The sequence below is a fragment of the Bos taurus genome, chromosome 15 (assembly GCF_002263795.3).
Source record: "Bos taurus isolate L1 Dominette 01449 registration number 42190680 breed Hereford chromosome 15, ARS-UCD2.0, whole genome shotgun sequence".
Taxonomy (NCBI): domain Eukaryota; kingdom Metazoa; phylum Chordata; class Mammalia; order Artiodactyla; family Bovidae; genus Bos; species Bos taurus.
Window position 1 is genome coordinate 46,730,192 of NC_037342.1, and position 143,065 is coordinate 46,873,256.

A 143,065-nucleotide genomic window follows, 5' to 3' on the forward strand; every position below is an offset into this window, starting at 1 on the left:
AAAATATGAAAGTCAGTCAAAGCTTGTTGCAGATGTGTTGTCAACGTTATAGGGTCTGTTAGAAAGAATGGTGGTGAATGGAGGATAAATAAAATGTTTTTCCGGTCAGGTAACGAACCCAAACATATCCTGTGGACTTCAGTTGTCCAGGGCAGGGGTTGGGGGATGGCTAACATGTGACCTAGGGTGGGAAGTTGTTAAGCATATAGGGCAAAACCTTAATCAGCCACTTTCTGGATTCTTTAACCTTCTTCGAAGCTGCCAGAAGCCAATGCCTTTCTAGTGAATAATGGGATACTGCTCATATTTTTTAACGTGGCTCTGAGTCAGCATATGTGGGTCCTTGGCCAGCTCTCCAGACAGACCTGAGCAGATGAGGAGAATAAAATAAGACACTCCTTTCAGTGGTTTTTCTGCTGTCCATCCTTATGGCTCTGTATAAGCTTTACTTCTCACCAGAAAAAGAGCTGCTTCTACCACCCGCTTCATTGCTGCTGCTCTTTATACAAAGATTGTGCTATTTAGCTCACAGTTGAGGGGTTATCTAACAAGCCATGCCTGCCTGGAGGGCAAGGGTCTTGTCAGGCACTTCCTGGATGGTTTTGCCATGATCCAAAAAACTAGAGTGGTCTCTGAGTTCAGTGGTTGTTCTTTCCCACCCTGCTATGGCTGTACGAGGCCGCAACCCTGTGAAATGTCACCCTTGCGAAACATCACAGTGGAGCTTCGGTCAGATCTCACCATGTGGACAGCCTCTGATTTCCTGTATGTGGCTCATTTGGGTAGCCCAGTTACGAAAAAGAAGAACAAAAATTGCCAAGAAGGAATATCTCCTGCTTTGGGTATTTTTTGGGTACATCATTTATCCATTGCCTCTGGAGGCTTGGGTTGCTATTATGTTGGAGGGTAGTTATAAATATGCAGCTAACCCACACTTAATTTCATGGTCTGGGGAGAGGGTACGTTACCATCACGTCTTCACAAGTCAGTATCCTTTTGTGAGGGCTTCCCCTGTGGCTCAGCTGGTAAAGAATCTGCCTGCAATGCTGGAGACCTGGGTTTGATCCCTGGATTGGGAAGACCCCCTGGAGAAGGGAAAGGCTACCCTACCCATTTCCAGTATCCTGGCCTGGAGAATTCCATGGACTGTATAGTCCATGGGGTCGCAAAGAGTCGGACACGACTTTTTCAAGTGATTGACTTTCACTTCACATCCTCTTGTGAACAAGACCAAGCACTACTGTGTAGAGTACTGAAAATTGATCAACAAATCTATTTTCTAGAATCCATAGAAAGCTGATGTTCATGTGCTACTGCTCACTTATAGCTTATTGTAGAGAAAAAGTAACAGTCTTTAGCAGGTACCCACTGGAACTAGGGTGACCAACCTATCCTTATCTGCTCAGGACTGTCTCTGTTTTAATACCCAGTCTCCCATCTCAGGAAACCCTTCAGTTTCAGGTAAGTTGGGACAGTTGGTCACCCTAAGGAGAACCTGAAATTGGCTCTGATCAAAGGGTATGGGACTGATGAGATTTATGAGGTCCCGTGTTTTAAGGAAAGTTCCATACAGCTCTTAAGTGAATATGTTCATCTACATCGGTGTTATAAGGTTTCCAATATCTAAGCCAGAAAGGCCAATACAGAGGAGGAATGATTGTTAAACATAGGATATTGAATTAAACCACTGTAAAATTCATTAAATATTTAGTGTTTACTATGTTCCAAGCACATTTCTAGGTATCAGAAATTGAGAATTGAGCAAAATAAAGGCCTTAATTTCAGAGGACAAATTCTCAGGAATATAATCAGGAAAGTTGGCATGCTTCTTCTGGATGAACTGTGGGATAAAGGAGCACAATGGTCAAACCTTCCCAAAACCAAATTGGTGAGGACACGATGTAGCAAGATGTTTTCATGATGTATCCTACTATTTTCTAATCTTGACTGCACATCCTGGGAGGAAAAAGTTGGACATACAACCTCAGTATGTATTTGCAAATTATATGCATGTACTTCCTCGGTGGTGCTAGTGGTAAAGAACCCGCCTGCCAGTGTAGGAGATGTAAGAGATGTGGACTTGATCCCTGAGTTGGGAAGATCCCCTGGAGAAGGGGCATGACAGCCCACTCCAGTATTCTTGCCTGAAGAATTCAATGGACAGCGGAGGCTGGTGGGCTACAGTCCACGGGATCACAAAAAGTCGGACATGCCTGAAATGACTGAGCATGCGTGCACTTCTACTATGTGAAACACATACACAAAAATGGAAATTCAGAAAAGTTGCTCTCTAAGGCCCTCTGGGGCCGAAGCAAAAGCTCAGGGCACACATGGTCAACCATTGAAGGGTGGTTTAATTCCAAGTAGGCATTAAAGGATCATTTTTAAATGCAGGTAAAATCATGGCTCTCATACAGATATAAGAATAAAAATGAGTTTAAGATTTTATTTAACTAATTCATAGAAAATAAAAGTGATACAATCAGGTCAAAGGAGATTACCAAGAACAGACACAGTTAAAAGTCAGGAATATGGAAATGTACAAATAGAGCAAAAACTGATTTTTTGACTGTTTCTCTCTAGAAACAGAATTTGTTTGCATGTCAATAGACAAAAATTATCTGGCATTGCTATCAGTTATCTACAGTTTACAGAATCAGAATCAGACAACTCAGGTGTGCTTTAGAATAAAAACTTATTTTTCCATTTATGTATATTTTTTCCTTATAGTCTCCCCACTTTTGATCAAAAAGAATCTCAAAGAATCCTGATCACAAAATGAATGTGGCCTTATTAGATATGGCCTGATTATTACATAGGTACAGCAAGAATGTTACCACAGAGGTTAAGTTTACTCTGCTGGAGGTTTCCATAAGGAATCTCAGGTTGGAATTCTAAAAGCCTCTATTACTCGCTGTCCTGAGGCTAGGAAGCCATGCCCAAGAAACTATCCACCAAGTTTCATCTGCAGGACTTATGATACATTGTGGTGACTTCTCTCAAAGTCTTCAAAACATCTCTAGGCTCCTGTCATGGAAGTGACCTTCCTTACCAGCCAGACCCTGTAAGTGAGGTACCAGGAAAGCATTGTTGGCAATAAAGTCACCCATGAAGTCAACCTTAGTTCCCTGAGATCTTCTTCCTTTGTCCCTGGGGTTGTGCCCACTTGGAGTGGCCTGGTGACAAGGTCACTGCTAGCATGAGCAGCTAGTCTTCTGCAAAGGAGCTGCTTGGTGGCTGCAGACATCAAAAACCAAGGACCTGAAGCAGCTGGGAGTTAGAGGGTGTGATTCTCTTACTCTTCTTCCAAACAGTCCCTCTATCTGCCCCTGATTCTCTGAAACCTTTTCCAAATAGGATTAACAGGCGCTCAGATCAGCTGTCCACGATGCTCCTGGTTGGAAATTATTCGATAAAGTCCCTCCCAGAGAGACTCTTCAGAAAATCCAAAAGCCCTTCAGCAGGGACAAAGCACGAATGAACAGGGAGGACCTGTAAATCACTGGTTCAGTTTTTGAGACTAAGAAACCTGAATTCGAGTCACCTCCTACCTCCATCCTGATTCTCGAGTATGGGCCATCATATGACTGATACTGCTTTTGTGTCCCATTGAAATCTTTGGCTACTACAAGAAAATCTTCTTGCTAAATCTGTGGAAGAAACTTGAACCTCAGTGAAAAGAACATGGGACCTCTGAGCTGAGCCTTAAATTGAGAAAGTAAAGCAGCATGTTAAGAAAAAAGATTTAAGAAAAAGTATTTCAAATGCAATGGTAGTTTGGACCAGTGAAATACTGCCAGGCTGGGAAGTAATTCATAGTTAAGAGAAAGGTTGGAGAATTAAGGTGCAGGGATTGCCCCCTAGTGTTCATGGTAAAGCTTGGAGTCTCCTTGTATTAAGTGAACTGAATATCACTCCTGAATTTATGCAATATTCCTCCCTAGAGGAAAGAGATGGTGGGAAAGCTTCAATGAAACAAGTTCTATCTAAATATATACTTTTCTAGGATAGAGAATGTGTATCTGTTGATGGTCCAGTTGCTGGTCTGGAATTAAGCTCAATTATTGTATGACTTCTCCAGTGTTCTTGCCTGGAGAATCCCAGGGACGGGAGAGCCTGGTGGGCTGCTGTCTATGGGGTCGCACAGAGTCGGACACGACTGAAGCGACTTAGCGGCAGCATTGTATGCCTTTCCATCTTTCTACATCTTTCAGGTGGATGGTCCATATCACGATGTTTTATATAGTATCTTAGGAGGATATTCATACTGCAGACCTGATGTTGGTTATGTCCACGGGATGTCCTTCATGTTGGTAATGTTCATTCTCAGTTTGGAAGCAGTAGATGCTTTCATTGGAAATCTCATGCATAAGTCATTCCAGTTGGCCTTTTTCTGTGTGGATTGCAGCCAGATGTTGATATATTTTGGAACATTTGAAGTATTCTTTGAGGGCAGTCTCTTTACTCTTTTTCTTCATATTAAGTAGTCTTATGGTCTCACTCTAGACATATACTTGACAGATTAGATCTTCACACAGTATCACAAATAACTGTTCTGCTTGATCTGGCCAGTCCAGTCCAGGATGTATTTTGCAGAGATGGGGAGGAATATTTATTTAGAAGTGGGATAAGAATCCTCCAGTAATATGAAGACATTTTCCTTCAGATAGACTTTATTCACATAACACAGTTTCTAAATAAACTGTCAGAGAATCTCACACTGGAAATCTCACACAGTGGCTGCTATATTGCAGCCACTCAGATGTAGAAAAGCACCAACTAATGGACTTAAGTTTTGGGGTCAATGATAAAGGATATTGAAGAAGGAGACAAAATAACAGTACTGCTTTGAACAGCTAATCTTCACAATTAACAGACCAACTGAAACAAAAAGAAGCATTTTTTTATAACAGTATTTTGTTTCCCAAGTAAGCAGCATGGAGAAAGTTGGAGCAGTTCAAAAGAAGCGAGAGATGGAAAACTGCTGATTTTGAATTTTGTGTCTGAAGCAACAGAAGCTTGGGGCTAGTGCACTGGGACGACCCAGAGGGATGGTATGGGGAGGGAGGAGGGAGGAGGGTTCAGGATGGGGAACACATGTATACCTGTGGCAGATTCATTTTGATATTTGGCAAAACTAATACAATTATGTAAAGTTTAAAAATAAAATAAAATTTAAAAAAAAAGAAAAAAAATAAATAAAATACAAAAAAAAAAAAGAAAACCTATTGACAATATTATTTTAAAAAGTTATTTTGTAGGGAGAGCCATTTTACAAAAGAGAAAGTGTAAATGGTTAGTTCATATTCCATAATTTGGGGTAACATTTGAATGCAATAATATTTTAAAATAGTTTTGGGGAAAAAAGACAATGGCTTGTCATACCCAACTAAATAAGCATCATTTTCAAATATAACATTCCAGACAAAGCCTCTGTTATATAACCATTTTTCCAATTATATTTAATAAAAAGGAGGGTAGATTCTTACTGAACCTTTGCAAATAACTATGTTATCATTTAAAAGTAAGAATATTTAATAAAAGTTTCTGAATTTGGAAGGGGAGTCAAGTAGGGAGAATAAAACATCATCTAAAGATGTTTCATTCAGTTTACAAAATCAAATTTTACTAAATTGTTATGGATTATAAATAAGTTAATAAGAAATGTATCTTATGTATTCAGAAAATTAGAACATTAAAACAATATCAACAATATTCTAAACAAATAGCTACAATCATCTCTCATTAGTTCATCCATTCTATGTAATCATTTCTTGTCCTGCTGGGTCTTGGGTTAGCAGTATCATGAACCCATCTACTTCTTACTAAAAAGAGTTCTGTAGATCCTAATTTAGACCATTAGCATGGTCTTTCCTCTTCAGGACAGTCTTAAAGTTGTTTAAATGATGACATCAGAAGCCTGTACCCAAGATCTATTATTCATTGAAGTGTCAGTAGTTTGAAGTAACTGGCACAGTCCTTTTCCTTGGACTCTGGGGACCATGCATCTTTGTCAAAGATGTGATCTGGCCCCTGCAGCTGATTGCAGAGCCTTCAGGGGAGCTTACAAGTAATACAAAAACTATCTGTAGATGTCAGACTTAAAATGACTGTGGTAATTGATGGAGAGAGTTCATATCAAGCAAGATGTAACTGACAAGGAAATTTGGTTGTTTCTGTGTCATGCAAAACAATGCTAATCCAAATAAACAAACACATAAAGCTATGACAAAATGTCTATGTACATAATGATTAAGGCTATTTTCAAAGAAGATATTGAACTTTACAACCAATTTATAAAAATGAATGAACATACTTGTTACAGAGGAAAAATTCTTGAGATGTGCAAAATTCCCTACTCATTATATACATAATGCACTAAAATATACCAATAATATATCAAGAATATCGAGTTAAGAGATTCAGAGTAGGTTCTAAACATTTATATGTTAAAAAAACTCTACAGATAAGTCTCCATTGCCTGGAGAAGGAAATGGAAATCCACTCCAGTATTCTTGCCTGGGAAATTCCATGGACAGAAGAACATGGCGGGCTACAATCCACAGGGTCGCAAAGAGTCAGACACAACTTAGCGACTAAACAAACAGCAACATAGATAAATCTGATATTTATCCCCAAATGAAAACCACTGGCTTAGAAGACTCAGGTTTTGCATTAAAGGAGAAAGACTTAAACCAAGTAAACATTTTAAATAACTAAAATTATGATTAGTAACACTATTTTGCTGTTGCCTAACATCAAACAAAGCATCCTTGGGATGAAGATAAACAAACATCAACAAGTCTCAACATCATTCAAGTCCCAAGATAGTTACAGCAATAAAATTTTACTTATACAAATTTAACCTGGGGAAGGCTAAGCATTTTTTCTGATTTGACAAATCTTTCCATGAAACTCATAAATAGCAACATAAATAAAACCTAATTATTTAGAAACAACATCCCTCTTTCATAAGTTAAGGAAAAAATCTTTTGGAGTTCGAGAGACCCACTTAGAAATATCAAAGATAGGTTTAGGGAGGCAAAAATCAAAAGTTGTCAGGAGATTTAAACTCTTAAGATAGGATTATGGGTGCCTCAGAAATTACTGTTGTTTTTCTTCAAATATTATGATTTGAAGGTGACAATAAAACATCTAAAGATAAGCACAAATGTAACACAATTGTAAAGAATCTTAGTTTTTTTCTAAGTAAGGAAATTTTGCTTTTTAAAAATAATCAAGAACATAATACAATTAATGTATTGTAAGACAGAATCTTTTGCTATCTAGGCAAAGTATATAGATAAAAAGAACTTTCCATATTGGAGGTGAAGGCAATGAGAAGTAACATGGAAACAAGACCATTAAAAATGAGCAAACTTTGGTGACATTTTAACACATTTCGTAACTTTTCAGACTCAGGTATTATAAACCAAGGCAAATAAAATTTAGTGATTGCCAAGGGTTGGGAGACGGTGAAGACGGGAAGTTAATTATTTAACAGGTATGAAGTTTCGGCTTGGGAATTTGAAAAATTTCTGGAGATGGATGGTGGTGACAGTTGCATGACAGTGTGAATATACCTTAATGTACACTTAAAACCGGTTAAAATGGTAGATTATTTACAAGCTTTGCCTTTTATTGTGTTCTTTTATATTTTGGAACAAACTGACACTTTACATTAGGACCCATATCTCAGGGCATCTATAATGTGAGAATGAATTTCGAAATATGAAGATGTTATAAATATGTAAACAAGTCATTGCTGCTATTTTCAAATGACTCAATAAATAATAATTATAAACATTTCTAGTTCAGTTTCCAATATGGTAAACAATTACACAACCCCTAACCACCACCCCCACGGCCCCCCAACATCCTCAGTATGTTTCAACAGTGCCAAGGGGTTTTGGAGACAAAACAAATCATACATATAAACCCTTAAGACCCATTGTTTTAGGGTCTTTTTTTTTTTTCTTGATAAACAGGAGCACATACACAGTTGTATTTCTATTACTTCTCAATATAGTATCAACCACTAACATAAATTTTAAGTTTTAATCAAAGTAAACTTCCATTTCAAAGAAAACTGAGGTTGAGGGGGAGGGATGAGGTGGATAATTGGGAACTATGTCAAATACCAGCTTTTTATTTTATTTTTTGACTATATCACATGTGATATCTTAGGTCTTCAACCAGGAATTGAACCTGTGCCCCCTCCAGTGTAAGCATGGAGTCTTAACCACTGGACCACCAGGAAAGTCCCACATACCAACATTTTAGCCTTTAAATAGAGCAGCAGGGTTCATGGATACACATAATACAACTTTCCATAGCCACATATATCCCTTACAGTACAACTTATCCAAGTGGCAAAAATGAATATATTAATTTACAGTGGTCCCCAACTTCTTGGCACCAGGGACCAGTTTCACAGAAGACAAATGTTTCCATGGCTGGGGGGTGGGGGACGGCTTTGGAATGATTCAAGCACATTACACTGATTGTGCACTTTATTTCTATTATTATTATATCAGGTCCACCTCAGATAATCAGGCATTAGATCCCAGAGGCTGCATTAACAGACTCAAAGATACAGCCTGTTTACAGCATACAAATATAAGACACAAAAGTATTTAAACTTAAAATTATGCTTAGTAATCAATGTCCAGTATTCTATCTTACTTAAGAATGACCTTGGTATGCAGTAACTACCCATTACTTAACTTAATTTTAGTATCAGTCCAAGGTTTTAAGCTACCTAAAACTCTTGGAAATTATCTTCAAGCTGACATACCGCAAAACAGAATTACTGTTGAAATAAAAGTTATTTTCAGAATAATTACTGTGAAATAAAAGATTTTCAGAATAATGATTTGATTAGTGAAACACAACTTTTCATTTTTCATAATCTTAAACATTATGAGTTATGCTAACTAATCTGACTTAATAAACTTGTATAAGTTTAGAAAAAACATATCCAAGTAGAATACTGTTAGGAATTATACTTAACATTAATGAATTAGAGAAAATATAGCTGTTTTTCTTAAACCCCAAATGCTAAACTATGGATTTTCCAAAGATTTCCTTATATTCATAAACTGGAATTTTAAAGATATTATTGAGTGGGCTTTGTTAGTGCAACACATTTAAATATTTAGAAGTTCATTTTCACCACTTTCTGAAAATTAAAGGAATATTTGCCTAATTTAAGGTCTTATTTATCTCTATCCGTCTTCCCTGGTGGCTCATCTGGTAAAGAATCTGCCTGCAATGTGGGAGACCTGGGTTCAATCCCTGGGTTGGGAAGATCCCCTGGAGAAGGGAAAGGCAACCCACTTCAGTATTCTGGCCTGGAGAATTCTTGGACCGTATAGTCCATGGGGTCGCAAAGAGGTTGGACACGATTGAGTGACTTTTACTTTCACTTATCTCTATCAGCCAATCTGAAAAGAACTCAATTAACATGAGACTTTATAATCAAATTTATTAATACCCTCAGCAAGTGTGAAAATATTACACTTTCAGAATGAGGGATAAAGGTTTTTCTAAAAACTACAGACACACAGATAAAGAAGGCTTATAGCTTACTTTCTAAAATTTCTGTCACAGGTCATGAGTAAAATCTCACCAAGCTTGGTATGAAGGAGTCATTCTCCTTCTCAAAGGGCAAAGGGCTCAATAGAGTTGGGCTCAAAATAGGCAAACAAAAATGACTAGCAGTCCAAATTCTCTATCATCTTTCACCCAGCAGAGCATGGATCTCTATAACTCATTAGTCCATTTACAGAGATCACCAAATGGTCAAAGACCAAATTTTCAGTCACCGCTGCCACTAATGAGTATTGGCTATAAATGAACCAAAACCAAAACACAAAATTTGTAGAAAGGAAAATTAAATCAGAAAAATAGCAAAGATGCCTTGTCACTTTGGATTCCCCTCTGAGAGTCAAGGAGAGATGTGCCTGAGCATAACCACATCTTTGGTGATGAGGTTTACCTGGCTCTGTCAGATGAATGCATTATGCATTTTAATGGAGGACCCCCAAAACTGTTAAAAGGCCATTTCCAAAGTTGAAAAAGTATGATTCTAATACACATATAAATATGTATTAACAGGAGTTTTTTTAGCTTATTAATGAGAACCCAAAGAACAGGCAGCTTCATGGATTAGGAACATTAAAATGCATGTGCATATGGAACCCAAGTTGAGTTTTTTGTGGGCTGGGGTTTGGGGTAAGGGAGGTGTTTTGCACTGCTATTGTCTACAACTTCAAGGAGCAAGACAGCTTCAAGAGTGTCAGAATCAGATAATGGGAAGAGTGGACATAGACAATACATAGGTCTACTGAAGTTCATTTTTTTCCCTACATAAGGTTATCATTAAGGTTGAGATGCAGATGCCACTCCTTACAGAGCTATGAAGATATGGTCCTACTGGACTTGTCTGTAATCCAGTTACTCCCAAGGTTCCATCTTATTGCTCTGAGATTATGTTTACAACCCTTCTCCAAACCCAAATATCCCACAGCATTCAATCAGTTGAGACACTCCATATACCACTTGCAATATCACCACCCAGGCCACATACAGTGGAAAAAAAAAAAAATCAACCTTCTTTTCATGTTTCTAAAACCCTGATGTGAAAAACTAAAGGTTAAAATTGTTTTAAAAAAACCACACTTTAACTTGTTTAAAACTTCCCTAACTTCAGTTTCCAATATAAAAAGAAAACATCCAGAAATCTAAAAGCAGTTGCCTTAAACTGCTTTCAACAAGAAAAAACAGCAGGCCTCCCCTCTGTAAAAACTCTTTTTGACTCAGTCATGGTGAATCACTTAATCTCATTTCTAAATTGTTAAAAAAAAAAAGAGAGAGAGAAAAAAGAGAGAGAGAGTGAAAAAAGTACACTCCAAAAATATACTGTAAAAAACTGAAAAAAAAAAAACACCCCAAAAGAAAGAAGGGGGTAGTCTGTCACTCATACATCTAAAATAGTGCTCAAAAAAATGGTAGGAGATGCTTTCTCCTCTGAGGGCTCTAAAATGCAACTTCCCTGTGTGTAGTGGAGTTGGAAAACAGGACATCATGCTAAAATGGGTTCTCCTCTGCTCTGATGCAGCTGAGGCCCAAAAGCAAAAAAAAAAAAAGGAGTAGGTGGCAAGTCCCCTTACTTCAAAGTGGGTTTTGAGACCACCTTCATGGACAGGCAAAGGAGGAGGTAGTTGGAGAGGACAGAGGATGCGATGGTTGGATGGTATCACTGACACAATGGACATGGGGTTGAGCAAGTTCCAGAAGATGGTGAATGACAGGGAAGTCTGGCATGCTGCAGTCCATCGGGTTGCAAAGAGTCAGATGTAACTGAAGCGACTGAACAATAGCAAGTTAGAGATAGCTTTGTGACCTTTAGAGAAACACTCACCCCTCAAGTCCTCAAGATTTGAGGTCAAAGAAAAGACATTTTGGAAAAAACAGTTGATGCCCTGTAGCATTCTCCCTCTTACCTCCTTCACTTATCCAAGGCTGCACACCTTTTTATCTCAAATCTCGTGAGAAAGGGCTTTGAAAAATCAGTTCCCTTAAAACTGAGTGGACCGAAACAATTGGTGTCTGACCCATACCCGGGAGGACTAAAGGTGGATGGCTGTGGCTGGAGTCAGGTGCTAGGATGAGGAGGAGTGCATAAACCATTAAACTCAGAGCAGAAGTGCCTGCTTCGAGTGGACCAAATGAGGGAAGGGAGAGAATGAGCCTGAGGGTTGTTTCCAAGGAGACCCCACCTAAGTGGGCTTGCTACTAGGCAACAGAGATTTCAAATCAGATGCACAAGTCAGTGGAACAGGTGGCCAGCACAGGAGGTCCAGTGTTTCAGCAGACCCATTTCCAAGGGCCGCATGAAACTGCCTAGTAAGAGGAGTCCATAGTGAATATCCATCAAAATCCTGGGCCGGCACCAGCACCACCAAATGTTACAGTTTCCCTAAAGTAACGCCTTTCCTCCTTTCACTCCTCCCGCCTCCATCCCCAAGCCCTGTTGGACCCTAGTCCTAGAGGGAGTGGGTTTGGAGGAGCAGAAGCCTTAGGTGGGAAAACAAAGAAGACAGTTGTGCCTCCCCTGCCCCCATGGGCCCCTACCTCCCTCTCCTCACTTCATGCTTCCAGCCTGAATAAGCCTGGGCCGGGGAAGCAGAGAAATGGGAAATATTTGTCTTAAATCAAGTTCAGAGTTACATGGAACTGGACATTTCAATGACTGAAATGAAGCTATTTTATGTCTAAAATTGACCGGAGGGACTTAAATATTTTTCTATGAGTGTCTGGAAGAGCTACAGGGACCCACTTAAGATTTCATCCACAGACAAGGAAGAAATTAGCCAATGAGCAGAGGGGGCAGTAAAAAAATTAAAGTTGCTTTCAGAGCACATCCTATCAGATGCTACCCTTTCCACATAATGGTTGTACAAGTTTGCTCCAAAGAAGACAGCTTCTAATAAGCTGTCTTCTGCGCTTTTTCCCAGCTTCTAATAAGCCAACCACTATCCCCCTAAATTGCACTCATCTCACACGCTAGTAAAGTAATGCTCAAAATTCTCCAAGCCAGACTTCAGCAATATGTGAACCATGAACTTCCTGATGTTCAAGCTGGTTTTAGAAAAGGCAGAGGAACCAGAGATCAAATTGCCAACATCCGCTGGATCATAGAAAAAGCAAGAGAGTTCCAGAAAAACATCTATTTCTGCTTGATTGACTATGCCAAAGCCTTTGACTGTGTGGATCACAATAAACTGTGGAAAATTCTGAAAGAGATGGGAATACCAGACTACCTGATCTGCCTCTTGAGAAATTTGTATGCAGGTCAGGAAGCAACAGTTAGAACTGGACATGGAACAACAGACTGGTTCCAAATAGGAAAAGGAGTTCGTCAAGGCTATATATTGTCACCCTGCTTATTTAACTTAGATGCAGAGTACATCATGAGAAATGCTGGACTGGAAAAAACACAAACTGGAATCACGATTGCCGGGAGAAATATCAATAACCTCAGATATGCAGATGACACCACCCTTATGACAGAAAGTAAAGAGGAACTCAAAAGCCTCTTGATGAAAGTGAAAGTGGAGAGTGAAAAAGTTGGCTTAAAGCTCAACACTCAGAAAACGAAGGTCATGGCATCCGGTCCCATCACTTCATGGGAAAAAGATGGGGAAACAGTGGAAACAGTGTCAGACTTTTATTTTTCTGGGCTCCAAAATCACTGCAGATGGTGACTGCAGCCATGAAATTAAAAGACGCTTACTCCTTGGAAGGAAAGTTATGACCAACTTAGATAGCATATTCAAAAGCAGAGACATTACTTTTCCAACAAAGGTTCATCTAGTCAAGGCTATGGTTTTTCCTGTGGTCATGTATGGATGTGAGAGTTGGACTGTGAAGAAGGCTGAGCACCGAAGAATTGATGCTTTTGAACTGTGGTGTTGGAGAAGACTCTTGAGAGTCCTTGGACTGCAAGGAGATCCAACCAGTCCATTCTGAAGGAGATCAGCCCTGGGATTTCTTTGGAAGGAATGATGCTAAAGCTGAAACACCAGTACTTTGGCCACCTCATGTGAAGAGCTGACTCATTGGAAAAGAGTCTGATGCTGGGAGGGATTGGGGGCAGGAGGAGAAGGGGACGACAGAGGATGAGATGGCTGGATGGCATCACTGACTCGATGGACGTGAGTCTCAGTGAACTCCGGGAGTTGGTGATGGACAGGGAGGTCTGGCGTGCTGCGATTCATGGGGTCGCAAAGAGTCGGACACGACTGAGTGACTGATCTGATCTGATCTGATCCCCCTAAAATGGTTCTACAGGACTTTCCCCTGTAGAACCATCCCCAGGATAAAAGACCTTGCAGACTCTGAGAAACCTGTCAACCACAAAGAATACAGCAGCCAAGCAGGAAAATAATAACAGGATAGGATGATTTTTTTAAGGGTCTTCCAGCATTGGCTTCTTACATTGAATATTCCATGGGATTCATCAAACAGAAAGTTCTAGAGCTAAAGGCTGTTTAAAGAAAAATCAGAGCAGGAAAAAAGAATCAGTGGAAAAAAGCATCAAAACCACAGAGAAATCAAACCACGAGGAAGTCGCAATGAATTCTAAAATCTCACTCACAAGGCAGTTCTTTGTATTTTGTGTGACTTCCGTTTGAAGGAGTGTGCCAAAGAAACTTTGGGTGAATTTTAGAGACCTTCCACCTTGGCGTGGCAGGTAGACACCAGCTAGGGCCATTTTCAACCTCTGCTGAGAGCAATAATGTCCTCAAACTGATCTTCAATACAAACCATGGGATGAGGAAAGAATTACCTTCAAGGATCATCTATATGCTAATAAAGTTAGTGGAGGTGATGAAATTCCAGCAGAGCTATTTAAAAATCCTAAAAGATGATGCTATTAAAGTGCTGCACTCAATGTCAGCAAATTTGGAAAACCCACCCATGGCCACAGGACTGAAAAAGATCACTCTTCATCCCAATTCCCAAGAAGGGCAATACTAAAGAATGTTCAGACTACTAGACAATTGCACTCATCTCCCATGCTAGAAAGGTTATGCTCAAAATCCTTCAAGCTAGGCTTCAGCATTATGTGAACCAAGAAATTCCAGATGTTCAAGCTGGGTTTAGAAAAGGCAGAGGAACCAGAGTTGCCAACATTCACTGGATCATAGGAAAAACAAGGGAATTCCAGAAAAACATCTACCTCTGTTTCATTGACTACACTAAAGCCTTTGACTGTGTGGATCATAACAAACTATAGAAAACTCTTAAAGAGATGGGGATACCAGACCATTTTACCTTTTGCCTGAGAAACCTGTACGTGGGTCAAGAAGCAACAGTTAGAAACTTGTATGAAACAACTGACTGGTTCCAGTTTGAGAAAAGAGTGCGACAAGGCAGTTTATTGTCACCTTGTTTAACCCAGAGCATATCATGTGAAATGCCAGGCTAGATGAGTTACAAGCTGGAATCAAGGCTGCCAGAAGAAATATCAACAACCTCAGATATGTGAATGATACCACTTTAATGGCAGAAACTGAAGAGGAACTAAAGAGCCTCTTGTTGAGGGTGAAGAGAATGAAAAAGTGGGCTTAAAGCTCAATATTAAAAAAAAAACTAAGATCATGACATCTGGTCCTATCACTTCATGGCAAATAGAAGGGGAAAAGGGAGCAGTGACAGATTTCCTTTTCTTGGGCTCTAAAATCACTGTGGATGGTGACTGCAGCCATGAAATTAGATGGTGATTGCTTCTTGGCAGGAAAGTTATGACAAAACTAGACAGTGTGTTAAAAAGAAAAGACATCACTTTGCCAACAAAGGTCTGTATAGTCAATGCTACAGTCTTTCCAGTAGTCACGTATGGATGTGAGAGCTGGACCAGAAAGAGGGCAGAGGGCCAAAGAACTGATGCTCTTGAACTGTGGTGCTGGAGAAGAATCTTGAGAGTCCCTTGGACAGCAAGGAGATAAAACCAGTCACTCTTAGAGGAAATCAACCCTGAATACTCATTTCAAGTGATGATGCTGAAGTTCCAATACTTTGGCCACCTGATGCGAAGAGCTGACTCATTGGAAAAGACCCTGCTGCTGGGAAAGATTGAGGGCAGGAGGAGAAGAGGACGACAGAGCATGAGACAGTTGTATGGTATCACCAAATCAAGGGATAAGAACCTGGGCAAACCCTGGGAGATGGTGAGGGACAGGGAAACCTGGCATGCTGCAGTTCATTGGGTTGCAAAGAGTCAGACACCACTTGGTGACTGAACAACAACATTATCATCTACATGTACAATTTCAATATAATCTTTGCTGTTTATTTCTACATAGTGAATGTGTACATTTGCTAACAAAGCTGGTCCATCATAATCATTCCCCTGCCTCAGTAATGTATTGAGATATCTTTTAAAACAGAGGGTATTACAGAGTTATAGGGGCAGATGACTTCAATATTCCTTCAAAATCTACCCTTTATCTCTCTGTGATAGATAACCTATCATACTGGGTTGGGTTATTTTTCTTTAATTATTCGGGTGTCTACAATGAACAGATGTGAGTCTGCTTTCATGGAATCCCTACAGAACTACTTGGTAGACACCACATGCTGACTACCTAAACACCTCTAGCTAGTAACAGGGCACGTAAAAAGGAAGAGACAGACCTATGGGGGCTAAAAATGAACTTGGATCTAAGTAAGTGGAAGTGAGAGAATTCAAAAGTTCTGTCCCATTCATCAGAATTTCCTGAACTTTCATGTGTATAGTCATTACCTGGGAGTCTTGCTATAAAATGCAGGATCTGATTCAGAAGGGCCTGAGATTCTTCATTTCTAACAACCTCCTGGGGGATGTTCACCTTGCTGAATCATACCTTAAGAAGGGAATAAATTGAAGAACAGTAAAGAGGATATCATGGAATGAAGGTAGAATGGAGGATTAAGTCCAATAATGTCCCCAGGTCATGCTCTGGCACCGCTTCCAGGGGAGGCCTTTTAGATTCTTTAGCAACTGAACATCTTCAGGATCACTGCAGAATCCCCTTATGAGAATGGTATCATCCTACTCATCTTAACTGTGTGACAGAGTCGGGAGTTGGGCATCCTCCTCACAGTTCGAGGAAAACATCACGTGTCCTGGGAAGTGAAACCCTGGCAGCAGCTGACAGCAGGCTGCTTGGACAGTGGGAATGCTCTGGGGTGGGGGGGGGACGATGATGGCAGGAGCCACTTGGGGGAGTTCACGGGGGCAACGCATGAGTTGTCCCTGGCAATCCCCAGAGATACATTTCTGGTGAGGGAGTTTTTAAGGGGAATGCCAAGAGGCAGAGAACGAGGCACCCTGTAAAGAACCAGAGGTGTGGCCAGTGCTCACGGGGGCATCATGCCAGGCTGTGTTAACCGGAGAAGCAGAAGGTGACATGGCGTCACCACCCCTTCAAGGGAGGAGACACTTGCTTTTCCTTCTTTCCCAACGCTAGGGGGAAAAACTGTAAGAGGGGAGGTGTGAGCGGTATCTGCGAGCCAGACTATGTCCCTTTCTCTGCTTCTGTCTCTACTGTGATAACATATATTAAAATTTTTGGAATTTTTTGTGAATTTGCACGTTTATAACCTTCATCCATTTTTGTTTTCTTGTTAATTTATAAGATCTTATATATATATAATTTTATTTATAAGATCTCTTTATAGATATTAATAAAAGGAGAACTTTCTTATGGGAAAAAACCCCATGGTTTGAATCTTGGAGGTGATTAGCTGTTAGCAGCAACAATAATGGTAGCTGCTGCTGCTGCTACTGCTAAGTCGCTTCAGTCGTGTCCGACTCTGTGCGACCCCATAGACGGCAGCCCACTAGGCTCCTCTGTCCCTGGGATTCTCCAGGCAAGAACACTGGAATGGGTTGCCATTTCCTTCTCCAAGCATGAAAGTGAAAAGTGAAAGTGAAGTTGCTCAGCCGTGTCCGACTCTTCGAGACCCCATGGAGTGCAGCCTACCAGGCTCCTCTGTCCATGGGATTTTCCAGGCAAGAGTACTAAAGTGGGTTGCCATTGCCTTCTCCAAATAATGGCAGCTAACCATTATCAATCACTATTTTTCAGGTACATTTGTTAGATGTTTTACACGGATTCTTCCATAATCCTCCTTGTGACTCTACATAGTAGGAATTATCTCAGTTTTACAGGAAAAGGAAACTGAGATTTAAACAGCATAGACAATGTAAACAGTGGACCACAACTAGTGAATATTGACATCAGAGTATGAATCCAGGCACAAGCTCTGGAGGAAGAGACAGGAAAGGCATTAGGATCTTGAGAATGCATAGGATCTTATAGTAGGGGACGTGCCACGGCCTCAGGCTAATAGTTATTAAGGTCACAACCCCCTCTTTTGTAAACAAATATTAATGGTGAAAGATTGCCCTGAGTTAGGCACCAAGTCAAGAGTGGTGAGGGAAACAGACGGGGTTCATGGAGTTTATTGTGTGAAGGGAGAGAGCCACAAACACAAATAAGTATGTAATCTGAAATACTGACAAGTGCTATGAAAAAAAATTCTAAGCATGTGTTAGAGATAAAGGGTGGAGGATAATTTAGGCTAAGTAGGAAAAGGCTTGTTTGAATGAGAACTATATAAACAGAGATCTGACAAATAAAATAAATGAAGAGGAGGAGAAAAATATTCTGGGGCAGAGGAAATTGCTGATGAAAAAAAGAAAATGGTCCTGATGCAAGAACAAGCAGAACTTTTGAACAAATGATGCTAGTTAGGCAGGCGGGGTTCAGGGCAAGCAGGGAAGAATTTGAAGTCTCAGGAGGGAATCTCAGGATCTCAACACATTATTGGGGTAGATTAGTGGGAGTTCTGGCATTTGGGGACCAAAGTTTCCAGATCTTCCAGTCAGTTATGGAATCAGAAACTGACCCCTGAAGGTGTGGGGAATAGGGGTCCTGAGGCAGGAAATAAACTTGGACTTTCTCCGTCTCAGGGGTTCCTAACCTCTTCTCACCCAGTCTGTTTCCTAATCCATCCTGCTTTTTTGCATCTTTAAACTGTCTACTCAGTTCCACCTAGTCCTTTATACCGTTGACCCTTTGAGCACAGGCATTCCCTTGAAGATATGGAAGGAATAGCTCAGTTTTCTTGCTCTTTCTAGAACCAATTTTGCTTAAAACTGTTTCTCTTCCCCGGAATTCCTTTTTATAGTCATTTGGAAAAACTCTAGAGAGTAGTCTAACTCAGACTGCACTTCCTTCACAAAGCTTTCCTAGGTCCCCACAATCAAAGGCCCTACTTTGCCCATTCAACTGGAGTAGGGTCTGTCTGCCATAAGATATTTCATGTACCCTATGTCTTCTGGAAAATTGGTGAACCTGTCCAGACACAGGCCCTGTTGCATCCACCTTCATGGAGCCAGCCTCCTGTTTGTAGTTTCTTCTCTCTCCTATAGCAGGAAGTATTTGTTCACTCACGTTAATCAGTGGCTTGGTCAATATTGTAATCTTCACTCCCTAGGCATTATTCCCACTGTTTTATGAAGGTGAGAGTCACTTGGGTGCTTGTTAAAAAGTCAAATTCTGCGGTTTTACCTTTAGACCTAAAAAAATTGTATTGTCCAGGCAAAGAGAACCAAAAATTATATTACTAAAAACTGCCCCCAGGTAATCATTATCATGACAGAAATTCAGAAAATACCACAGAGTATAATTTAGGTCAGAGAATTAGCAGGTGCACCCTAAGTTAGATGTTTGCTCATTTACCTTTTTTTATCCTGTGGCCGAACAGGTGTTACTGCAATAGGACTTGTTTTTCTCCAGCCCTTTAAAAGGGAAGGAAGGAAATATGTTTTAGATATAGAAGTATTTCGAGATGGGTATTTGGAACTGAAGAAAGCCTGAACTGGAGATCTGAATTAGTAAATTTGCATAGAACAAACCCCAAACTCAAATTTGGGAGAAAATCAGTCCAGAACAGGAACATCTAATATATACTACGGATTATTAGGTGTTCTACGTATAATGAATTATTAAGTTAATCCTGATGATTTCCCCTATAAAGTAGGTTTTATTATCTACATTTTGCAGGTGAGGAGACTGAGTTTCAAAGAGATCAAGTGACACAGGTCGTCGAGCTAATACGCAGAAAATCTCCCCAATAGATTGTTTATTCATTTAGCAAATATTTATTGTCTCCCATGTACCATGTACCTTTCTTAAACATAATTTACTCTTTTCTCTAACCAGTTTTAAGCTTTGGCCCTTTTCTTTGGTTTTTAAATAATTTCATTATGACGACTTTAGGTGTTGGTTCTTTTTTATTGCAATTCATAGGATTTCTTAAATCTGTGGCTTTAATTTCTTGCTCAAAGCTGCCCTAAGCTCCTTGCCATGTGTCTACTCATAAGACAGACTTTTATAACATAAGTACCATGAGAGTGACATTCTCTCACTTTGCCATATGCTCTTGGTTAAAGTCAGATAGGTCCCCTCTCCTATACTTAGGGGGATCCCTTAGAACCTGTTTACCTGAGTCTCCATTAGACTCCCCACTTTGCCAGCCCCTGGCTTTGATTTCTGTATACTGGGACCCATGACACTAACATACTAATTTGGGGGAATATGCATACCTTCAGGGTGAAAGAAGCTCCCATACCTTCTTACCCCTCTTAAATCTTCACATTTTAGCTTGATTCTTACTGTTTTATCATCTCTTCATTGATCTTAAGAAAATGTTTCTTATATTTTGTTCAGTTTTCCTCTTTCAAGTTATTTTCAGCCAGAGGGTTGATCCAAATAACCTAGCCTGCCATTACTAGGAAGAAGAAGTCCTAGTTTAGTGTGCAGGAGATTCACTCAGATTACTGTTTGAGGGGCAGCCTGCAAGGATTCAAACATGGAAGTGAAAAAGACAAATTAGTCTGATATTACAACTATCCAGGTGAGAGACAATAGTGGCTTGGTGAAAGGTGGCAACACGCAGAAACTCAATAATTGGATAACTCCAAAGTAACTCCAGATATCTAAATAATTGAAAAATAAGCCCTTTAAAAATAATCATTTAAGAGTTTTATATTATCATTTTCTCCCAAGTAAAGTAGGGTTGAATAGAAGCTCATTAAGACTTTGTGGTGGTGTTACACTGCAGTGTTTTTTACACTTTAGTGGAAACTTAAGGTTCCATTACCACCCTACCCACCATCAGATAATCAGTTAAAACCCTATATATAGAGAGAGGGTTTGACAAGCCCTGAACTAGTGAGAAATAAACTTCTATGTACTACCAGTGACAATTTAAAAGATATCCATTTTTCTGCAGAGAGGACAATGGGAAGCTGTATCCCCATCCTTAGTGGTGGACGCCCCACAGAGTCCTCAGATGGAAGTCACTTAAGAGATTTTGCAGTTTTGAATTGGGTTTGTGGTCTTAATATCCTCTCAAATACGTATTTTCTGGGTTGGGAGGTTGGTGTGGCTCTTATGGAGGGTCCTTAGGTCACTGGTGTTCTGTGTTACACTCTGTTGGTCTGTGTTTCCTCTCGTTCATCCTATGTCATCTTCATGTAGGAAGGTCAGTCAGGCTGGACTACATTGCCTTGTTTTAACTCCTCTGCTATTCTGCAGGAGTAAACTGAGGTCTCTAAGGAAACATTTCTATCTCTTCGGATAGCCCAGCCCTGCTAGATTTTTATTCCCAACCTTCAAGTCCTGCCAACCACCCCTGCAATTGTGGTTGGACCTCTGCCTTTTCACTCTAACTTCATTTCATGCCACTTTCCTCAGCCTTGTGGGACCTCTATTTCCTGAACTCATTAAGGTCATTACTTTCCTGGAGTCTGTCCCTCCTGTATGCCTGGAAAGTTCTTCCTCTAGACCTTCTGGTAGCTGGCTCCTACTCACCATTCCGAAGTCTGTGAGTCTTCCCTTGCGTTCAGCATCAATAGATTAGATGAACACCTAAGTTATATGGATCCTGCACACCAATAAGAAGAAAATGTAAACATCTTCTGAAACAATAAGGGAGGGCAGGTAAGCCAGTCTACAAGACCAGAGAGTAGGCTGTAGCACTGCCCCGCTCCTGAAGAACAAAGGAGCAATAGTTTCACCTGAGCATATCCAACACCTCCTAACCATGGAATCCTTTTTGGCTCTGCTGTGGTCTAAATGTATTACCCCAAAATTCATATGCTGAAACCCAACCCCCGAGGTGACGACATTACATATTGAGGACTTTTGGGGTGATTATATCATCTTAGCAGAACCCTCATAAATGGGATTAGTGCCCCTATAAAAGAAGCCCAAGGAAGCGCCACTGCTCCTTCCACCTTGTGAAGTTACAGCATAAAGATGGCCATCTAGGAGTCAGGTTCTCACCAGATGCCAAACCTGCTAGCACCTTGGTCTTAGACTTCTCAGCCTCCAGAACTGTAAAAAATAAATTTCTGTTGTGTATGGGCCACCCAGTTTTTGACATTCTGTGACAGCAGCCTAAAAAGACTGAGACAGGCCCCTAGATGCTGCAGAGGAACCAGGAGGCTTGAGGCCCAGGGTGCGGAGCATTGGTCTTTCTGGAGAAGATGGGTTTTGAATCTGGAGACATCTTTTTGTGGCTTCAGATCACTAGTTCTGTGTTACTTCTTATTACTAAGTCACATCCTACTCTAGTTATTTTATTCCACACTGGCAGATATTGGCTTCAATAATATCACAACTAATCTCTTTCTACTTAATAATTAAGCTGATTTGTGATTTTGAGCAAGTCATTTCTGTTTTAACATCTTTGCCTGTAAAATGGGGATAATGCAGCCATCTCAAGATATTACCATATTAGAACAAGAGAAAGTACTCTGAAAGGGTTAATTAAACATTATGTGACTATGAAGCAGGATTATTAAATACTTGCATTTTGTCAGATCACAACAGTTAAAACCCAGCCCAACAGTTACAGCAGTGTCTTCCAAGTTCTGCTGGGTGGGAGGCCAGCCAGTCATCAAAACATGTTAGAATTAAGGTTTACCCAGGCAGCTACTTCTGGGCTTCGCAGCAGCAGGCGTTCCTCCTGTCCATGGTGAGGGTCCCCTCTTGCTGGACTAAGTGAGCACACTGGCTCTCCTCTTAAGTCCCTCCTGTCCCCAAGATAAGTTCCTACCATCTATTTCCCTTTCTTCTTCTTGCCCATCTATTTCCCCTCCCCACTGATCACTCTCTCAAGCAGCCCCTCCCTCTCATCCTAGCCCCTTCCTTTCATTACCTCCTCCTCTCATTAGTCTCCCCAGCCGCTCCCCCTCCTTCTGACCAAGCCAGTTTTCTTTGTAGATCTTTTCTGTGGCCTCCCTGTTCCGAAAGCCCATTGCAGCCAGCGGCACCTCTGCGCACCAGCCTCTCTCCCTCCTCTCATCCCAGCCGTTCCTGGCCTTAGCCGTTTCCTGTGCGTGGTTCAGGTTGCAAGTTAAAAACGTAGCTCACCGGCTCCACGTGCGCCGGCGGGAAGGGGGCCTAAGGGGCGGGGCTAAGGGAGGACGGTGCCTCTGCCCCTAAGAAGCAAGCAGATCCGATTTTCCCTGGGGCTCATCGTAGCGAGGTGACTTACAGGTTGGTATCAACCTGAACCTCAAGTTTTGCATGTCATGTGTAGCAGGGCCTGGCGCATGAACCACCCCTCCCTTGGGCACTCCTCACGTGTCTGCATCTCCTCCAGAACTAGCTTGGTCTCTCCTTCAGAACCTGCCCTTGAGAGGACTTGCCGGGAGGCAACAAGACCTGGCAAAGACCACACAAGCCCAACCTAATACCCATTTATGGGAAGGAGTGTCCTTCTTGTTTGTGCACTCTCTATAAAATAACTTATTTTATAATAATTGTTTTTGTAATTGTTAAATTATAACTGCTGTAATTAAAATGATTATTCAAGGAATTCACTGAATTGAAATTGTATTTCTACAAGCACTAGCAGTATTTGTCCTTTAAAGGCTGAAATTGACCTCCTAAAGCAGCCCACAGGACTGGATAACTCAATGGAAAACTCAGCAGAGGTCTAGGCTACTACCTGGGCTTCCTACGTGGCTCAGTGGTAAATGCAGGAAGAGCAGGAGACTCAGGTTCGATCCCTGGGTTTTGAACATCTCCTGGAGGAGGAAGTGGCAGCCCACTGCAGTATTCTTGCCTGGAGAATCTCATGGACCGAGAAGCCTGGTGGGCTATAGTCCATGGGGTTGCAAAGAGTTGGACAGGACTGAACGGCTGAGCATGCAGGCATGCAGGGCACTTTCGAGGAAAGATTATATTTTGAACAAAGGCATAAAAGGTTGCTCTCTTTGCAAACCCCTCTAAAAGAAGGGATTTCCTGAAAGTGAGATAAAGTTAGGGAATTGGATTTCTTCATCTATGTATAATGTGTCCCCATCTCCTATGCTCTGTTCCTCCTCTGACAGCATACTGAGGTTTGTCTGATCCCTTAACTGGGTTTAAAGGGATTTTTGTGTGTGTGTGTGAGGTATAAATCTTCAGAAAAGGTGAGAAAAAAGAGATTATGAGAAAATTTTGGAAACTGAAAAATAGATAGATAGGTGTCTAATGACTTAGTTGACCTAAGTAAGCAGATATAACAGGGGAAACCAAAGAACTGCCACACCTAAATGGCAGAACCCTCCAAAGGCCTAGGAATTGGTGGTTCAAGATATTTCTGGAAGTTTAGGGGGTGGGGAATAAAAGAAGATTGGTTGAAAGCTGTTGAAAAAAAAAAAGATTTCTAGATCCCTTAGCTAACTCTCTACTGTTCTTCTCTTTGGCAGAAGACAGGAGATCTGTCTGGAGAAGATAAAATTGAAGGTCCTTCAGGCACATTTGAAGACAGGGATACCATAATGCCGGGGACCAGCCCCGGCTGATCCAGGGTATTCGAAGGAGAGACGGCGTAGGCGAAGATCAGGAAACAATTGCTTAATTAAACGTTAATTAAGGATATAAAGAGTAATAGAATGAGGATAGCTCAGTGAAGAAATTCAGTGGAGAAAAGAGGCTGAAATAAGGATAGCTCAGTGAGGAAATTCAGTGGAGAAAAGAGGCTGAATAATTCAGCCAGAAGGTAAGAGAAAGAACGACATGGTGAGACCAAGTTTCGGTGAACAAGGCCCGCACTTTATTTTTCAAAGTAGTTTTTATACCTTAAGTTATGCACAGAGGATAATGGGGGAAGGGGTAGAGTCTTGCAGCAAACCAGGCTTTCTTCCTGCAAACTTATCATATGCAAAAGCTTAGGTGATTTGCATCATCTTCTGGCCCGGAGGCCTGTTAACATTTTAAGACCTTTTCTTCAGAAAACTTATTTTTCTCTAAAGGTGATTGGTCAGGAGCCACCCTCCAAAAGCATTAGATAAAGTTGCATTCGTACAGCGCAAAGGTGTGGTGGGCTACAAAAAGAATTAACTCAAGGGTCCCAGGTTACAAACATTAAAGCTACTATTTACACCAATTATATTAACCAATACACTGCCAGGGACACAGCAGGTAAGGGATATGGAAACTTAGCAGCAAACATTGGCCCAACAAGTGAAAATCCCTTCACCAATACAATTTCTAATCAATCTTTTAACTACTCAAAAGAATCTGTGTTTAGACAGTTTAGAACATCTCCTGCCTCTCACAGTTGGGAGGCTCTGAACAATCACATGTGGCCGGAAAAACCTATTCAGGCAGGCTAGAGGATTTCCAAAGGAGTTTGTAGGTTAAACACTGTCACACCCAGGAATTATTAACTGGAGCTGTAAGCTAACTTTTTTCAGAGAGGTAGTGGGGGACAGCCCCCCGTAAAGTCAGAGGTGTAGGTGAAAGCACAAAGCAGAAAGTAGGCAGACTCTGGTTTTGGGGGTATATGCTCGAGAATTTCCAGGGGGACTCCTGAAGCTCGATCCCGCCTTTGCGTATGCCGAGCCTCCTTCCTCATGACCTTTGTTATGGGCGGAGTTCCTCACGCTGGCTACCGGCAGTGATAGAATTTCCAGTTGAGCTATTCCAGATCCTGAAAAGTGCTGCACTCAATATGCAATATGCACTCAATATGCAATATGCCGGCTCCCGGCATCTCCCCCTTTTTTTATTTCTTAAAACAGCCAGATGCAGCTCAGTCGCGAGCTTTTGAATGTTCTGCCGAAGAATCCTGACAATACAAGGAAGAATGATTATGAGAAGCACAACTAGAACTAAAGATATTAGACAGAATGTTTTTTCCAGAAGTAAAGTTAGAGAAGGTGTGAAAAAAGTCATTAGCTGCTCCAGCGGTGGTAAAATCCAGTTGAGAGTGTTCCAGGGTCTGTATTTGATTATGAAGTTTCCCTAAGTCCAGGCCAATGTCAGAGCTGTTCCAAACACCTGCGATATGATTTTTGATTTTTTCCCATTCATAATCTGTCTCGTTTACCTTTAAAGATGTCACGCATATCCACCGGTAATCAGCGTGGCAAGACAGAGCCATTTTCACTTTTAAAGGCTGTAACTCAGTCCCAATATGCATTATTGCCTCTTTTAAGGCGTCTACTCTCATCTCTAATTTCCTATCTATAGCTTCCTGTGTTGCTAGAGTTAAAGAAACATTTTTAGACATGGTATCAACATATTGGGCAGTATGCACTTGTTGAGTCAATGATATTGCTGCCACAGTAACAGAAGTAATTGCTGCTATTAAAGCTGATATTCCTAAAATAAGTACTCACAAATTGTCATGATCACATTAAATCTTGTAGTTGTTGTAACACAGCAAGACTATAGTTAACATATCAATAAGTGGTTACATCATAAGATAAGGTGGACGTTGTAACACTACAAAGGAGCAAACATTATATTGAGGGTTTAAACAAGATAAGAGCATGCATTGTTCACAAGTCACTACATTGGGTCCACCAGTGAAAGTCACATGTACATTAAGTTTTCCAGAATCATTGGTAAAGAGAAAAACATAAGGAGAGGGTAGACAAGCCAAAACAGAATAAGTAGAATTATTTTCTGGTTGGAGTTCGCACTGCAGCAGCCCCATCGGTCGTGCCAGGATCTCAATGTTTATCTTGCCTCCCCTTCTGGCGGGCTTCTCTTTTGTGATCGAAGCAATGGGGGAACTGGATGTCTGGGGGTCTGCAACATGGCAAATCAGTCTGTCCTGGATCTAAATTGGAGAATCTGCATCCTGTGGAAAAATACAAGCACATCCTCGACCGCTAGTTAATAATGGGTCAGGACCCTTCCATTGTCCTGAGAGGAGGTCCTTCCATTTGACTAATGGTTTTGCATTTAATTGCTCCAGGCATCAATGACGAAGCATTGCAGTAGTTCCAGCCAGATCTGTATTTAGAATATTTATTACGAAAAGAGCATGTTGCAAGATTTGATGGGGAGAACTATACTTAAACTCCCCTTCTTTTAGTTTTTGAATTTGGATTTTTAATGTTTAATGTGCTCTTTCAACAATGGCCTGTCCCTGGGGATTATAAGGGATGCCTGTATTATGTTTAATTTGAAACTTTATACAAAATTCCTGAAAAGACTTAGACACAGGAGCATTGTCAGTTTTCAGAGCTTTTAGCAGGCTCAAATATGAAAAACAAGTAAAGAAATGTTGTATTACATCTTTAATTGCTTCCCCTGTATGAGCAGTTGCAATAATAAAATGAGAAAAGGTGTCTACCGTTACAGAACAGAGGACAGTTTTCCAAATGAAGAAACATGAGTTAGATCCATTTGCCAGAGTACATTGGGCTTAAGACCGTGAGGATTAACTCTCATAGGTAGACTATTATAAACAGTGGGGCAGTGTAAGCAAGAACGCACTATCTCTCGAGCAGTCTCTCTGGGAATTTGGAATTGATATCTTAAAGCAGTAGCATTTTGATGATGAAGTGAGTGAGAGGCTCTGGCCTCCTCAATCACAGTAGCCACTGTATTTCTGGTTAACAAGTCAGCCAAATCATTAAAGGCATTTAAAGGGCCGGGCAATCTGGAATGAGCCCGAATGTGTCCAATGAAAAATATTTTGTTTCTTTTCCAAATTTGTTGCTGTAATTTAGTTAACAAATGAAATATGGTAGTTTTATTTTCAGACAAAACCGCAGTTTTAATATGTGGAAACAACCTGACAATATACTGAGAATCAGAATAAAGGTTAAATTCCTCATCTGCAAACATAGGAAAAGCCTCTATGACTGCTGTTATTTCAGCGCTTTGAGATGAAGTTTCCCGTGTTTCTAAAACCTTTTGGTGATTTTTAGTAACTATGGAGGCTTTACCATTTGCTGACCCGTCAGTAAAGGCTATCTGAGCATTTGGACTAGGAGATTGTTTACATCTGACAGGAAAAATAACTGGATGTCTGGATATAAAATTCAGCAAAACATGTGAGGGTAAATGATGCAAAATTTTGACCAAAATGGTTTCCTATAGCAATCTGCCAATTTTTATCAAACATTAGAAGAGCAACAAGTTGTTCCTTATTATATGGAATTACAATTTCTGATGGCTCTTTACCAAATAATTCAATGTTCCGCTTTTTTCATTTAATATCAAAGTAGCTGTCAATCCTGGATAAGAAGCACTACTTTTTTAGTTTGAGCAGGAAGATGTACCCACTCTAGGGGGCTGTTTTGCTATAAAACCAATTTTTTGTCTGGCCACCCCAATTACACCTATGGGGGTTTTATTGCAAAGGAATTATCAAGCAGTTGTCAATTTAATTTTTAAAATTTTTTAAAATTTACATTTTAACAACATAAATTTAGAGATATGTTAATTTAGGTCTAATGTTTAGTTTAGGTCTCTATAAATTTAAATAATAAATGTATAACCTCCTTATCTCATTTTGGTATACAGATATACCTAAATGTAAAATGTATTTATATATGGCAACAAGTATAAACTTATTGACATACAATATATATAAATCAATATACTTGAATTAATCTTATAATTAATATATTAATTCATATATATTACAGCAATACAACACACACACAGCCAGTACCAACCAACATTAAGTATCCATATGCACAGTAAATGCCCCATCAAGCCTACCCCCATGCCAAAGTCTTTTCCCACTGGCTCTCCAAATGCTGGAAACCAGGTCTTTATTCTCTCCAGGAAATTGGAGAAGTTCTCTAGGACATCTCACCAGCCAATGAAGAAAGAACTGAAGGTCTTAACATCTGGAGATTCCAACAAATAGCTTAACTATATCACCCTATAAAGAAGCTCCCAGAAGACAAGCTCCATCCACTGCTCAGACTTCCAATCAGCTATCAGTCCTCCACTGTTAAACTAAGTCCTGCCCTACTGTGAGCAGGATGGACCTGTACAATTCCAAATTCCAAAATTAATAGCCACTATTGTAGAGCAAAGGATCAGAAGTCAAATGACTTTGGTCTTCAAAAGCATATCTTCAAAATATAGGTTAAAAAATTCCCAACCTGGAATTCTATATCTGGCCAAACTAGGAATCCAGTGTGAGGGTGAATTACATATATAGATATAAAGACTTCCCTGGTGGCTCAGATAGTAAAGAATCTGCCTGCAATGCAAGAGACCAGGTTTCAATCGCTGGGCCAGGAAGATCCCCTGGAGAAGGCAATGGTTACCCACTCCAGATTCTTGCCTGAAGAATTCCACACACAGAAGAGCCTGGTAGGCTACAGTCCATGGGGGTCGCAAAGAGTTGAACATGACTGAGCAACTAACACTTTCAGACATAAAGATTACTTTCCTAAAGTTTACTTTCCATGAATTCTTTCTCAAGAAGCTATTAGGATATGTAAGGGCCAAGACTAAGAAGCTTTCTTGTTTTGGGTGAAAGACTTAAAAGAGCATCAAAAAATTTAATGATCAACATTAAAAATACTTTGTGCAATATTAAAAATGTTAAAATTTATGCAAAAAAATCCACGATGAACAAAAACATCAAAATGTTAAAGACAAAATCCAACAGGGTTGGATTAAGGTAAAGTGAGTTAGGCCAAGTTGTACAAGTGCAGAGTGGGATCCCATTTTTATTAAACACTCTGATATTTTGTTGGTTACGTACACAGCCTTGTGAAGTGAAACAGGACGACAAAGGGCTGGAATACAGGGAGGTGAATATCACTGAGGATCATCTTTGTGCCTGGATGTCACAATAACAAAAATTATGCTATTATTTTGGAGAAAGAAATGGCAACCCACTCCAGTGTTCTTGCCTGGAAAATTGCAGAGGAGCCTGGTAGGCTATAGTCCTTAGGCTCACACAGAGGTGGACACAACTTAGTGACTAAACAACAGCAGTGATATCTTATTATTTTATTGGGTGAGAAGGTGATATAGGAGTGTGTGCGTCTGGTTGGTGGAAATGAGAGTTAAACCCTCATCTTCCTTGGAGAGTGGCCAATAGATAATACTGCCAAACAGAAGAACCAGAAGTAATATTAGCATGTTATTAAAAGACATGGTAATAAATACTAGGAAAAAATGGATAAGAGATTTGAAAGTAATTCCCTCTGTAGGAGGGGAAACGAGCAGTTTAGAGGTCTGGGGACTGCTGTTTGTCTTGATATCGTAGAATACATGATTCTTTAAACTGTATGTGTGCTCAGTCGTGTCTGACTGTTTGTGACACCATAGACTAAGGTCCACCAGGCTCTGCTGTCCATGGGATTTTTCTGGCAAGAATACTGGACTGGGTTGCCATTTCCTTCTCCAGGGGCTCTTCTTGACCCAGGGATCGACGCCACATCTCCTGAATCTCCTGCATTGGCAGGTGGGTTCTTTACCACTGACCAACCTAGGAATTTCCTTTAAACTATGTGTATATATGACTAATAAAAATATTAAATAAGTAAATCAGTGTTTGAGATTAAAAAAAAAACTCTAAAGTACTCCTCATGGGAAAGGCAGAAGTTTACTGGACTTTATTACATGATGTTATTATTCAGTATTATTTTTATTTTGGATTACTTATGGCAGTGGCTACCAGCATGATCTCAATGCTAGGGTGTCTAATAATCTTCCTGAGCTTGTGCATTTCCTTGGAAGACAGCTGCTCCAGCTCACGTAGCCTTCACAACTATATAGCAAGTCATGAAATATCTCCAAGTGAGGGATACCAACAGATGAGGGAAAGTGAGGCTCAGAAATAGAAAGTAACCAGTCAGAGCCAGTCACTCCATAGTTAATGGCATTGGGGCGTACTGGGTACCAGATCCTTCCAGTGAGATCGGTTTTCAGACCAAGTAACTGTTGTTAGCTCTTTACCCTGGAGCTGCGTATTGGTCTCCTTTGGCCAGATCCCCACTTTTGCTGCTAATTCTGGTTTGACCTGCATCACCTTTCAAGTTGGTGGGTGCAGCTGTTCCCTGACAATGTGAGGGCCCTCTACCTCTCTGGGTGCACTTATAGCCAGGCTTCCTACCTCAGCCACCCTATACGCTTCTCTTTTCTGGGATGAACTACAGATCCCCACATATAGGCAGCCCAGGGGCTGGCCTTTAAATTTCCTGAATTGCTGCTTGTTACTTCCTGGAGGGTTGTACGTGTGTGCTTGAGCTCAGTCACTCAGTCATGTCTGACTCTTTGTGACTCCATGGACTGTAGCCCGCCAGGTTCCTCTGTCCATGGGATTTCCCAGTCAAGAATATTGGAGTGGTTTGACATTTCTTATTCCAGGGGATCTTCTTGACCCAGGGATCAAACCCACGTTTCCAGCATTGGCAGGTGGATTCTTTATCACGGAGCCATCTGGGAAATCCATATGCCTAAATTTAGAAGGATCAAGGGATTATCTCTGGTTTAAGGCAAAAAAGTAGATCCCTCCGCACTCCCCCCTCCTCCGGGGATCCCCCCCCTCCTACAGATTGAGTCCCACCTGGAACGCTCTGTCCCTGTCCAGGTGGAATCTTTGCACCTGCCTTTCCTTGCCCACGTGCAGTGTTAGCCCTGTTCCCTGACACTTAGATGGAATCTTGTATCCTGTCAGGTAATGTCTAGTGTTCTGCCTTTCCCTCATTACTTGAAGCCCATTTGTTTCACCCTGAGAAATTTACTCAAACCAGCCTTACCATTTAAATAAATGTAACTTCCTCAAGAGCCCTTTCATGTCTTATCTCTTACTACTGACCCGTCAGGTGAGTATTCTGGAGCCCCAAACTGTTTTACTAAGACAAAGCGCCCACTTTGATTAAGACAATGTGCCTGTTTGGTTAAGACAAAGTACCTAAGACAAAGGGCCTATTTGGTTAACTATTTCCTTTCTCAAGATGTGGATACACGGCTGGGCTAGAATTGTTTCCAAAAGACTGAGCCCTACCTAAAGGGAGGTGTTAATCTTCATGACTGGTGCTAGCAACAGACCAAGCATCTGACTGAACAAGTGCCCCATAAGGTTGGGGGACAGTGAATGAGATTCAGAGAACAGGAAGCAGACAGAGAACCACGGTTAGAATCTGCAATAGGGACTGCCGCTTCCAGCATGGCCCCACTTATAGGCATTACATCCCAGCCCAAAGCTTTGACCTCAGATGGGGCCTGCTTGCTTCTCCACCCTTTCCATTTTCTTTTCTTCCTTCCCACCTCTCCTCCCACAGAGATAACTTGAAGGAACAGTCTTTCCTTAAAGAATCCCTTGCTTTCCACTAATCAGACCTGAGTAACCAGATTGTATGGTTGTCCAAGGCTCTGGCTTGAGTTGTCTGTGAGAGTTGTCTGGCACAAGACCCCCTGTGCCTGTTCACTGTGAGACTGTCTCTTTTCTGGTTTGTCCCCATATCTGAGACTTAGCTGGAAACCTGCCTTCTTGGAAGGTTTGAGGGGGATGAGATTTCCAGCACAACCGCCATCCTCAAGTTTTGTGGAACTGGCCTCCCTTTGGTGGCTTCCTTCCAGGCATGGAGATGCTAGAACTGGGGCTTCTGAAGGATCAAAAAAAAAAAAAAAAAGCCTCTTGATGAAAGTGAAAGAGGAGAGTGAAAAAGTTGGCTTAAAGTTCAACATTCAGAAAACGAAGATCTTGGCATCCGGTCCCATCACTTCATGGGAAATAGATGGTGAAACAGTGGAAACAGTGTCAGACTTTATTTTTTTGGGCTCCAAAATCACTGCAGATGGTGATTGCAGCCATGAAATTAAAAGACACTTACTCCTTGGAAGGAAAGTTATGACCAACCTAAACAGCATATTCAAAAGCAGAGACGTTACTTTGCCAGCAAAGGTCTGTCTAGTCAAGGCTATGGTTTTTCTAGCGGTCATGTATGTATGTTAGAGTTGGACTGTGAAGAAAGCTAACCGCTGAAGAATTGATGCTTTTGAACTGTGGTGTTGGAGAAGACTCTTGAGAGTCCCTTGGACTGCAACGAGATCCAACCAGTCCATCCTAAAGGAGATCAGTCTTAGGAGTTCATTGGAAGGAATGATGCTGAGGATGAAACTCCAATACTTTGGCCACCTCATGCAAAGAGTTGACTCATTGGAAAAGACCCTGATGCTGGGAGGGATTGGGGGCAGGAGGAGAAGGGGACGACAGAGGATGAGATGGCTGGATGGCATCACCGACTCAATGGACATGAGTTTGGGTGAACTCTGGGAGTTGGTGATGGACAGGGAGGCCTGGCATGCAGCAATTCATGGGGTCACAAAGAGTCAGACACGACTGAGCGACTGAACTGAACTGAACTGAATACATTAATATATATTTCTTATAAATCACAATATTGCAGAAGACAATGTAATTCTTCCTATTTTACAGATGAGACTGAGACTCATTGAGATAAGTTGCACAAAATCACACAACTTTTAAAAGGCAGGACCACTGGTACCCAGATCTTCAAGGTTTGAAGGAAGGCAAAACAGCTTAATGGAAGGAAACAAAGCTTTAGAGGCAGAAACCTGAGCTCAGTTCCTGTCTCCCTTCTAGCTGCAGGGCCTCACGCAACTCCCTTAAGCTTTCTCAGCTTCACTTTCCTCTTCTGTCAAATGAAGAGAAATGTTCTGGAGAAGAGTTTTGAGAATGAGATGAATTAGTATATATAAACTCCTGTCACACAGAATCAAGAAGCATTGGATTTCACCCCTACCCACTCCATCACTCCACCTTCTAGGCCCAGGCTCAGTCATCTTCCCATGACATCATGCTGTTCCCTGCCCAGGATGGGAAATCAGGCAGGAACATAAATAACTATGCTAGAAGAGAGAAAGCAGTAAGTACTCTATGAGCAGACAAGCTTTGTGAGGATGACCAAGCAGGACTTCACGGAGACAGTGATATTAAAATCCAGACCTGAAATGTTCTGTCAGATCTCCAGAGATGGAAAATAGATGGAAGGACCCCAAATTCCACATCAGGTAACTAGATCGGGCACAGGGTGACGGATGTGTTAAGTATTCTGTAGAAGAAAAGACTGCGCAGTGTGGGAAATGGCATTATTCAGGCTGTGCCTATGTGCTAGGTTCTAGGGTAGCCCTGGACCACCATACTTGAGCTCATATTCCAGGCTGAGAGGCTTGGAGTATGAGCTCTCCGTGACCTCATGAGCTATGAGTACCAGCCCTCCCTTGCTGAGCTCCCCACCACCATCTGACGGACATTAGGAACCTGGGCCCAAGCCGGAAGGACTGACAGTGGGGGAGCCTCTTCAAGGCTGTATCTCCTTCAGAAAGGATGGTGGGAATGAAGATCAGAGAGTGCCGTGAAGGCTGTGGGCAAACCTACTCCCACCCCCTGGAAAAGCTGGCATGAGTGAGCAAAGCTCAATATCTTGCTTTCCACAACTCCGACCAGCTGGGATTCTATTTTTAACCAGTACTGTCTTAGTTGACAGCTTGGAACGCCTTCTCCCTCCTTTTCTTCCTTCCTCCTGCCTCTTGCAGCCGAGAGCCCTGCAGAAAGGATGGATAGGAGCAGCTCAGAACTGGTAAACAGACCACTCTCCTTTCTCACTGCCCTTCACTCCATCCAGTGTTTGTTCAATGTTGTTAGTGGGTGGATTTTAGAGGCATTATTGGCTGTGAAGCTAATGGAGCTTACATCTCAGGGATCCTCACTTGCAGGGATCTCTTCCAAGGCCCTGGACAGTGTCCTAGCAATTTTGTAGCTGTAATTTTGAATTTTTTTTCTTAAAAAAGGGACACCCAATTTTATAAGCTCAAGGCCCACAAAGTTTGGGTCTGACACCAGAGGGTATGGCTTCTCTTCCACCTCCAGCTCAGTGTCTACTTCAATAAGATTATTCCTGTCTTGCTTTAATTTCTTGTATGACCTTGAGCTGCTTTCTTTCTTGTGCTGGGCCTCAGTTTCTCCACCTGTTACAAGATGAAGTGTCAAGGAGCCCTCTCCTAGCATACCACACCTCTGTCTATTTCTGTGCGTTCCCTCGGTGAGATCATCTGTTCTTCCTGGTTTGTCACTGTATGTGTGCAGGGGTGATTTGCTATCTCTGCCTCTCTCTGGGGCTGGATCAGTCTTATGGTCAACAGGGAGACTGATTTCCAGGACTTTCATTTAGGTTCAGCACCCCCCTACCTCCTTTCCCACTGCACCTCTCCTTGTTGCTGGCCAGTAAAAGGTGCTTCCACAGGTAACAGTGCATTAAAAGGTCCGACTCTAATTCTGTATATCTGTTATGTTCTGGCCCCATATTATTACAAATACACAGTGAATAAACTGAGTCTTAACATACAGTGCTTCCTTTTTTCATTAAAATTTTAATAAGCATCTATTAATACAGTACCCTAACAAGGGGACCACTTTAGGACAGTGTGCTTAGGAATGATGATGTGCCATGCGTATTCCACCCCTAACCTTATTCTCAGCTTTGTGACTCTGGTGTGAGGTGGGTCCAGGTTGACCACTCAGAGAGAATTCACACAGCCTCATCTAGACTCAGACCATGGGCTTTTTGGCAGGGGGTCATGCACAGGAGTGAGCAGCAGGGGGAGGGACCTGACAGAGAGGACTCCCAAATCCCATGCCCCCTCACATGCCCCAGAAAAGTCCAAAAAGGAAATTGAGGGGGAAACCAAGTCATTTATCATTTCTTGAAAAAGTCCGGTGAGGGGATTATTTAACTGGAAAGGAATGAAGGGACTTCTTAGTGCAAAACAGCTCGTTGGTCCGGGGAGTGTGAGATTAGGCAGGTTGGTGTTTGCAGCACTGATGGGGAAGGGCACTGTGAGGTCAAACTATGGGCACAGCGGAGCATCTCAGGAGTCATTCCTGTGCCAGGCTCCAGAGCCCTGAAAGATTCAATGCCCCTGCTATACGTGTGAGAGGCAGGTCAGCCCCTGTCGGTTTCCACAGTGTGGAGACAGTCCACGGCTAGGGACGCTGGGTCTGTCCAAGGTCAGTGCCATGGCTCTGTGTGCCAGGCTCAGTCCCTCATTGAGTGCCTCCTTTTCTGTGTGAGGGTCTGGTTTGTTTCCTTAGTGTCAGGTAAGCCACCCTTTCCTGGCCATTGGGGTTAGTCAGTCTCTCGTGTCAGCTGGTCTGCGTCTCTTGTGTGTTTGGACGGGGCTGAGCTGGTAGGAATCCGTCTGTCCTGCCTCAGCCCCGCTCCCGCTCCCGCTCCACCCCTCAGCCAGGCCCCAGCGTGCTGATGGTGGTATAGCTCAGCCTGGACAGTGAGGCGATGGAGGGGGTGGGAGGGTCCTCGTCCGGCAGAGGTCTGGGGCGAGCCCTTGGAGGCCGAGGACAGCAGCGGGTGCAGGTGTCAAGGCAGGCCTGGCGAAAGCGACGGTGCATGAAGCAGTAGACCAGGGGGTTGACACAGGCAGAGGCGTAGCTTAGCAAGTGGATAAAGGAGATGGGCGCACCCGAAAGTGCACGATGTGCGCCTGGGCCGTCGAAGGCGCGCCACGTGTTGGCGCTATACACGGGCAACCAACACAGGAAAAAAAGCACAACGATCACCAGTAACATCCGCACCACGCGCTTCTTAGCCAGCAGCTTGGCCTGGGCAGGCCGGGTGCCGGATCCTGGGCCAGGCGTGGGCGCGGTCAGCGCAGACATCTCCAATGCAGGCCGGGAGCGCGGAAGCTGTACATAACAGCCGTCGCCGTCCTCACCAGCCAGCCGGGTCTCAGACCGGCAACGTCCGTTCGCCTGGGCAGGACCTGAGCACAGACCGTGGGCGGTCAGATTTGGAGGCTGAATCCTTCAAAGCCCGCACATTTCCGCCCCACCCACTTTATGTCCCGCCCCTTCCCAAAGTCCCGCCCTCTCCTGGATTTCACACACCTTGTCCTGTGCCACCGGGCAGCCCTCCCTGACTTCCGACCCGGCTCTGGCTCTCGCTGTCACTGTCACCGTCAAAGCGAAGCCCTAAGTAGAGCTCACGGGAGATAAGCCCGTAGGCCACCGCCATAACCACCCCAGGCACGAAAAACAAGAGCAGGAGCAGCAGTACCGACCTGGAGACAGAGCGCAGACCAGTCAGTGCGGATCCCTGTCCAGCTATAATCACTGATGGAGGAAGACTGAACTGGTGTATCTAGGGCTGGTGACCACGTCCTAGAGGTAGAGGTAGGATTCGGGGTACAGCTGGTAAGGGCTAGAGAACTGGGGAGGAGCCCCGAATGGGGATCCCAGGGTGGTGGGTCGTGATAATTGTTGGAGCAAGATTCTGGGTAATGCTTCTGACTGATGGAAATAAGAGAAGGGAATTCTCAGGAATGGGTAATAGGCACCCTCACCAGGTTTGGCGAACCCGCGCACTGGGCCACCGGTGCATGCATTGCAAGACACGAGGCCCCGCTGGCTGCACGGCAGTGTACACTGGGTAGGGCACCATGAGCAGTCCCGACAGCATCCACGTGGCTACGATCACACGAGCCGCGTGGGAGCGCGTCTGCCACACGCGTGCCTGCAGTGGTCGGCAGATGGCGCTGTACCGCTCGAGGGCGATGGCCACGAGGCTTAGCGTGGACACGCTCACAGACACCCCTAGGAAGGAAGAGGAAAGGGTTACCTAGGAAACTTGCGCTACACATTCCCCAGTGTGACTTCCACACTCCAGACGAAGACAAACCCCTACATTCGGCAAGGACTTTAGGGGAGGAGAGGGCTAAGGGAGGCAGGGCGATTGTTCACCTACCCATGAAGTAGGAAACCGCCTTGCAGACGACTGTGCCGAAGATAAACGTGCCCATGAGATTGGGTAGGAGGGTGAAGGGCATGCAAGCCACAGCCAGCAGAAGGTCGCTGACTGCCAGTGAGAGCAGGAAGGCATTGGTGACGGTCCTCAGACGGCGGCTCAGCCCCAGGACCACGATGATGAGCACGTTTCCTCCAACACTCATCAGAAAGATCACAGCATACAGGGTGACCCTAATGGCCAGCTCCAATTCTGGGTAGGAAAGAGGTGAGGTGGCAGCAGGGGGTCTGGCCCCCACTCAGCTGGGCTGTCCAGTCTCACTTATTCCCAACTCTTCAAGCCCTACTACCCAGCCAGATCCCCTGATCCCCAAATCCTCCCCCTTCCCCACTGGCCCAGGACCCACTCAGTAAATGGTGAACTTGAATTTGTTACCCTTTTAACCTCTAGAAGCCTAGTTGAAGTGGCCTAACTCTACCCTTCCTTAAGAAACCCTATCTGTTCTCAAGCTTTGCTCCAAATCCTTCTTTCTCTTTGCAGCCAAACTTCTTGAAGAGATTATTTGCATCTTTTCATCCACTCCTCAATCTATTACAATCCAGTGATCTCTTCCCCATTACTGTTCATAAGTGTTCATTACACTTCTTTTCATGGTTACTAAGCTTTAACTACCAAATCCAAAGGTCCCTTCTCAGCCTATTCTACTTAATGACCTCCTGGTATCATTCAACCCTGCTGACTGCTATCTTTTGAGACACAGGTCTGATCGTGTCTTTAATGTCTTAAAAAACAACAATAATCACTAAACAGACAAGCCAAAGACCCTTTACCTACTCTCAACTGTCTTCAGCTTGTCATCAAGATTCTCCCAGAACTGGCCTTTTCTTCCTCTCACCTCATTCCTGCAATGCACTCATTTAAGCCACCAGATGACTCAGTTTCTGGGAGGCATCAGGTGCACTCATGACTCTCCTTTGCTCACGTTGGTTTCTCAGCCTAAACTGATCTTTCACTGCTCCCCCACCACTGTTCATACCCTCCTCCCCCCATTGAAAGTGAAAGTGAAGTAGCTCAGTCGTGTCTGACTCTTTAGGACCCCACGGACTGTAGCCTACCAGGCTCCTCCGTCCATGGGATTTTCCAGGCAAGAATACTGGAGTGGGTTGCCATTTTCCTTCTCCAGGGGATCTTCCCCACCCAGGGATTGAAACCAGGTCTCCCGCATTGTAGGCAGATGCTTTACTGTCTGAGCCACCAGGGAAGGACTCTCAATATTAAACTTGTTTTCTGTTATCTGGTGAACTACTTAACCATTGTCATTCAAGACTAGGACTGACTGCTCCCTCCTCTATAAGGCCTCTCTGGAAACCTTATTTGGAGCTAATCTCCCCTTCCTCTGACCCATGCATGTTCCCTACACACCTGTTAGAACGGCCTTTACTTTCTGCCTTGTATTTTAATTATCTATAAACATTCCCTCTCACTCCACAAGCATTTGCAGAGGATTATCTTTATACTAGGCACTGGGGACAAAGATGAACATGACAAATGCCCCGAGAGCTGTCATCTGAGAGCTCACATTCTAGAAGTCTAGAGGGAAACTCAGACATATAAATAGATATCTGTCACACAGTGTGGTAAGAAGTGAGGTTGAAGAATAACAGAATGCTCTGGGAGCTCACAGGAAGGACACGTAGCACTGCTGGGCTAGACAAAGGGCTGACCCCGTTCACTTGTGTCATTGCCTGTTGGGGGGAAGGATTCATCACTGGGCTGCCATATCACAACCAAGACAAAACTGATTTGAATTAAACTGGACCCAGTCACCCCTGCCCATGGCCTCAGTGTGAGGGAAACTGGAGGTTGGAAGGAAAGAGGGCAGGGACAGAGCCTACCAGGTTGGGGAGATGGAAGGGCCCAGAGCTGCATCATTCTCCATAGCCCCATACATTGGCTGACTTTTGCCTTAACTCCCAAATTAAACTGTTTCCCCCCCCATATCAATAGTTACATACTTACCCAGAAGTTGTTGTAGACTTCAAGGAAGTACTATTTACAAGAAATCTCCTAACTGAAATGCCTGCAATGCAGGAGACACAGGAGATGTGGGTTCTATTCCTGGGTTGGGAAGATCCCCTGGAGAAGGAAATGGCAACCCACTCCAGTATTCCTGACTGAAAAATCCCATTGTCAGAGGAACCTGGCAGGCTACAGTCCATTGGGGTCGCAAAAAGTCAGACATGACTGAGCGACTAAGCAGTACAGTACCCTCCCTGAATCCGGGAATGACATTACTTTCTCAGAGCACACAGCAAGTGAGGAGCCGAATCAGAACAGAATCTTGTCTCTACATTTCCAAAATGCTTTGTCTCCTGCTGCTCCCTCACTTCTCTGTCATTCATCACGCTGCCACTACCAGACTCTACCCTGGCATTTCTTACCGTATTATGATGTTCATGTTCTGTCTCTGCCACTAGACTATGAGCTCTTGAGGGCAGGGGCAATGCCCACCTTGTTCTTCAGCATGTCCCTAGCATTTGGCATAATGCTTCCTGCACAGGAGGTGTTAACACCTGCTTGCTAATGAATCTTAACTGGATCTCTGTCACTGTCCACATACACGCATCTGCTCTGCTTCTCCTCATCCCTCCTTCATCTCTGTGCTTCTAAAGCTCCAGCATACACTCTCCTTGCTGCCTCACTGCCTCTGTTTCTTTGGAGACCCATGTTGGAGAATCTTTTGGGTGGTACAGGGGAAGGGGTCAATAACAGGCTGTGATTTGGGATGTGTTACTTTTACTATTATACACAAACTGTCTATGTCTCATTTAGAAGCTGGGATCCCTCTCTGCAGGGGAGGCTTATGGAAGGTGTGCGTGTGTATGTGTGTGTATAGGGGGAAATAAAGAACATTTGGGAGGGGGGATCTCTGTCAGAGAGGTCCTTGGACCCAAGAAAATAGAACAAGTGGTCTATCTTGCATTTTTGTGTGTCTCCTTTCAGTTCACTGCCCCTCTATGCCCTTCTCCTCTCCTCCCATCCCTTATCTCTCTAGTTCTGTCATCTCTCTCACATCCTCCTCTGTCCTCTGGATGTTTCTCTTCAACTAGATTTTTCTTTTTTTTGGCTGCACTGTGGCGCCCTGGCAGTGACAGCACTGAGTCCTAACCATTGGACCACCAGGAGTTCCCTTTCTACTAGTTCTTGATTCAGTAACCACACCTAAAGTTTGGATGACACTATAAATTGTGAAAAGCTCATTTCTCATTCATTCATCTGGGGTACAGCCATCAGTGCCTTGACAATCTACCTGTGGGTGTCATTCTGCTGGGGATGAGTATGTGCTAAGTCACTCAGTCATGTCGGACTCTTTGTGACCCTATGGACTGTAGCCTGCCAGGCTCCTCTGTCCATGGGATTCTCCAAGCAAGAATACTGGAGTGGGCTGCCACACCCTCATCCAGAGGATCTTCCTGACCCAGGGATTGAACCCGTCTCCTACGTCTTCTACATTGGCAGGTGGGTTCTTTACCACTATGCCACGCCAGCAGATCAGAAATCAGACCAGGGGACTCAGAAGACTGGAACAGTTCAGTTCTGCTTCTGGTATCTAGAGCATCTGCATTTGTTCTGTCCAGATGAGGGCATACAAGTGTGGGTACAAAAATCCAGATGAGTCACATAAAACAAGAACAGGCTTTTCTAAGAAATGATTCCACAGAACAGTGAAGCTGCTGATGCCTCAGATCCTGCCGTTCACTGGTGTCTTGGATTTGGTTACCCATCACACAGACATCAAAGTAGTACCCATGCTTCTGTGGTGAGCATGCGTATCATCCAGCTGATTGTGAATGAGAGCAGAGTAAGCCTTGGGAATACTTGAGTATTAGAGATGATATCTGGGTGGGTGAGATTGACACATATTTCTGTGGGCAATATCTGGAGAAGGGTAACAGCTATGTGTCTATAGGTAATATCTGATTGAGTGTGGGTTACCTTTAAGTTTAGATAATATCTAAATAAGTGTTGTAACATTTGAATGAGCCAGGGTCTACAGATAACATCTCATTTTGTAGGTAACATCTACAGGAAGCATGGGTTACATTCAGAGGTCTGTATGTGAATGAGGGAAATATCCAGCTGATGGTGGTCCTAGATGACTGAGCAGAAGTAATATGAAAGTGTATGTGGGCAATATTTAAGTGAGTGTAAATATGAGATGTTAACAGATTAGGATGTTAACCTGATTGAGTAAAATAACAGCGTCTGAGTGACCACAGGTAGTATTTGAGTCTTTGCAGGTATTATCTGAATATGTAAGAGTTATATCTATGACTTTATAGGTAATACCTGGAGATGGGTTCCTTAAGTAAGCATGAGTAATATTTGATTATATGTGGATAATAAAAAGTGAAAGCGTGTGTGTTTGATGGATGAGTAACATAGAAATGACAGTGGGTAATATTAAAGTAAGTGTGGGTGGCGTCTGTTTTTCTGTGGGTAGCTTCTTTTTTTCCCATTTTATTTATTTTGTAAATTGCAGTATAATTGCTTTACAATGTTGTGTTAGTTTCTGCTGTACAACAACATGAATTAGCTGTGTGTATATGCACGTCCTCTCCCCCTGGAGCCTCCCTCCCACCCCTCCTCCTTCCACCTCTCTAGGTCATCACAGAGCTGAACTCCCCGTGCTATACCGTAGCTTCCCACTAGCTATCTGTTTTACAAGTGGTAATGCATATCTATCAATGCTATTCTCGCAATTTGTCCCACCCTCTCCCTCACGTTCTGTGTCCACAAGTCCTTTCTGTGTGTAGTTTCTGAGTGAACATCGGAAACATTTAAGTGTATGTGGATTATATCAGAATAATGTGGGTAACAGCCACGTTTCTACTGGTAGCACTGGGTGAGCCTGGGTGAGATGTGTCTGTAGGGGTTATAGCTGAGTGAGTGTGGCTGACAGTCTCTGCCGGGTGTGTGTAGGCAGCAGCATCTAGATGACTTGGGCTCTGAATCACTGCACATTCTGCTTGCTCAAGGTCCCTTACTCTATCAACTAGCCCCTCTTCTGCACTTCAACCTTCCTCTCTCTTGGCCCATTCCCCATCAACATTTAAAAAATGGTTTCTTCTCTGCAATACATACACATTCAAAAGACAAACTATATGTGCAGGTGCATGTACACACACACACACACTTCCCCAACCTCATGTTATTTCTAGAACTATCCTGTTTTTTCTTTGTCTCTCTATCTTCAAAACATATGGAAGTTTTTATCTGCATGCCTTGGTTCACTTCTCATAACCCCTTTTCCATGGCCCAAACTTCAACTGACCGTAGTCAGTAATAATACCCTAACCCTAACCCCACAGCTCCTCCTAGGATGTCCTTTCCATTGAATCCGAAGGATGTTATTCTGACCTTATCTGACTTATACTGGTAGCATGTGATACCTTGTTTGAAATTTTCCTTTTTTTCCTTTTCTTCCTTGCCTTCTTGTCTCTCTAATGGTTTCATCTAGATCTCCTTCATGGACTCCTCTTCTTCTGCTTGGCTTTTAAAAATTGGTCTTCCTCAAGGTCCTATCCCAGGACCTCTTTTTTTTTTTTAATCTGACACAATCTTTGTATGATTTAATCTAGTTTCATGGCTTTCATTACCTCCTCTAGACAAACAAAAACCTTTCAAGTCTGCATTTCCAGCTTGTATCTCCCAGATCCTTGGATTTAATAGCTTACTGGGCAACTCCACCTGGATATTTCACTGGCATTTAAACTCGGTGGGTTCCAAATTGAATGGATAATGTCCTCCTTCAAATCTATTTCTGCTTCCTTATTATCCTCCATATACAGCACAACAACCATCTAGTTGTCTAAGTCAGAAACCTAGATGTCATCCCTTGACCTCTTCTTCCCTCTCCATTTCTAATAAATCATCAAGTTCTGTGGATTACACTTCCTGAAGTGTTTCTCCAATCCATCCAGTTCTCTCCATCTCCACTGCCAGTAGCTTAGCCTAAGCCAGTACCATCTTTCACCAGGGCCAATGTAACATAATAGCCTTCAAAGGGATGCCCCTCTGCCCATCTCTTGTCCTCCAATCCACCCTCTTTACTACAGAACTAATCCTGGCAGCACTACTTCACCTTTCAGCAGTTTCCATTGACCTCGGGATAAAATCTATACTCCTTAGACAGTTCCATACATTTTTCTGGAATCTCTCTAGGCTGGTCTTCATCCTGAGTGTTCATTATTCCTCTCTTATGGTACATGTTCCAGGCGCTCAGAAACTGTGATACACTGAACGAAAGTGCCATGGATTTAAACTCCGGGCTGTTTATACATACTGTTCCTCTGCTTGAGATGCTTTTTGCCTTTTCTGCCCCTTCATTTGGCTGACTTTCCCTCAGCTTTTTTCTTTTTAAATTTTTCATTGGAGGATAATTGCTTCACAGTATTGTGCTGTTTTCTGCTATACATCACCACAAATCAGCCACATGTATACAATATGTCCCCTCCTTCTTGAACTTCCCTCCCATCTCCCACTGCCTCCCACTCTAGGTTGTCACAGAGTACTTCCCTCAGCATTTTAATTTTTATTTCAGTTTACCCTTTACCTCCTCAGCAGGCCAAATTTGATTCCCAAGGCTAAGCTAGGCTAGAGGTGCTCCTCTTCTGAGTTTCCACATCCCTCTCAAGTCACGGCCCTCTTTGTCTGGCAATTCCCTGCTTACTTGTCTGTCTCTGCGGCTGAACTGTGAGCTCCTTGAAATAAGAACGGTGTCAGTTTTGTTTTACTCCTGTCCCTAGTGCCTAGCACAATCTCTGATTCAATAAATATTTGTTGAGTGAAAGTATCCAAGTGCAAGAATGAGAGAGTATATAACAATGAGCTGAGAAAGTATTTGATATTTTATGGAGGTAAATAAATCCTTCAATTACAATTTATTCCCACTTTCCCTTCTAGAGCATGGAATAATTTCCTTCTGTTTAATGCTGTTCCCTCTCCTGGAATCCCACTTATTACTTTTCTGCCTCCTGAACTCCAACTTCAAGATTCCCTCTGTGAAGTTTTCAGATCCCATCTCCTTTGGGTGCCCACAATTTTGTCCCTCTTATGGGAATTCTAAATGCTGGCTGTGGTTTCTCAAATTGGTTTTTGTCTCTTTCCTGCATTGAAGATGAGAGTCCAGACTGGCTCTAGTTTAGTCCTGTGTGCCTGGCACCTAGCCTAGGGACTATAGTAGCAGCTGTCTAGTAACCACTTAAGGAAAGAAAAGGTATGGGAAGGGGAAAATATGACTGGAGCTGGGTCATCAAGAAAATGTAGATGTTGAGTGACGGGAGGAGTGAAAGTCATTTCCAGGACTGGGTGAGTGAGAGCGGCCTGAGGATGGGAGGGAAAGGTGGCACAAGGGGATGGGATGATGAATGGGGCAGCCAGGCTCTAGAAGGGTGAAACCTAAGGAAAGGCAGGTTGGAGAGGGGGCTTGGAAGGGACCTAGAGACATTACTTGGAGACACCAAAAGAGAGAGGGTATAGAGCCTTGAGAAGAACTCCAGCTTGGGAGGCAAGGAGATTTGAGGAAGAGGGCAATGGAGAGCAGATCCCAATCCAATGTCCAGCCTAATTCAGGTTAGGAGATCTCTTGGGGAAGGCAAAGGGTTGGGGTGGGCAACACAGGAGACTGTAATTGTTTGTAATTGACTGTAACTTCCTATTCCCATTGTAACTGCCTCTGCCCGCAGCCAGTCCCCTTCATCCCCCCAATCTTGCCTTTCTTCCTTCCTTTCCTTTCCCAGTGAGGCTCCCTGAACTGACTGCAAAAGGAAAGGAGAGACTTGGAAGGGATTGGCCAGAGGAGGTCCTTGCTTTCCCACTGTCTCTGTCTAGCAGTGGGCTGTGTGTTGGTGAAGGTGATGCGTTTTGGGGGTGACCAAGAGCTCTGGGGGTGGCGAGGGGGCTAGGGTGTGAAGGGACTCTGACCAGGTAGTGTGAAGCTGGGATGGAGTTTTATGAGCTGTGGAGGACAGATGTGTCAGGGGAGCTGTCTGGGGACGGAGGGAGTACTATGAAGGGATAGTGTGGGCTATCCCTTTGAGAAGGCTATGGGGGCCTCTGTGAGTGTTGTGGGGTGCAGTGAGAAGGAGCTCGCGGAGGGGGCTTAGGGAGGCACCCACCTCGTGTCCCGGCTCCGCGGATGCGTGGGGGCTCACAGCTGAGGTTGCCGGTGCCGCTGCCGTTGAGGAGGGGGCCCCCCGAGCGGCACAGGGAAGCCCCCGGCCCGGGTCCGGATCCCAGCACGCTCCGGTTTGGCTTTAGCAGCTCCATTGCCACGGCTCAGCCGCCGCCTCCCAGTGCTCGCCCGGGCGAGCTCCCGCTGCGGCTCCACCTGCTCCCGCCGCGATTCCGGCTGAGGCTCGCGCCCCGCCTGGTTCCCGCCCCCAGCCTTGGCCCCTGTCCCTCCGCTCCTCCTCTGCGCGCCCCGCCTCTGCTCGCCTCCCTCCCAAGCTCGGGACCGCCTCTGTCCAGCCAGGTGACTCTCCGCCCCCCTCTCCAGCTCCTGGCTTACCAGCGCCCCTCCGCCCCTCGCCCGGGGGCTGTCTTGCTTCCCGCCCGGGGGGCTGTCCGCACCCCACCCCCTAGATTTCTCCCTTCTTCTCTTAGAGATTTCCTTCCCGTCCACTCCCCTTCACCAGCGTCCCGGTTCCGGGGAATTCTCGGGAGCGTGTGTATCTGTGTGTGTTGGCGAGGTTTGGGGAGAGGTTAGTAGTGGATGGAGAGGTAGCGGGGAGAAGGGAGGCTGGGTAAGAAGGCAGCGTTAAGAGGGACAGGGTAAGGCGCGGCTGCCGCAGGGTTTAGCATCTTTTCCTGGTGGGTCGGGGAACCAGGAGGTGGCCACCGAGACGCTGGGATCACCGGCTGCAGCGCAGACACCTTAGCCCGCGGGAAGCGCCACGGTACCCAACTATGCCGCAGTGGCCGCAGTGACCGTGACACCATCGCTGGTCGTTCCCTGCAGCTCTTTGCCTCGGGGCAGGGGTAGCCCCTGCATCTGTTCCCCGCACCCTCACCTCCTACATCAGGCCCAACACCCAGGCTTCCACGCAAAGCGCCCAAGGAACCCTCCCCAGCGGGCAACGATGTGGAATGGGGCAGCATTCCCGCCCCGCTGGGGAAAAGGGCTGCCTGGAGGAAGAATGACTTGGGGATCGAGGGGCGGCCGGGGTAGCGGCGAGAACTCCCCGGGATAAACAGGAGTGAGGTGGGGTGAAGGTGGGGTATGGTTCGCCTCCCAGCCCAGCGCAGGCTTAACCCAGGAGGAGGCGGCTGACTTTCTCTGTGGTCTCCAGGCAGCACCCACCCTCACCCGACGCACTGAAGCTCCCTGTTTGTTCTCAGCGCAGGTGTAGCAGCCGGTGTAGGGAGTCAGGTTCCCACGGTGGGGCGGGGGGTTGAGGGGGTTGGGGACTGGAAGGGGAGCACTGGGGTGCACCAGGAACACAGCTGAATGGGGCATGCGCAGGACTGCGGTCGGTTCAGCTACTTGGGTAGGACTTGCCTCCACTAATGTTTTCCCCCTGCTCGATGTCATTCTTCTTCATTCCAAAGAAACTTCAACTAACGGGGAATTTCATTCTCTGGCCTGACAGCAGTAGCTGTCAGAGGTGGGAGTTATCAAAGAGAACATTAGACTGGGGGCGAGGTCTGAGTTTATGGGGAATTCAGAGACTTATCCAGTCAGTCTTTGGAAGAGGACCTGATCCAGCTAGTACTGAGTTTATAGAGGCTAAAGATATTGAAAGAGGATTTAAGCCTGAGGTCAGTGGGAATGTCGTCAACCCAACCCCCCTTCTCCTGGCACTGCCTGCCTTCCCCACCATAGCAGCCCGATTTGCTGTTTGTTCAGCTTCAGCACAGGTGAGGGCTCAGATAACCTGCTGAACTTTTCCCATATTGGATGAAGGTAGGGTGTGGGGGCAGGGAAGCAAAGGTAATGTAGGTGGGAGGGGAGTGGAAATAGAAATAGACTGGCATTCACTTACTCAGCAATGTGCCAGGTATAGGGCTGTACACTAGCTGTCCAATACAGTCTGTGCCAATTTCCCAAGCTAGTAGGGGAAAATGATAGGTAAACCTATGATGACAACATATGGTCATAAGTGTACCCATCAAGATGCACAGATCAGAAATTTACAGATCATCTTGAATGCTGTACTCCCTTATGCTCCTGCACCCCTATGGTGAAGGTTGTGATGAAAAAAAAAAAGAAGGATTTAGTCTCCTTTTTCACTGGAAGATAACCCTCAACTGTCAGTCCCTTCAAGAGTTGCCTGAGCTGAAGAAAGCTAGCTCATTCAAGATCAGGTTCCCTTTCTGAGGCATCCTACAGTCAATGACTGATCAGCAGAAAGATATAAAGATTCACTTCCCTTACTCTGACAGAGGACAACTTTGAAAGATGTTCCCAGCTCCTCTCTGGGGTTGACTGAGGTCTTTGTTGGGCTGCTCAGCTTCTCCCTTTCCCCGATCCCACGTTCATCCTCTTTCTTACACAGGTGTTGACTCCAAGAGCCCTCCTTAGTAAACATCCTCCACAGTAATCTCTGTCTTAGAGCCTGCTTCCTGGGGAACATAATAGCTTCTCTCCCATGTTCAATCAATCACGAAGTGCTGTTGATTTTAGCTACTGAGTGTTCCTTGAACCATTATGCTTGTATCTCTACTGACATTGCCCATTATTTCTTGTACTACTCTCCCAGCTTCCTAAGTTGTCCACATTTTAATGGATGCCTCTTTATATCCACCCTCCACCTTGTAACCAGAGTGCTATGTTTGGAATACAAATCTGATTATGCCATTCTTTGGACTTCTGCTGTGGGAATAAACCAAGAATTTTAATAGAGTCTATGAAGTCTTGGACTGCAAGGAGATCCAACCAGCCAGTTCTAAAGGAAATCAATCCTCAATATTCATTGGAATGTCTGATGCTGAAGCTGAAACTCCAATACTTTGGCCACCTGATGAGAAAAAGACCTTGATGCTGGGAAAGATTGAAGGCGGGAGGAAAAGGGGATGATAGAGGATGAGATGGTTGGATGGCATCACCGACTCGATGGACATGAGATTGAGTAAATTCCCTTACATGAGATTGAGTAAGGGAGTTGGCGATGGACAGGGAAGCCTGGCGTGCTGCAGTCCATGGGATCGAAAAGAACTGGACACTACTGAGTGTCTGAACTGAACTGAACCGATGAAGTCTGCATGGCCTGACTACTACTGACCTCTCTAACTACCTTGTTTCAAATCACTATGGTTCTTGTTCTCTCCACTGAAGACACCGGCCTTCTTTTTGTTTAGTTTTCAGATATATGTCTTTTAGTTACATGTCCTCTGCATGTTCTCTCTGGAAGATTTCCTTCCTTACCCAATTAACTTCTACTCATCCTTCTGATCTCAGCTCAAGATCTCAGTATTTCTCAGGGGTGTTTCTCCCTGCTTTCCCTCTTGGGTGGGCAGAATTGCAAGATGATTCCTAATGACTGTCACTCTTGTATGATCTCCTTCCCTTGGGTGTGGGTGGAACTTGTGAATGTGATAAGACATTACTCCTAAGATTATGGTACGTGGGCAAAAGGGATTTTTGTGAATATAATTAACAATGCTAATTAGTTGACCTTATGATAGATTATCCAGTTTGTCCTTATCATATGAATCCCTTCAAAAGACACAAGTTTTCTCTGGTTGGCAGCAGAAGAGGAAGTCAAAGAGATGTGAAGAACAAGATTTGATAGAGGGTAGCTGGCTTGAAAATGGAGGGGGCAATGAGGCAACAAATGGGGGTGGCTGTAGTTAGCTTGAGGATGGAGGAGGGCATACAACAAGTGCCTGAGAATGGCCTCTAGTTGAGAGCCATCTCTGGCTGACAGCCAGCAAGAAAATAGGGGCCACAGTCCTACAACCACAGAAATTGGATCCTGCTAATGACAAGAATGAACCTGAAAGCAGATTTCCCCCGAGAGCCTCCAGAAGAGAATTGAGTCTGACTGACACTCTGAGTTCTGCCTGGTGATAAGCACTCTGAGCAAAGAACCCAGCTTTACTGTCTGTGAGCTAATAAATGGATGTTTTTAAGCTACCAATTTCATGATAATTTGTTACTGTAGCCCTAGAAAATAACACACCTCTCATCTCAGGAGATAGCAAATGCAGACTCTTGCAAGCCATGCAAGGAAGAAGTGAGGGCACTGGAAATTTGTTAAGATTTAGAAAACCTTGGAAAGATTGCAGTAGCAACTGGTGTGGAGAGCAACTTTAGGAGTGGGATCAATTGGGAATCCATGACAGTAATTCAGGGAAGAATTGACAGTGGTTTGAACTAAAGTCATGGAAGTAGTGGAGAAGATGGCTCTGAGAGATACTTAGAAGGAAGAGGGACAGAATTTATTTATTTATTAAATGTTTATTTATTTATTTGGCTGCATCCTTGTGTCTTTGTGGCATCAGGCGGGATCTTTTGCTGTGGCACGGGGCTCTCCAGCTGTGGCACGTAGGCTCAGTGGTCGCTGTGTGCCTGCTTAGTGGTCTCTGGGCATGTAGAATTTCAGTTCCCTGATCAGGGATCAAACCCGTGTCTCCTGCCTTGCAAGGCTGATTGAGAGACAATTTAGAGGCCATTTGTTTGTGGAAAGTGACAGAGAACAATGAAATTTAAAATGAATAATATTTCTGGTGAAAGTTTGATAATCACCTACTGTTCCAAGCATATTGTCTTTAATCCTCACAAAAAAACTACAAATTTGAGCACAATATTATCGATTATCATTTTAAATGAAAAAACTGGCTGAGAAAGAGTTTTAGTAACTTATCCAAAGCCACAAAGCTTTGGATATAAAGGTATAAAAAAGCCACAAATCAAAGCCAGGGAGTTGGGAAATCAGAATTCAGGTGGTCCTAGTATGCTGCTTCCCAGAACGAGTAGAATTTTTATTGTTTCTCTGGTCACCGTCTTCTCATTTTGCAAATTTTTTTTCAAATTTTCTTGATTCATAAATTCTCTTACTGCATCTCTAACTCTGGTGAGTGCCTGTACACACACACACTCACACACACACACACACACCAACTTTTACTCACAACAAATAACACAGCCCCTGACTTCATAGAGAAAGTAATAGCTATCAGACAGAAGTTCCCACCAGAGAATCTGGTCCACTTTGGACAAGTATAGTTTCAGATGCCTGTCAGACACATAGGTAGTAATTCCAGTAGAAAGCTGAATACATAGATCGTAGGAATTAATGCAAACCATAGAATTAACAAGAGTATGTTGAATAAAGAGAAATGAGGACCAGATGAGAAGTCTGGGAAAGACCATTGTTTGAAGGCTGGATAGAGAAAGATCAACCTGCAAAAGAGCCCAAGAAAGAGCATTTAGAGGGGTGAGGGGAGAACAAGGGGAGAAAGGCATCATAAAAGCAAAAAGAGACACGCTGAATATATTCAAATGCTGCTTCTGGACCAAGATAATGAGGATGAGAAATGTACTCAGAATTCAGGGACCTAGAGAGCCTTGGCCACAGAAAGAGCCATTTTGGTGAGGTCCTAGAGCTTCCCTGATAGCTCAGTTTGTATAGAATCTGCCTGCACAGCAGGAGACCCCAGTTCGATTCCTGGGCTTGGAAGATCCCCTGGAGAAGGGATAGGCTAACCACTCCAATGTTCCTGGGCTTCCCTTGAGGCTCAGTTGGTAAAGAATCTGCCTGCAATGTGGGAGACCTGGGTTTGATCCCTGGGTTGGGAAGGTCCCCTGGAAAAGGGAAAGGCTATCCTCTCCAGTATTCTGGCCATGTGGTCACAAAGAGTTGGACATGACTGAATGATTTTCACTTTTCACTAGAGACAAAAGATGGATCCGATGTACTGAACACTGAATGTGATGGGAGAAATTACAGCAGGTGACTTTAGACAAGTCTTCTTGAATAGTAGTTATTAAGCAAAAGAAAAAGGGTAGTAACTGGAGGGGGATGTAGAATTAAAGATTTTAAAGATGGAAGAACTAGAACTTTTTTAGTGGCAGATCAAAATACTGCAATGTGTAGAAAAGACTGAAGGAGAGAGAAAGACAGAGACAGAAACTGAGAGGCAGAGAGAAATAGAGACACTAATGCAAGTTTCTTGAGAACAGGCAGCGAAGTATGGAACCCAGTGTACATGTGGAGGGTTCTACTTTTTGATGTAAGTAGAGACTCAATTCAGAGAAGGCAATGGCACCTCACTCCAGTACTCTTGCCTGGAAAATCCCATGGACGGAGGAGCCTAGAAAGCAGCGGTCCATGGGGTTGCTGAGGGTTGGACACAACTGAGCGACTTCACTTTCACTTTTCACTTTCATGCATTGGAGAAGGAAATGGCAACCCACTCCAATGTTCTTGCCTGGAGAATCCCAGGGATGGGGGAGCCTGGTGGGCTGCCATCTATGGGGTCGCACAGAGTCGGACACGACTGAAGTGACTTAGCAGTAGCAGCAGAGACTCAATTGTAAAAAGCTAGTAGAAAAGAATAATTTTAGAAGAAAATGTCATGGCAACCAGATTACAAGTATATAGATGAAAATGTCATGGCAACCACATTGAGTATGTTTCCTAGATTTTTGTGGTTAAGTGTGGCTTTATGACTACATTCTGGACAGAGGTTGTGGATGGAAGCCTTAAGTACAGCTTCCAGATCAAGTTCTTAAAGGAAAGGAGTGGATTCTCTCTTCTTTGTTGCCCTTTCTTGCAGGTGACTGTGGGTGTGGATAAGCCACCTTCAGTCATGCAGTGACTAGCTTTATTTAACAGGGCAATTGAGAGAGTGTTCAAAGAAATTGAGGATATGAGAGTTTGCTAATCTTGGAAAAGGAGTTACAGAAGCTGAAACTCCTCTGAGAAGCTTTCCTTAACCCCACACATCTGGATTAGGTGCCTCTTAACCCATAGACTTCTGTAACACCTGTATCTCTCATTCATTATGGTAATTCTCACAATTACATGTCTTTAAAAAATTTATTTATTTTATTTTTAGTTGTTTTCCATCTTTGTTGCTGCACGCAGGCTTACTCTAGTTGGGGTAAATGGGGTCTACTCTCTATGGCTTCTCTTGTGGCAGAGTACAGGTTCTAGGGCGAGTGGGCTTCAGTAGTTGGGGCACATAGGCTCCAGAGCGCCACCTCAGTAGTCCTGGCACATGGGCTTAATTGCCCCGCTGCATGTGGGAATCTTAGTTCTTGGACCAGGGATCCAACTCGTGTCCCCTGCATTGGCAGGCGGGTTCTTAACCACTGGACCACCATGGTAGTCCCACAATTAACATGTCTTGTAATCACCCCTTTGCTTGTCTATATTCCAAGTGTCTAGCATCTATCCTTTTCTCCAACAGTTTCTCAAACCACTCCCCACACTACTCTCATTTCTATTTTTTTATGCTTAAGGAACCTTGAGTTGCTTATAATTTTGTGGTGCCTTCCATATTGTTCATCACCTATGTACCTTGCTCAATTTCTCCCCTCTAACCAAGTGCAGATGGGTAATGGGAGGTGAAGATCAGGAGTTTGTGGGTGTAAATTGTTTCAAGAATATGGTTTGTAAAGAGGAAAAAGTCATAGATACTAGTGGGGTTATCTGGTGGTTCAGTGGTAAAGAATCTGCCTGCATTGCAGGAGACTTGGGTTCAGTCCCTGGGTTGGAAAGATACTCTGGAGAAGGAAATGGTTACCCACTCCAATATTTTTGCCTGGAGAATTTCATGTGGGCTACAGTCTATGGGGTCTCAAAGAGTTGGACATGACTGAGTGACTGATGCTTTCACTTTTTTTCACGGGGGAGGAGGGACATACCATGAGAGGAGGAAGAAGGAAGAGAGATTAAAATGCAACACGAAGGGGAGTCAAACCTCATTGCTCAAAATCAGGAGATTCCATCTGTGCCAGGGATTAAGCCAGCATTTGGAGAGAATGTGAGATTGCTGAGGGCCAGGAAACAGGGGAACGTTAGATGACAGCAGAAGGAGAACTTCAAAGTCAATATGAGTAGACAGAGGACAGAAACCTGGACCCTTATTTCAGAACAAGTCAGAAAGCTAGATCAAGGAGGCAAGTGCAGGAGGCCCTTAAATAGGGCCAGGTTCAGTCCTCAGGGAAGCTGCCTTTCTGACTCAGGCCTTGTCCTGTCAAGGTTGTCAGTTTTCTGTTTTTTGGTGCCTGCCTGTGTGTGTGTGTGTGTGTGTGTGTGTGTGTATGTGTGTGCGCGCGCATGCATGCATGCATGCATGCACATGTGTGTCTTGCAGGGGGTGCTGGTCCACCTTGCTTGACTCTTGTGGCTTAGAACAATCTACCTTTGCCTTGGAGAAGTTTGAGCCACCCATGCTACTGCTCAAGGTGGGCACATGATCCTTCTTTCAATATTCTATATCACAGTTGAGATAAGAGGGGAATGTTTAAATAAACAATACATCAGTAAATATGCAAGGGAGAGAATGCAAGAGAAAAGCACATAGTGTCGAATGCACAGCCAAATAACCTGCTTGATAAGGTAGGGCTTATTCCAGGTAGCCTGAAGGTCCACAAAACATCAACACTTTCCCTGGGGAGCCCAGTGTTCACGCACGTGGTCAGGAACACACTCTGCCTCCACAGCCCTGACCCTGACACACATGCAGCTGGGATCGAGAGCTAGGAAGGAAACCAGTCATTTACTCCTTGGGGAGCCTGCTGGCCCAGTGGCTTAATCTCTCCCCTGTGACTGTGTGGGTTGCCTCCTCCCCTCACCTTTCAAGGCCTTCTTTTCTCTGCATTTCTGTGATGTGCAGATATGCCTCTCTGCTGAGCTCCTGCCCACACACTCCCTGCCCACATCGAAGGTCCTTCCCTTGGCATGATTAAACAAAGAGGCAATGAGCTGAGAAGACAGACAGGCAAGAACCAGAGCATGTAGGGATGTTGGGCAGAGGATAGAAACCAAGGGAAGGACCAGCCTTCCAGAGCCTGGGGCTTATGCTGTGGGGAGCAGAGCGTACACTGGGGACTGGCTCCCACTGGAAGGTTACATGTGGCTTCAGATGTGGGCTTTCACAGGTAGGCTACAGGGTCCTGGAGACCCCAGGTCAGGGCCTTACTTGAGGGCTAAAAGGGCCATAGGAAGGCTCACCCGGGAGGTTAAACAGAGAAGGCGTCTAGGAATACATTCGTGCCTCTGGGGCCCTGTGAGACCTGCTGGTGGAAGGCACGGCTGAGGACAACAAGCCAAGGTACTGAAAATGGAAAAGCAGTGGCAGACACAGAGAGGGCCCATGCATCCTGGGTGAAAAGCACAAGAGTTTTCAAACTGGGAGACGGCAGTCCTGAATGATCCCAGCCATTCCATGTGCTGCCCTCAACAGGTATTCATACCTTGGGCTCTGATTTAGCATAACTTCCTCAGTAATGTCTTTCAGCCGCACCACTGCTGTCTTCGCTAGAAAATTTGAATAAGGTTTTTCTTAAATCAGTCAAGACTCGGATTTTAAGATTCCATTTCTTCCTGGGTAATTCTCCCAGCTGTGCAAGGAAAGCACTCCTGAGGCCTGGGAGGGAGCTGGGAGGAGAGAGAAAGAAAGAGCTTCGCCCTCTGCTGGCCAGATTTAGCATTGCCAGCACAGCCCCTAGGCCCAAGGCCAAGGAGGGCTGCACAACACCCATGAGCCCCAGGACCCTCAAAGGCATATTCTTACCTGCTGCGGCGGCTGCTGCTGCTGCTAAATCGCTTCAGTCGTGGCCCACTCTGTGCGACCCCGTAGATGGCAGCCCACCAGACTCCCCCGACCCTGGGATTCTCCAGGCAAGAACATTGGAGTGGATTGCCATTTCCTTCTCCAATGCATGAAAGTGAAAAGTCAAAGTGAAGTCGCTCAATTGTGTCCAACCCTCAGCAACCCCATGGACCGCTGCTTTCCAGGCTCCTCCATCCATGGGATTTTCCAGGCAAGAGTACTGGAGTGGGTTGCCATTGCCTGCTCCCATTCTTACCTGCTAGAGCGGTAAGAATAATGGTCTTAACTATTATTCATTGTTAAGCAGTTGCTTTCTGTCAGGCACTGATAGACAGTTTACATTCATAATCTCATTTACATTTTAATTCTCCAAGCATTTCTTTCAATTTTTTTTCAGTTTTGTAGGAGGCTGAATCCCCCAGCTACTAAGTGATGTTTCAGAACTACCATCTGACTCTGATTGACTATCAGCACATTTTGGCCCCAAACTCTTATTTTTTGTGCTTTTAGGCCAGGCTAATACCTGCACTGACTTGGGCTATGCCCTGACCCAAGTTTCAACCCAGCTTGATTATCTACCTCTGATCCAAGCCTCAAGCCAAACCCTAGCTTCACCCGCAAGCTGGGATCCACCCACCTGTCCTCCTGCTCCTGGCTCCTAGTAAAAGAAAATTCAGATCTTCTCTGGATTGGATGGCCAGACTCCCTGTGAATCTGATTTCCTCCCAAGCTGGCTACTTTATTTCCATCTGTCTTTGCCATTAGCAGTCAAACCCTCAGTAAGAAAAAGGTGAAGCAGGGTGGGCTGAAGAAACTCCTGTGGGGAAATGGCTAATTGGAAACACTGAGGAGGAATGTACATCTCAAATCTTAGCCAGGCCAAGGTGTTCTGAGGTTAGTGACCCAGCAAGGGAAATGGGTCCTACAGAGGTGGGGATGGAGGTGGGGTGGGAAGAGCTAAGCCAGAAGCAGCTGAGCTATCAGCAGAAGGGCCCAGTTTTGAAACCCCTTAAGGAATCTGGTCGTGACTCCGGAACTCCTCCCACAGCTGCATGCATGAGGGCAGACAGCTGGAACTAACAGCTCTTCTCCAGAACAGTGGGTGGTCCCTTGTCTAGGTATGTAGCCTTGAGATCACACTTCAGCACACTGGCTTGCTGGTGATTCACAGGCGCCGCTCTGCACCATGACTAGCTCCCTCTCCCCTGGTTACTACCTGGTTACCACCGTTATAGCCTGCAACAGTCATTCTCAAGAAAAGAAGGAGCTTGCCTGGCCTTGGCCTCAAGCTGAGGCAGTTCCATTTCTTAACTCCCTAGAAGAAACAGACAAACCTAGGTTTCATTCCATGTGATTTAGGAGCCCTGTGTTACTGGACAAATTACCTAATCTCCCAGAGCCTTTGTTTCCTCATTTCAAAATGGGGAAATAATAGCATGTTTCTCATAGTTATAAAGATTAGCTGAGACAATGCACTTAGCCCAGGACCTGGCATAAACAGCTTTACAATTTTGTTGCTGTTGCTTAGTCACTAAGTTGTGTCTGACTTTTTGTGACCCATGGACTGTAGCCTGCCATGCTCCTCCATCCATAGGATTTCCCAGGCAAGAATACTAGAGTGGGTTGCCATTTCCTTCTTTAGGGAATCTTCTTGATCCCGGGATCGAACTTGATCCCAGGAATCTTCTTGATCCCGGGAATCTCCTGCAATTCTCCTGCATTACAGGCAGATTCTTTACTGCTGAGTCACTGGGTAAGTCCAACTTTACAAAATCCTATGTAATTTTTTTAGCTGCTCTGTGGGCTTCAGTTTCCTATTTAGAAAAATTAACATAAAGCAATGTAAGTTTCCTAATATTGCTATAAGGACCAAATGAGATAATTTACATATAGCAGTTAAAAATGACTGCATTTGTGCTCAGGCAGTCATGTTTGACTCTTTATGACCCTATGGACTGTAACCTGCCAGGCTCCTCTGTCCATGAGATTCTTCTGGCAAGAATACTGGAGTGCATTGCCATTTCCTCCTCCAAGGGATCTTCCCCACCCAGGGATCAAACTCGTGTCTCCCAAGTCTCCTGCATTGGCAGTGGATTCTTTACCACTAGTGTCATAACTGTGTGTAAAAAATTGGATTTTTCCTTAATTCTCTAAATTAGACAATTGTCATCTAAACATTTAACCACCTATCTTACTGAAAGATTTAATCTCCCTGTGTTTTGTGACTTTCTTTCCATTCTCTCATCCTCCAAATTTAGGGTCTTATAAAAATATCTGTGGATTTTATGTTGGACAGAGTATCTGGAGACCAGGAGGCTCTGTGGCAGTCGGACCATGTTGGTAATGCAGGTCTGCACCTCATTCACTCAAGCCTGAGCTCCCTCTAGTGGATGCTGCTTTGAGACTCCAGTATGCCCTGGGGCAAAGTGATCTTCCTGCAGTTTCCAAAGATTTGATCCTTAGAGTTCCTTCTAAGCCTGGGCTGAAAGTGTGGTCCAGGCTGCTTTCCTTCCCAGTAGCCCTGTGATAGGTAGAATTTTGGCTCCCATTATCTTTGCCCTCTGGTGTTATTTCTGTGATTATGGCAAAAAGGGACTTTACAGATATAATTAAGGTTAATAACCTGCTGACCTTAATTAAAATATTGAGATTATTTTGGATTATCTGGGTGAGCCTAATCTAATCATATGAACCTAAAAAGCAGAGGTCTCTCTCAGTCTTAGAAGCAGGAGTAAGAGATTTGGAGAATGAGAAAGACTTAACATGCCTTTAGTGGCCTGAAGATAAAGGGGCCATGTGTCAAGGAAATAAAGATCTCAGTTCCACGAACAAAAGACACTGAATTCTTCGAATAACCTGAATGATCTTGGAAGCAGACTCTTCCCAGAGACTTCAGATAACAGCCCAGCCCAACTGACACCTTGATTTTGGTTTTGGGAGGCCCAGTTGAGCCAGAGGACCCAGTTGAGCCACACTATGCTCAGATTTCTGACTCAGAATTGTGAGATAATTAATGACTACTGTTTTAAGCTATTATATTTGTGGCAATATGTTACTTCAATAAAAGAAAACTAATATAATGTTCAAGAATCCCATTTCTTTCCTTAGTCTTAGAGAATCTCCTTCCTCAGAAGTACAGACACTTCTGCTTTTTCAACTCTAAGCCATCACAGACAGCTGGGCACAATTCACCCTTAGGTGAATTTTTTGTGAAAACCTTGGAGCCTTGTTTTTTTTCTTTTTTTATTATAGTATATTGTTATAATTGTTCTGTTTTGTTATTTTTAAATTTATTTTTTTTAATTGAAGAATGATTGCTTTACAGAATTTTGTTGGTTTCTGCCAAACATCAACATGAATCAGTCATAAGTATACATATGTCTCCTCCCTCCTGGGAGCCCTGTTTTTATAAACAAAAGCTAGGGCAGAGAGTTTCTGAACATTTCTGTTTTGACACTGCAATTTGAAAAGCTTTAAGTCTAGGGGATACAAAACTTTAGGTACTTTTTTACGATGAGAGGAGGGATAAAATGAACAAAACCCAAATGAATACCTCTGTGAAGTTTCCTGCCACATATATAAATGCTTAGCCTAGCAATTGACATACAGTAAATTACACTCTTTGGACTAAAAGATTGTTTTTGTTGATGTTTTGTTGTTGTGATTCCAGAAACTTAAAATTGTGTGTCCTGCTGCCCATCCTGGCTCAATTCTATCCAACTTGTTCCCTAATTGTCAAAATACTGTTTCCCACACAGGAGGGGTGTCAGTCTGCAACTAGAGGGCCTCAACATGGTTATTCAAGATGTCTTGTGGTATAGTTGCTCCACCATCTTCCCATACTGGAAAAGCGGAGACACCAAGATGCACAGCTGACTCCAGAATTTTGCTCCTGCTTCTAGGATAGGCAAGATGGCCAGTTATCACCCTCCTTGTGCTCAGAATTCTGCCAGGTGGCAGAAGCCACCTGTTCTAGGAGAGCCTTCTCTTGGGACAAGTATGTACATTATAAATGAAAAGCTTATTTTTAGCACCCTGAATCCATCAGAGACCACCAAAGTGGCCTTCATTACCCATTCTAGCTCAGCATGACTGGAGGGCAGAGATGGTAGGAAAACCTCTTGAGAAACTGACACATCTTCCTCCAAAATTGGATCTTTGCCTGCTTCAACTCTCATCTCTGTTTGCCAAATAAATATTTAGGTACCTAAAACCTGGCAGAGTTTTAGCTCTGAGGACCCAGCAATAATCAAGAGACCCCATGCCAGCCCTATGGTTCTCATAATCGGTGAGGAGGATATCACAAAATAACCACAGATTTTGAAATGATCGAAAGTGCAGTGACCCTCATAATCTCTCCTGACACCTCGGCTCCAGCCTCAGTCTCAGTTTCTGTGCCCATTTGAAGAAGTTTTGTTTCAAGTCCTTCGTGTCTGAGTCCCTCTGTGTCACCTGTATCGTGACCAAAAAGTTGGTCGACGTAGAGGACACCAACACCTCTGGGACTGTCTCCATGACAACACATCAGCATATCCTGCCCTCAGAGCCCTGGAGACCCTACCCTACATTCGTGTACCACTTATAATAATCATTCTTGATATTCTGTAACTGATTATTCAGCATCTTGAAATCATGAGAAAATTAAAGACCAATGTTGTTTACATTTCCCCTGTGGTCTGACTTTTGTGGGTGCTTAAAAGTCATATTATGAACCTTTCAACCACAAAACCCAAAATCGGGTTTTGCTTCCCACCTAATAGGAGACGTTCTCACCTAAAAACTTGCTACCACTATGAAATAAAAACTTTGTACCCATATTTTCTTCTTGCTCCTTTCTGCCTCCTGAGCAACCCTGGTGCTTCCCCATGTGCTCCTGTATGGCACAGTGTGCTCACTTCCTGTTGGGGACTGTAAGTAATAAATCTTCTTTCAGTGGCATTGATCTCTGAGTATGTCATCACTCAGTCAATGTAATATACATTTATCAGTTTAATGTTGGTAAATTAAATTCCAAGCACATTTTAAAATACTGCCTGGCACAGCTCACACCCAAAGACTGGCCAGGCCCTGGAGGAGCTAAAATTATGGCAAGGGTGAATATGATTCAGAGATGACATTTGACTCTGCTCCACAGACCCCATAACACCTCTTCTGCCCCAAACCTGCAGACCTTCTTCTAAGTATGTCACAGTTTCTCCAGAACTCCTCAAACACTCATCTCCAGTTGTCCCCAATCATGATACTCTGCTCCACTGAGCCTCCATTCTCCATCCTATGTCTTGGAATGCTGTACAGAGAAGGAGGACTGGATTTCTGCCAGGACCAAGGCCAGCTCTGAGAACCATCATGGTAGGATAGGGCCAGGTTTACAGTCCTGGAAACTATTCTTCCCTTGGAAGAGATCAGTTCTGGGGGTCAGTTCTGAGGGTAAGGTATACCTGGTCCTAGGTTCCAGGGCTGAACTGAAGGAAGGAAAAGGGAGCAGGTATTTACTCTGGCTTACTAAGTAAGATTGAACCCCTCAGAGCTCATGAGGTTGAGGATACAAAACCTGCTGTGAGATGCAATGGTCAGGGTGTATATGTGAATGTGTCTATGAAAACATGTGCATACTTACAGCAGTAAGATACATAAGCTTGCTATACTGTGGCACAATGATTCTTCATTCATCAGTCCTCTCATCTCTTTGAAGCCAGCTACTACACAGCCTGTGCCCCTTGCCCCTGTAACCCAGAATTCAGACAGAATTTATCCTGGCTGGCTCACATTGGCTTTGGTTTTTTTCATCAACCCCATAAATGCTTAGTGAGGAAGCAACACTTTATTGAAGTGCTGTTTGCAGGGTACACTTGTGAACCCCCCATGTGGAGGAGCATTTAAAAGATACCTTGGAACAAGAGGGCTATAGATATGCTTTTGTGTGTTCACAAGTGTGTGCAGATCCATGGACGACATCTGTGTGTAATGATGTGTGACTCTCAGTATACGTGTGTTTATGAGGTGTGTGACTGAATGTACTTATATGGTGTTGGTATAAGACTTATGTAGGTGAGAAAGATGTGTGCTCTGAGAAGGGGAACTCCAGAGCATTTAATATGGATTTCACAGTCTCCTGGTCAGTGTGCATATGTGCAAATAGGTATGTGTGCATGTGTGCTTGTGTGCATGCATGTGTGTGTGTATAGTTCTGGTGAGCAGAGGTTGAATGTATGCTACACTCCTGCATCTCTAGGTGGTACATCTACAGACCCAGTTCACGCCCATCTCTGTAACCCAGCAGACAGGATGGCAGAGTTTCTGCAGGCAGATTTCCCTACAAGTCTGGATTCACTTGGTGGTGGGAGTCCTGGGGATAGACATGGGGTCACTCTAGGCCTGGAGGTCCCTCCTGGCCAGCTCTGCCCTCTCCATCTTTGGACGTTCCCTCCCCAGGTTCGCCCTCGTCATCAGCCTCCATGAGTTCCTCAGGCATTGGCCACTCCCGGGTCTGCCACTCCAGCCGCTCGATGCGATAGGCAATCTTGAGTGCACCGGACTCCAGCTCAGCCAGGAGTCGAGCGAACTTGGTTTGCAGATCATCGAGTTGCTGGTCTAGGCCTCGCAGCCGGGCCTCCGTGGCCTCCTGTAGGGCGATCTCGGCTGCCTCCGCGTTTACATCCAACTTGTTCATTTTGAGCAGGATCTCACGGCCCTTTTCCTCCATAACAGCCTGGGCCTGCGGGTACTCGCTCAGCACTTCCCGCAGGTCCTCCTTGCTCAGGCAGAACAGGTCCGAATAACCTAGACTCTTGATGTTGGCTGTGCGGCGATTCCCAGACATGTTCCCTGTGGCCGAGGAGCAGACAGGTGGGAGGACAATTAGTCAGGGTGGGTGTGAGGGAGTATTTTCCGTCTGAACCCGGACCCCCACCTCCACATTTGTGCTTCTGAGCCTCTCTTTCTGTCTCATTAATTCTTTCATTCTGTAATGTACTGGGTGGGGACTAGGCTGTGTGCTGAGTGGGTATCAGTGACTTGCCTCCAAGAGTTCAGTCTAGAGGAGATAGACATTTGATGGAATAGTTACCTAACAGCACAGTCAATGCAGTGTAGATGAGCATCTGGTACTGTGGGAAGACAGGCAAAGAGCCCCAGACAAGCTTTAAGGCAGAGAATTCAGGGAAGCCTGGAGGAACTGATGCCTAGACTGAGTGGGAGGTAACCAGGGGAGGCGGGGAGGGCAACTAGGCAGAGGGAGGAGCATGAGCAGAGGGAAGGAGGTAGGAAAGAGTTGGGTGGTTACAGAGTACAGCAGGCATGGCAGAGAGGCCAGAGTGCAGCGTGTGAGGAGCTGGGGAGAGATGGAGAGAGCCAGGTCAAGGCCCACAGCCCTGGCAAGGAGTCTAGACCTTAGCTAAAGGACAGAAACTACTGAACTATTTTTAGCAGGGGAACTGTATGGTATCATTTGCATTTTAGAAAGCTAATGGTGGGTGGCTGGTGGGAAGATAGGTTCTGAATGCTGCGGAGTCTCGAAGCTAGAAGGACCTTAGAAAGGGCAAGGGAGCCACCATTTGTTGAACTCTTGCCACGTGCCAGGCCCCGCACTGGGAGCCTCACCCATACAGCTCATTTAATTCTTACAAATAACTCTATGGGTTTTGAATATCACCCCTCTTGGGTAGGTGAGGAAACTGAGGCCTAAAAGAGGTAAGTGATTTGTCCAAAGTCAGGTAGATAGGCCAACTGCAACAGGGCTTGAGGGGGTCCTTGGCTGACAAGTGTGAGACCTTTAAGACAACTAGAGAGTGGGATCCCCAGGCTGAGAGCACATTCTAGTCTTCGTCAGTGACAGCGTGCTTACCCCTTTTAAGTTTTTCCCATCTCCTGTGGCCTTGGTGTCTTTACCTGTGCTGTCCTCCTTCACAGGCTGATAAGAAGAATAAATGAGCCGGTGTACAGTACCTAGCCTGGACTGGAGTTGATGGAGTAAACCGAAGTTCATTCCTTCTACCTCTCTTTCCATTTGGCTATGAGAAAGCTCTTTCTCATATTGACTTCAAGTGTGTATACTTATCACCCATGTCAGCTTGGACAAGTTCCCCAAATTCTCTGTGCTCCAATTTCCTTGCCTTTAAACTGTGAATAATAGTACCTACTTTATAGAACTGCTGTGAGAATTAAATGAATTGGTACACATGAAGAACTTTGAACAGGGCATGTAGTAAGCATGTAGAGACTATTAGCCATTATTATTACTAATTGCTATTATCTCGGCACTTTTCACTGATCTGTTGGTGCTTTGGGTGAATACTCACAGAGCAAGTCTGCTCTCTCTTCCAAGGACCCAACCTTCTCATGGACGTTGACTCAGCCTTTTCTCAGGGAAGAGACCCTCTGTGTCCTGCCTCTCTCTTGAGCCCTCTAGTGACTCAGGCAAGGGCCAGCTGTCCTTAATCTGTGGGCCCTGAAGTGCCATCTGGTCTCAGCACAGGGTTCTGCTGTCCCCCTTCCCCTCCTGTAGTCCAGTCTCCAGAACAAATGCTGAGGTGCCCACCTTTGATGTTGATGATGCTGATCTCCCCAAAGTAGAGCCCTGCACCAAGCACAGCATACTGGGTGACACCATCGTCCGCCACCACGGCCAGCTGACCCTCTCGGATGATGTACATCTCTCGGCCAATGTCCCCTTTGCGGCAGACATATTCACCCGGCGAGTAGGTCTGGGGCTGCAGCTTCAGCACCAGCTCCTCCAGCAGGCTGGCCTCACAGTTTTGGAAGATCTGTACCCGGCTCAGGGTAGGCAGGTGCACAGACACGGCCACTTCTGCCCGCAACCGCTCAGGCAAGTGCTGTAAGATGGCTACCTCATTGGTCATCTTCTTGTTGATCTGCAGGTGCTGGTACCTGGGGGGAATGGTAGTAGCAGTCCTCACCAGCCCCTTACGTGCCTCCCTCTACATTTTCCATCAGGGTTCTCGGCTCAGCTTCAGCCAAGAACCCAACCACACTGAGCTCTCACAAGGGTCATACGAATACTTGACAGTTGGTTGATAAATATCTTTAGTCCACTATCTCCTAGTCACAGACATATTTTGACCTCTTCTCTCCCATCCAGGGCCTGGAAGCCTTTACACAGTGGACAGAGCCTTAATTCCCGTCAGGCTTTACCCACCCACCATTCCATGATGTCTTGTACCGTTCCACTAAAAATATCTACTTCAGTCACCAAGCCCCATCTTCTTTAGAGGTCTTCTGTTCTATGTCCCTAACTTGGTGACACTTCCCCTTGTTCACCCTACAGTATGGACTCCATGACAGAGTCAACCATCTTGTTGTTGGTCATCCTCTGAGGAGTATTGCTCTTACCTCTTACACCTTCCAGGACCTTCTGAGTTCTACCAGGTGGTGGCAGTTCCCATTCCCTGGGTTCTGTGTTAGCTTTCCTTGTGTATGATTTCATCTCCCTGTCAATCTCTTACCCAACCCCTTTCCTTAAGTCCATACCCAGTTAATGGAGGACATCCTTTTCCAAGTTCCACCCAGTGAACCCTCCAATGAATACCACATCCTAAGTGCCCTGCCTGACCCACCAGGCAGTAAGAACCCAGCTACCTTCCTCAGAGTCTATCCTACACACCTCTTCCTGTCCTGGTCTGGAACCCCAGTATCCTCACCAGTCAATGACTCTCCGCTCCAGCCGGTGGTTGACATGATGCAGCTTCATGTACTTCTTCACCAGCGCGTGGTCTGGGTAGAAGGCTGCATCTGCTGTGTTCATGTTGTAGATGACAGAGCTCATGCTACCCATGATGGTGGCGAAACCCATGACTGCCAGCAGGAAGTCGCCCACCATGAAGAGGTACTCCTCCTCCTGGGCTGGCAGCGGTGTGTCGCCCACGGTGGTCAGGATTAGCGTGGAGAAGTAAAAGCTGTAGAGGTACTGGCGCCGCAGCCGCTCAAAGCCCGGCTGTGCAGGGTCGGGGTACACCCAGACGTCACGCCCGAAGCCCAGGTACCGGGACAGGGCAAAGTAGAGGCAGCTGTTCCAATGGATCACCACAAAAATGTAAAGCATCAGCTTGGCGATGCGGAAGGCGTTCGGGTAAGCTGTGCGGGTCTCCATGCGGTCAAAGGCCTCAAAGAGGCGGGGCACTCGCAGAAAGCGGTTTAGCCTCAGCGTGGGTGTGTGTGGACCCAGACTCACGTAGGCAACATCCGTGGGCAACAGGGAAACCAGGTCCAAGAAGAAGCTCCAGGTGCGAACGTAGCGACTCGAGATCCTACCTTTGTCCACCACCAGGATGCCCTGTTCCAAGAATCCTGGTGGAGAAGGGGGCTCAGTCGTGGGTGGGGTCAGGTATGGGGCGGAGTCGGGGCACCTTCTTGCTTCCGGGTACAGTAATGAGGTTGAGGGTGGGTAGGCCAGGGCAGCACAGGGAGACAGTTACAGGGACAGGATGGGTTGGGCCTAACACTGCTCCAGGGTTTCTGGGGTGAGCACTGGGGTATTGTAAACACAGACATGTGACAGTGCTATGAGGGAGGGGGTCACTTTCTTGTTACTAAGAGGCTCTCCTTAGGAAGGGAACGTGGAAGGAAGGTCAGTCCTGAGACTCACTGACCAGTGTGGAAGCGCACCACGATGTCCAGGAGGTAGAACAGGTCACTCGTGTAGTCCAGCACTAACCAGGCCACCAGATAACCATGCTGCAAGTCGGGGAAGCAGGCTCTGCGTGGTAGGGACAGAAGGGATTGGCTTAAGGGATCCTTCTGTGTGTGAGGTATTGTCCCCAAGCCGCTGAGCACTAAACCTGGGCCCTTGCATTGGTGCCGCCCTCACACACACCAGCCCCGAGCAAGGGCCCGCCCTCTTCCTGGGCCTCACTCTTTATCCCTGGTCTCTGCTTAGGGCCCTTCCCATAGCGGCAAACCTGCACACCACGATGATGAGGTTATACATTACTGGGAAGACCATTGTGTTCAGCCACCAGTAGTAGTAATCTCCAGATGGGTCCAGGACTGGCAGAGACTTCCTGTGGGCAAAAGAAGTCGGGTTTCAATTATCCATGGTTCGCTGTTGCCCTTGCCACCCGGTGCAGCAAGGAGGGATCAGGCTCCATCTGGTGAGGCAGACAGATAGACAGAGGGGACCAGGATTTCTCACCTGGCTTTGGTCAGGACAGAAGGGCTGGACTCTGTCGTCTTCACTTTGCTGTCCTGGCTCATGGTTCTGTGGCCTGCTGCCTGGGGATGAGATATCCAGGGCCTCTGCCTGCAGGTGGTTTCAGGAAGTGGGGGCTAGAGCCTGCCTTTCCAGAAGAAGCTGCCCTTGGTCTCCAGCTGCAATTCCTCCCTCTTTGGCTGCTGAAGCTCTTAGCAACGCCACCAGAGCCAGCCGCTACCAAAGCGGTGGAACCTGTGTGGCTCCAGCACTCCACCCTGTCTCCTAGGGCTCGGGTTTACACCTATCCAACTAAACATCTCTAATGAGGTCCTTGGAGACGGTGGGGGTGTATGCCTCAGAGGTAAGGCTAAATCTTGTCTCCCTCCACCTTCCTCAAAGCTGAACTACATAAGGGCTTTCTAGTGGGGAGACTTGGTTGCCTGTGTAGGTTTAGGAATTCATTGTTTTACCTTGTGCAAATTCCCAGCTTGAACCTCATTTTTTATTCTTTTAACATCTATGTACTGTCAGATATGTCAGGTATCAGGTGCTGAACTAGTCTCCAGGGACAGAGAATGCCTTTCATATCAATGTGAGCTCTCGTTCCATTACTTGCACCCTTGTCTACGTCCTTCCTGCTGCATGAGTGTGATGGGGGCCATCCTGTGGCATTTTGGTCCTCATCCCCCTCCTGTTACCTCTTGTGCCTGATCTCACCAGTTATTTCCTGTGTTTTCTAAATCCTTAACCTCTTCCAGTTTTCCCTTTCTATGAACAGGCTTAAACCTCCCATACCAGAAAATAATTTTAAAAAATCCTAAAAATTCTCCCTCAACTTGATGTCCCTTTCACTAATATCATCTTTCTCAAAAAGTCATAATCAAAACACCTGCTATGTGCCACGTCAAAATTATGCAAAGTATTGGGGATGAAAGATGAATGAAACACATTCCTTGTCCTCCATAAACTCGAAGTCTAGTGGGGGAAGCGGCAGGTAGATAGGCAATTATATATTAGTCTGATGAATACTCAATTAGGTGGGTACACAGAGAGTTATTATAGTGCATAGGAAAGGTCCCAATTGAGACTGGGTTCTGTAGGATGAAGAGGAGTTAGTTAAGTGTAGAGATGGAAGAGTGAAGAGCGCTACAGGCAAAGTGCAAAGAGCACGGAAAGGCACAGAGATTTCAAAAAGCATAGGTGACTAGGGGAACGTCAATTGGTTTCTGTAGGGAATCTGAGAGCCTAGTGGTGAAAGATGAGGCTGAATGGTTGACAGACGACAGCTCAGGGAGAGCTTTGTCAGCCATGTTATAAAACTAATAGCTTATCTAAAGCAATGGAGAATTCATGAAATGTTTTGCACAGTTAAGTGATATGGCTTGATTTGTGTTTTCAGATAGTGTCTTGGAAGAAACATCTACGGTCTACAACAGTATATTTTATTTTCTTGAAAACTGCTTTTCCCATGACTTGTATTGATACCATAATTTCTTGGTTTTCTGTTTGTTTCTTCTTAGTCTCTTTCATAAGCCCCTCTGCCTATCCCTCCTGTTTTGGTGAGGTTTTCCTGGACTCTGATGGACTCTCTTTCTATCCTCCCAACTCTCTGTGGTCAGTCTGGGTCACCCACAGGATCTCCTTTCCCATTTAATGACTCCCAATAACTCTCTTTGAGCTACAGACATATCTATACCACTAAGTGTTCACAGGATTCCCCACTCAGATACTGCACAGTCACCTGTAGCCCATTTGGTCTTTTAACTGAGCTCATTATCTTTCCTATCTGCTCTTTCTCTTATGATCCCTATCACTGGCCTTTCAGCCAAAATACTTAGCACCAGTATTGTTACTATTACAATTGTATAATATTGTGACAGTTTTAAAAAATGTTCAAAAATTCTGATACTCCTTCCTTGTGACTGTTTCAGTCAATAGAGTAAAGCAGGAGTGATGTTGTGTGGCTTCTGAGACTAGATCATAAAAGGCCAAGCAGCTTCCTTCTGCATTTCTTAGAACACTCACTGTCCAGAAGCTGTCTCAGGATGCTGCCTCTTACAACCTGGCTGCCATGTTGTGAGAAGCTCAAGCCACAGGAATAGTCATGTGCCTGTACTTTGACAGTTCCAGCTGAGCTCAGCCTTCAAGTTATCCCAGTTGTCTCAGGCATCAGACATGTGAGTGAAGAAGCCTCCAGATGATTTTAGTCACCAGCCTCAAGTCACCCCCAGGTGTTTGAATTTTCCAGATGAGGTCCCAGACATCAGGGAACAGAGATAAGCCATTCTTGCCCTGTCTTATTCAAATTCCCAGAATCTGTGAGCATAATAAAATGACCAGTGTTTTACCCTACTAAGTTTGAGATGATTTGTTATATAGCATAGTAACCAGAGGACTTTCCTGGTGGCTCAGTGTCAAAGAATCCACCTGCAGTGCAGGAGTCCCAGGAGACGAGGGTTTGATTCCTGGGTCAGGAAGATCCCCTGGAGGAGGGCATGGCAACCCACTCCAGTGTTCTTGCCTGTAGAATCCCATGGATAGAGGAGCCTGGCAAGCTACAGTCTACAGTGTTGCAAAGAGTCAGACATGACTGAAGTGACTTATCATGCACTCAGTGCATAGTAACTAGACCATACATATAGAAAAGTACATATTTCCTAAGTACACAGCTTGATGAATTCCACAGAGTGAACACAGTCATGTAACAGGCACTCACATCAAGAGCCCCACTCTGCCCTCTTCTAGGCAGCGCTTCTCCAAGGGTGATCACTAACCTGACTCTTAATCCTATCATTTAGTTTTTCCTGTGCTTGTATTTGGAGAAGGCAATGGCACTCCACTCCAGTACTCTTGCCTGGAAAATCCCATGGACGGAGGAGCCTAGTGGGCTGCAGTCCATGGGGTTGCTGAGAGTCGGACATGGCTGAGCGATTTCACTTTCACTTTTCACTTTCATGCATTGCAGAAGGAAATGGCAACCCACTCCAGTGTTCTTGCCTGGAGAATCCCAGGGACGGGGAAGCCTGGTGGGCTGCCGTTTATGGGGTCGCACAGAGTCGGACACGACTGAAGTGACTTAGCAGTGCTTGTATTTGCTTCCCAGGTGGCTCAGTGGTAAGGAATCTGCCTGCCAATGCAGGAGACATGGATTGGATCCATGGGTTGGGAAGATCCCCTGGAGAAGGAAATGGCAAACCACTTCAGTTTTTAATCTTTCCTCTTACTTTTTCTCATATTCATCCAGTCATCAAGCCCTGGTGACCTAATAACCACGTATCCATTTTTTCTACATCCTTACTATTCCAATTTGGATCTTATCAATCTGATCATAACATTTTTTATGGTTCTCTATTACCCCAAGGATGAAAATCTAAACTCCTTAAGATGGTCTACAAAGCTTGGTCCATGTCTTCGACCTCATTTCACAGTGTTTCCTCTGCATGTTCCCTAGGCTCCAGACAAGCTGTACTAATGATAGTTTTCAGAGTACCTCCCACATTTTGTCCATTCTTTCTTGCCTTGTTATGTGCTGATCCTTTCCGCTGAAACTTCCATTACTTTTTCTTTTTAAATACTTTTTCTTTTGAACTAATTTTAGGCTTACAAAAAAGTTGCAAAAATAGGACAGAAAGTCCTTGTAAACTCCTTACTCGTGTTCCCCTGTTATCGTCTTAACTAGAGCACAGTGATCAAATCTAGGGAATTAACATCGATGTAATACTTGCAACTAAACTGCAGACCTTATCTGAAACTTTCATTTCTCAGTCTTACTCTTGCTTGTTTCTAAAGACTGCTCAGACATCATCTTCTCCTAGACGGCTTTCCTAGGCCCCTTTGCTCTTCTTTCCCCTCATTCTCTAAACACTCATAGGACTTGTGTGTGAGGAGTGCTACTCCTCGATGTGTGTTGTTGTGTGATGAGTACTGCTCCTTGATGGCAATTACACTACGTTGCAATTGTCTATAAAGGCTGAGATCCTGAAGGGAAGAGACTGGTTATAATTGACCTGGAATTCTGCCTGACAAGGAGGATCTTACTCCATGTTCCTTGAGAGACTGAAAACGATAGTGCTCAAGGTATCAAAAGGCAGCAGGTGTTGGCGAGCCAACGCAGGGCAGTCATCGCCTGGGTCCTATCCAAGCCCGCAGGTGGTGCAAGAAATGAGCTAGACCACTCGCTGTCTGCCTTCTCTAAGGCTCTGCTTTTCCGCAGGTCTAGCTCACCTGCTAACTCCTCCCCTTAGACCTACCCCCCAGTGTTAGCTCCACCCCCTCCACGCCTCCTCTTCCTCTGTAAGCTCCTTTAGGACCTGTGACCCCGCCCCTACCACGTTAGTCACTCTTTCATCCGGATCTCTGTCCTAAGCCCCGCCCTCCGGCCTTTCCCTGCCTCTTTTAGTCACGTCGCTCTTTAGGTCCCGCCTTCTGCCCTCTGGTTTGACCTTTCCTCCTCAGGCTCCGCCTCCACCCCGCGGGCCTCCTCCTCCCCAGAGGTCTTCCCCTGTGACAAGCGGGAGTCCTTCAGAAAGGCGGGGTTTGCAAGTGCGAGGGGGCGGAACCTGGGGGGAAGAGGCGGTATTCCTTGCTCGGAATGCCGTCGGCGACCCCGCCCCTGCGCTCGGCCGTTGCCAGGAAACAAGCATCGACGCTCTGGCTTTGGCCCTGTCCAGCCAATGAGCTGGCACGCCGCTGCCCAGCGGTGCGTCGCTGGGCGGTTACGTGTGGTGCGCGGGGGCGCGAGTTGCGTGTGGCGCGGGGCGGGGCGCGGCTGGTGCGCCTGAGGAGCGATGGCGGCCTGAACTCACCTAGCACCGCGGTGGCGACCGGGCCTGGTCAGGGTCGGGGTTCTGTGAGTGAACACTAAGTAAGGGCCAGAGGGCCCGGAGAGGCGCGAGAGGGGATGAGGGACTGGGGAATGACGGCACCGGGTTTGGTGACTGCCCTCCTTGTGAGGGGACAGGGTGAGGGGCTGGAATGTGGTGAGGGGCCGGGTGTGAGTGTCTAAGGTTGGGGAGCAAGATTAGAGCCTCGGGTGAGTGGGCAAGTAAGGAGCTGGGTTGTATGAAGGGCCGGGATGCTTTCTGAGGGGCCAAGTGAAAGGGACTTGTGAACACGGTTTAGTGAGGAGCTGGGGCTCCTGTGGGCAGGAGTGAGGGACAGCCCTGGCTAGACCAGAGTGAGGAGGGGTTGAGGCCTGTGCTGGGAGGGAGAATAGAGAGGGCTGAGGCGGGAACATGCTGATAGCTGGTGAATCAGGAGGGAGCTGAGGGCAGGGCATGGAGGGAGGAACGAGGATTGTGAGACCTAGATAAAGATGAGAGGTCGGTTCTGAATGGAGTGTCCTGCCCAGTGAGAGCAGTAGTTTTAGGTTGAGTTAGGATAGCTTGGGTGGAAATGTGCACTTCGCTCTTCTGCTTCATAGGCTCTACATATTCTGGAGGATCGAAACATGAAGATGTCATGGACAATAGTAACAATGATAATGAAAATGATTTTTGAGACTTACTCTTTAACAGAGTCATCGTTGGAATTCCTCATTTCCTCAAGTTATTTCTTGGGACTGAAGACTTGGCGATGTTCCCTCTCATAGAGATTTTTTTTGGCTATGACTGCCTATGTTTGTTTCCTCTTCACCTGATTCTGGGCAACCTTACTCCACTGCTGCTCCTTATCTGTGCTGAGCTGTGGGGCTTTGACGGTTGCCTTCTATATTGGACTAGCTGCTTAAAGTTGCTAATTCTACTTTCATGAAAATAATATGGCTTGTTACATACAACGCTGTATTTAGACTTCCAAACAGGATGACTTACAGTTAAATTAAAACTAATTTATGTACAGTAAAGTACTCATATTTAAAATGTACATGTTTGATGAGTTCTGACATATGTTTACATCTGTGAAACCATCACCATTTTCAAGATACTGAACATTTCTACCACCCTCAAAAGTTTTTCTCTTATCCCTTTGAAATCATTCCTCCCTTCATGACATGTTAATTGGTTCAGTTTATTAGCGTTTTACAGGTCCCATGTTCCCTGCCAACCCACATGCACATAAAAATTTTGAATGTTGTAGAAAGCTGGGTTGGCAGTCAGATAATTGCCACTTCCATACTATTAAAATTCCCTCTCTACTGACAGTCTGCCACAGAGCAGATACCTTCCCAACCTCAGGAAGAGGTTCATCTTCCCTAAACAGACCATTCTCTGAGAATTAGGAGCAGCCCAAGTCCCCATTCCATTCAAGAATCTGAGCCTCAGGAACAACCGTCCTGTGGTGTTTTCATTGCTTCTCTCTGAAGACCTAGCAGATTTTCATGGTAGTGGAACCCTTGGCAATCTTACCTAGACAGAACCCTTAAAACTTACATGTATAATGAAAGAGTTTTAGGGCAGTGATTCCTAAACGTTGGGTTAAAAACAGTGCCAGTCCATGGTTAAGTTTTTATCTATTCAAGGTGGAAGGAGAGAAATAAAAACATATGGAACATGAGTTTTCCATAAAGATAAATTTATTCTTAGATTATCATTCCTATTCTTCTAGTGTTTAAGTGCTCTCTCACTGATGAAGTAGTGGTGACAGTAATTGATGGGTTTTAAAAAACTGATCTATTTGTCAAAATAAAAAGTAATGATCCTATTTTAAAAACTTTAAAATCTATTTCCACTGGATCATGAAATTCAGAAATTTAGAGGGATGGTGTGGCTGCTGTATTATGTTGAGGAAGCATGCTGCACATGCTTCCTCAGAATTACTGTTTGATATGGATTGCATAGTGATCTCAGGTTTTGCTGGAATTATATAGTTACCCTGTGAAGTATGTAAGGGCAGGAATTCTTATTTTATAGATGGAGAATCAAACTGGGGAGCCAGAGATCACAGTGATAAAGTGGCAAAGTCTGGACTCCAGATTTGGTCTCATGAGGGTGACTTGGGGTGGAAAATAGTTTGTAACATAGAGTGAAGGTGATGTGGCATAAAAAGCATGTGATTTATAAGAAGAGTTGTGATGACATGGAGGACATTATACTGGCAAAATAAATTTTTAAAAGATTTGTAGTTGTTCTGTTTCCAAAAGAGGTTAAAGAGACTTTGTTGGTGACATAGGTTTGAAGGTTTTGTTTAATAATGTGGCAAAAACAGGAACAGTTGTCCATAATACCTGGGTCACATTGCGATAATGGTAGGTCAATCAAGTTGTATGTCAGAGGGTTCTTAGGGACTGTGCATTCTTGATCATCTGGAGAAAGCACTAGGTTGGTAAGCTTACTGTTTGCTATACTGAATCTCTGTTGAATTGTAGTGCTTTAAGTGTAATGGATTTTGCTTTATGATATATAGCTGAATGATAGATCTGAGAAAATGAAACATAGATGAGGATGATGATGTAGTGCTGGGGTCCAGCCCCGTCTGATCCAGGGTATTCGAAGGAGAGATGGCATCGGCGATCATCAGGAAACAATAGATCAATTAAGCGTTAATTAAAGATATAAAGAGTGGTTAAATAAGGATAGCTCAGTGAGGAAATTCAGTGGAGAAAAGCAGCTGAAATAAGGATAGCTCAGTGAGGAAATTCAGTGGAGAAAAGAGGCTGAAATAATTCAGCCACAAGGTGAGAGAAAGAACGACATGGGGAGACCAAGTTTCAGTGAACAAGGCCTGCACTTTATTTTCCGAAGTAGTTTTTATACCTTAAGTTATGCATAGAGGATAATGGGGGAAGGGGTAGAGTCATGCAGTAAGCCAGGCTTTCTTCCTGCAAACTTACCATATGCAAAAGTTTAGGTGATTTGCATCATCTTCTGGCCTGGAGGCCTGTTAACATTTTAAGACCCTTTCTTCAGAAAACTTATTTTTCTCTAAAGGAGATTAGGCAGGCGCCACCCTCCAAAAGCATTAAAGTTGCATTCCTATAGGGCAGAGGTGTGGTGGGCTACAACAAAAAAGAATTAACTCAAGGGTCCAAGGTTACAAACATTAAAGCTACTATTTACACCAGTTATATTAATCAGTACACTGCCATGGACACAGCAGGTAAGGGATATGGAGACTTAGCAGCAAACATTGGCCCAACAAGTGAAAAACCCTTCACCAATAAAATTTCTAATCAATCTTTTAACTGCTCAAAGGACTCTGTATTTAGACAGTTTAGAACATCTCATGCCTCTCACAGTTGGGAGGCTCTGAGCAGTCACATGTGGCCGGAAAAACCTATTCAGGCAGGCTAGAGGATTTCCAAAGGAGTTTGTAGGTTGAAACACTGTCACACCCAGGAACTTTATTAACTGGAGCTGTAAGTTAACTCTTTTTTTCAGAGAGAGGTAGTGGGGGACAGCCCCCCGTAAAGTCAGAGGTGTAGGTGAGAGCACAAAGCAGAAAGTAGGCAGACTCTGGTTTGGGGGATAGATGCTCGAGAATTTCCAGGGGTACTCCTGAGGCTCGATCCCACCTTTGCGTATGCCGAGCCTCCTTCCTCCTGACCTTTGCCACGGGCGGAGTTCCTCACGCTGGCTCCTGGCGGTGATAGACTTCCAGTTGAGCTATTCCAGATCCTGAAAGATTATGCTGTGAAAGTGCTGCACTCAATATGCAATATGCAATATGCACTCAATATGCAATATGCCGGCTCCCGCCAATGTAGAGATAGAAACATGTTTGGAGTGCTGTGTGTAACCATTTATTCCACCTCTGCTGTGTGCCAGCACTCTGCTAAGTGCTGGGAGGACAAATTCATTCATTTATGAATTCATTTATTCATTCAGCAGATACTTCAGCATATAGTCTGCCCTTACGATGCTCACATTTTATGAGATAACAAGATGTCAATAAATAAGACCTGGTCCTCTGTATCCTCAGGGAATTTGCAATCTGACTGGGAGAGGTGGACACATGAAAAGATAATTTCAATTTAGAGAGAGAATGTGAAATGTAAAAGTATATCATAATTAGATGATTACTTCTCTGTATCTAGTCTTAGTTTCTCTCTATGTTCCGGTCATTTTACTCAGTGATCTCCTGTATATGTTCACAGGTATCATAGTTAACATGTTCAAAACAGGACTCATTGTCTTTGCTTTGAATGTCTTCTTTTCTACCATATGGTATATAGCAGTCCAGGCAAGGACTTCAGTGTCATCTTCCATCTTTCTGCTCCTTTACCCCCTCTATGTAGTCAATCACTAAAATCTTAATACATTTCCTTTTATAGTCTCTCTGTTTGCTTCATCTTTTCTGTTATAGCTTCACAATTAAGGCTTTAGTTTACTTCCTTCTTGTCTCTTATCTGGACTTTTTCCCCCTGATAGTCTCCTGCCTTCGTATTTTTTTTTTTTTGTCATTTAATTTTTATTTATTTTTTTTACTGGAGTATACTTGCTTTACACTGCTGTGTCAGTTTCTCCTATACAGCAGAATGAATCAGCCATACATATGTCCCATCTTTTTTGAATTTCCTTTCCATTTAGGTCACCATAGAGCAGTAAGGAGAGTTCCCTGTGCCATAGAGTAGATTCTCATTAGTTATCTATTTTATACATAGTAGTATATATATCAGACTTTCTCTTTTCTAATCCGTCCCTGGAATGATCTTTCTAAAAATACAAATTTAATGGAGCTCTTTATGCTTAAAATTTTTGGCTGTTTGTCTTCTGTAGGATGACATCCAAATTCCTTAATATGGCATCATTTGGCCTCGACTCATGACTAGCCTCATCTCCTACCACTCTCCACTCTGTGTTCTAGCTTGAATAAATTGTTCACAGCTCCCTAGCAAACATGTTACTTTTTTAAGCCTTGAAATCTTTGTAATTTCTCCTTTCTCTTCTAGGAATGCCTTTTCTTCTCTGCCCAGTGAACTTTCCTCATCCATTAGGATCTGGTTCAGTTGTACCTCTTCTTTGACTTCTTTGTCACCCTCTCCCACAAAGAGGGTGGAGAAAGCCATGTGCAACATGGGATTTACTTTGGTAAGGGGAGTCAACATGTGATAGAGTTCACGTTGTGAGTTATGAGGGCTCTGCTAGAGTCAGGTGGGGAGATGCCTGCAAGAAGCAGAGGTGGTACTGGGGAGAGGAGGAGTGAGTTGGGACCATACACTGATATCCCATTTGTTTTATAGGTATAGGCTGAGCGATAGACAAGCAGAGAGGATATGTGTAATCTCAGTTCTAGATTGTAGGCTCTTATGAGGTGGGGTTTGTTTGTTTTTTCCTTTTGTATTCCTATGAGGTTTTAATCAGATCTTCCCACTTAAGCATCTAGGGTAACAGCACATTGCTGCCTCTTAGGTCAGTAAGAGGCAGAGCCTAGGAAGAACATTTGTAAGGGGATGAGAAGCCTTAACTTCACTGACCTGTTCTTAGAAGGTTGTTTGGTCTCTCTCTGTCAGCTGTAGGTGTTACAGGTGTATCCCTGCCCCCAGCTCTCTCCCTCTCTTTGCCTCACCCAGGGCAAAGGTTCATAAGTGGGGCTGAGCCACTTCCTGCCTTGTTCCTGCTGTTGGTGGACACTCTTGCTGAGTGTGCCTGTATGTCTGAATTGGGGGCCCTATGGTGAGTACTTGGCTCTGGCCATTTGGGAGGTCTGAAAGATCAGCTCCTTTTTTCCCTGTGACTGAGCTTGTAGGTGAATTTGGGAAGAGAGGTCTCCTTTTCTGTAGACTTTGCTGTGGGAGGAACAGGCACAGTCATAGGGTGGTGATTCCATTCTCTTCTTTGTCTTGTTCTGAACTTTTCAGGGTTAACAGGGAGTGAGGGAGTCTTATATAGGTGACAGGAACACTGAACTCGGCTTTCTTTTAGGCTTTTGAAGTAGGTGAAGAGGGTCCAGGTTAAGTGTTAGCTTTTGAGTTCTGAGACAGTGATTTAAGTGTGGTTCTTCTCTTTGAGGTCTTTGAAAATAAATGGGGGTGGGGTAGGGAGGGAAAGTCCTGGAGACCAGTTCCCCTTGGGTCTGTGATTAGTGCCTTATGTTAGTCAAGCAGTGGAGCAGAAGTGGTTCCCCAGGTACATCACAAGGTAGAAGCTGTTTGTTAGTCTATGGAATTAGGTTCTGGAAGCTGGAGGCAGTTTAGTTTTGGACACATTAAAACCTTACTTTGCTGAGACTGGTTGCTTGGCCCTTCTTCAGCTCCCCTGGGAATTCAGTTTGAGGTGGTGAGGATGGAAGTGTCAGAGTAGGTTAGATCTCTCCTTTCTGTCAGAGATGAGGATCTCTGAGAGACGGAAGATGAAAGTGGGAAGGAAAATGTCATTTATAGAGCACCTAGACTTCTACATAGGTTATCTTATTTAAATCTTAAAACAGTAACAATATATATTTCATCAGGAATTTGTGGATGAGGAAACAGGCTCTGATGTGTGATTTATTTAAGGTCATGCAGTGGGAAAATGGTTGAGATTCAAACCTTTGTTTGAGGGACTCCAGAGTTCATGCTTTATTTACTACTATGGGTTATTCTTGCTGGACCTTAAGGACCTCTATTCGTTTTCAGTCCTCAGATGAGGTATGTCTGAGGAAACATTCTGTAACCAGTAATGCTGTTGTATCAGTCAGGGTCCTTGAAGGTAGCAGATGGCACAAATTAGGTTTGGAAAGAATTTAATGATAAATGGGCTGTCATCTCTTACAGAAAGGAGAGATCTAACCTACTCTGACACTTCCATCCTCACCACCTCACAGTGAATCCCCAGGGGAGCTGAAGAAGGGCCAAGCAACCATTCTCAGCAAAATAAGGTTTTAACGTGTCCAAAACTAAACCACCTCCAGCTTCCAGAACCTAATTCCAAAGACTAACAAACAACTTGTAAATATATACAAAGGCATGGGCAGAGTTTAAGGAAACTGACAAAGGATGATGCAGTATCCTGGGGCTAAGAATGTGACAAATGACAGGTCTAGGAACAGGGGAGATTTCTTCCCAGTAATCGCACTTGCTGGCTTTGCCTTCTCCAGCCCATGACTACTTGGGATCTTAAATACTAGGACAGACGCATAAGTACTTTTTCTAGTGCATCCGTGCTGGTGATCCAAATCAGTGTGGTTGTGTTTGATGGTTTATAGGAAACCATGTGGGGTTATACACAGACTGAGTATCCATTCTGTGGCACTTCCATTTTCTCCCCTCTGCTCTCTCCCTCACCCCGACTCTCTTGGGTGAGTGAGGGAGGGAAGAGTAGTTGGGTAGGGGGTAGTATTAGATATTAGCTTTCCTCTTTTTGTTTTCAGATTTACTGGAAGTGGCACTCATCCTTTATATTTTACTGTTTTCTTCCTTTCTCAGAGAAAGTGGTGTACTTCTTTTTCTCAGACTAGTACTATACTTGTTTTTTTTTTTTGGTCAGGTATCCCCTTCTGATTTATCCACAACCTGTTACTTTGTTCAGACTTCTTTTCCTCACTTGACAACTGCCCTTGAGGCTCCCCATCTGACCGGCTAAAATCAACTGACTGTTTTTAGTTTTCATTATTTTATCTCTCTGTAGACTGTGCACTATGGACAACCTCCAGTTTCCTGAAACTTCCTTTCCTTGATTTCTTGATTATGGTTATTTCTTGGATTTCTCCTTCCATTTCTGGCTACCTTCACTAGTCTTTTTTAAAGACTCCTCCTTTGCTTTTTTAAATCCTGGTTTTCCCCAAGATGTCACCTTTGGCTCCTTTTGTGATTACTGATCTCTTCGGATGATTCCATCCCCTTACTTAGCTTCATCTACTACATATAAGCTGGTGACTCCTGGATTTATAGCTCTAGTCGTGATTTTACTCTTGAGCTTGAGTATAATTTCTACTTGCTTTCTGGACATCGTGGAGATCTTATCGGTGTCTAAAAACTTAACATGTCCAAAACTGTACTCATTCTCTTCTAAAACACAGTTCCTTTGTTGCGTGTTCCTAGTCTGTTAGTGGAATTACCTTTTATTGAGACTCTTATACTTCATATTAGGGTCTTCTGTCATCCTCCATTCATTTGGTAGATCTTATTCTACTTCATGGTTAAGTTAAATCTGGAGGCTGATTATCTGCATTTGCATCTCATTCTTGCCACTTACCAACTGGGTACCTTTGGCTATTTAACCTTTCTAGGCTTTGATTTCCTTGTGTGTGAAATGGAGATAATAATACATCTATGGTTTTCATTAGGCTTAAATGAGCAATATCATGCAGTGCTTAGAATGGAGACTGGCACATATAAGTGCTCAATATGTGCTAGCTATTATAATTTTTAAATTCAGCATCTTGTTCCACAAATGTTTTTGAATGGCAGTTACTATGTTGGCATTGGAATTTCAAAGAAGAATGAATGATATGGTCTCTTCGTCAAGGAGCTTGCTATTAGTGACAGATATTATAGGTGTAAACACTTTCATTATCACAGGGGACATGCTGTGGGACATAGAGGTGAATCTCAGATTTACCTTTTCTAATTCTGCTCTTACGACTTTAGTTCATACATTCCTTTTTTAAAATGGACTATTGAAACAGATTCTTATAAATTGTCTACTGCCATTAGTCTCTCTCTACCTTGTACTGCTAGCTGACATATTTTTAAAGGCAAATTTGATCTTACCATTTTCTTGTTTAAAAAGCTCCTTTATTCCAGGGTGTTCATAAATAAAACTCCTCAGCATGATATTCAGTGATATTTATAACCTTCACCCATGTTTACCTTTTAACTTAACATTGTCCTTTCTTCTCTAAATGGTCTGTGTTTAAGCCACACCAAACTTGCAACTGTTCTTTAAATTTACTATGTTCTTTCACAGTGCTGTATTTTTGTATATAATGTTTTTAATATGAAGAAGACTTTTTGCTCTGCTCTCCTTGTGACCAGTATCTCATTGTTAATGTTTTACATCAGGTATCACCTCTTTTCTGGAATCCTCTTACAGTTTCCAGGCAGATTTAGTTTCTTTCCTTAGTGCACTCATGACATTTTTGTAAATACCTCTTTATAATATTTATTGAAGTTTTTGTTTATGCTCCCCCAACTGTTTTTATCCATCTTTGTATTTCCAGTGCTTCCTTAGCACAGTGCCCCAGTACTGGTATGATGTACACTGAATTAATCAATGAGTGGGCACTGCCTGCTCTTTAGGACTGGCTCTTCCCATTATGTCTTTTTGGGGAAAAAAAAAAAAGACTTATCTTTTGTTCTCAAGAAAGTTTCCTTAAGCAAGCAGAGTTACTGCCTTTTAGTTGTGAGCAGATAGTGGTGAGAGACTGTGTATCTGGGTAGAAGGAGGTGGTGGTTAATGTAACTGGAGGGCAAAGTGTGGGTCTGTTGGCAGGTCTCTGGGTTCCTTTAGGCCTTGTTGAGTATAAAAAGGAAGGATGATTGAACCATGCCTTTCCTCTGAAGTTGTTGTTTTTTTGCCTCTGAAGTTTTTATACTCAGGAGGTATTGTTGAGAGCCATTACTGCTGAGAGGGTGGTAGATGTGATGAAGAAGGAACTGTGAGCCATGGCTGAGGCCAACAGATGTTTACCACGATGGTATGGTCACTCACCTAGAGCCAGACATCCTGGAGTGTGAAGTCAAGTAGACCTTAGGAAGCATTACTGCAAATAAAGCTAGTGGAAGTGATGGAATTCCAGCTGAGCTATTTAAAATCCTAAAAGATGATGCTGTTAAAGTGTTGCAGTCAGTATGCCAGCAGATTTGAAAAACTTGGCAGTGGCCACAGGACTGGAAAAGGTCAGTTTTCATTCCAATCCCAAAGAGAGGCAATGTCAAATTCAAACTACCATATACTGTACACATTTCACATGCTAGCAAAGTAATGCTCAAAATCCTTCAAGCTAGACTTCAACAGTACATGAACTGCAAATTTCAGATGTTTAAGCTGGATTTAGATAAGGCAGAGAAACCAAAGATTAAATTGTGAACATCCGTTGGATCTTAGAAAAAGCAAGGGAATTCCAGAAAAATGTGTACTTCTGCTTCATTGACTATGCTGAAGCCTTTTACAGTATGGATCACAACAAACTGAAAAATTCTTCAAGAGATGAGAATACCAGACCACCTTACCTGCCTCCCGAGACACTTGTATGCAGGTCAAGAGGCAACAGTTAGAACCGGACATGGAACAATGGCCTTGTTCAAAAATGGGAAAGGAGTCTGTCAAGACTGTATATTGTTACCCTGCTTATTTAACTTATATATGCAGAGTATATCATACAAAATGCTGGGCTGGATGAATCACAAGCTGGAATCAAGACTGCTGGGAGGAATATCAACAACCTTAGATATGCAGATGATTCTACTCTAATGGCAGAAAGTGAGGAGGAACTAAAGAGCTTTTTGATAAGGGTGAAAGAGGAGAGTGAAAAAGCTGGCTTAAAACTCAACATTGAAGAAACTAAGATTAAGGCATCCAGTCCCATCACTTCATGGCAAAATAGATGGTGAGAAAGTGGAGGCAGTAGCAGATTTTATATTCTTGGACTCCAAAATCACTGCAGACAGTGACTGCAGTCATAAAATTAAAAGATGCTTGCTCCTTGGAAGAAAAACTGTGACCAACCTAGACAGCATATTAAGAAACAGAGACATTACTTTGCCAACAAAGGTCTTTCTTGTCAAAGCTATGGTTTTTCCAGTAGTCTTGTATGGATGTGGTGGCAGAGGATGAGATAGTTGGATGGCGTCACCAACTCAGTGGACTTGAGTTTGAGCAAACTTTGGGAAATAGTGAAAAACAGGGAAGCGTGGCATGCTGCAGTCCATGGGGTCACAAAAAATCGGACACGACTTAGTGACTGAACAACAGCTCTTTCTCTAATGTGGGTGTTCTGTCACGTCCGCAGGAGTGAATGTTGAATGCATCTGACAGGAGTGGGTATATGTGTGTTTATGGGAGTGTATCCTTGTATTTTTTTCTAGAATTAAAATTCTTTTGCTTTTTGATTGGTTCTGAATTTTTACCTCTTAAGATTATTCAGCAAGTTAAAGATCTGTTTGTGTATTTCCTGTTGGGTGGGCTTCTAGGGAGGGACCTGTAATAGAAAAAGGTTTCTTCCTCAGAAGTCCCAGAGGACTAGAGTCAGATCTAGACTGGATTTCCTGATAGTTCATTGTTTGTTCATTCATTCATTCATTCATTCACTTGAGCATCTATACATTCAGCAGATAATTTATTGATCTCTAGGTACTGGTGATGCAACAGAGAAACCTTGTCCTCAGTGAGCTTACATTGTAGTAGGGAAGATAGATAAATGAATAGACAAATATTTTCAGAAAATAAAAAAGTGTGCAGAAGAAAGGATTAGAAAGCTAGAGAGTGAAGGTGGGAAAATGCAGTTTCGATAGAATTGTTAAGTAGAGGAAATGGCATTCAGAAAGAGTGATGTGAACAATGTGAAGATCAGGAAAAGTGCATTCCAGACAGAGGAAAGAGCTAGTTTTCAAGAAAGGCTTCTATGAGTGAAGTATGAGTGAAAAGGGGCATGTAGGAAGTTATACAGATTAGATTAAATAGTGCCCTAGAGGCCAAGGTAAAGGACTTGGATTATTACCAGTGTGATAGGGAATCATTGGAGGGTTTTCAGCAGAGGAGAGATGTAGTATAATTTATGTTTTAAAACTCTAGTTGCTGTGTGGGGAATAGATTCTCAGAGGGCTAAGACTGGAGGCATGAAGACCAGATTGGAAGCTATTGCAATAGTGAGGCATGTTTGGAGGGTATAGATTATAGGCTGATGAACTGGATATTGGAGGTAATAACAAGAAGAAAGAAGGATGATGCCCAGGTATTTGACCTGATCAAGTAGGTGAATATTGCTATCATTTATTAAGGTGGAGAAGGCTGGGGAAGTAACACAGGTTTGGTGTTGGAATGAGTTCTGTTGTACACGTGTTGACTTTAAAGTGCTGATTGTGTGTGTCGTTTTCAGTGGAGTGGTGGTTCTGAGTTCTTCCTGTTGGGTGGTAGAAAGAAGCAAACTTCTGTTAACCTCTCTATTCTTTCTCTTTGAATTAGATTTGTAGGCCTGGATTGGGCAGTGACCTCTGGGCTCACTGTTCCAGCCTGGTGTATCTTCTGGCTCCATGGACAGTTGTTGGCTCCTACAGACCGGATGAAGCAGACTAGAGACACAGGTGGAGAAAACCTCCAGCTGGCAAGTTCTCAGAGTGTGACTCTCTGGCCGCTGGCCGTGCCCAGCCTGCCTTATGGAGAGGATGAACTGGCTGAGCAGACTGGCCTCCCGGGGCCCTGGGCACCGTGTACCACAAGGGGCCAGTCTGCAGACCCCTGTCATGGCTGACCCTGAGACTTGCCTCATGGTTTTCAAGAATCACTGGTCCCAGGTAGGAGACTGTATACCAAAGGGCCCAGTCTACTACCTGCCTGAGTCCCTCTAAATTTCTGTGTTCTCTCACCTTATCATCTAGTCACCTTATTTTAGATTCCTTCTCTTATCTGTCCTGATTCCCCAGGTGGTGCGAATCCTGGAACGGCAGGGGCCTCGGGCAGCTCCTGGGGGTGCTGATGATCTCAGTGCCGTGCGCAACCACACTTACCAGATGCTGACACTCCTGGCAGAGGATCGCGCAGTGCCCTTGGTCCCCACAGCTCCTGGGCCCCTGCTTGAGTTTGCTCTGCGTGAGGATCTGCTAACCCGTGTGTTGACATGGCAGCTTCAATGGGATGAGCTTGGGGATGGGGTTGAGGAACGGCGGGCTGAGCAACTGAAACTCTTTGAGATGCTAGTGAGCGAAGCTCGCCAGCCCCTGTTGCGGCATGGTCCAGTTCGTGAGGCTCTACTGATCTTGCTGGATGCCTGTGGCCGCCCTGTGCCCAGTAGCCCAGCACTGGATGAAGGCCTGGTGCTACTTCTCAGCCAGCTGTGCGTGTGTCTGGCCCGGGAGCCTTCATTGCTCGAGTTCTTCCTGCAGCCACCTCCTGAACCTGGAGCTGCTCCCCGTCTTCTCCTCTTTTCTCGCCTTGTCCCTTTTGTCCATCGAGAGGGCACCCTGGGCCAGCAGGCCCGCGACGCCCTACTCCTGCTCATGGCTCTATCAGCTGGAAGTCCCACTGTGGGCTGCTACATCGCAGATCACTCTTACTTCTGCCCGGTCAGCACCTCCTGGGATGGGTGTAGGGTATGGTGTAGGCACCTTCCTATTTAGGAGGTGTGGAGGGGCTATGCACCGGGGCCCTCTCCTTTAGCAAGTAGCCCCCTGGGTTTGAATGTAACACCTGGAATTGGGGTGGGGATGAAACTTGGGCTTATGTGGATAAGGCAGGTATGAAGGCTTTTCATGGGCCAGTGTTCCCAGGTGATGTCTTGGCACCTTGGGTAACTAAATATCTGCTCTGGTAATAGCTTTTATCCCTGTTCCATAAAACTCTGGGTTAATAGTTCCCTGTTTTCATTTTTTATATTGTCTGTGCCTTTGGTAACCTGTCCTTGGGGATGGCCCCCAGGTGCTGGCCACAGGGCTGAGTGCCCTGTACTCGTCACTGCCCCGAAAGATTGAAGTTCCAGGGGATGATTGGCACTGCCTGCGACGGGAAGATTGGCTTGGAGTGCCAGCCCTTGCGCTTTTCATGAGTTCTCTAGAGTTCTGCAATGCAGTCATTCAGGTGGGACTGGGGTTCCCAGGAGCTCTGGCCCTTGCTCATCTGGGGAAATGGGGTGGGAGAAGGTGCAATCTCTGGAGTTCTGATTTTCTTTCAGCTTGAGGGGAGGGTGCATATATATATATTCTAACATTTTGCTCCCTTTCTGACAGTAGCACCCTTCAAAATCCTCCATCCTCTTTTTTGTACCCATACAGGTGGCTCATCCTCTGGTGCAAAAGCAGCTGGTTGATTATATCCATAATGGGTTCCTGGTGCCAGTCATGGGCCCTGCCCTGCACAAGGTGAGAGTCATGGTGGCAAGGCAGATTAGGGGATTAGGCTGAGGAGTGGTTACCTCAGTGCCAGGACCAGTGTGGGTGGCAGTGGGCAGGGTACTCCTCCCTTTTTCCCTGTCTGTTCCTGGTACCTCCTTAGAACTTAAGGAAAATGGCTTTGTGTATATGTGGGGAAGCCCTAAATTTCCGAACTTTACCTTCCCTTCGTTCAGACCTCTGTGGAGGAGATGATCGCCAGTACCGCCTATCTGGAACTTTTCCTACGGAGTATTTCAGAGCCCGCCTTGCTCCGTACCTTCCTGAGATTCCTGCTGTTACACCGGCATGACACCCACACCATCCTTGACACCCTTGTTGCCCGTATTGGCAGCAACTCCCGGGTATGGCCCCTACCTCTGTCCTGGCTTACCTGGGTGAGCCATCTCCTCTCTCCAGCCTTTGTTCTGGGAGGGTGTTTCTGCCCTTCTTTGGTCTTTGTCTCCAGTAATCACTTCAAAGTTAGGTGGCATTTTCTTTCTAGTGTTAAACTTTTAACTATTTTGGGAACATTTTCAATGTGCTTCCCTGCTTTTGTAATATCTGGATATACACAGGACAGTTATATTTTATGAATGACTTTGGCCACTCATGGCTATAGGTTTTGCCATTGTGCAGCACTTGTAATATGGCATTGACCTGAGAGTCTCTTCAGCTGTGTAGTGCTCTGTGGTTTGTTGTGGGTGACTCGAGATCACCTCTTCAGGCTCTGAGCCTGCTTTATAACTAGTGTGTTTACCTGTACTTCCTTTTGAGTTTTCTGTATTTGAACTGCTGTAACTTGGGGCACCCATCTGCCTGCCTACCTAGTAACATTCCTTCCTCCTGAAGGTTTTGATCGAATGTTCAGTGTGTTCACTATATTGGTCTCTGGTACTGAGGATATAATGGTAAGCATTTTTTGCTGACTTCATGGAGCTTCCTTCACAGAGTAGGTAGAGAAGCAAACACATAACTGAAATAATTGAAAGTTGAGGTCATTTTTATAAAAAACAGGCTGCTTAGAAAACAGAGAGTGAAAGTGATAGTCATTCAGTTGTATCCAAGTCTTTGTGACCTCGTGGACTGTAGCCTGCCAGGCCCTCTCTCCCTGGAATTCTCTAGGCAAGAATACTGGAGTGAGTTGCCATTCCCTTTTCCAGGGGATCTTCCTGACCCAGGGATCCAACCCAGGATTAAAATTTGAAAATGTGTTGGCAGGTGGATTCTTTACCATCTAAGCCAGTAGGGTAATCAAAAAACCTCTCAGAGGAGATGACATTGAACTGAGACCTAAAGGTCATGAGGGAGCTAGCCTACTAAAGAGCAAGCAGAAGAACAGTCTAGGCAGAGGGAGCAGTGCTTGCAAAGGACACAGTTGGGGAGAGGAAATGAAATGTATTTGAGAAGATAAAAGACCAGTGTGATTGGAGGTGTAGTGAGCATGGGGAAGAAAGGAGGGAGAGGTGGGTAAGATTCAGATCATGCATGGCTTTGTAGACCATGGTAAGAAGGTTAGATTTTAACCAATAGAAATATATATAAAATAGGAATAAGTTGTCTAAGTAATAAAGACCTACTGTCCTTCTGGGGGAAATAAAGCATTTGTTTAGCCATGCACTTTATGGCATTTATTTTGGCTCTATCACCACTTTTATTTCCTTCTTTTATTACAAATAATTGAAGTTCTCTGGGTCTTTGTGTTTGAAGTAGAAGTTCTTGGATCACTAAGGGTTCTGGAAAGTTGTTCCAGTTACCTGAGATACCTGGTAGCAGGGTTTGAGGTAGGTAGGATTTCTGGATAGCTATGTTTTGTATACTTGACATTCTCCTGAATAGCTAAGTTTAAGGTATGTGTGAGATTTTTAGACTGACTCTGATTTGACCAGAGTTTCTGAACCAAGTGTACACCCTAAAATTGGAAAATGACAATAACTACAACAACAGATTCTAAGCTCTGCCTTAGGTCTCTTGAGTTATATTCTTTGGAAGTAGGCCCAAGGCATGTGAACTTTTATAATACTCCAAAATGTAAGTATGACACATGCCTTAGCTTAAGAATTATTGGTATAAACCAATAGGAAATAGTTGACAAAGCTTTAATTTTACAAAGATATTGAAAAAGTTTTATTTCTAATTATGCTGAAGTTCGACCATTGTCTTAAATCTATTTGGCTTCATAGAATGTCCTGTTCATGTTTTGAGAGTGTTGATTTCCTTCCTAGGGTTGATTTTTTTTTTTTCCCCCTGTGCTGGGCTCTGTCCATCTTGTTTTTGTCTTAATCTTACCCTAATTTCTTTGATTCTCCCTCAGTGTCTTTAGTCTTTAGCACATATTTCTGTTAGTATTGCATTTGGTCCTCTGGTTTCAGGAGCCTTTCGTGGTCTTTGGGTATTTATTCTTGGCTCTCTGTTCTTGGAGGAACCAAATCTGTTCTGATTTCAGGATTCCCATGTTAAACATGCAGGTGCTTTCCCTTTCCTGTGTTTGGCCCTTTTAAGCTTGATTCCTATTGGCCTGATTTTGTAACCACTATAGCCTGACTTTCATGGCTTAAGGTGAATAATGCTGCTAGCTAGTCTGAGTACCTGAGTATCTGTATTAGTTTCCTATTGCTATCATAACAAATTATCACAAACATAGTGGCTTAAAACAACACAAATTTATTACCTTACCGTTCTGTAGGTCATGTATCTGGTACTAACCTTACCCTACTAAAATCAAAATGTCAACTGGGCAGTGTCTTTTCTGGAGGCCCCAGGAGAAAATCCATTTCCTTGATCATTTTAGTCCTTGGTCATATTTACTTAATTGTAGTTAAAGGACTGAGATTACTATTTTCTTGCTGGCTGTCAGCTGGGAACCATTCCCAGCTTCTAGAGACCAGCTAAATCCTTGACTTATGACTCCTTCCACCCTCAAAACCATCAGTGGTGGATGGAGTCCCTCTCACGGTTCAAATCTCTTCCTTTTTGACCCAACTAGAAAATATTCTTTGCTTTTAAAGACTCATGTGATTTAATTGGGCCCCTCTGGATAATCCAGGCTACTCTCCTCAACTTAAATTCCTTAATAACCTTAATCATGCCTGCAAAGTCCCTTCTGACATGTAAGGTAAAAAGGTACAAGATCTGGAGATTAGGATCTGTACATCTTTGAGGGCCGTTTTTCTACCTACCATACAATCTTTAATGAGTCTGGGTGTTTTCATTAAAACTCATGTTTTAATGAGACTGAGTGCTAGTTAAAATGGTCAATTTAGGGTAAATATCCATGCTGACTAAAATGTGAATTGCTATCTTATCTCTTTCCCACCATGACTGGCTTTTAACTTCCCCTCAGTCATTTGGTAAATGATGAACACCTAGACTGTGGAGGTAGTGCCCTAGACTAAGACCCAGTGTTTGTCTTCGAGGAGCTCAAGTATACTTGTCATAAGGGAAGTACGGAGACAGCGCTTGGGGATTCAGCGGAGGAAGGGAGAACTTACATGTGTCTGCTGTCTTTGCCTGGCTAGAGGTGAACCACCCTTATTGCTTTCCTAAAACAAAAGATTTCCCTTGTTCTGGACCCACCTATTTTTTCCTTTTCCTGTCAGCTGCCCTTGAACTTTTCTTTATCCTACCTTCTCCGAGAGACACTGGTGTTGGAGAGGTGACTCACACTCCATGTTCACAGCCCCCACCCACTTCCCAGTTGGGATTCTTCCAGGTTCCCTCTGGTTTCTTGCTGGTAGGCATTCAGTTACTATGCTGCTATAGTCTGCTGACTGGCATTCACTTAGTTATCATGTTGTGTTGTCTCCTGTTAGACATTCACTCAGTTCCAGTATTTCCTGGGGTCTCTTCATGGGTATTCCTTCCATTTAAGTGTTGCTAGAATCTCTATTGCCAGGTATATATAGCCAGAGTTTGATGACAAGTATGTGGTCTATAGAAATGCATTAAATCTGGCACACGGTTTGTTCCTATCTGTAAATAATGATGTCTTGACCACAAAGATAGTGTAATTATTTGTTTAATATTTGAATGATTGTTACATGCCAAGCCCTGTGCCATTGTTGTTTTAGGAGTGGTTGCTCGGGCCTCAGGTTGTGGGGGGCGGTTCCCATTTGTTAAATATCCTGAAGGGCTGAGAGCTCTTACAGTGACTCATCTCCGCCCCATCCCCCCCCACCCCCCCAGCTCTGCATGGTGTCTTTGAGTCTCTTCAGGACCCTTCTGAACCTCAGCTGTGAGGATGTCCTGCTGCAGCTGGTTCTCAGGTAGCTGTTGGGGCAGGGCTGAGGGATGGCTGATCCTGAACCTTCAGGGCTGTCGGTGCCTTGTGCACTGCTGGGGTGATGGGTTGCATGGGGGTTGCTTGTGCATGTCCTCTTGAAACCTGGCTTAGCCATGTAGTTCCACTGATGTTCTCCCAAACCCTGTCCTTCCTTCCTGATCTATCCTTTCTTTTGTGCTCTCTTTCCCAGGTATCTTGTCCCGTGTAACCATGTGATGCTGAGCCAGAAGCCGGCTGTGCGTGACGTGGACCTGTATGGACGAGCTGCAGACAAGTTTCTCTCCCTAATCCCACGCTGTTGTCGGCACCATGCCTCCAGCCCATCTCGTCCAGAGCATGCCTCGTGGGCACGAGGTGGGCCTAGCAGAGAGGCAGGGAGAAGGGAGGACACAACGGGTATGGCCTGGGTCCTGGGTAGCCTAGCAAGAAGGCGGGGCCAGGGTGGAAGGAGGGAGGTGGCCGTGAGTGGCATTCCATCTTTAGGGAAGTTGGTGAGAGGTGTTGGAGGGTGGATCATTAACTCTGCCAGAGAAATTTAGCTTCTGAGCAGAGCCGTTCCTTTTCTTCACTCTGGTCATGCTCTTCTGTTTCTGTTGTTTTCATGGTGATGGTGGTGAGGGTGGTGTTGAATGAGGAAAAGCTTAATTTGAGTGGTGGAGAGTCAGCTGTCCGAATCAGTCACATTTCTGCTGCTCTGTTGGCTTCTCTTGTAGTTACCCATGTTGTGTCATCCCTCCTCCTGCACCTCTGTCTCTTTGATCCCTCTTATGTTTTTTCCCCTCGGCAGGCCCTGGAAGCCCAAGTGTTGACTCCTCTTCTGTGGTGACTGTACACCGGCCCTCCACACCATCTCGTCTAGCCCTCTTCCTGCGACAGCAGAGCCTGGGTGGCTCCGAGTCCCCAGCCCCAGCCCCTCGCTCACCAGGGCTTGCTACGTCCCCAGCCTCTAGCCCTGGCCGCCGGCCCAGCCCTGTGGAGGAGCCTGGTGAGCTGGAAGACAATTACCTGGAGTATCTGCGTGAGGCGCGCCGTGGTGTGGACCGCTGTGTCCAAGCCTGCCGTACCTGGTCTGCCCCCTATGATGGCGAGCGGCCCCCTCCTGAGCCTAGTCCAGTTGGCTCCCGGACTAAGAAACGCAGCCTACTGCCTGAGGAGGGCAGGGACAATGCGGGGGGAGGGGAGGAGGAAGAGCTGGGGAGTGGGGGGCTGGCTGGGGGTGCACGGGAAAGCCTTGGCCACCTGCCCCCTCCCCAGCTCAATGGGCTGCCAGGACCATGGCCTGAGGGGGCCAAGAAGGTTCGTCGGGTGCCAAAGGAGGGAGCTGGGGAACCACTAGAGGACACTTCTGAGGGCATGGCAGGACTAGAGGGCTTTGGGCAGGAGCTTCGGGAGCTGGAGGTGGCATTGAGCAATGGGGGTGCTGGCTCTGAGCCCCCTCTAGAGCCTTCACTACCTCTTGAGGAGGAGGAGGCCTACGAGAGCTTCACCTGTTCCCCTGAGCCCCCTGGCCCCTTCCTCAGCAGCCCTTTGCGGACTCTCAACCAGCTGCCAAGCCAGCCCTTCACTGGTAAGCTACTTAGCCTAGGTCTTCTCCTTTGTGTACTCTTTGCATGTTCTCGACCTGTTTGTGCTAGTTTCTGAGACTTCTTGGCCATGTCATTCCTGTGTACTTGCCTAGCTCCTCATCCATTTTGCTTGGGTCCCCTCCAGATACATATCATGTCATACTGTGTCTCTGTGTCTGTCTGTACGTCTTCCATGCTTGTGCTGGTTTGAGTATTGACTTTTGTCTGAGCCTTATATGTCTGTCCTATGTGCATGTTCCAACTCTTCCTCAGTCTGGCCGTTTCCTGGAATGTGTGATCAGGATATTTTGTGTTTGGTGTTTCCTGGTAAATCACAGTAATACATCTGAACCATGTGGAAGACATGGCCTGTCCTGTTTGTGAGGCACCTGTAAATCATGCCGTTCCATGCTGTTCCCACCAGTGTATCTGTCTGGGTGTTGGGTCTCCTGTCAGCTCTTCTGTGGCCCACAGTCAGCTCTCTGATGTAGTTTCCTTCTTCAGCCCTGGCCTCCTTTCTCCCAGCCTCTTTAGAGAAGGGCTCAGTTTCAAGTTTCTCCTGTTTCCTATACTTGTACCTTGCCTTGACTGCTCGGTAAGCCTTTCTAAGGGTTTATGGGTAGTGGTAAGAATTGCAGCAGGTAGAGTGAAATACCTCTGGGTAAATTAGATCAGTGACATACCACAATCAGGGAAAATGACAGCGCTGGCCTTGACTCCTCCAGTTAAGTTCTTTTGGTTTCTTCCAAAGACCCTGGGGTTAGACCTGGCCTGAGTGGCTGGGCTAACTGCATTTTGTTTTTGTTTGACCCTGCTTTACCCAGCCCAGCTCGCACCTGGCTCTTGTCCCTCCTCTACATACCATCCTGGGGGTTGTTGGGGAGACACTTCTGGGAAGCTGTGTAGTGATTTGGACTAGACATTCCTTGAGTTAGTGTCCCATCTATGTCTTTGTTGCATGTAAATCACTTACTGTGATGCTGGTATATTGTGAGAACTCAGCATGTGGTAGTTCAGGATTATTATCTTGGGCGGATGGCAGATAGTAGTTGACCAAGGCGCCACATGTCTTCCTCACATGTTTGTAGTGAGGTTATTGTGCATTGATCAGTACAATCAGTACACGTTCTAACTGGGCCTGGGATATACTGCCACACTGCTTGCATATCATCAGGGCTTTTGCTCTGGAGTAATAACAACTCTTGCAGACTATAGAGAATAGGTGTATTCATTTACTTAGCCTCTGCTTTGCTCTTTCCTTTTCTATGCCACTAGAAGGTGGTGTGCAGGTTTTACCACTTTATTGAAGTGTTAACTGAAGCTCTCTGTCTTTTTTCTTCTTCATAAACTCATCTGAGCTTTTTGTCTTGCAAAAAAGTCCCCTGGAGATGATAAGGGATATCTTAGGACCTTGCTAAACCAAGAGTTGATTTAGAGCTAAGGCTAGTCATGTGTGTGTGGAGTGAAGACTGTTCTATGATCTTTTTCAGGATTCAGTGTCTCTTGCCCTTCATTGTTCTCCTGGCTTAATTCCTAGGGCAGTTCATAGGCACAGTCCCTTTCTCCCACAAATTCCTGACCAGATAGACTGTGATGGTTCTACTGTACTAGTGTTGGTGACCTGGCTCAGTTGAGGCCAATTCTTCTAGAAGGTCATTCTAATCCCTTCTGCTAGTCTCTTTTCCACCAAAGAGTCTGTCCTGGATCAGTTTTCTCTGGCCCTGAACTAAGCTCTTTTTTTCCCTACAGATTCTATCTTACCATTTTCGTTCCCAGTTCTTGAACAGACCTGATTATTCCTTTGGTTCTCCAAAGATTTCTCCCCTTTTAAGTTGATCAATATAGTCACCTTCTTTGCCTTCATTTTGCTTTCTTGTGGCTTTATTTTTGACTCAGGTCTAGTGTTATTCTCTGTCTTGTGTGTAACTTTGTTTCTTCTTTTGGTTCTAATCACTTAGTCACTTGTTCTTTCTTCAGTTGTTCTCTTGGGTTAAGCTTTTTAAAAAATTGAGAAATATCATATAGCTTATAGTTATTATTGAATACTTAAAATTTGCTAGATTTTGACCTAAATGCTGTGTATCAGTCTCTCTTTGATCCTCTTAATAACCTTGTGATGTGGGTGTTTTTCTTATTTTAACAAGTAGGAAACTGTGCTTGGAGAGTTTTGATTCATCTAGTAATTTTACTAGTAAATGGTAGAGCTCAAATTTAATCAAGTCTGTCTAATTCCAGAGCCTGTGGTCTGGCTCTTCATCTAGAATGTGTATAAAGCTGGCATCTGGCCTTCTTGTGGGTCCATGTGGTGTCTGCCATTTTATCTTGTCCAGAATAGGTGTTCACAGGATATTTAAACATTCCCAGAGACTGAAATACAAATAATTTTCACCTAGTGGGGGATCTCGTTTTGGGGAGGAATGTGTGTGACGTGCACTGTGTTCAGGCCTTGTATCCTTGTGCCCACCTCCCCAGGCCCCTTCATGGCTGTGCTCTTTGCCAAACTCGAGAATATGCTGCAGAACTCCGTCTATGTCAACTTCCTGCTGACGGGGCTGGTGGCCCAGCTGGCCTGTCACCCCCAGCCCCTGCTCCGCTCTTTCCTGCTCAACACCAACATGGTCTTCCAGCCCAGTGTCAAGTCCCTGCTGCAGGTGTGCGATGCATGCGTGCATGGGTGCGTCCAGGCTCCACAGTGGGCCAGGCCCACAGCTGGAGTAGCCCTGGGGGTGCTGGGAACAGGCCCGGTGGGGCTAGAAAGGACTGTGTCAGTCTGAAGCCACCCAGAAATGTCATGAAGTTGTGCTTCATAGGTGCTGGGCTCTGTGAAGAATAAGATTGAGAGCTTTGCAGCCTCCCAGGAGGACTTTCCAGCACTGCTATCCAAAGCCAAGAAGTACCTCATTGCCCGTGGCAAGTTGGACTGGACCGAGGGCCCTGCAGCAGGACCTGCCCCCCGCCGATCTGATTCCCTAGGTGAGGTCTACCCTGCCACCGCCTCCCCATCTTCCCTAGGCAACTAACTAGCTCAGGTTAATTGAATTCTTATTAAGGTTGAAGCCTTGTGGTGAGAACTGGAGAGTTGCAGAGAGTGGACTCTTGATTTTATCTTCAAGTTTCTGGTCAGAGGAAAAATAGTTGTGTCCACTGAGAGCCAAATCAACAGTACCAGCAAAAACTACTCTAGAAGCTGGGGACAGGCAAGGGGACAGAATAGTTTCTAGATTGAGATTTTTTTTTTTTAGGTTGCAATATTGTTAAAGTTTGGTAAAGGATATGACATTTGACATGGGTCTTGAGAGATGGGTAGGACTTGGGTGGCAAAGGAGTGGGATGACTATTATTTGTTCAGGAGATAGCATGAACTGTTTAGCTGGAGCAGGGAATTTGGAAGGTGGTGGAACAGTTGGTAGTAAGGCTGGGAAGATATCATCACAGCAGAAGGTTCTTAGAGTAGAAGTTGGGATAGGTGGAAGTTGTAAACTTTTAGGCAGTGAGATACCAATTGGAGGTCCTATATGTGGGAGTGGAGAGATAAGTATGTAAGTTCATGTGCTAGGTGCATTGGAGTTAGGAGAAGATGGAGTCAGAAGAGCAATCAGGAAGCGTCTGCCATAATGCAGATGTGACCTGTGAGGCTTGAATTAGAACAGTAGAAATAGGAAGAATTTGATAAGGTGGAAGTGGGAAAGAAGTATTGGCAGAGTTTGGCGAGTAGTTGTGAGATATGAGGAAGAAGGAAGAGTTATATATGAAGAGTTATATATGATGTTTTAAATTTAGATCTTTTATCAGCAAGTGTCTGAGTGCTTGAGCTTCCCAGGTGGTGCTAGTAGTAAAGAACCTGCCTGCCAATGCATTGGGCATAAGACATGCGAGTTTGATCCGTGGGTCGGGAAGATCCCCTGAAGGAGGTATGGCAATCTACTCCAGTATTCCTGCCTGGAGAATCCCTTGGACAGAGGAGCCTGGTGGGCTACAGTCCATAGAGTTGCAAAGAGTTGGACATGATTGAAGTGATTTAGCACACAGTGCATCTGCGTGCTTGCCATGTGGTGTTGTCTTTGGTACAGGAGACTCATGGAAGTGCAAGATGAGATCTTTACTTTCAAAAAGCTGATAATCTAGATGGGGACTAGAGGATTGTCATAACTGAGGGAGCAAGGTCCCAAAGGTGGTGGAAGTAAGTAGGATCCAGAGCACCAGGGAAATTTTTTCCCCCTTTGAGGCAATTGAGAAATCAAGGGAGGAAATTATATCTACCAGTGGAGTTTTGAGATGTAGAGGAAATTTTAGGGAATTGAAGTCATCCTTTATTTGCTAATCAAAGTAGGAGGCAGAATAATACACTGAGCAAGAAAGCAGAGGTGAGATGAGGGCTTTCGGAGGAAAGTGTGTAGGTTGGGAAGAGTACCAGGAGGGTTATTATATAGCTGTGAAGGCCCAGTTGAAGTTTCTTAGCATGATTTCCTCATGGTCTAGTGCCAGGAAGTAATCTTGCTTCCATAGTCCTGGTACTATGTTCACTGGGATATAGAGGTAAATAAGACAGAGTGTAAGCCCTTAAACTCACAGATTAATGTTTGAGGAGAAGACATGAGAACAAGTTATTGAAATGCAATGTGATAGGGCAGTAAAATGGGAAGTTGGTGGAGGCCAAATTAGAGGAGAGTTGGGGTTAGGGGGATTAGGCCAGGGATGAAAACATCAAGGAGAACAAAATTAAGGCAGAAGGGGCTACAGAAGCATGAGAAGAGAGCCTGGAGGGTTCCAGGGGGAGCAGATAGATGTGGATGCCAAAGCCAGGGGCTCTGTAGAGTCTCAAGAAGAGGTGGGAGGAAGTGTGTGAACCTGGTTATAATGGGCTCTAAAAGCCACATTTAATGTATCTGTTTAGTGTATATCTGTCACCAGTATTAGAGGGAGAGAATGGGAATGATATCATGATCTGGAGACTAAGATCCCCAGAGTCTAGGCCCTAGGTCTTGGACAGGGACAAGAATACATCCAGGGCCAGCAGTGTTGGCAGGAAATTAGAGGAGAAAAGGCAGTATTTTCAGTGGTTCATTTGAACTGACATGTAGTTGTCTGGCCACAACCAGTGGGAGGGTAGCTTTGGTGGTTATAGGAAAGGAATTGGTGGAAGGCCAACTGGTAGCACAGGAGAGTAGATCTTGGAGGGATAGCAGTGTGTGACAGATCTGATAAAGTCACTGAACTCTGATTGCATATATAGCCCCTGTGGGTATTGAAGGAGCAGAGGATGTGGCTGAGGTGTCATAGATGGGCAGGGGGAAAGGGGAAGTGTTTGACTCCAGTACAGGAGCGTGCTAGGCAGCAGGAAGTAAGGGCATGTTACAGATGGGGGAGAAAGAGCTTAGTGATCTAGAATAGTGATTGGAAAGGGAGGAGCAGTAAGAGAATCCCTTAAGGTAAAGGGACCTGGAGAAGGGAGTGGTCCTGTCTGAAGTGTCTGAAGGGTTGTGAAGTGTCTGAAGGGTTGACTGAGCCTGATGGTTGACTGGTGGGATGGCTGGATAGAGGGAAGGAGGCTGAGCAGGCAGCACTTAAGTGTTAAGAGTCCTAGTTGAAAAGTTCATGAACCTGGGAGGTGGGGGTAGGGTGAGGTGGGGAACTCTCCTCTCCCAGGCCAAGGGATTCTGCCTGACCTCAGCACCTTCCCGACACTCCTGTTTGTTCCCAGTGAAGAGCCGGAGGCCGTCCTTGGGGGAGCTACTCCTGCGGCATGCACACAGTCCAACCAGGGCTCGGCAGGCGGCACAGATGGTTCTCCAGCCTGGGAGAGATGGTGGCGCAGGACTTGGCCTAGGTGGGGGCTCCCCTGGGGCTTCGACGCCGGTCCTACCCGCCCGGGGTGGGGCCCCTGAGCGCCAAGGTGAGGCTCTGCGAGTCAAGAATGCTGTCTACTGTGCAGTCATTTTCCCTGAGTTTCTCAAGGAGTTGGCTGCCATCTCCCAGGCACACGCTGTCACCTCGCCTTTCTTGTTGGATACTTCCGAGGAGGGGTCTGGCCCTCCTGTCTCAGGCTTCGGGCCCCTCAATCCTTAACTTTCTTCCATGGACAATCAGGGCCTTGAGTGGCCTGGGCTGGGGCCAGGGTGTAGGCTCCTTTTTATGTTTGGAGGCAGTGGCAAGAGGACTTTTTAATTTATTTCTGATGAATGTTTTCTGGAGAACTTGTTGCAATATGTATAAAAGGGAAATCTCTATTCTGTGCTCATTTTTCTTTCCCACCCTTTATCTGTGGGGCTGGGGCCCCAAGAAAGTTGTAAATAGATGGGGAAGTGGTCAGGGTGTGTTCTCTCTGGTGAGGACATGATGCCAAGGTTTCAAGGTACTTCTTATACCTTTAGAGGGTGAGGGGACAGGAAGCCTAGGGAAAAAAGCTGGGGCTTTCCTCCTCCAGACCCCCACAGGAAGAAGCAGCATGGGCCCAGGATGTTTGGGGGAGCAGCAGTTGATGTTTATTGGGGACCAGTACCCCTATGTCAGATCTTGGGGGCCTCGCCCCCTGCATCTTTCGCCTCAGCTTCATTCGTCGCTGTCGAACTCCGAGGATAGACCCTGCAGCAGGGGCAGGGACATGGAGTGCCGGTCGGGGTCCCCGGGGCCCCCACCCTGGGCTCCTGGTGGGGGGTTGCGGGGGCTGAAGAGCCAGTTCTCTGCCAGGGTTGGGGATAGTCACAGCTTGACTCATGCCCTGGTCTTTCTGCCTCCCTGATCCCTCCCTCTGGTCTTCTGTGCTGTACCCACCCCCTCACCAGGACCATGCTTCCGTCTCACCCTCCCCTGGCTCCCTTACTCCATCCCCTTGACCAGGGTCCAGTGTGGAGTTATGTGTGGCCCACACATTCCTGGGCTATACTCCCCATGCACTTTCCCTCCACCGTATCCCAGCCCTCTCATCTTCATTTCCTCTATCAGTACCTGACAGCATCTGGGGCCCCCTTCGGAAGGGGTTTCGGCCCTTGTAGGAGAATCTGGTTGGTCTGCACTCTGGCCCTTCTTGGGGAGGTGGTGTAGGTGGGGCTGGGACAGGTTGGGGCACATCAGCAGCTTCAGGGATATCATCAGAGGCTGATGTAGGGGCCGGAGGTGGCATGATGCTGAGGTTGGGTCTGGCCCAGCTGGCCCCTTGGGGCAGTGGGTCTTTGATCAGGGGCTTCTGTGGTCCCAGCACTCCCTTGGGTTGCAATGAAAACTTGAGGCAGGAGAAGGCAATAGGCAGTGACCGTTGTAACCGGAGCAGTTGGGGCTCATGGGCTGTCGGCAGCAGCCCCAGCTGTAGCCAGGAACAGGAGAAGACCTGGTAGATGATGTAGATGCTGTGGGTGCTTCGGAGCCAGGGAAGAGACGGCTGTAAGCTCACCTGCCCTGGTGGCAGCAGCAGGAAGGCCATCTTCTTGCGTAGACCCCCCATGTGTAAGTGGATCCGGCAGGGCTGCCCATCCAGCAGTCGCATTTCTTCATAGGTTATCTCTGCTCGGCTGTTTGGTGAGTATTCTCGAGTGCAGTGCGCGAAGGCACCCTCAGAGCCTGCCTGTTCCAGGAGGTTTGGTAGCAGCCCCACTGGTTGTAGTGCCCGCCGGCCCTGCCGACCTGGCAGAGCCAGGCGGCTGTGGGCTGGGCGGGACTGTTTCACTAAAACACCCAGAAGGTCATAGCACGCTGCATCAGACAGAAAAGGTACTGCCACTACATTGGGCCCAAAGCGCTCCTCGATAACCTGCGGGCAGTCAGTATATAGGTCAGAGACTGAGTTAGGGGCCAGGTTAGGAGTTAGTTAATCTGGTAGCCTGCTCTAGATGGACCCTCCCTCTGCCAGTGTTCTTTACACTCCACAACATGCTCAAAGTGTGGTGCTTCTTGTTTGTCTCCCAGTTCTTCCCTATAGCAAAACCTGAATGTCTGCTGTGTGCCAGACTCTGCTAGATGCAAGAGACTTTGTCCTTGTCCTAAAACAGCTCAGAGAGCAAACTGCAGAGCAGATGATTTAACAGCCTTTGTCTTTGATTGAAGAGGACCAAAGATAGTTTCTAGGTGATAATACTTTAGCTTTGAGGGAATTAGTAAGCTAACAGAATGGTCAGTCCACGCAGAGGGAACGGCCAGTGAAAAAACTTGAACTTACAAACTAAGAGGGGCATAATCAGGAACATATAATTTCATATTAAGTGTATGGAGAGGGACAAGGATACAGGAGCTTAATTATTCAAGGCCTTATGTGCTAACTGATGGGAATTTTATCCGGAGGACAGTGGGAAGCCACTTGAAGGGCTCTGGTTAGGAGGGGCACGATTCAAGTAGGCATTTTAGAAAGTTAATTTTGTCTAAGAAGGCATAAAATAGAGAAAAGTCAGTTAAGAGCATTGTAAAATTCCAGGCAAGACATGGTAAGGCCCTGAAGTAAAACCCTGGGGGAAGATACTTAGGTTATAGAATTAGTAGGACTTGGTCACTTAAGGGGTGAGGGAAAGGCATCTTCAATGGTTATTCTTAGGTGATTGGTTAAATGTGTGCTGTTATTAACCAAGAGTGGATACACAAATAGGTTTGGAAGTCCATGCTTATACTATGTCTATAATCCCTTAGTATACACCTTCTGCCTGAGCTGAAGGATAGTTCTTGTGTGGATTTGAGGCCTCATGTTGGTAATACTAGTTCCTGTAGGCTTTTATGGATCACAGTTCCTCTTGGTTTGGTCCTTCTTGTCTTGGCCTTTTTGTGCTTGGTTTTTGCCATGAAAATTTATTAGGCCCTTATTCTTACCCTGAGGGCCCCAGTGTTATCCTAAAGTGCTCAGCTCTGTGCTAGGGTGAGTGTGTTCTTGGCAGAGTCATCATTTGAGACCACTGCCTGCTACCACTGCACTTCTGGGTGGAAGTTCTGAGGACTTAGAGGCCTGCAAAGTTAGCCTCTCCAGGGGCAGCCCATGAAAGTGATGGTGGAAGATTATCTTCCTGGAGTTACCTTGGTGGTTTGAGTTCTGAATAGGGAGCCCTTGAGCCACATCCTGTTTAGTGAGATGTCCTATGAGTGCCCACTAACTCAGCAGTTCTGGAGAGGAGACCAGGTCACTCAAATGTGTCCTACTCCTTGAACTTGTCACATATCACCAGTGATTTATCCTGTATGTCTCTACCCTGACTTTCCTGACAATTTTCCATTTAAATAGGACAGGGAGTTTTTCTAATTTTCAGAGGAGGTGTAGCTTTCTGATAGTTAAAGAGCTCATTTATTTCACCCCAATTGATCAGGACCATCCTTTCCCATTGCTGAGACTAGTTGCTCTCATTCTTGGGAGGACCTTGGCTCTTCTCTTTCTGCCTGGGAAGCTGACCTCTGTGGTGAGCAAGTACTCCATTTCAAATGGGAGTTACGTGCCATTAAGGCTGCTTTGAGTTTACTGGACACTTCAAGATGATTGTTTTAAACTTGGTGAGTTGCCTTCTGCAGATGCTTCAAATTCACTTTAATTCAGATAACATGACCAGAATTGATCCCTAAACTCTCTAATCTCAGAAATTAGTGGCCATCTAAATTTGGTGTGGTTTTTTGGACACCGGCAACTCAGATAGAGCTGAAATCTGCCTGCTCCTGAAAATCTGTATTTTTTGGTTCAAAACCCAAGTTTATCATTCTGTGGAAGTTAAACTGGAGGGAATATCTGTGAAGAGGTCGAAGGTAAAGTTCAGGTTCTTTAGAAAATGTAAAAGGCCTTTCACCATTAGCCCCTGTACCTCTTCTTCCTCATTTTCATCACTACTTCTTTGAACTCTATTCCAGAGGACTATTTGCAGTTCACTAATACACATTTTTATTTTCCCTTTCTTGGCTTTTGCACATAGTCTACCTTTAGTTAGTACACTGTTCACTCACTCCTGCCCCCTTCCCCTCCATTTAGGTGTTTCTTACTCACTCTTGGAGAAGGCAGTGGCACTCCACTCCAGTACTCTTGCCTGGAAAATCCCATGGACGGAGGAGCCTGGTAGGCTACAGTCCATGGGGTCGCTAAGAGTCGGACACGACTGAGTGACTTCACTTTCACTTTTCACTTTCATGCATTGGAGAAGGAAATGGCAACCCACTCCAGTGTTCTTGCCTGGAGAATCCCAGGGACGGGGGAGCCTGGTAGGCTACTGTCTATGGGGTCACACAGAGTCGGACATGACTGAAGTGACTTAGCGTAGCGTAGCGTACTCACTCTTTATGTGCCAGGTATTCCTCTTCCCTCCATGTGAATAACTACTTGTAGAGCTAGAATGTTACTCACTCCAGGAAGCCTTCCTGACCTTCTAAGTCTATCCCCAACATAGCACTTCCTACTCTCATAGCTCTCCATCCATTGTCTTTCAAGGAAGCTTTTGTACCTATATTTGCAATTGTAATCAAATTGGACACTTAGTGCACTTAGTGCAGCGCCTCTCACAGGAGACAGCACTGAGTAAATATTAGTTATTATTGTCTTCACCCTTCCAACCTCTTCTTACTTACAAGCTGCTGAGACCTATGTAGGTTACACTGTGTTATTTCCTCTTTTGCCCTCTTTTCCTACCTTATCTTTGATGAGAGTCCAGGTGGCATCAGCTTCATCCAGTGTCAGCAGGTGGGGGGTACCAACCAACATGATGGGGTGTGGGAGGGGTTAGGCTGGGCAGTGGCTGCTGCAGGAACCCCAAGCTGCCCAGGGAGGTGAGGCCCCAGGTGCCAGACTCTGACCTACTGCAGCATGAGGTCATAGAGGTCCTGCTGGGTGTTGGGGCCTTGGGTGGGGAGAGGGCAATCACTTTCATAACCCCACTGTACCCACAGCCTGAGTGCATACTTTTTAGTCAACCCGTTCATTCTCCTGCTTTAGTGGGGGAGGAAGATTCAGGTATCCATTAGGATGTGTTTATATGTGTGTGTAGTTCTTGGTCTGAATTCTTTAAGGAAACAGGATCAAGCCTTTCCTCCGTGAAGCAATTTGCAATGCTCTGTTGTCAGTTGCAAGTGACTTCTTTGTGAGGTTGGATTGGGGTCTTGAAAGACATGGGAGAAGCACAGATCAGGACTTAAACTGAGAACAAAGCAGTGGCTCTGAACCTTGGCTGTACTTTGGAACTAACTGAAAGCTTTAAAAATTATTAGTACCTGGATCCTATGCCCAAGGATTTTGACTTAATTGGTCAGGAATATGCCTGGGCATCAGGAATTCTTAAAGCTCTCAGGCAATTCTAATGTGCAGCCTAGGTTGAAACCCTTTATTAATGAGTGGGTTACAATTGCAATAAAAACCAGATGTGTGTAGGAGGGTGCCAAGCTGAGCAGTGACAGTGTGGAGGATAAGAATTGAATTAGGATAGTGTTGCCTTAGTAACTGGAGAGAATTTTCAGGAAGCCAGAATTTCCCAGGTGAATTTAAGAAGAATTTTCTTCATCCTCTGTTCCCTTTCCTAGGCTGCTTTGTATCTGGTGGATGCTCTTTATGGCCCTAATCTTTGGTTTTCACTTGTGTCTCTGCCACAAAATCTCAACCTGTTGTTTTGCTGAAGAAGAGTGGTTTTTTCCCTGGAGAAGAACCACTCTAGAGAGTCTTTCTAGTAGCTACTTTCCCACTCCACTACTGTGTGCCTGCGAAGACCCCTGGCATGTGGGGTGCATCCTCCCCTGTCCTTCCCCAGCATGTAGGGTTACCCCATGAAGTTGGCCATTGTCTGAGCTGGCTGAGGTGATATAAGTATGAAGCACTAGGAAGGGTCCTACCATGGTGGGAGTGTTGCCAGGAAAAGTTTCCTAGAGGAGCAGTGACTGGCCACAGGAGAGGGTCGGTCTAGCTTCCTAGACAGAGCTAGGATATCAGGTCTTTGAGCAAAGGTTTGACTGAGCATGCGCCATGGTCCAGGAGAAGAATTAATAGTCAAATATTTGTTAAAATTGTGTTAGAGACTATTCCAAACACTTCAAATGAATTATCTTAGTGAATCCTTTTAGTAATCCTTGAAGTAGATAGTGTCATTTCCATTTTATGGGTGAATTAACAGGCTCAGAGAGGTTAAATAAATTTAGTGCAAGGCATACAGTGAGTTATTGGAGGATCTGAGATTCAAATTCATGCCTGCCTGACTCCAGCTTTAACCATTAACCAGTAGTTCTTTTTTGGTGAAGGGAGAGATCAACATATTCCTTCTGCTCACCTGAGTGTGTTGGGAGAGCTTTGTGCAGGTGGAAGTACAGTGTGGTGTAGAGAAAAGGAAATGGGTAGGATGAGAGAAGAGGTGCAGTAGACCAAACCAGAAATCCCAAGGTTCTTGTTATGAGAAACCAAGTCTCTTCCTTCTGATGCCCCTTTGGCACATTTTTAATTATGGTTGATGAGGAGAGGTCACCTCATAAAGTATAGTTGGCACCTGTTTTCTCTTAGAAAGGAATTCTGAGTGAGGAGGACAGAGGTAGAGAGCAGACAAGGACAAGATGCTTGGGGGAAGGCTGGCCATAAGTGCAAGGAGACAGAGGCAGAGGGACAGAGACAGTGAGAGCTGCTGGGAGACAGGGGCAGGGAGTAATACATAATACACATCTGTCTCCTGAGGGGTGATCCAGATTGAGAAGCAGGTGGATGAAGCAGGTGCAGGGATGATGTACTGTTGGTGAAATCAGATGAGGCTCTCTTTTCAGATTTTTGTTCATAGCGGGGGCTCAGAGGTGAAATTGGGTACAGTTCAACTCCTTGGCCAGAATCCTACGCCTCTGTCTTCTCTCTCTTGCTGTCTTATTACCATGATTCTCCAGACTCCCTAATCCCTTATTGCCCTACCCTAAGTAAATCTGTCTTTCCTTTTGGCACATAGAATCTGAGACTGAAAATTGTTGAAGGAAAAGAGATGACAGCTGAGTTCTGGGTGGAGTTGATGAGCCCAAGGACTGGGCTGTTTGGGCCATATCCTGTTCATGGGTTTTGCCACCACTATAGAACCTTCTGTGGTCTCCCTTGCGAAAGGGGCACAGCTCGTCAGCGTATTTAAGGAGTGACCAGAGTGGAGAGCATGAGGGGAACAAACAGGTGGGGGCTGTTATCCAGAGAACAGTGCTGCTTTCTGCAAGAACTTCTAGGGTAGTATAGAATGGTGTTGGGAGCAAAGACTTTAGAGTGACAGAGAGTCCTAACAGGTCTCTTCACTTCTCTTGGGCTGCAGGGATAATCCTACAGGTCCCTAATCCCTTATTTGAAATCTTTTGGGATGGGTGTGTTTTGGGATTCAGGATGATTCAGATTTTAGAAAGGGAATATAGTGCCTTTATGATACATAAAGTAATACCCCAGTGAGATTCAGGGCAGTGCCCTACTGTATTCAAATCTATCAATGTTTCTGTAGCTAAATATATGAATATTCACACTAAGTGAGATAAATAGATATTATAAATAGGATCGTGACGGGTCAGATCAGATTTTGGGTCAAAGTTATGAACAAACTATTGTTTCTTCAGAGATTTTTTTATTTTGGAATTATAGATAAGGGATTATGGGCTTATAATTGTTCTCAGGTTGTTGTGGAGGAGTAAGTGTGCCAGAAAAGCCTTCTAAACACACCACATGGTAGGTATGTATGCAATCTCAATCCAAAACAAAATACAAATGTCCAAGGGGGTGGACTTTTTGACTTACAGTGGACAATGTACGGCTTTGGACTCAGCTGCCTTGGGAGTTGTGCACAACCACAGAGTGAAGGTGCCTTAGAAGAGGGGCTTCCTGTGGTGGGTGGAGAACAGGATTCATTGCTTTTGAACATTGGCTGCATATGATTTCCCTTTTCATGTACCAGAGGGGGAAGGTGTGTGTGTGCGCGTGCGTGTGTGTGTGTGTGTGTGTGTGTGTGAGTGACACAGGACTGTCACACATATCTTTATATTTCTTTATAATAATGTTGTAATAAATATCTTACTGCATACATGTTTGTTCACATCTCTAATTATTTTGTCAATATAGATTTTTTGAGGAGGTTTCACTAAGAGAAAGATGTAAAAGACTGATGACCCATTATTAGGGTTAGAATTTTATCAAAGTTATCTGCAAAATCACTGCCTGGATGGTTCTTTACCTCAGAACTTCATGAAAAAGTTTAGCCTTGGGAAAGACTGAGTCCACACTTGGGCTGAGAAAAACTGGATTTGCTCCTTGTCCACTTGGCTTCAGTGTGACAGCACTCTGAAAATCACACAGCTTCTGGGCTGTCTCTGTAGTTATTTGTTGATGAGGACCTGGAGATGGCATCACTTGCTTTTCTTCAGATCCGCAGCCTCCCGTGTGGCATCCCATGGTGCTCGGTCCAGCTGCCTGTGCCGAGTGGTCTGACTGCTCCCAGTTCAGGTCTTTGTGATTAACTCCAGTACCCACTGTTATGATCATTTTCCCGGAGAGCTTAGGTCTGGCTGTGCAGCCTGCAGCTTTCTCTGACTGCGTGACAGTGTCTCCCTACCTTTTATGTGAGAATATACTCATTCTAGACTTAACGCCAGGCTTCCCTGGTGGCTCAGCAGTAAAGAATCCTCCTGCAGTGCAGGAGATGGGTAGGGAAGATCCCCTGGAGGAGGAAATGGTAACCCACTCCAGTATTCTTGCCTGGGAAAGCCCATGGACAGAAGAGCCTGATGGGCTAGAGTTTCTGGGGTTGCAGAGTTGGACATGATTGAACACATGACTGACCACGCACCCAGACTTAATGCCGGCTTGAAAGATCTTTCTTTCTGTGTAAGGTCCTTGCAGTTTGGAGTTTTTTTTAACAGAAAGTGAATCCCATGTTAGGCAACACCACGACACTTCCTATTTAATATCTCTGTTCTCTGGCAGCCACAGCAGTGTGAAATATTCCTATTTCATCATATTGCACCAACATCGTGTGCTTCTCATGATGCTGGCCAGGACAAATGGAGGTGCTGATGAGAATTTTATTTGAGAATTCTATATTCTTGTTTGAGGATGCACAAAAGGGCATGTTGGTAAGAGAAGATAATGATCTCTGGCAAACAGGTGAAGTGGTTACAATGATTTTCTGGGCTATCAAAGTTTCTTTCAGTTGAACCCCTGACCCCTGAAGCTATAGGAACAGGGACAGAAGTTCTAGTCATCAATATCTGAGACTTTGGCAGAGCAGTGAGGGTAGGGAGAATAATGGTTTACATATAGAGACCCAGAAGGTTCTCTGAACTGAGAATGTCTTCAGGATCAGGGTCTTGGAAAAATTTGGGAATCCAGGGCACCTTATCCCAATTATTAGAAAGTGGGGAATAAGCCTGCTTAACTCCTTCCCGAAGGATAGGCTGAAAACAGAATCAGGCTCCAGGCATAGAGGGAAGGCTATAATCCCAGATAGGTGCCCAAGGACTTCCAGAGGCCGTGTCCCTCTTTCCAGACCCCTGGGTCCAGGATCTGTAGAGAAGCTTTGGTGTAGGAACGTGGGCAGACTTAGGTTAAAATGATGGAGCAGAGTTGGGGGAGAAGGAGGAGGGTAGTTTTAAGTTAAATCGTGTATTGTGATCCCAGGATTATTACCTGGCACCTTTTCTTATCTCCTCTGCATGGCAACATGGTTGCCCATCTCCTGTCTCCTCCCAAGCAGGATGCATGGCTAGACCAGTCTACAGATGCCACTGGTACACCGAGACTTCACAGCAAATATCTGTTGAGTGGTTGTCACAGTCATACACAGATCATGGGACAAAGATGACACCACACCTCCAGACCACAGACTCCTCTGAATGTCCCCCCTCTCCCACCCTCAGGCTCCCTTGTTTTCATTGTTCATTAGAACTGGCTTTTCTTGAATGTGAAGATTTCTAGGAGCCGGTCCCTAATCTGCTTCGTGCGGGCCCCATAGATGAGAGGGTTAAGGGCAGGTGGCAGCAGCAAGTAGATGTTAGAGAGAAGGATGTGCACAGGCTTGGGGACGGTGTGACGACCAAAGCGGTGTGTGAGGTAGGAGAAGAGACCAGGCACATAGAAGGCTAGAATGACACAGATGTGGGAACTACATGTACCAAAGGCCTTGGCACGGGCTTCCCGGGTAGGCAGCTGCAGCACAGCGTGGGCGATGAGCCCATAGGAGCCTGTGATGCCTAGAATATCTATACCTGACACAGCCAACGAAAGCACCAGCCCATACAAATTGTTGGCTTGTGTGTTACCCACCACCAGCTCCACCACTGCCATGTGTGCACAGTAGGCATGGTCTATGGTCTGGGCTTGGAAGCGCTCAAATCGTGCAACCAGCAGAGGGAAAGGCACAACAATAGCCACAGCTTTTAGTGCCAGTGCCAGGGCTGCATACCCCACACGGGCTTTGGTGACTAGGATGGGGTAGTGCAATGGACGCCCTACTGCCACAGCACGGTCACAGGCCATGGCCAACAGTACACCGGATTCCACAGCTGTCAGTGCGTGAACAAAGAACATCTGGACCAGGCAGGCAGCGTATGGCACAGGCCGAGGCCCGAGCCACAGCACAGCCAGCAGCCCTGGAGCTATAGATGTGGCTAAGCTCAGATCTGTGGCTGCCAGGGTGGCCAGGAGCAGAAACATGGGCTGATGCAGTGTGGAGTCTGTCTGCACCACTGCCAGCAGTGCTCCATTGCCCAGCAGGGAAAGCAGATACATGGGCCCAAAGACCAGTGTCAGCCAGGCCTGCACACCCCCTAGCCCTGGGATGCCAGTCAGTATGAAGAAGGTTGGGCATGAGAAAGTAGAGTTGGGCTGTGGAGCTTCTGTCATCCTGTGGGGTCAGAGCTTTTGGGCTCATGGAAGCATGACTCATGATGGGTGAAGGACAAAGGGAGAGATTTTGGGGGTGTCAGTGTGGCACAGATCCATCCATATGTGTAGGAGTCATGCAGGGCCGGGAGGCAGTGGTATAACCTTTGATTGGGGTTATATAGATATAACCTTGGATAATCAGGGTCACAACCCTAGCTAGGGTGAAATCCTTTTGCCTGAAAGTCCATGAGTGTTGGGGGAGCAAAGGGGGACAGTGGAAATGAAGTGGGGGTGTCACTGCTGCAGTGCTAGAATAGCTGGAGCCTTCCAGTTGGGGCTCATCAGCTGAGATGACTTTTTCTTCCTCAGAGTCCAAGTAGAGTCAGTCGCAGTCTCTGTAGATGGAGAGAAAGCCAGTGCTGGGTGGCGATCAGGCCTCAGGCTGGTCCTGTTCCTGACTATCTTAGGCAGAACTCCTGGGCCCAGCTTCCTCAGCTCTACAGCAGGGGTAGGCACAATGATCTTATGTGTTGCCCAGCTTTAACATTCTGGGCACCAGCCCTCTAAGAAGAAAGGAAAAGAGAGAGAAAGGGAGAAACAGGAGGAGGAGGCAGAAGGGGCTTGGAGCAAAGTAGGGAGGCTGATACGATGGGAGAAAACCTGGTGGGCTTTTGGGGTTTGGGGTTCTTCTGTTATTCTTCACTCCACGCTGAAGTAATGAACTTGAACACGGGCTGGAGAATTGACGCTGCGCAAGCAACGGAGGTTTGACGTGGGAAGCAACAGAGAAAGAGAGATGGCAGTAAAGAAAGGAACTTCTCTGTCTCCTTTCCTTCTTCACATTCCAGAAGGGGGGTCACATTCCAGAATTGAGTCTCATTCCTGGGGTGCCAAGGGCAGAGCAGTTGACAGAGGGGCAGGAAATGGCACTCAACACAGACTAGCAGCCAGAGGAGGAAGAAATATCTCTGGTGTTGGAGGAGGCAGGGTGAGTAGAACCAGTTTCTCCCAGAACCTAGCCCACAGCAGAAACTTAGTGAAGGTTGGATGGATAAATGAAGGAGGAAAAAAGCCCCAGAAGACTTGACTGAGGAAAGCTCCTAAGCACCATGGGTTTGCAGCTTCTCTTCACCTTGACTGCTGCCTGTGGGGCCCTTTATGTGGCTGTTCTACCTGCTTCCCTCAGGGCCCTTACCCCTCCCACCTGGGCCATATTAACTCTTCCTTGTACTGCGTCTGGTAGCCTGGGTAACTCAGGGAGTACTGTAAAGAGGCAGAGATGGGGACAATGATCAAAGAGACTGACTTTGGGCATTGAAAGATCCGGGTTAGAGGAAACTTTCTCTGGGAGGTCTTTGCTGACTCACTGATGTCTGGAGAGAAAAGACCTTGCTTTCTTTCTTCTTTAATAGCATCAGTTCCCCTCTATTGTAATTGTCTCTCTTTCCTCCACTAGACTGAAAGAGTTACAGGCAGTGTTTCTTATTAGCCTCAATATAACCAGCACTTATCATAATATCTGGTAGTTAATTGTCAATAAATAAATGTTTATTGCTCTTAATTGTGGGACAAAACTGCTGGCCCAAACGGCCACCCAGATAGCATTTGCTGACTAACAGTGGTGCCTACAGTTTCAGAAGCCTCCAGTATCCATGGAAATGAAAAAGACTCACCATTTACCACAAGTCCACCGAGTAAAATTCTTTCTGCTATGATGACACATATTCTAAAAATCACCACAGTATGTAAGATAAAATAACAAAATCACAGGGACTATGGAAAAAATAGGAGTAGGGACATAACATTAAAATGTTCATCAGTGAAACATTTGAGAAAGAATGTGAACCTAGTACAAGTGGTAGTGCTGTTTTACACATGTTAAACCGTTAGGATGTAACAGAACTTGTGGGATGAGCCAAAGCAGTTCTAAGGGGGAATGTCAGCAATAAATGCCTGCATTAAAAAGCAAGAGAGATTCCATTTAAACAAACCTCACTCTCCCCCTGCAGGAACTGGAAAAAGAACAAACTGAGCCCAAAGTTACCAGAAGAAGGAAAAGATTAGAACAGAAAGACATGAACAGGAAAATAGAAAATATTAACCAAAGTTAGTTCTTTTAAAAGATAAATTAATAAATCCTTAGCTAGACTCACCAAGGGAAACAAAAAAGAGATCAAGTCAATAAAAGTATAAATAAAAAGGAGACATTAGAATGGATACCACAGAAATTCTAAGAATTATGAGAGGCTACTGTGAATGAACTATACCAACAAACTGTACAACCTAGAAGAAATGGAAAAATTCTTAGAAGCATAACCTATAATTCAAGACTAGATCAGGAAAAAGTAGAAAATCTGAATAGATCAATTACTAGTAAGGAGATTGAATCAGTAATCAAAATTCTACCAATGAAGAAAAGTCCAGGACCGGATGGTTTCACTAGTAAATTTTTGCCAAATATTTTAAATAAGAATTAACCCAGGCCTTCTTAAACTCTTTCAAAAAAGTTGAAGAGGAGGGACAACTCCCAAACTCATTTCATAAGACCAGCATTCTGATAACAAAATCAGAAAAGGACACTACTAGAAAAGAAAATTATAGGCCAGTATCCCTGATAAATATGAATGCAAAGATTCTCAATAAAGCACAGCAAATCAAACTATTCCAAAATCTTGCAGGACAAGGAAGACAAAGATATCATATGCACAAAAAAGAGAATTACAGGTCAGTTGAACATAAATGCAAAAATCCTCAATAAAATATTAGCAACAAATTCAACAATACATTAAAAGGATCATAAACCAGGATCAAGTATAGGGTTTTTCCTGGGATTCAAGGGTGATTCAGCATAAACACAAATGAAGCAATGTGATACATCATGTTAATAAAATGAAAAACGAATCACATGATCATCTAAATAGATGCAGAAAAAACATGACAAAATTCAGCATCCTCTTATGATAAAAACTCGTAACAAATTAGGCATAGAAGGAATATATCATAAAAAGGCAATATATGACAAGCTCATATCAACTTTTCACTGTACTCAATGGTGAAAGGTTGAAAACTTGTATTCTAAAATCAAAACAAGACAGTTTCACCACTGTCAGCCACTCTCAGCACCCATTTTCAACATAGCGCTAGAAGTCCTGGCTAGAACAAGAAGGCAAGAAAAAGAAATAAAAGGTATCTGAAGTGGAAAGGAAGAAGCAAAATGGTCTCTAGTTTTAGATGACATGATTTTTACATATAGAAAATCCTGAAAACAATCAAAAAGCTGTTAAAACTGATCAATGAATTCAATACACTTGTAGGATACAAAATTAACTTCCAAAAATCAATAGCATTTTATATACTAATGACAAATTTTATGAAAAAGAAATAAAAGAAATTGATCTCATTTACAATAGCATCAAAAACAATAAAATAGGGAAAAAATTTGACTAAGAAGATGAAAAGAGAAATAGAATATTCTAAAAGCTATTGATATAAGATATTGATGAAAGAAATTGAACAAGACAGATAAATGGGAAATGTGTTCATGGATTGGAAGAATTAATTTTATTAAAATGTCATTACTACCAAAAGTCATCTATAGATTCAATGCAATCTCTATAAAGATTCCTATAGCATTTTTTTACAGTAGTAGAAAAAATCTCTTAAAATTTATAAGGAACCACAAAGACCTTGAATAACCAAAGACATCCCAAGAAAGAAGATCATAAAGCTATACTCTATAGTTATCAAAACAGTGGACACACTGGGGAAAGAGAGGGTGGGAAGAATTGAGAGAGTAGTATAGACATATATACACTACCATGTGTAAAAAAGCTAGGTAGTGGGAAGCTATCTTTTCTCCACTGAGTATTCTTAGCTTCCTTGTCAAATATTAGTTGACTGTATATACTTGGGTTTATTCCTAGGCTCTCAATTCTGTTTCATTGATCTATTTGTCTACTTTTCTGCCACTATCATACTGTTATTTTTTTTTTCATTAAAATTTTTTATTTTATTTTTTAAATATAAATTTATTTAATTTGGAGGCTAATTACTTTATAATATTGTATTGGTTTGGCCATACATTGACATTTTCTTTATTTTTTTAATTGTAGTATAATTTGTTTACAATGTTGTGTTAGTTTTTTGCTGTCCAACAATGTGAATCAGCTGTATATATACATACATACATACAGGTATGACCTAAATCATATCCCTCATGATATACAGTGGAAGTGACAAATAGATTCAAGGGATTAGATCTGATAGACAGAGTGCCTGAAGAACTATGGATGGAGATTCAGGACATTGTACAGGAGGCCATCCCCAAGAAAAAGAAATGAAAAAAGGCAAAGTGGTTGTCTGAGGAGGCCTTACAAATAGCTGAGAAAAGAAGAGAAGCTAAAGGCAAAGGAGAAAAGAAAAGATAGACCCATTTGAATGCAGAGTTCCAAAGAATAGCAAGGAGAGATAAGAAAGCCTTCCTTGGTTATCAGTGCAAAGAAATAGAGGAAAACAGTAAAATGGGAAAGACTAGAAATCTCTTCAAGAAAATTAGAGATACCAAGGGAAACATTTCATGCAAAGATGGACACAATAAAAGACAGAAATGGCATGGACCTAACAAGCAGAAGATAAGAAGAAAAGGTGGCAAGAATATACAGAAAAGATCTTCATGACCCAGGTAATCACAATGGTGTGATCACTCACCTAGAGCCAGACATCCTAGAATGAGAAGTCAAGTGTGCCTTAGGAAGCATCACTATGAACAAAGCTAGTGGAGGTGATGGAATTCCAGCTGAGCTATTTCAAATCCTAAAAGATGATGCTGTGAAAATGCTTTATTCAATATGCCAGCAAATTTGGAATACTCAGCAGTGGCCACAGGACTGGAAAAGATCAGTTTTCATTCCAATCACAAAGGCAATGCCAAAGAATATTCAAACTACCACACAACTGCAGTCATCTCAAAAGTTAGCAAAGTAATGTTCAAAATTCTCCAAGCTAGGCTTCAGCAGTATGTAAACTGTGAACTTCTAGATGTTCAAGCTGGATTTAGAAAAGGCAGAGGCACCAGAGATCAAATTGCCAATATCTGTTGGTGTTGAGGTCCTTTAATGGACGGAACTTGGTGGTCTGGTGTCGATGATAAGAAAGTAAAGGAGAGAAAGAGGCTGATATTCCTTGGTTTACACAGAAAGCCAAGAAAGCCCCTGATACGGGACTTGCTTTGTTCATGGAGGCCTCAGGTGCCCTCTTGATGGGGTGAAGGTGCGGAGCACCTTCTTGAGAGGGTCTTAGAAGCCCGAGCAGGAAAGTGAACTCAGAGGGCCTCTGCGCTCCAGGGGATCAGCCTGAGAGAGAGAGAGAGAGAGAGAGAGAGAGAGAGAGAGGGAAAGAGAAAGAAAGACACGGGGACCAGAGCTCTGATGGAGCAAGTGTGTTTTAATCAACATGGTGTGGGCATATATACTGTCTTACAAAGTAGTTATTCTCAGCAAAGATAAAGATTAAAGTTCCAGACTTACAAAACATAGGCAATCCATATTAAAGAGAGAGATTTGTAAACAATCACTTTTACCGTATGGTTCACAAGAAGGAAGAGGGTACTTATCACCATATAGAAGCACTAATGAAGGAAATGCCTAGATTCCTCAGCCCCCGGGAGAGGCTTGCCTCTCCTCTTAATTCCAAGGAATAGAGAATTCCTGACAGATCCAAAGCAGCACACAGGAAGCCTCCTGTTAAATGCTTCCTGACAATTCCCCCTATTTTATTATATTTGTAAAAAAGGTCTTGACCAATGAGTTTGGTTAGTATTAACCAACATTATAGAAAGGTGACTGTAAACAGTAAATATAATTATCAAGATAATCACCAAAGTTACAGTTCCAGACCTGATACTGTGGGTAATGCTTTGAAACCATCCTTGTGGGTCTAGCCCGGATAATTTGTTCAGCTAAAGTTTCCAAATTAGGGGAAGAGGGCAGATTTTTAGAAAAAGTTTTAAAGATTTTCTTTTGCAGTAATTGTACATTCAGAGAGGCATTATCATGTAAATTTTGTAAATGAAATTTGACTTGTTCCCAGTTGTAGGCACTATGGTTGAATTGAACAGGAGTAACACAAAATTGTGTAGCTTAAAAAAATAGAGTTAAGACAAGTATATAGTTTGCAATTAATACAAGTTACAGAATGTAAAACCCTTATTAAATTGTACATTTTCTATGGCTATAACAAAAGGAAGTGGGAGAGAGGCCTGTATAAAATATGACTGATTACAGTGAAAGAAATAGTTACTATGACCATGACTGATCCCTATGAAATGACCAGTCCAAGTCCCAAGTTCTTCCGCACTTGGTGCTTGCAGCAAGTTTCCAAATATCCCATTGTTCAGGCCCACTCTGTTTATCAAGGACGATCCTAGGACGAGGTGGAACTAATCCACCGTCAGGCCACTCAAGAAGTCCTTTGTCATAGTAATGTTCCATCATAGTGTCAATGACCTTCCATATCACACACAGTGTTGTTAATATCCTCTAAACAGTTAGATAACCACATGCCATGGGGTCCCCAATCAACAATTGTATGATTAGCCACAAACATTGATTTTCTTGATTTGGTTTGACATTTGTCCCAACGAACAGGAGTATAAGTAAAGTTTTTATAAGTAAACCCTTTGTTTAATGTTCTTTGTTCTTTCCCTAACTCTTTCCTTAAAGTCTCAGTAGTATAAACATGGTTTACAGACATAGAAAGGGCAGTAAATAATCCAAGCAATGTCTGAAAGTCTTTTGGAGGCAGGACGAAAGCCCAAGTTTGTCGGCTGACGTTTGTGCACAATTCTGCTGCGCCCATGCACAAGGGAAGGACTTCATAGCCTAAAGAAATGTTAATTAGTTTTCTTTCCTGCCCAGGGTGTGAGGGCCCTTTCATGTACTAGGGAGAAGGCATATGTATAGAGTCATTAGTTGAAACAATTGGTCCTCTCTTTGTCCATTCGACCACCTGTAATAGAGGGGGGTTGGGTATTAGTCCAAGCTTGAGCAGGGGGAGGTACAGGCCAAAAGACTAAGCATTGCCAGAAGAGTGTATTCAGGACTTGGAGGCAATCCCTGTTGAGAGACCAAATTTTCAGCTTGATTAGTAGGGGTTTTTATTTGTCCCCAAGTGGGGAGATCATCGGGGTGATGGCCCCAAGGGCAGTGCTTTCTGGAGATCCTTAGCACAGACATAGCCCGTATTGGAATTTCTTCTTCCTGGGGTTCTTGTTTCATCTCCATTTTGAATGCTGGGGGCCCCCTTGGGTCGAATCTTAAGAAGAGGTTAAAAAGTTTAATACAAATAAAGCTGTATTAACAATAGTTATAGGTTTAGAAAATATGTTGGAGTCTAGTAAAGTCTGCTTTAGATAAGGAAGACAGTAGTGTACCTGTGTATTCCCCCTTTTTAAATTTTTTTAGTGTGTGATGTGTTTGTTTGACTATGTCTTGTGTCTGAATTATAAGGAATACCTGTAATATGTATAATAGAAAAAGATTGTAAAAACTGTTTAAAGTGTCTAGAAATATAGGCAGGGTATAACATGTTGTGTAGCTTTACCACGAAGAGGTGTGGCCCAGATAAAAGAGGAATTTTTGTCTATACAAATGTGTAGGAAAGAAAATGGAGAAAGTTCAGGGCAATGAGTTATATCCATTTGTCATAGTTCATTAGGTTGTAAACCATGAGGATTGATACCTTGTGTGATGGATCGAAGATGTAGGCAAATAACTTAAATAAGAGCATATAATTTATTTTGTTGAGCAGAATGAAATTTAGTATAAAAGACTTTATATTCTTTAAGAGGCCAGAATGAAGCTTTGGCATTTTTAGTCCCATCTATATAAAAAATCTTGGCCTGTGGTATAGGCTGTGAGCTGATAATGTGAGAAATAATAAATTCAGTATTTTTGAAGAAATTCCACAGCTCACCAGAAGGATAATGAAATGAAATTTCTCCAAAATATTCCAGAAAAGCTATTTGGAAATCGGTAGAAGTTTGTAAAGCATTCTCAAGTTGAGATTTATTGATAGGTATTACAATTTTATGAGGATTGGAGCCAATTAGAGTTTTAGTCCTATTTTTTCCATTGATAATGATTACAGCAATTAAATCAAGGTAGGGTGTAAGTGACTTTATTCCCCTAAAATGGGTATAGATCCATTCTACTGGGTGTTCTTATTGGGCAAGAAGTCCTGTGGGAGAATGAGGAGAGGGGAGTATAAACAATTCTAGAGGTAAATCTATTTTGATGTGAATAAGAAATTGTTTTTGTAATTTATTTTGCATCAGAGTTCCTCTCGTGCCTCTTGAGAAAGTGAATGAGGGCTATTTAAGTCAGGATCTCATTTTAAAGTATTAAATAGGTTATTCAGTTGATAATTAGCAATGCCTAAAGAAGGTCTAATCCAATTAATATCACCTAAGAATCAAGATTGCCGGGAGAAATATTAATAACCTCAGATATGCAGATGACACCACCCTTATGGCAGAAAGTGAAGAGGAACTCAAAAGCCTCTTGATGAAAGTGAAAGTGGAGAGTGAAAAAGTTGGCTTAAAGCTCAACATTCAGAAAACGAAGATCATGGCATCCAGTCCCATCACTTCATGGGAAATAGATGGGGAAACAGTGGAAACATTGTCAGACTTTATTTTTGGGGGCTCCAAAATCACTGCAGATGGTGACTGCAGCCATGAAATTAAAAGATGCTTACTCCTTGGAAGGAAAGTTATGATCAACCTAGATAGCATATTCAAAAGCAGAGACATTATTTTGCCAACAAAGGTTCATCTAGTCAAGGCTATGGTTTTTCCTGTGGTCATGTATGGATGTGAGAGTTGGACTGTGAAGAAGGCTGAGCACTGAAGAATTGATGCTTTTGAACTGTGGTGTTGGAGAAGACTCTTGAGAGTCCCTTGGACTGCAAGAAGATCCAACCAGTCCATTCTGAAGGAGATCAGCCCTGGGATTTCTTTGGAAGGAATGATGCTAAAGCTGAAACTCCAGTACTTTGGCCACCTCATGTGAAGAGCTGACTCATTGGAAAAGAGTCTGATGCTGGGAGGGATTGAGGGGAGGAGGAGAAGGGGACAACAGAGGATGAGATGGCTGGATGGCATCACTGACTCGATGGACATGAGTCTGTGTGAACTCTGGGAGTTGGTGATGGACAGGGAGGCCTAGCGTGCTGTGATTCATGGGGTCGCAAAGAGTCGGACACGACTGAGTGACTGAACTGAACTGTGGTAGTACAGTCCATTGGTACTGTTTATGAGATCCAGTATGATTAGGATAAGGGAGAAAGAAAGCGAATCTCTCTAGGTTTAAAGGGTGTAAAGGTATATTAAAAAAGCAATCTTGTAAATCAATAATAATAATATGCCAATTTTGAGGAATAGTGGTAGGTGATTGGATTCCTGGTTGTAATGCATCCATAGGTTTCATAGATGTATTAACTTTTCTAAGGTCTGTTAGGAGATGCCATTTGTTAGATTTCTTTTTTGTGACAAAAATAGGAGCGTTCCAAGGAGAACAAGATTACTCAATATGCTTTAATTCTAGTTGTGTATCTATAAGTTCTTTAGCTGCCTGTAATTTCTCTTTCGTGAGGGGCCACTGCTCTGTCCAAATAGGCTTGTCATATTTCCAGGTTATTTTAATAATTGTATTGTTTGTTAAATGAGCAGTGGCCCCCAGGAAAAATGTGGAATGTATATCTGAGTTTGTCATATCTTATATCTTTTTATTAAAAGCATATATCTTACTTTTCCTTAGCAACTATGAAGTGTCTTGTATATTAGCATTTTATAGATTGGTGAATATATTTATTATATCACATTATAATGTATATTATATATAAATATACATTTATATTTATATATCAATATATTATACATTATATAATGTATTTATTAATAGTTTAAAATCTCTTTAGTTTTTCTGTAAGAAAAACTTTTTGTAAGAGGAAGTTAATGTTTAGTAATTAATGGTTTAAAATCTTATTTTATTTGGAAATGACCTAGCTATTTAATAAACTTTTGTTATTTAGTTTAGTACAACTCTAGAAATTTAAGTTATCCTAATCTTAAGAGATTATTTTAGATTATAATAACAGATTATAATAATAGATTTTTCTATTAAAAATATAATTATTTTTAATAGAGTTTATCTAAAAGTTTTTATCTCATATATATATATATATATATATATATATATATAAAGAGTTAACTTTTTGTTGACAAATTTAGTTTACCTTAAACCTAGGCATAATAAAAGTATTATATAATGTTGATGACTTAAGACATGTCATAATTAGATTAGCAAACTATTATATTTAAATTATATTTATATTTAAATAAACATTATATATATTTAATATTTTTCAGTTCATGTGAATTTGAATTTAAATAGAGCTCATTCTAAAAACAAAGCTGGTATATCGATGGCAGCACTGCCAGATGTTGAGGGTTTCAGGTAAAAGATGGAATTTGCCCCAGGTTTTTGTTGAAGGGGACCTGGGGAGTCCCTGCTTGGAGTTTTCCGGAATAGGTTTTCTTTCAATGTCAGATTTAGACTTACAATCTTTGGCCCAATGCATTCCTCTACGGTAGCGAGGGCAGATTTTTTTTTTTTTTTAATATATTTTTTCTTTTTTTTTTTAAGCTTTCTTAGGGCCGTCCCTTTTTAAATGGTTATGTAAAGCATCCTCTATTTCCCTTTCTTAAGGCAGCAGCTGTTGTTTCAGTTACCATTTGCATCTTTTGAGTTTCTAATCCTAGATTGCAATGAGCCTTCAAATAATCAATAATAGTCCCTGTCTCACGAATTGGAGCTATAGCTTTTTGACATTCCTGATTTGCATTTTCATAAGCAAGTAATTTCTCTGGTTGCCTTTTGGCTTCTTCTCCCATTACAGTAGGGGAAATAGCAGTTTCTAATCTAGCTAAAAAATCAGCATACGTTTCATTAGATCCCTGAACTTTAAATAAGTGATGAAGTAAAGTAGAAAAGTGATGGGGCTTTCCAGCTGTATTACCCATGTCTCAGTACTTACTGGCCTCAATAGGCCCTGGGGTCACTCCGTCCAAGAATCTGCCTATGTGTACCACGTTCCTGTTCTGGGTGCCACTTGTTGAGGTCCTTCAGTGGACTGGAACTTGGTGGTCCAGAGTCAACGATAAGAAAGTAAAGGAGAGAAAGAGGCTGATATTCCTTGGTTTACACAGAAAGCCAATAAAGCCCCTGATACGGGACTTGCTCTGTTCACGGAGGCCTCAGGCGCCGTCTTGATGGGGTGAAGGCGTGGAGCACCTTCTTGAGAGGGTCTTAGAAGCCCGAGCAGGAAAGTGAACTCAGAGGGCCTCTGTGCTCCAGGGGATCAGCCTGAAAGAGAGAGAGAGAAAGAGAAAGAGAGAGAGAGAGAGAGAGAGAGAGAGAGAGAGAGAGAGAGAGAAAGAGAAAGAGAAAGAAAGAAAGACACGGGGACCAGAGCTCTGATGGAGCAAAGGTGTTTTAATCAACATGGTGTGGGCATATATACTGTCTTACAAAGTAGTTATTCTCAGCAAAGATAAAGATTAAAGTTCCAGACTTACAAAACATAGGCAATCCATATTAAAGAGAGAGATTTGTAAACAATCACTTTTACCGTATGGTTCACAAGAAGGAAGAGGGTACTTATCACCATATAGAAGCACTAATGAAGGAAATGCCTAGATTCCTCAGCCCCCGGGAGAGGCTTGCCTCTCCTCTTAATTCCAAGGAATAGAGAATTCCTGACAGATCCAAAGCAGCACACAGGAAGCCTCATGTTAAATGCTTCCTGACATGTTGGATGATTGAAAAAGCAAGAAACTTCCAGAAAAAGATCTACTTCTGCTTTATTGAATACACCAAAGCTTTTGACTGTGTGGATCACAACAAACTGTGGAAAATTCTTCAAGAGATGGGCATACCAGACCACCTTACCTGCCTCCTGAGAAATCTGTATGCAGGTCAAGAAGCAACAGTTAGAACTGGACATGGAACAACAGACTGGTGTGTGTGTATATATATATATATATACCCCCATGTTCACTGCAGCATTATTTACAATAGTCAACACAAGGAAATAACTTAAGTGCATGTTGATGAATGAATGGATGAAGTTGTAAGATACACATTGGAATATTATTCAGCCATAAAAATGAGGAAATCCTACCATTTGTGGTAACATGGATGGCTTTGAAGGGATTACGCTAAGTGAAATAACTCAGAGAAAGACAAAGACTATATGATCTCACTTATATGTGGAATCTAAAGAAAAAATAGCAACCAAAAGGAGAAAGAAAATATCCCCCAAACTCATAGGAAAAGAGATCAGAGTTTTGGTTACCTGAGGTGGAGGGTGGGGGAGGAGAAATTGGAGGAAGGTGGTCAAAAGTTACAAATTTTTAGGTATAAGTTAGTCCTGGGGATGAAATGTAAAACATGATGACCACAGCTAATACAACTGTGTGATATGTAGGAAAGTTGAGAGTAAATTCTATGAGTTCTAATCACAAGGAGAAATTTTTTCCCTTTTTTTTACTTTTTATTGTATCTGTACGAGAAGATGTATGTTACTCAAACCTATTTGATAATTATTTCACAATGTATGTAAATCAAATCATCAGGCTGTTTGCCTTATACAGTGTGCTTTAGTGTTGCGTATGTCGATTATTTCTCCATAAAACTGGAAAAATTTCCTAAGTTTTGTTTTATGGTTCATAATAATGGCTATCTTGGTAATTTTTCATGGATACTTGATTAAAAAAAAAGTTTGATCTCTTGCTGGGTGGTCTTCTACATATGTCAGTCAGATCTTATTTGATTGTGTTGGTCAGTTCTCCTACATCCTTGTTCATAATCTGTCTAGTAGTTTTATCAGTTGTAGAGATAGAAGAACTTCAATACTGAGGGGGCTGTTAGAGTCCTAAATTATAATTGTGATTTGTCCATTTTTCTTTCCATTTCTCAGTTTATGCTTAATGTGTTTTGAGGCTCTGTTGTTTGGTGTGTACATACTTAGGATCATTATATTTTCCTGGCTAATTGATACTTTTATTGTTATGTAATATGTCACTTATCCAACCAGTCCATTCTGAAGGAGATCAGCCCTGGGATTTCTTTGGAAGGAATGATGCTAAAGCTGAAACTCCAGTACTTTGGCCACCTCATGTGAAGAGCTGACTCATTGGAAAAGACTCTGATGCTGGGAAGGATTGGGGGCAGGAGGAGAAGGGGACGACAGAGGATGAGATGGCTGGATGGCATCACTGACTCGATGGACGTGAGTCTGAGTGAACTCTGGGAGTTGATGATGGACAGGGAGGCCTGGTGTGCTGCGATTCATGGGGTCGCAAAAGGTCGGACACGACTGAGTGACTAAACTGAACTGAGTATGTCATTTTGTCACTAGAAATATTTTTGCTTTGTGCATGCATGTGTGCTCAATTGCTCAGTTGCATCTGACTCTTTGCAACCCCTTGGACTCCAGCCTGCCAGGCTCCTCTGTCCATGGAATTTTCCAGGCGACAGTATTGGAGTGTGTTGCTATTTCCTGCTCCAGGGTATATTCCTGACCTAGGGATTGAACCGTCGTCTCCTGCATCTCCTGTAATGGCAGGCATAGTTTTTACCACTGAGCCACCTGGGAAACTCATTGTAGTGTACTTTATCTGTTATTAATATAAGCCACTCCTGCTTTTTTTTAAAATGAATGTTTGCATAATATATATATATATATTTTTTCCTTTTATTTTCAACCAACTATGTCACTGAATATGAAGTGACTTTCTTGTAAACAGAATAGAATTCATTTTTTTTTGGTTAGTCCACTTTGCCAATCTCTGTTTTTTAGCTTGTGTGTTTAGACCATTTACAGTTCAGGTAGTTATTAATGAGTTGGGACTTAAGTCTGATATTTTATTATTTGTTTTCTGTTTGTTTCTCTGTCTCAGCTCTCTGTCTCAGCCCTCTGTTTCTGTTTTCTTGCCTTTCTGTGGATTGCTTGAACATTTTTAGGATTTTTTTCATGATTTACTTTTTGAGTATATGGCTTTGTATAGTTTTCTTTGTGGTTGCTCTGTTAAAAATTATTGTGGACAATTATTCATAGTCCACTGGCAACAACATTTTGGCACTTTTAGTGGTGAAACCTTCATTCCATTTAGGTCCCTTTACTCTTCCTATTTTAAAATATTATTGTCTTGAGTGTCAGATGGTGTAATCACTTTTGTTTTAATCATTGCATATGATATAAAAAACTCATGGGAAGAAGCATTTGCACACATTCCTGTTTTTTCATTATTCTTTATTCCTTCCTGATGCTCCAAAAAAATCTTTATTCTGACATATGTAGACACCCATGTAACCCACACTTCCCTCAATATATAGAATGTTTTTACCAGAGGAAGTGCCTTCTGCTTCCTCCTACCCTAGAGGCAATCGTTATTCTGATTTTTATCACCATGGGCTGGTTTTTGTCTATGTGGAACCTCATGAAAATGGAATCATGCAATACATAGCCCTTGGTATCTGGTCTCTTTTATGCAACATAATGACCCTGAGTTTAACCTGTGTTGTATGTTTTAGCAGTTTTCAAAAAAAATTTACATTGGAACATAGTCAATTAACAAGTTTGTGCTGGTTTCAGGTGCACGGCAAGTGATTCAGTTATACCAATACGTGTATGTGTTCTTTTTCAAAATCTTTTCTCATTTAGGTTATTCCTGAATATTGGGCAGCGTTTCCTGTGCTAAACAGTAGGTCCTGGTTGGTTATCTGTTTTAAATATAGTAGTGTGTACATGTCAATTCCAAACTCCCAATCCCTCCCCTGATTCTTCCCCCATGGTAACCATAAATTTGTTCTCTAAGTCTGTGAGTCTGTTTCTGTGTTTTAAATAAGTTCATTTGTGTCATTTTTTAGATTCCAAATATAAATGATATCAAACAACATTTGTCTTTCTCTGTCTGACTTACTTCACTTAATATGACTCTCTCCAGTTCCATCCATGTTGCTGCAAATAGCATTATTTCATTCTTCTTAATGGCTGAGTCATCTACTGTGGGCTCCCCTGGTGGCTCAATGGTAAAGAATCTACCTGCCAATGAAGGAAATGCAGGTTCGATCACTGGGTCAGGAAGATTCCCTGGAGAAGTTTTGAAATGGGAACCCACTCCAGTATTCTTGCCTGGGAAATCCCATGGACAGAGGAGCCCAGTGGGCTAGAGTCCTTGGGGTTGCAAAAGAGTCAGACATAACTTAGCAACTAAACAACAATAACAACATTCTATTGTATATGTGTACCACATCTTCTTTATCCATTCATCTGTGAGTGGATATTTAAATTCCATATCTTGGAATTGATATCTTGGAAAAGATATCTTCCATATCTCGGCTATTTTAAATAGTGCTGCAGTGAGCATTGGGGTGCATGTATCCTTTCAAACCGAGTTTTTCTCTGGATATATGCCCAGGATTGAGATTGCTGGATCGTATGGTAGCTCTGGGCTTCCCAGGTGGCACTAGTGGTAAAGAGCCTCCCTGTTAATGCAGGAGACATAAGGATGAGAGTTTGACCCCTTGGTCGGGAAGATCCCCTGGAGGAGGGCCTGGCAACCCACTTCAGTATTCTTGCCTAGAGAATCCCATGGACAGAGAAGCCTGGTGGGCTATGGCCCATAGGGTCATACAGAGTTGGACACGACTGAAATGACTTAGCACACACACATCATAGCTCTATATTTAGTTACTAAAGGAATACTCATGCTGCTGCTACTGCTGCTAAGTTGCTTCAGTCGTGTCCGACTCTGTGTGACCCCATAGACGGCAGCCCACCAGGCTCCCCCGTCCCTGGGATTCTCCAGGCAAGAACACTGAGTGGGTTGCCATTTCCTTTTCCAATGCATGAAAGTGAAAAGTGAAAGTGAAGTTGCTCAGTCGTGGCCAACTCTTAGCGACCCCATGGACTGCAGCCTACCAGGCTCCTCCATCCATGGGATTTTCCAGGCAAGAGTACTGGAGTGGGTTGCCATTGCATTCTCTGAAAAGGAGTACTCATACTGTTCTCCATAAAGGCTGTACCAATTTACATTCCCACCAACAGTGTAGAAGGGTTTCCTTTTCTTCACACCCTCTCTAGCGTTTACTGTTTGGAGATCTAAGAGGAAATGCTTTCAGCTTTTTATCATTGAATATGATGTTGACTGCTGCTTTGTCACATATGGCCTTTATTATGTTGAGGTACATTCCCTCTATGCCCATTTTCTAGAAAGTTTTTTTTTTTTTAATCATAAATGGGTGTTGAATTTTGTCAAAAGTTTTTCTGCATCTGTTGAGATGATCACATGGTTTTTATTGTTCAATTTGTTGATGTGGTATATCACACTGACTGATTTGTGGATATTGAAAAATTCTTGCATCTCTGGGTTAGATTCCACTTGATAATGGCATATGATCCTTTTAATTTTGTTGGATTTGGATTGCTACTATTTTGTTGAGGATTTTTGTGTCTATGTTTATCAGTGATAAACGTTTCTGTCACAAAAAAACACGTTTTTTGGTGATATCTTCGTCTGATTTTGATATCAGTGTGATGGTGACCTCATAGGAAGAGTTTGGGAGTATTCATTTCTGTGCAGTTTTGGGGGATAGTTTTAGAAGAATAGGTATTAACTCTTCTCTAAACATTTGAGAGAATTTGCCTGTGAAGCCATCTGGTCCTGGACTTTTATTTGTTGGGAGTTTTTAAATCACAGTTTTGATTTCAGTACTTGTGATTAGTCTGCTCATGTTTTCTATTTTTTCTGGGTTCAGTCTTGCAAGAGTGTGTCTTTCTAAGAATTTATCCATTTCTTCCAGGTTGTCCATTTTATTGGCATATATTTGCATATACGGGAAGGCGTTCATGCTTAGTTTCTCAGTCGTGTCTGACTCTTTGCAACCCCATGGACTGTAGCCCTCCAGGCTCCTCTGTCCATGGAATTTTACAGGCAAGATTACTGGAGTGGGTTGCCATTTCCTACTCCAAGGGATCTTTCTGATGCAAATATTGAACTTGCATCTCTTGCAGCTCCTGCACTGTCAGGCGGATTCTGTACCACTGTGCTGCCTGGGAAGTCCATCGTTGCTTGTAATAGTCTCCTATGATTCTTGGTATTTCTGTGGTGTCCATTGCAACTTCTCCTTTTTCATTTCTAACCATATTGATTTGAGCCCTCCCCCCGCCCCCACATTTTTTTTCTTGATGACTCTGGCTAATGTTTTATTAATTTTGTTTATCTTTTCAAAGAACCAGTTTTTAGTTGCGTTGATCTTTTCTATTGTTTTATTTATTTCTATTTCATTTATTTCTGCTCTGGTATTTATGATTTCTTTCCTTCTACTAACTTTGGGCTTTGTTCTTTTTCTAGCTGCCTTAGGTGTAAGCTTAGGTATAAGCTTAGGGTGTTTATTTGTGATTTCTCTTACTTCCTGCAGTAAGATTGTATTGGTATAAACTTCCCTCTTAAAATTGCTTTTGCCACATCCCATAGGTTTTGGATTGTTGTGCTTTCATTATTATTTGTCTCTATGAAGAAAATGTTAGAGTTAGGGTGCTTCTAACAGCTGCCTCCAGAAGAAGGAAGCACGTGGTGTCTCCAGTATCTAAATATAAACACCCTGTTCAGAGCAGGACTAGTAACACCTCCTCATGCCAACATGGTCAAGCTCCAGCTTTCTCTTTTCTTCACATTCCTCTTCTCTCAGAAGGGATATTTTTCAATTTCCCATGTGATTTCTTCAGTGATCCACTGGTGTTAGGTAGCATATTGTTTAATCTCTACATGTCTGCATTTTTTAGTTTTTTTTTTTTTTTTCTTGTCAGATCAGATCAGATCAGTCTCTCAGTCATGTCCGACTCTTTGCGACCCCATGAATCGCAGCACGCCAGGCCTCCCTGTCCATCACCAACTCCCAGAGTTCACTCAGACTCACGTCCATCAAGTCAGTGATGCCATCCAGCCATCTCATCCTCTGTCGTCCCCTTCTCCTCCTGCCCCCGATCCCTCCCAGCATCAGAACCTTTTCCAATGAGTCAACTCTTCACGTGAGGTGGCCAAAGTACTGGAGTTTCAGCTTTAGCATCATTCCTTCAATAGAACACCCAGGGCTGATCTCCTTCAGAATGGACTGGTTGGATCTCCTTGCAGTCCAAGGGACTCTCAAGAGTCTTCTCCAACACCACAGTTCAAAAGCATCAATTCTTTGGCGCTCAGCCTTCTTCACAGTCCAACTCTCACATCCATACATGACCACAGGAAAAACCATAGCCTTGACTAGACGAACCTTTGTTGGCAAAGTAATGTCTCTGCTTTTGAATATGCTATCTAGGTTGGTCATAACTTTCCTTCCAAGGAGTAAGCGTCTTTTAATGTCATGGCTGCAGTCACCATCTGCAGTGATTTTGGAGCCCAAAAAAATAAAGTCTGACACTGTTTCCACTGTTTCCCCATCTATTTCCCATGAAGTGATGGGACTGGATGCCATGATCTTCGTTTTCTGAATGTTGAGCTTTAAGCCAACTTTTTCACTCTCCACTTTCACTTTCATCAAGAGGCTTTTGAGTTCCTCTTCACTTTCTGCCATAAGGGTGGTGTCATCTGCATATCTGAGGTTATTGATATTTCTCCTGGCAATCTTGATTCCAGCTTGTGCTTCTTCCAGTGCAGCGTTTCTCATGATGTACTCTGCATATAAGTTAAATAAACAGGGTGACAATATACAGCCTTGACGTACTCCTTTTCCTATTTGGAACCAGTCTGTTGTTCCATGTCCAATTCTAACTGTTGCTTCCTGACCTGCATACAAATTTCTCAAGAGGCAGATCAGGTGGTCTGGTATTCCCATCTCTTTCAGAATTTTCCACAGTTTATTGTGATCCACACAGTCAAAGGCTTTGGCATAGTCCATAAGGCAGAAATAGATGTTTTTCTGGAACTCTCTTGCTTTTTCAATGATCCAGTGGATGTTGGCAATTTGGTCTCTGGTTCCTCTGCCTTTTCTAAAACTAGCTTGAACATCAGGAAGTTCATGGTTCACATATTGCTGAAGCCTGGCTTGGAGAATTTTGAGCATTTCTAATCTCATGGTGTTGTGGTCAGAAAAGATGTTTGATATGGTTTCAATTTTCTTAAGTTTACCGAGACTTGCTTTGTGATTCAGCATGTGATCAATCCTGGAGAATATTGCAGGTGCACTTGAGAAGGATGTGTATTCTGCCGCTTTTGGATGGAGTCCTGTACAAATATCAGTTAAGTATATCTGGTCTAATGTGCCATTGAAGACCTATGTTTCCTTATTGATCTTTTGTCTGGATGATCTGTCCATTGCTGAAAGTGGGGTGTTAAAGTCTCCCACTATTATTGTATTTCTGTCAATTTCTCCTTTTATGGCTGTTAGAATTTGCCTTATATATTAAGGTGCTCCTATGTTGGATGCATATATAATTGTTATATCTTCTTGAAATGAACCCTTTTTCATTATGTAGTGTCCTTCTTTGTCTCTTGTAACAGTCTTTATTTTAAAGTCTATTTTGTCTGATATAAGTATAGCTACTCCAGTTTTCTTCTGATTTTCATTTGCTTGGAATATCTTTTTCCATCTGTTTTAGTGTTTTTTTTCATTTCAATTGCTGAATTGTGTGCCATTATATGAATATATCACAATTTGCTTATCCAGTCTTCTTTTGATAAACATCTGGATTGTTTCCAGTTTTTGGTTACTATGAGTAAAGCTCCTATGAACATAGCTTTTTTGTATGAGGCTTTGTGAATTTATGTTTTTATTTCACTTGGATAAAAACCTAAAGCATGGGTTTGTGGTTGTTTTTTTTTTTTTTTCCTTATAGAGTTCCTAGCAACATATTTGCTCCAAAACTTACAAGATAGCTGTAAAGAATTACTCTCCTCCCAACAGTGTTAGAGTACTTTAGTTAAGTGCTCACACAAAGTGAAATTTGTCTCTCCAAGCCTCTGTTTTCTCATCTACCAAGTGGATATAAGAATCATGCTTTATCTCAGTGGGTTGTTCTGAGAATTAAATGCAGTAATATTTATATTAAACTCTAACACCATATTTGGCAGCGATTTAGTAAGGGCTCAACAGTCATTAGCTGTTATTTTTATTGCTGGGATTTCTGTCACTGCTCTTATGCTGTGTCTTCAAATACTTTGTGTGTATTTTGGAGCTAATAATTATCTCTAGAATTATTGCTCCCTCTTGGCATGAGGGGAAGGGTTTTCATTTCTCCTTTGCTTCATTGATTGAAGGAGAACTGATCCCAGGGGTGACTCTAACACCTGCCTCCAGAAGAAAGAAGCGTGTGGTGTTTCCAGTCTCTAAATATAGGCACCCTGTACAGAGCAGGACTAGTGACATCCCTCATGTTAACATGGTCAAGCTCCAACTTTCTCTTTTCATCTCATTCCTCTTCTCTCAGAGCAAACAAGGTTTTCAGTTGTTCTCTGCTACTTTCTCAGTTCTTCACCAGATACTGTGATATTGTAGGTGAGTTTCATTGAGAGTGGTAGGGGGAGGGATTTTCAGGAGAGTATGTTTATGTGCCTATTTAGGAGTATCAGTAAAGGACGCAAATGAATTGGGAGAGAGGAGATGGGTGTGTAGGAGAAAAGAGGTCAGTGAGATAAAGGATGAGAGAGAGACTGCAGCATGACAGAGCTCAGGGTAGGGAGTGCTGGGGGAGATGTCAGTGGGACAAGGAGGTGACACTGGTTAGGAATGTGAATGCAGAAAGTGGCCAGGAAAAGCACCAGAAGAATATGGGAGAAGAGAGACTTGAAAGTTTTGAAGGCAGTTCATAGAGCAGTCAGAATCAGACTATACTAGGACAGAGGATATAAGTGGGGCTGTTCATGAAAATGGCTCAGATTTTGAGCACCACCTTGGAAAAACAACCAAAGTTACTGGTGAAAGGTTAACTGACTAATTCCATGGTCCATTTGTTCAAATGTTTTCTAAGTTCCACTAAACCAGATGCTGTGCTTCGTACTATGAACTCCCAAATCCCAAAGTAAGGAGGACTCTTAAGGAAAGGTTATCGGGTAATCTGTGTGTCAGGTGTGTATAAAACAGAAAAATTCTCATTCATTCTGCCATCCTACATTATGCAGAATGGATACAGAAATTGGGAGAAGAGCTTGTGTCTTGGAACTGGGGTCTTCCTTGTTTTTGCCATCACATCATAAGACTATTGCGATATTTACACATGATACACCACTATATGATTATTTAAATGTTGACAAAATCCTCAAAATGCTTATGAGGAGTGAAACAAATGGGATAGTGGGACATTTTTCTTGAGATGTTTATTTACTAAAAAAACATGAGTCTCTATTAAAGATATGTTAGTGATTTAAGGGCGTATCAGTGCCTCTGCAACATAAATAACACTGGCTTTAGACTATGAAGCATTTTACATGCCAGCTTTCAGTGCACATGAGCAAGAGTGAGGCTATTAGAGGTGTAAATCTGAATTTGCTCCAATTTATTAAAAGGGCAAGCCATTTATAAATGTTGGCACTTTATGTATTATTAGAAACAAACTTCTTATGACACATCCCCCAACTATGCTTCCATATACTGTGCTGCACACAGAGGCCAGCCTTATAATCTAGAGTAGAAGGGAGAAGGCTATTCTATCTGTTAGATATATGGCTTCAGTGTTTAGACCCTGTGCAGTGTAAAGAACCTGAGAGTGGTGGAAAGCATGTGAGATCTGAAACACATGCCCCAGAAAAATGGCAAAATAAAATTAATACTTGTTTAAGTAAATGTCTAGATAATACAACTAGGCAAAAAGTATTTGACTCAACTCCTATACATTTATCTAACAATTATATCTGATGTGGTTTGTGGGTGCATTTTAGTATGTTGTTATGAGAGTTAGAAGAATCTTCCAAAATAAAGATGCATAAAGACATGAAAGGTTTTTATATAGCCCCTTAGAGAGAGAGTTCAGTTCAGTTCAGTTCAGTCCAGTCACTCAGTCGTGTCCAACTCTTTGCGACCCCATGAAGTCCAGCAAGCCAGGCCTCTCTGTCCATCACCAACTCCCAGAGTTCACCAAAACTCATGTCCATCAAGTCGGTGATGCCATCCAGCCATCTCATCCTCTGTCATCCCCTTCTCCTCCTGCCCCCAATCCCTCCCAGCATCAGAGTCTTTTCCAACGAGTCAACTCTTTGCATGAGGTGGCCAAAGTACTGGAGTTTCAGCTTTAGCATCATTCCTTCCAAAGAAATTCCAGGACTAATCTTCAGAATGGACTGGTTGGATCTCCTTGCAGTCCAAGGGACTCTTCTCCAACACCACAGCTCAATAGCATCAATTCTTCGATGCTCAGCTTTCTTCACAGTCCAACTCTCACATCCATACATGACCACTGGAAAAACTATAGCCTTGACTAGCCGGACCTTTGTTGGCAAAGTAATGTCTCTGCTTTTTAATATGCTATCTATGTTGGTCATAACTTTCCTTCCAAGGAGTGTCTTTTAATTTCATGGCTGCAATCACCATCTGTGGTGATTTTGGAGCCCCCCAAAATAAAGTCTGACATTGTTTCCACTGTTTCCCCATCTATTAGAGAGATAGTAGGCATAACCAAAAAAATAGAGTTGGGTGGGACTCATTGGAAGAAAAGAAGACACTAGGGAGAGAGAGCAGAGTCTGGTCAGGGGCTGCAGGGAAGAAGTGGCTTAACTTCTCCTGCCTGTACTGAATCTTCCCTATAATTCCCACTCCTAGTTCTACTCGGTCCTGGAGCTGAAGCTCTGATGCCCATCATTCTGCCGTATCCCTGGGGATTCTGTAAATAATGGAGATAATCTCTGTTTCTGCTTTGAAAGATACATGTTTTTCAAAGCACTTGAGGGAAGCCTAGCAGGCAGTTCTGACCCAACTAAGTCCATCAATGTGGACTTTCCTGGTGTACCACCCCAGCCCTCAGATCTTATTTTTTTTTTTGCTGAACTGAGTGGCATGTGGAACTTCACTGACTAGAGATTGAACTCTCATCCCCTGCAGCAGAAGTGTGGAGTCTTGACCACTGGACTGCCAGGGAAGTCCCCCAGGTCTTGGTTCTGAGATACTATCTGAGAGATATATTTTCTTTTTTCTCTCCTTGGGCACTTCTCTCATCCCTTTCCCTCTTATTTACCCCTAGAAAGGAAACCCTTCCTTTGGTTAGGGTTAGGTGACTTAATATTGCTGAATATTCATTAATGTGTTTTGCTTAATGAAAATAATACAATAGGATGATGGCCAAACAGGTTTATAAATAATAATGATCTACTATTCTGAGCCCTTTATATGAATTAACTCATTTAATCCTCTTAATTACCTCATAAAGGCTTCCCTGGTGGCTCAGATGGTAAAGAATTGGCCTGCAATGCAGGAGACTCAATTTTGATCCCTGGGTGAGCAAGATCCCCTGGAGAAGGAAACGGCTACCCAGTCCAGTACTCTTGCCTGGAGAATTCCATGGACAGAAGAGGCTGGAAGGCTACAGTCCATAGGATTGCAAAGTGTTGGATACGACTGAGTGACTAAAGCTTTCACTTTTCACCTCATCAAGTTCATTGTTATCCACATCTTACAAAGGAGAAAATGGAAACGTGCAGAAGTAAAGTGGCTTGCCTAAGATCCTCAAGTTAGTTAGGGAAGAACTGGGAAATTAACACAGAAGTTGTCTCCAGAAGTCAGGGTGCTCAAGTATAGTACCATATTCTCTCCCACTCACTGTGGCTCCTTGCCTCATCTCTGCTGTTCTTCTTTCTTGCTCATCTGCATCTGGATACTCTGAGGGCTTGAGCAGGTTCTCACTGTGAGACTTTGATGTGTGCCTTTTGCCTGTGATCTCTGACTCTTTCTTAAATGAGTCTAAACCTCTCCTGCTTAGAACCCTCAGCAGAGATGAGACAGAGCCCTGGGAAGGCACTGAATGAAATGAAAGTCCTTCTTCACAAAGGCAGACACCTTTTCCAGAGCCTCATAAACAGCCAACCAGGCCTCACAGTCCCTCTTTCAGTCTTGAATTTGGTGTCTCACTACTGAGGTCATAAGACATTATTAGAATTATAGGCAGAGAGCCTAGGTTGTTATGAGGTCATATATCAGGTATCGTTTATTGAAAAGGTGTATGTTAACAACTAGTAGGGTCAGGAGAAATGGTGAGAAAAATTTTCAGTAAATTTCCTTCTAAGGAAAATGAATTTGTTTTCTAGTGGGGCTCTTTTACTTTTATTTATTTTTTTAATTGAAGGATAATTGCTTTACAATGTTGTGTTAATTTCTGCTGTACGACAACATGAAAAAGTATATATATATATATATATATATATATATATATATATATATATATTCCCTCCCTCTTGAGCCTTTCTGATGGGTCTTTTGTTTATATAAATTTGGGGCTGATGCTTCAGAATAGAGGCAGAGCAATGCTACCAGTGGCCCTTCATCTCTGTGCTTATCCTGGGAAAGCTCAGCCTCTCCTCTGAATAGAGGTAAAATGAGTATCTAAAATATACGGGGCTGGAAGGATGTCAAATTATTAACTCCTCTGAGGCCCTTACTTGTTTGAATCTGGCCCTGGTCCCTTCCCTATGCCCAACTGGAGTCCCATTGCATCCTCTCCACAGCCCATTATGGTCTGAGCAAGTGCATCTGCATAGAGGCAGGGGGATGGACTCATAAACTGGGGCTTTCATTCCTTCAGATGCCCTCCTCACTGGGACCATCTGAATGCCATTATCAGTAGGTCCATCTATTAATAGTATACCATACCCCAAATTCTTCCCTTATTCTCTCTATGGTCTCTTTCCTCCATATTCTCTTCCAGATTTTAAATCACTCATTCCTTCCCTAATCCTAAGAGCTGACAGTCCACAGCTTCAGAAGGAAATAAATCTTACCTGAGTGGTGGGAGGAGTGAAGGCAAAGAAAGCCCTTTGCCTAAATTTTCTTAGCCAAAGGGAAATCTGAATTTTTTGAGAGTGAAGGAACAAGTGGGATGAAAAGGAGGGCTATATTAGCAGAGCCAGAGAGGTGTGTATTCATTTCCTGTACTCAGGATACTTTTCCTTGGGTGCTCTTAAGGATAAGGAGATTTAAATACAACTTTTATGGAATCATTTTGGGGAAGAGCAAGCAATGAATATGAACCCCTCTCAATTTCACCAACTGCTCCACTCCTCACAGCCTTTAGGGAAAGTTTTAATTTGGGTCAGAATGAAGGAATATATTTTTCAGACTCCTTCTGGATTGCCATTTGCTGCTCCATTTCCATGAGTGTCAGGATATTAGGCAAATTTCATGTGAAATGTTCAAAGTAATAGCCAGATAAGTTTAATGTGATTAAATATAATCAAGTTAAATATAGTTTAGCTAATAGGTGTTCAGGAAGGAAATGTATTGTTATGAACACGGGCCATTACAAAGTGATATGTTTTAAGAAAATATTTTAAGGTTAAAATTTGAGTAAGCAGAGAGGAAAGGGAAGGGAAATTCAGGTTAACACAGAAGGGAAAAAACCTTGTGGGAATAAAAAAGTACAACACAGGTAAGAGGGCAAATGCTGGTTAGGTGGAAATGGTAGAATGAGGTCAGAAAGGTAGGATGGGACCAAAGTTTGGAAGCAGAGTGGCTGGATGCAGGGTGAAGCCTCTATTGATTCTTGAAGAGTGATCACCACAGAAGCTCTCCCTGCAAATCAAGCACCAAGGGTCAGAAGTCATTTCTACACCCAACTGAGCATTGTCTAGGAGAACATTCCCCTGCAGAGTCCCATGGTTCAGAAACCAATGCTATCTTTTGTGATCTCTGATGTACTCAGAGGTGCTTTCTGTTCCTATGTCTTTCAGCAGACTCATTCGCTTCTGTCATTATAGAGGTGATCCTAAAGTACATCATGACTCACACCAACTTCACCATCTTCCACCCTTCAGTTTTTGTCCTACTGGGCATCCCTGGGTTGGAGGCTTATCATGTTTGGCTGTCAATACCCTTCTGCCTCATGTATATCACTGCGGTTCTGGGCAACAGTATCCTGATAGCAGTCATCATCACTGAGCGTAACCTTCATGAGCCCATGTACTTCTTCCTCTCCATGCTGGCCATCACGGACATCCTGCTGTCCACCACTACTGTCCCCAAGGCCCTAGCCATCTTTTGGCTCCATGCTCATGACATTGCCTTTGATGCCTGTGTCACCCAAGTTTTCTTTGTCCACATGATGTTTGTGGGGGAGTCAGCCATCCTATTAGCCATGGCCTTTGACCGGTTTGTGGCCATCTGTATCCCTCTGCATTACAAGACAATGCTAACATGGCCTGTGGTGGGAAGGATTGCTGTGGCCATTGTCACCCGAAGTTTCTGTATCATCTTCCCAGTGATCTTCTTGCTGAATCGACTGCCTTTCTGCTGGACCAATGTCATCCCGCACTCCTACTGTGAGCATATTGGAGTGGCCCGCTTGGCCTGTGCTGACATCACCATTAACATCTGGTACGGCTTCTCAGTGCCCATTGTCATGGTCATCTTGGACGTGATCCTCATCGCCGTGTCATACTCACTGATCCTCCGAGCGGTGTTTCGTTTGCCCTCCCAGGATGCTCGGCACAAGGCCCTCAGCACCTGTGGTTCCCACCTCTGTGTCATCCTCATGTTTTATGTCCCCTCCTTCTTTACATTATTAACCCATCGCTTTGGACATAACATACCTCGACATGTCCATATCCTGTTAGCCAATCTTTATGTGGTGGTGCCACCGATGCTCAACCCCATTGTCTATGGTGTAAAGACTAAGCAGATCCAGGACGGGGTAGTCCACCGGTTCTTTGGTATTATGGCTTGGTGCTCTGCTTCCTCTCTGGGCTAATGGCTTCCTTTGACTCCTCACTCCCAGCTTTACCAAGGAAACTAGGTGTGAAGCACAAGATTTCCTGGACTGAGAGAGCTTTTCCTTCCCTTCCTCTCTCTCTTCCTTTTTCTTCATCTTCCTCCTGGGTTTTTCAGACACTCCAAGCCTCCTATCTCTGTACATCTATTGAATCTTGTGCAGATCTCAAAATGTATGTACTGAGTTATTATGGGTTTTTATTTGTACTCCTAATTGACTGTAAACTCTTTGAAATCAGAAGAGTATGTGTCACTCGTATTTGTATGCTCAGTACTTCACAAAATGCCTGGAACATAATAGATGTTTGAAAAATGAATGACAGCACATTTACCTCCTCAAAATTAGAAAGTGCATCTCTATTATGCACTGAATGATCAGCTAAATTAGTCCACAAACCCAGTGACTAGTAAACCATCTCCTTACAAAGGTAATTTGGCATCTTAGAGACAAATAAGCTGCTGACACAGCACAGTTCTTATTTCTCACACCTTTGCCATATCTCAGAGACCAGGGAATAACAAGGGTGGAGGAAACAGGGTAGTCTTGATATTCTCTTATACATGGCTTCTGGCTAACCTCAATATTAGGAATTATAGAGCATTGTTCCTGGCCAGGTTGGCAAAATTGGAGTAGTTTCTTGAAGTTACCGATCTTGACTCTAATTCTTTCATGCTTTTTCAGAAAAGGCCATATATACTCATTTCCTCAACCACAAACTGTGCTAATGGGTCCCCCATCTCTCTCTCCTTCCTAGAATTCTCGTTTGAGTTTCAGATACATAAAAATCCGCCTATCAACTGGGTCTCTATCCTGGATATAGACCCAGACTGGATCTATATCCTATCATCTCCAGGATATAGAACTACCATTCTTGGTAGCTTTTCTTATTGTTCCTTTTCTTAGAAACCAGATTATGATAATTGTATCAACTTCATTGAGCTGGAAACCCTGGGGAGTTACTCAACTTCTTCCTCTCTAGCCTGCTCCCCAAGAATTGTTGTTACTGATATTGATTCTACTACTAAATAGATATCTGGGTAGTTTTTGGAGCTGTATCAGGATTCCAGTCCTGTCCCCATCATTTTCCAGCTGTGTGAACTTGTGAAATTTATTCAATGTTTTTAGTCCTCAATTTTTAAGTCTGTAAAATGAGAGTAGAAAGAGAAACTTGTGGGGTTGTTGAGAAGATTAAATGAAATAAACCATATATACAGCTCATAGTAATAAGTATCTGAGAAATAGTTCACTAAGGCTACCAATATTATTAGGTTTCTTTTTAACACTGTTTTTACCCGTTACTTATATCCCCTATCATCTTTCACATCAGATATTACATTAGTTTTTAAATCGATTTCAATGTTTTTAATCTTTTACATTGTAACCTAAACTATAAATTGACCCAAAGTTAAGCCTTCTAAAAGGCATGGCCAATCATACTACTTTATGTCAAATATTTTCAGTCAGTCTTCATTACTTACAGAAGTGTTTTCCACAGAATATTCTGTAGAAATAATAGGTATCATAATGGATGTTTTACAGAAAAGTTCCATAATCAAATAAGCATGAAAAATGCTGACACTGTGAGTCATGTACATGGCTATCCAAAAGAGGGCTAGAGTTTTCAGCCTTTCTCACACATTTGTGACCATAGATATTTGTATCCATGTTTATATAACTTCTTGATAGCACATCAATTTACACTGGTAAAGTAATCTAGTGTTCGATCAGCCACAATTTGGAAGTCATAGGACCATAGAGTAATATCTAGATTAGTTCAGTTCAGTTCATTCGCTCAGTTGTATCCGACTCTTCGCGACCCCATGAATTGCAGCATGCTAGGCCTCCCTGTCCATCACGAACTCCTTGAGTTCACTCAGACTCACGTCCATCGAGTCAGTGATGCCATCCAGCCATCTCATCCTCTGTCGTCCCCTTCTCCCCCTGCCCCCAATCCCTCCCAGCATCAGAGTCTTTTCCAGTGAGTCAACTCTTCGCATGAGGTGGCCAAAGTACTGGAGTTTCAGCTTCAGCATCATTCCCTCCAAAGAAATCCCAGGGCTGATCTCCTTCAGAATGGACTGGTTGGATCTCCTTGCAGTCCAAGGGACTCTCAAGAGTCTTCTCCAACACCACAGTTCAAAAGCATCAATTCTTCGGCGCTCAGCCTTCTTCACAGTCCAACTCTCACATCCATACATGACCACTGGAAAAACCATAGCCTTGACTAGACGAACCTTTGTTGGCAAAGTAATGTCTTTGCTTTTGAATATGCTATCTAGGTTGGTCATAACTTTTCTTCCAAGGAGTAAGTGTCTTTTAATTTCATGGCTGCAGTCACCATCTGCAGTGATTTTGGAGCCCAAAAAAATAAAGTCTGACACTGTTTCCACTGTTTCCCCATCTATTTCCCATGAAGTGATGGGACCGGATGCCATGATCTTCGTTTTCTGAATGTTGAGCTTTAAGCCAACTTTTTGACTCTCCACTTTCACTTTCATCAAGAGGCTTTTGAGTTCCTCTTCACTTTCTGCCATAAGGGTGGTGTCATCTGCATATCTGAGGTTATTGATATTTCTCCTGGCAATCTTGATTCCAGTTTGTGTTTCTTCCAGTGCAGCGTTTCTCATGATGTACTCTGCATCTAAGTTAAATAAGCAGGGTGACAACATACAGCCTTGACGTACTCCTTTTCCTATTTGGAACCAGTCTGTTGTTCCATGTCCAGTTCTAACTGTTGCTTCCTGACCTGCATACAGATTTCTGAAGAGGCAGGTCAGGTGGTCTGGTATTCCCATCTCTTTCAGAATTTCCCACAGTTTATTGTGATCCACACAGTCAAAGACTTTGGAATAGTCAATAAAGCAGAAATAAATGTTTTTCTGGAACTCTCTTGCTTTTTCCATGATCCAGCAGATGTTGGCAATTTGATTTCTGAAATATCTAGACTAAGCATTAATTTAATAATCTAGCCCTGATTTACTTTTCTATCATTACCTCAAAACACATCACCATGTAGTAGTACATTAATACATAATACTAATGATAATAATAATTATAACAAAAGCTAATGTTTAGTAGGAGATCACTGTATGCTAGGAACCATGTTAAGTGCTCTGCTGCATTAACTCATTTAATCCTCATACAACCTCATGAGATAGTACTGTTGCTACCTCTGTTTTATACATGGGGCACCAAAAGCTCAGCTAGGATAAATAATCAAGACCACACAGCTGGCAAATTATAGGGCCCTAATGTCAACTCCTCTTTGAAGTCTTTGCCAATCTCCCCCAACTCAGAGGTGATCATCTTGTTTTCTGGGTCTCACAGCAATTTTATTTATGATTTCAGCTCATTATTAATCACTCTATGAAACCACAAGAACTTGAGTTCTGTGAGGACAGAGAATTTGTCTCATTCATTATTATGGTTCTCAAATCTGGCATAGAAGTCAATGTGTATATTAATGGATTGATTAATTTAAAATATTGGTGAGGTCGTTGACCTTTGGACCTTTCATTATTAAGTAGTATCTAATTTTATGACTGAGAATCATTTGGACATACACACACACTTCTTAGCTCCTCCTGACCTACTATTTCTTCTATATCCCCACAGGTTTCTATGTTCATTGAGGTCCAGTAATATAGGCAGGGCTTTAACATTTTGTGTACTGACTAGCAGCAGTTATATCCATTAGTCCACTCTGTGTCTGGATGTTAGCCAGAGAAATGGAATTGTTAGCAGGTGGAGTTTGGACAGACTGCTGTAGCTAGGAATAGATTACCCACCCTCTCTGGTCAGTGACCTCTGGAGACTAGTCCTAAGGGGATCTGCTTTGTCCAATTAAATGAGGTGCTCCCTAAAGACTTAGTAGGGTAGAAACTCTTTCCTTGTCTAAGGGATTCCTGCAGCTGCGGTATAAATACTGTCCTATTTCACTCCACAGTCTGCATCTGGCATCTCCTTTCATGTGTTGGGGAAGCATGCATGAAACTAGGGTAAGTTTCTGGGAAGGGAATAAATATTTGTCTCATAGGATTTTTAGGTTTTCCTGGAATAAAATCCAATAAACTGTTGATCCAGACACTGTCTTCTCAGGCGCTCTGTATAAAGTAGTATAAATATACACTATTCAGAAGTGTGTATATTTTGACATATTGAACTGCTGAAAACATTTTTGGTACATGGTGCTGGGACTACAGCTAAATTCCCCGCCCCCCACCCCAGAATATTACAGTAGTATAAAAAATAGTGGAACATTGAAAAGTAGGTATAGTAAAACTCACAACTTAGTGTAAGTTGAAATATTTATATGAAAACTAGAATGTATTACAATTTTACTGGTTTTAACTGTAGCCTACCAGACTCCACTCTCCCTGGAGTTCTCCAGACAAGAATACTGGAGTGGGTATCCATTCCCTTCTCCAGGGGATCATCCCAACTCAGGGACTGAACCTGGGTCTCCTGCATTGCAGACAGATTCTTTACCATCTGAGCCACCAGGGAAGCCCAGAATAGAAGAAACTCAAATAATATTTTTCAAAATAAAATTATGGAAACATTTAACCATTAAAACCACAGAAAACATGTACAGGTGGCCCTGAAAAGCACAGGTTTGAACTGCACAGGTCCACTCATATGCAGATTTTTTTTCAATAGTAAATACTACAATACAAAACCATCCATGGTTGGTTGAATCCATGGATGTTGTTTAGTCACTAAGTTGTGTCTGACTCTTTTGCCAGCCCATGGACTATAGCCCCTCAAGTTCCTCTGCCCATGGGATTCTCCAGGAAAGAATACTGGAGTGGGTTGCCATTTCCTTCTCCAATAGGGAGGGTCCACTGTAAAGTTACATACAGATTTTCTACTATTTGGTAGGTTGATGCACATAATGCTTGCATTGTTCAAAGGTCAGCTCTATGTAGGGACTCCCATTTTTCCTTTTGTCTTGGGTTCCAATGTGGTTGAGTACAGCATTATCAGTCCAATCTTTATTTAAAATTCTGATGTTTTATTCATTGTGATAGTTCATATAATTTTTATTAAAAAAATTAAAACCATGGGTTCTGAAAAGGCTCAATTACAGAAAAGTCCTGAGATTCTGAATCAAAGTGCGTACCTTTAATCAACACCTGCAAACTTCGTGCTGTGCTGGCTGAGGCCAAAGGTCAATGTTTCTACACAATTATTGGAGGGAGGAGCACACTACCCAATCCATCCTGGTGTTGTAAGAAGCCCCTCTCAGGGTAAAGTTCTTAGATGCACAAAGACAGGCGTTGGTACTAAAACTGAAGACCTCATGTGCTTGAGAATCTTCACAGCTTCTGTTGGACATAGTTCCTTTTTAGGAATGAAAAAAAAATTCTCCCATTTTTGAGCCATTCTTTTATGCCATTCTACGAAATTTCATGTAACTTGAGGGCTTCCCAGGGCTTCTCTGGAAGCTCAGGCAGTAAAGAATCTGCCTGCAATGAGGGAGACCTGGGTTTAATCCCTGGGTCAGAAAAACCCACTCCAGTATTCTTGCCTGGAGAATCCCAGGGATGGGGGAGTCTGGTGGGCTGCCGTTTATGGGGTCGCACAGAGTTGGACACGACTGAAGTGACTTAGCAGCAGCAGGGCTTCTCTGGAAGCTCAGACAGTAAAGAATCTGCCTGCAATGAGGGAGACCTGGGTTTAATCCCTGGGTCAGAAAGACCCACTCCAGTATTCTTGCCTGGGGAATTCCATTGACAGAGGAGCCTGGCAGGCTGCAGTCTATGGGGTCACAGAAGAGTCATATACTAATGAGCGACTTTCACTTTTCACTTTATGTCAATTCTACGAAATTGCATGTAACTTTATAAATATTTTTAATGATATGGTTTTCTAAATATTTAATGTTCTGCTAATTTGATTTTGAATTGTAAGTGTCAAGTATTCTCTTTTGGGTATTTTTATGTTTTATTAGACGTGGTTATAAAGGAAAAATTGTATGTTTTTAGAATGTTTTTATGAGTAAATTTAATGTACTGAAAATAAAAATTAAAAAAGATTGTATTAAAGTATTTATCTAGCTTACTGATTTTTGGATACCCTAGTACATTTTGCAAATTTTTGGATACCCTAGTAAAATTACCCTCCACTTACCATGGGTTGCCATTTCCTTCTCCAATAGGTAGGGTCCACTGTAAAGTTACATACAGATTTTCTACTATTTGGTAGGTTGGTGCACCTAATGCCTGAGTTGTTCAAAGGTCAGCTCTACATAGGGGCTCCCATTTTTCCTTTTGTCTTGGGTTCCAATGTGGTTCAGTACTGAACCACACCTGTACTGAACCTCACCTTAATCCTGGCCTTAGGAGAGTCAACATCTGGAGGGCAGAGCAGAGAGTTATAAAGAAATGGAACCCTGGTTGATATCTTGAATCTTTACATAAATCTGATACTAGAAACATACTTTTCAATTTCAGGAACAGACATTTCCCTTTGTGCTTGCTCAAGCCAAATCGGGGTTGGATTTTCTCTTAATTATAACATAAAGTGTCTTATTAATAAACAGTAAAAAAATCTTATGCATTTTAATCTTCAATTTGCTTTTTCACTTAACTATATGCATGGTTAATTTTTGTTGTTCAGTCACAAAGAGTCATGTATGACTCTTTGTGATCCCATGTACTGCAGCATGCCAGGCTTCCTTGTCCTTCACTATCTTCTGAAGTTCGTGCAAACTCATGTCCATTGAGTCTGTGATGCTATCTAAATATCTCATCCTCTGTCACCCCTTTCTCTTCCTACCCTCTATCTTTTTCAGCATCAGGGTTTTTTTTTTTTTTTTAAGTGAGTCAGCTCTTTGCATCAGGTTGTCAAAGTACTGGACCTTCAGCTTCAGCATCAGTCCTTCCAATGAATATTCAGGATTTATTTTGTTTAGGATTGACTGGTTTGCTCTCCTTGCAGTCCAAGGGATTCTCGAGTCTTCTTCAGCACCACAGTTTGAAAGCATCAATTCTACTCCTTTTCAAAAAATGGAAACAAGACATTTCACTGTAATAAGTGTACCGTTATTCATTTATTGTCCTATTGATGAACATGGAAGCTGTAAAAAATTTTTTTACTATTGCCATGGTGTAGCAGTGAATATTCTTATAGATATATCTATATGTTTTCATGTGGAACCACCAGCTCTGGGGGCTGATCATTTATTTTTATGTTTTCCAATCAATACAAAACTACTATATTTTAATATGATACTGATTTTCATTTTTTTACCTTTGAACATTTGTTCATATATATATTGGCCATTTGTTTTTCTTCTAGTCTGAATTGCCTATTTTGATTCTTTGCACATTTCCTATTTTTTCTTATTCATTTATGCTGACGTTTAGTATTCACGGGCTTCCCTTGTGGCTCAGATGATAAAGAATCTGCCTCCAATATAGGAGACTTGGGTTTGATCCCTGGGTCAGGAAGATCTCCTGGAAAAGGAAATGGCAACCCACTCCAGCATTCATGCCTGGGAAATCCCATGGACAGAGGAGCCTGGCAGACTACAGTTCATGGGGTCGCAAAGAGTTGGACACAACTGAACGACTAACACTTTGGTATTTAAGCATGTTAACTTTTAGTGTATTACATGCTTTGTAACTTTTTTCCCTAGGACTTTTATTTATGTTTGACTACATTTTTGCATAATTAAATTGTTCAATTGTTACTGCTTATGAAATATGGTTTTATTATCTCGGGAAGAGCTTTCCAACTTCCCAGACATTTTCTTTTAATTTTTTTCTTAAGGTCTTAATTTTAATTCTTAACATTTTTGTAGTTTTTAAAACAAGTACATCTTTAATTTATTTGGAATTTCTGTTTTTTACTGAGATGGGAACTGATTTTATTTCCTTAACAGCAATAACGTAGTCCAACAGCCCAATACCATTAATTGAATAGGTCTTCCTTTCTTCACTAAGTTAAAATGCTACTTTGTCATAGTCCCTCCACTCCCTTTGGTTTCTCCTGTGTGCAGGATCTTGGTTCCCT

General features: G+C 43.6%; 6 protein-coding genes and 1 pseudogene across 12 annotated transcripts; 3 read left to right on the top strand and 4 right to left on the bottom strand.

The window, feature by feature from the left end:
- Positions 1-694: 694 nt before the first annotated feature.
- On the top strand, positions 695-5,410 carry LOC100141213 (TBC1 domain family member 12-like; annotated as a pseudogene).
- Positions 5,411-35,214: 29,804 nt separating this feature from the next.
- Positions 35,215-46,058, bottom strand: CCKBR (cholecystokinin B receptor). Its single transcript, NM_174262.3, is given in 5 exon segments — positions 35,215-36,641; positions 36,766-36,938; positions 37,221-37,470; positions 37,622-37,873; positions 45,802-46,058. Coding segments are annotated over 5 exon segments (1,365 nt in total). The 5' UTR covers positions 45,953-46,058; the 3' UTR covers positions 35,215-36,102.
- Positions 46,059-60,688: 14,630 nt separating this feature from the next.
- Positions 60,689-71,246, bottom strand: CNGA4 (cyclic nucleotide gated channel subunit alpha 4). The gene is made up of 6 exons (XM_002693174.6): positions 66,558-71,246; positions 66,325-66,426; positions 66,016-66,122; positions 65,068-65,713; positions 63,948-64,297; positions 60,689-62,236 (listed from the first exon to the last, which is right to left on the bottom strand). The coding sequence occupies exons 1-6, from the start codon at positions 66,617-66,619 to the stop codon at positions 61,776-61,778; spliced, it is 1,728 nt and encodes a 575-aa protein (XP_002693220.1). The 5' UTR covers positions 66,620-71,246; the 3' UTR covers positions 60,689-61,775.
- A 74-nt stretch (positions 71,247-71,320) lies between these two features.
- On the top strand, positions 71,321-97,508 carry FHIP1B (FHF complex subunit HOOK interacting protein 1B). 6 transcript variants are annotated; one of them, NM_001102491.1, is given in 12 exon segments: positions 71,321-71,406; positions 83,537-83,865; positions 83,995-84,633; positions 84,986-85,144; positions 85,339-85,425; positions 85,632-85,799; positions 89,620-89,699; positions 89,907-90,070; positions 90,504-91,283; positions 93,754-93,932; positions 94,092-94,254; positions 96,983-97,508. In NM_001102491.1, coding segments are annotated over 11 exon segments (2,922 nt in total). In that variant the 5' UTR covers positions 71,321-71,406; positions 83,537-83,727; the 3' UTR covers positions 97,348-97,508.
- Positions 97,509-97,612: 104 nt separating this feature from the next.
- Positions 97,613-101,996, bottom strand: C15H11orf42 (chromosome 15 C11orf42 homolog). 2 transcript variants are annotated; one of them, XM_059875121.1, is made up of 3 exons: positions 101,855-101,996; positions 98,227-99,025; positions 97,613-97,863 (listed from the first exon to the last, which is right to left on the bottom strand). In XM_059875121.1, exons 1-3 carry the CDS (start codon positions 101,924-101,926, stop codon positions 97,673-97,675), a joined length of 1,062 nt encoding a protein of 353 aa, XP_059731104.1. In that variant the 5' UTR covers positions 101,927-101,996; the 3' UTR covers positions 97,613-97,672. The 2 variants fall into 2 exon arrangements, with proteins under 2 accessions (XP_059731104.1, XP_002693197.1); XM_002693151.6 differs by having other exon boundaries at positions 97,741-97,961.
- Positions 101,997-107,080: 5,084 nt separating this feature from the next.
- OR52W1 (olfactory receptor family 52 subfamily W member 1) lies at positions 107,081-108,043 on the bottom strand. Its single transcript, NM_001389864.1, has one exon. The coding sequence runs from the start codon at positions 108,041-108,043 to the stop codon at positions 107,081-107,083; it is 963 nt and encodes a 320-aa protein (NP_001376793.1).
- A 26,013-nt stretch (positions 108,044-134,056) lies between these two features.
- Positions 134,057-135,025, top strand: OR52B2 (olfactory receptor family 52 subfamily B member 2). The gene has a single exon (NM_001389784.1). It carries the CDS (start codon positions 134,057-134,059, stop codon positions 135,023-135,025), a length of 969 nt encoding a protein of 322 aa, NP_001376713.1.
- Positions 135,026-143,065: the final 8,040 nt, after the last annotated feature.

Bases quoted from the DNA above. Each gene is read 5' to 3' on its own strand.
- CNGA4 (XM_002693174.6), bottom strand. From the start codon at position 66,619: ATGAGCCAGGACAGCAAAGTGAAGACGACAGAGTCCAGCCCTTCTGTC. The intron at 66,427-66,557 runs GTGAGAAATCCT...TTTTGCCCACAG, and splicing joins TCTGTCCTGACCAAAGCCAG to GAAGTCTCTGCCAGTCCTGG. The intron at 62,237-63,947 runs GTGGGCACCTCA...CCTCGGCCACAG, and splicing joins CAGCATCATCAACATCAAAG to GGAACATGTCTGGGAATCGC.
- FHIP1B (XM_024975116.2), top strand. From the start codon at position 83,728: ATGGAGAGGATGAACTGGCTGAGCAGACTGGCCTCCCGGGGCCCTGGG. The intron at 83,866-83,994 runs GTAGGAGACTGT...CTGATTCCCCAG, and splicing joins TCAAGAATCACTGGTCCCAG to GTGGTGCGAATCCTGGAACG. The intron at 91,284-93,753 runs GTAAGCTACTTA...CCACCTCCCCAG, and splicing joins GCCAAGCCAGCCCTTCACTG to GCCCCTTCATGGCTGTGCTC.
- C15H11orf42 (XM_059875121.1), bottom strand. From the start codon at position 101,926: ATGTTGGTTGGTACCCCCCACCTGCTGACACTGGATGAAGCTGATGCC. The intron at 99,026-101,854 runs GTAGGAAAAGAG...GACTGCCCGCAG, and splicing joins GGACTCTCATCAAAGATAAG to GTTATCGAGGAGCGCTTTGG. The intron at 97,864-98,226 runs GTACTGATAGAG...CCCCTGCTGCAG, and splicing joins GGGGCCCCAGATGCTGTCAG to GGTCTATCCTCGGAGTTCGA.
- OR52W1 (NM_001389864.1), bottom strand. From the start codon at position 108,043: ATGACAGAAGCTCCACAGCCCAACTCTACTTTCTCATGCCCAACCTTC.
- OR52B2 (NM_001389784.1), top strand. From the start codon at position 134,057: ATGACTCACACCAACTTCACCATCTTCCACCCTTCAGTTTTTGTCCTA.